Source organism: Phaenicophaeus curvirostris, chromosome 9 (genome assembly GCF_032191515.1).
Source record: "Phaenicophaeus curvirostris isolate KB17595 chromosome 9, BPBGC_Pcur_1.0, whole genome shotgun sequence".
Taxonomy (NCBI): Eukaryota; Metazoa; Chordata; class Aves; order Cuculiformes; family Cuculidae; genus Phaenicophaeus; species Phaenicophaeus curvirostris.
Window position 1 is genome coordinate 26,458,611 of NC_091400.1, and position 144,179 is coordinate 26,602,789.

The 144,179-nt window shown below is 41.1% G+C and overlaps 4 protein-coding genes across 5 annotated transcripts; 1 reads left to right on the forward strand and 3 right to left on the reverse strand.

Annotated features, from left to right (window-relative positions):
• Positions 1–215: 215 nt before the first annotated feature.
• On the reverse strand, positions 216–6,319 carry LOC138723949 (adipogenesis regulatory factor-like). Its single transcript, XM_069863510.1, has 5 exons — positions 6,137–6,319; positions 5,681–5,921; positions 3,435–3,497; positions 1,754–2,534; positions 216–342 (listed from the first exon to the last, which is right to left on the reverse strand). Exons 2-4 carry the CDS (start codon positions 5,739–5,741, stop codon positions 2,428–2,430), a joined length of 231 nt encoding a protein of 76 aa, XP_069719611.1. The 5' UTR covers positions 5,742–5,921; positions 6,137–6,319; the 3' UTR covers positions 216–342; positions 1,754–2,427.
• An 8,043-nt stretch (positions 6,320–14,362) lies between these two features.
• On the reverse strand, positions 14,363–31,091 carry SNCG (synuclein gamma). Its single transcript, XM_069864083.1, has 5 exons — positions 30,721–31,091; positions 25,772–25,813; positions 24,860–24,987; positions 16,054–16,137; positions 14,363–14,755 (listed from the first exon to the last, which is right to left on the reverse strand). Exons 1-5 carry the CDS (start codon positions 30,839–30,841, stop codon positions 14,735–14,737), a joined length of 396 nt encoding a protein of 131 aa, XP_069720184.1. The 5' UTR covers positions 30,842–31,091; the 3' UTR covers positions 14,363–14,734.
• An 8,327-nt stretch (positions 31,092–39,418) lies between these two features.
• On the forward strand, positions 39,419–62,085 carry MMRN2 (multimerin 2). Of its 2 annotated transcripts, XM_069863486.1 has the most exons (7): positions 39,419–39,978; positions 52,663–52,785; positions 53,978–54,084; positions 55,431–55,499; positions 56,721–56,894; positions 57,940–59,850; positions 60,810–62,085. In XM_069863486.1, exons 1-7 carry the CDS (start codon positions 39,704–39,706, stop codon positions 61,196–61,198), a joined length of 3,048 nt encoding a protein of 1,015 aa, XP_069719587.1. In that variant the 5' UTR covers positions 39,419–39,703; the 3' UTR covers positions 61,199–62,085. The 2 variants fall into 2 exon arrangements, with proteins under 2 accessions (XP_069719587.1, XP_069719588.1); XM_069863487.1 differs by lacking the exon at positions 56,721–56,894.
• A 3,573-nt stretch (positions 62,086–65,658) lies between these two features.
• BMPR1A (bone morphogenetic protein receptor type 1A) lies at positions 65,659–114,287 on the reverse strand. The gene is made up of 12 exons (XM_069863501.1): positions 114,166–114,287; positions 91,831–92,039; positions 80,053–80,215; positions 78,323–78,425; positions 76,994–77,093; positions 75,731–75,830; positions 74,674–74,818; positions 73,747–73,939; positions 73,062–73,359; positions 72,297–72,472; positions 71,401–71,531; positions 65,659–70,358 (listed from the first exon to the last, which is right to left on the reverse strand). The coding sequence occupies exons 2-12, from the start codon at positions 91,895–91,897 to the stop codon at positions 70,233–70,235; spliced, it is 1,602 nt and encodes a 533-aa protein (XP_069719602.1). The 5' UTR covers positions 91,898–92,039; positions 114,166–114,287; the 3' UTR covers positions 65,659–70,232.
• Positions 114,288–144,179: the final 29,892 nt, after the last annotated feature.

A 144,179-nucleotide genomic window follows, 5' to 3' on the forward strand; every position in this document is an offset into this window, starting at 1 on the left:
CCAGTAACTGAGAGTGCAATAGGCTAATGCTTTTTCTGTGAGCTTGTACTTGAGTAAATATTTAGGCTTTTAAAGCTTTAAACAACAGCGGACATTGCATTGGGATGCTGTGCGGAGTCCTGGACTATGTTTACTCACAGATGGTCAATTGCTTATAGGGTCCTCTAGAGACTTTCCGGTCCTTGCAGGTTGCAGCGGTCTCTGGGTTCAGCAGTGAGTCGGCTTATCCTAGGACTGCATTCGCGAAGACTGGTGCTCGCACAGCTTCTGCAAACCCTGGTCAACCATGGCTGTTGGCCAACAGGTGCGAGGCAGCAGTATCTCAAGCTCTCCTGGATTGCTCTATTTCATTAAATCCAGATGCTTTTGGTTATTCTTTGGTTTTCTTTTGTAAGGCCTAGATTAGGTTATTACTGAAATCAGATGAGTAAGGCTTCAAAACAGGAGAAAAAAACATAATAAAAGGAAATATTGTCTAGCAGTAGAAAACCCAAAGGCCGAGGAAAGAGCACTTACTGTGAATAAATGGGTGTTAGTGCCTTCTGTTGATAGAGACAGCACTAAGCGGACAACCTGTCTCGCTGCAGCAGCCTCCAATTGCCCAGAAAGCAGTAATCTAAAACAAATATTTTCATCTCCTAAGCATGAAGATAACCACTTCCATCTCTCACAGTGGCTACATCCCTGAACACCACTGCCTCCGAGAGCTGTTAGCTGCTGTGCGGTGTGCTGGGGCTGCCACACAGAGGCTGCAGCTCGAGCATGGTTGAAGAGATGCACTGAGCATGCTGTGGTGCCATCTCCCACCTCAATGCTACCAGCTGGTTTTGCTATTAGTGTTGCCAGCGTGCACTAGGATGAAGCGTTCGATTTTTGCCCCCAGGAGATTTAACAGATGTATTGTGGGTAACAAGAAATTGTTAGTGTAAGGTCCTGCACTTGGGTGGGGGCAATCCCAAACACAGATACAGGCTGGATGGAGAATGGATTGAGAGCAGCCCTGAAGAGAAGGACTTAGGAGTGCTTGTGGATGAGCTCAACATGAGCTGGCAACGTGTGCTTGCAGCCCAGAAAGCCAACCGTATCCTGGGCTGTATCCAAAGAAGTGTGACCAACAGGTCAAGGGAGGAGATTCTTCCCCTCAACTCCACTCCTGTGAAACCTCACCTGGAGTACTGTGTTCAGTTCTGGAGCCCTCAGCGCAGGAAGGACATGGATCTATTAGAATGACACCAGGGGAGGCCACAAAAATTATCAGAGGGCTGAAGCACCTCCTGTACAAGGACAGGCTGAGAGATTTGGGCTTCTTCAGTGTAGAGGAGAGAAGACTCCAGGGAGGCCTTCTAGCAGCTTTCCAGTACTTAAAGGAGACCTATAGGAAATCTGGACAGGGGCTCTTTATCAGGGAGCATAGGGATAGGACAAGAGGCAGTGGTTTTAAGCGGAAAGAGGGGAGATTTAGATTAGATATTAGGAAGAATTTTTTTCCTCTCAGGGTGGTGAGGTACTGGCATGGGTTGCCCAGAGAAGTCGTGGATGCCCCATCCCTGGAGGTGTTCAAAGCCAGGTTGGATGGTGCAGTTTGATCCAGTGGGAGGTGTCCCTGCCCACGGCAGTGGGGTTGGAACTGGATGATCTTTAAGGTCCCTTCCAAGCCAAGCCATTCTATGACTCTGTGATTCTAAATCTAGACTGGCAACAGGCACAGGAGAGAAAGGAGAAGAGGAGGACATCACAGTCCCCACTGACTCACAGAGACCATGGGGCTCCTCTGCGTTGTGGGGCTGTTGGTTTCCATGTCCATCTGCCAACTGTGAAATGATTCAGTACTTACCTGTTTTACAGGATGGGCACTGATGGACTTGGAATCAAAAAGCAAAAGATTTGCAAAACATTGTTTGATCCTTCACTGAAAGCCCAATAAAGCAAGAAGAATACATAACACAGTGATACATTTCTAGGTGGTTTAAATCTTACAGTACCTTTTATTTATCTTAATCTGAAAACACAGCAAAGGGGAACAAACAAACAACTGACATAAAATCTTCATTTTTGATTACTGGAAGGAAACTCAGTTTCATCACACAAAAGTTCTGGTGTCGCAGAACATGAAAGGTTTCACTGATTTTGTAAATACACTCAGCAAGTGTGGCAATAATCATTGTGCTGTTGTAAGAGTAAGGCAATAGCATTGCTGAAGCCTTATGAGCCATGTTAAAGATTGCCAACAGATGTTACAAGATGCGATAAAAGATTTATTTTTTTCCTACATGAAGGAGGAGGAGGGCCTTTTGCCTTAAAATTATGTATTTGGAGAGAGAGGAATCACCCAGATCTCAAACAGCTTTCATTTTTCTACACAAAGGAGTGGGGAATTGCAGACCAAAGAGAGATTTTCGCATGCAATACCATTCGCTTAAATTAGCATCATTTCTTAAATCCACATTTTTTCCCAAGGCCAGACACTGCTTCTGCAGCTTGTCCAGTTGCTTTTTCTACCCCATCTTGTACTGTCTTGGAAGCCTTGTCAATAGCTGTAAGAGAAGGAAAAATATAAGCACAATGCTTGAAAAATGCAACATGGTTTAATATTATGATAGAAGGGGCAAGTGTCTCTCTTCTCTGAGATCTTGGCTCTGCTTTGGCAATTTTGCTGCCTCCCCATCTATCGTTAATGACTATGTAAGCCCTGCCTTCTCATCACATCGTAGAGCTATAGAGAATATCTGCTCTAAGGAAATACTACCAACGCATTTTGGATTTCATTAAACATTTTAGGCCCTGAAGTTGCTAATTCTCCCTTCATTTTAAGAAATTTAGTAAATTAAGTAGTAACTGAGCTTGGTTTTCAGTGTAATTTGTTCCAAATTATCAGAAACAAGACACCAGTGTTTTCCTGATGGCACCTTTCCAGCTGTGGGATCATTGTTGTTTGACCCTGGCTGCTGCCTCAGAAACTCTGGGGCTGGTGTGGACCTGGACCTGGGCAGATCCCTGCCCTCTTGGCTGGGAAAGCAAGGCGTATCACAGGGTTATTTAATCGTTAAGAAAGAAGAGCTGTTCCACACTGTTTGCATGAGTTTTCTATAAAGGAAGCCAAAATGGGTTGGAACTGGATGATCTTTAAGGCCCCTTCCAACCCAACGCAAACCAGTTTATGATTCTATGAAACTCTTAGTGTCTTGCATGGGACTTGGTGGTCTGGGGGTGGAGGAGTCATGTAGTGCATCTGCCGGTAAACGTATGGAGCTACTAAGGAACAGATCCTGATATCCTGTCCTTTTAGATTTATAATTGGCCAAAAATGTCACTGAAACCAAGGGATTTTGGATTGAGAGCACCTGTGGGGCAGAGGCGAATGAGCACAGCCCACTGATGGCTTGTGCTGAGCTGCTCCATCGCTTGCTTCTTGATTTTTACGTTATTTCTCCTACCTTTCTGACTTGCCTCTGTAAACTGGTTGACTGCATCCTGAGTAGCCTGTCCAAATGCATTTGCTGTAATGAAGGACAAAAAAAGAAATAATAATTTCCAGCCATTCACATTTATGCTTATAGGAATTCCCTGTCAACTGGCTTTTCTGCATGTCTGTGGAGGGTTTTGCCCCTCGTATGAGGCAGGTGGAGGCTGTGTGCTTTCCTTATCATAGAATCATAGAATCACCAGGTTGGAAAAGACCCATCGGATCATCGAGTCCAACCATTCCTATCAAACACTAAACCATGCCCCTCAGCGCCTCGTCCACCCATCCCTCAAACACCTCCAGGGAAGGTGACTCAACCACCTCCAGCCTGTTCCAGTGCCCAATGACCCTCTCTGTGAAGAATTTTTTCCTAATGTCCAGCCTGAACCTCCCCTGGTGGAGCTTGAGACACACTGTGTTGCCAGAACAGTTTGCTGTGGGATGAGTGTTCACATACGTTCAGCTGAGGAAATGGATGACAGATAAAATGATTAAATAAGGTGATTTGGAATGATGACTTTTAGCTGCAAGGTGCTTATTTTACACTACGCTTTATTTCACTTGGAGAAGCTTGGCTGTCTAGCATAAATTTTCTTTGTGGGCCATTTGGGAGTAGTGCCTTTTCCAAAAATTGAAGCTGATGCATTAAACAGAGCAGGAGAGATTTTTACAAATAAGATATAAATAGAAGAAGGGGAGCAGAAGCTAGAAACGTAACAGATCAACTGCAGAATATAAAGAAACCTAACAGATCAACTCCAGAATATAAAGCATTAAAAAAGTGAGATGCCATGTAAAATGTAAGATGTCTGATAGTTTATGAAAGAGCGAGAGCCATCCTACCACTTCTGTTAAAAGAAAAGGTGACCCCTCATTGGCCTGAATATATTCAGGGTATATAAACTACTATATAAACCATTTTGTTCTTCAGAAAGAGGTTCCATCACGTTTCTGTGTCTGCTACACATTCATTCCCAGGTCCCTATGAACTTTACCTCCAAAGAAATCAATGGTGTTCAAATATTTTAGCTATACAACAAAGTTTTTGCTGGATCTCATCAGGGCTGCATCCGATACAAATTACACCCTGCTAGAAATGAGCTGCGCACAAACACTGCGAGGAATATACTGTAAAATGTTTAGTGATTGATAGGGATGATTGGACTCGATGATCCAGTGGGTCCTTTCCAACCTAGTGATTCTATGATTCTAAAATGCTTGCATAAACTGCACACATATTGCAATTTTTCATTTAAACGAAAAGCTGTTATACTTTGCATTGAAAAGTTGGTTTCCAATGCACAGCGCCAATAATAATGCAGTGCTTCGTTCTCCAACACAGGCACAGCTATGGTAGAAATGAGTACACGGGGTTTTTTTAAAAACCCTGTAAAGCCTGATGATCACTTCTGGAGAAGAATACAACAGAAACATACTTGTACGACTCATTACAAACAGTTAATTGCAGTCAATATTAATTGCAGTTATTACCAGAAGGTCATAGAATCATAGAATAACCAGGTTGGAAGAGACCCACCGGATCATCGAGTCCAACCATTCCTATCAAACACTAAACCATATCCCTCAGCACCTCGTCCACCCATCCCTCAAACACCTCCAGGGAAGGTGACTCAACCCCCTCCCTGGGCAGCCTCTGCCAGTGCCCAATGACCCTCTCTGTGAAGAATTTTTTCCTAATGTCCAGCCTGAACCTCCCCTGGCAGAGCTTGAGACACACTGTGATGCCAGAACAGTTTGCTGTGGGATGAGTGTTGACATACGTTCAGCTGAGGAAATGGATGACAGATAAAATGATTAAATAATCATTTAATCATCCCTGGGCAGCCAGGGAGAGCATGAGAAAAGGCCACCTTGAGCAGTATCAATGCTGGATACACAAGTGTCATTACTACCAAAAAAAGGCTCCGGTGCTCCAAACCTATCAAATTTACAGATCTGTTTGGGGTGTGACAAAGGCTGGATGATGCTCAGCAGCCACTGAAGGACCTGAGACAGCTGCCCATGCTGAGCTGACAGCTGTGGCCAGCCTGGGACCTTCTCCAGGTGATGGCCAGCATTTGGCTCCAGGAACCAAAAGGAAAGGAAAAATTGTGTCCTGTCTGCACCAATGAAGATAGTGCAACTTCAGATGATGGTAAGTGAAAGCAGCAGCTAAGCCCAAACCCCAAACATACAGTGGTATTTGATCTTTCTTACCAGCATCTTTTGCTGCACCTTCAGCCTGTGCCTTCAGTCCCTGGAAGTTTTTAGCTGACATTGTGGCTGCTGACACCCGTTAACACTCCTCTGCTTCAATAAAACCAAGCGTCTGGCAATGTACAGCACATTGTGAGAGGTGTCCTGACCTGTCCTGGTTTTATACGCGTGCCAAGAGCCCTGCTGATGCTTTTGGGGGTGATTGATACAATGGGTGGAGCTTCAATGTGAGGGATGAGAGCTGAAAATATACACAGAAAAGCCGTTTATCTACCCTCCCCAGTGGAAGGGTGTGCCCAGGTAGAGATTTCTGCTTCGTTGCACTGTCTTTGTTTATAAGTTTGGGGTTTTTTTTTCAAAATCATGAAAAAACCTGTTCCACCAACATGAGCAGATTTAAAAAACATCAAACTGAGTTTTGTACAGAGTGCTGGAAAACTACTGAAGTGGCAGTACCTGGGCATGGCCAACTTTCATCCTTGCTGGGCCGGCTTCTTTCTCTTTCTTTTGTTCCCTCAGCTGAACCTCCTGAGAACAGAAACCAGCCCAAACTACATTCAGTTTTCCGCATTTTTAATCACAATCCCTTTTTCTTATCAGGTGGGATGCTGTTAGGTGGTGACAGTTATCATTTACATCTGTTTTTATGGGAAAATGCAAAACTGGTCATCTCTCCAGCTGTCTGCCCAAATCAGAATGCAAAGGCCGAGCATCACCGAGGGCTTTGTCTGGCTTGGGCAGGTAAAGCAGGTAACCAGCAACAGCTCTTACACTTCTCAGAGGAAGGGGAAAAAAGAAGCCAAATCAGCAAACTCACCTTTTACAAGTGCAGCTTTTTATTATGGGTTTTGTTAGTACAGAAATAATGTTTAAAATAACATCACTACATTAATAAGATTCTGGCTTTAACCTCTGGCTTTTCATAGGTTCCTACTAGATTTTAGTCTCTATGTTTTCTGCCACCAATCCCTGCTACAAAGAGACTTAGTACAAGTAAAGTGTTGGTGGAGTTGGGGGCCAAAGAGCTCCCTGGCTTTGTAGGGCTCAGATTCCTTATCACCATTTTCCAGTGCACAAAGCACCTCAGTTCAGATGTCCATACCCACATTCATCTTCTTGAGGAAAGCTATTTTTTTTTTGAGGAACACGCACAAGAACAAGATGCCGCAGATAAACTAGGGTGGGAAGTGACAATGCTCATAAGTTTAGCCCTTCATTAGTACCCAAGAGAGGACGAGCAGCAGAAAACAAGGTTCAGTGGGTTCCTCTGCCACTCCTATTCAGCCTGTCATTTCAGAGAGCTCTTTTCAGCTTTCTGCACAGCTGGCACCATACGCTTATTTTTTCAAACAGCAATTCTCTTTCCCCTTTGACAGGTCAATTAACACTTTAATTATATATTCTCATCAGGTATCTTTTTCAATTCCTTGCTGATTTCTTTCTCGGAATGCTTTTCTTATTTGGATTTGGGGAAAACTCAGATAAAAGACACTCAGTACTGTGGGGCTCTGGCATTTTTTGGACAAAACCACTAACACGAACATACTTATCTTTCCTGCTCAGAGCCGAGAACCTAGCAACAACGAAACCATAACAAACAGGCAGATTTCAGCCGTGCTCTTTAACCAGATTGCTGCTGCCTCGGTTAACTTTGTACAGTTTGTGAGAGCGAGGAAGAGCCCCTCCAGCCCCCACCAGGCACTTTGTCACCGCTTGAGAGACGATGTGTCGAGGCTCCAGCAGCAAATACCTTTCAGCTGCCCTCCCAGGTCCTTTCTGTTGCTGGACTCTGCTCAAGGGCCCTGCTGGTGCTGGCTGGGGAGGTCTGAAAGGGAAAGGAGGAGATTGGGAGAACATTTAAAACCAATGAGCACTTACACCGAGTATTAAACATCCATCACCTTATAGCAATATTTTAAAGACTCCTTAGCAGTTCAGGTAAATATTGATCTTCAATTCTGCTCTGACAGCCACCTGGATTATGCCAGCTCCAACTATTTTTCTTCCAAGTGGAAATCTTTGTTCAGCACTTTGCACTCATGAGTGATGTCTGATCTGTGCCACTGCTTGCTTTTCTTCCTGCTCAGAGCATTAAGTTGCGTGAATTAGTGAGTTAAAACCTGTACCTATGTCAGCATAGCAACAGGACTCCTCATCTAATGTAATCTTATCCTTATTATTAATATCATTATCCTGACTTCAAGCAAAATAAAAGCAAAGAAAGCAAATTACACTTGCCCAGAAAATTGATATGGTACGGTCATTACAATGAAGTACAGAGCAGAAAGAAAAAGGACCTTTGGTATAGTACATATTTTGCTCTTGTGCATCAAGTGGCTCGCAGAGTCAAAAATCCACATCAGAAAATTAATTAAATGTATTGCATCATCTTTATTCACTTTTTTAACAATATGTTTTTAAAGTTAAGATGAAGTGTTTTGGATTGATGTCAGATAGAAGAGATTAGAGTCCACACACATAAAAAGGATGATTGACCCAAGAAAAACAAGAACTTGAATTTCATCTGCTGAGAAATTTACAGCAAATTTATCTCTGAGTTTTCATTTTGTTCTGTTATGAATATTGAGAATACTAGTAGAGGTTTGAGTTACATTTGAATTGTGTAAAATTTCTCAAAAGAATGCAACCTTCCCTCAGCCTCCTCGGAGAATAATATCACAACAGAAATTGTTGAAAGCTTTTCCTGAGACAGACTATTTAATTAGGAGTAAAAGCAAAATAGTAAGTTCTTTCTAATTACACATCAATGAACTAAGCTAAATAATTATATGATTAAAAATTAATTCCAGTCCTGGTCCAAGCTATAGGTCATCCGACTTACATTTCACTGTGTGTACATCCCAACACCAGGTGTAAGTATGTGCACAGGCATTCCTGGTCGGCTTCCATGGATCTCTTACAAGTGTTGTGAGAAGTGTCTGAGCTCATGATGAGCTGGATGGCTGGACAGCAGCCACCTGGGCACTGCGGAGCAGTCACTTGGGCAGTGGCCTTTCCCACAACTTCAGCTGGAGTTCAAAACAATTGTCACTTCCCAGAGCCACCAGTGGATATGTTTTCATGGAATTCAGCTTTCAAATGTGCAGTCTTCTGAAATGCCGTGTCTCCAGACTAGTAGGACTTAAGCTATACTGCACATCTGGGTGAAAAAGTCAGCTTTTTCAAGAATAGTTTCATGTGAGTCTCAGTCTTTGCTTTGACTCTTGTATGCTTTTCCATAGTCCATCATCACATCAGAGAACACCTAACCAGCACTTGATGGACACGGCCAGCAAGTATTGTGGGATTTTACTATTACCAGTTCTCAGCTCTGTTGTCTCATGACAAGAAAACATGGGGGTGGGCCAGGATATTATAAAGAATTTTGAAAGCTAAATGCCAAAACACTACAGCCCGTGACCTCCTCGTCTCTCAATTTCTCCACAGCGTTGATCCAAGGTTCCAGCCCTGAAGTATATCTACAGTTTAAACTCCTGCTCCTCCCACGCATTTACCTCTTTTCTAATGGGTTTCCAGGCCTTTGATTGCATGTGTCCTAAGGTCAACGCAAACTGCCTCTGTGTGGAAAGTTAGTTTGGACTTTTGCTCCATTCTTGGTATCTGCTGAGGCTGCAAAGAGCTATCCTGGTTAATTCCAGCTGGGGTAGGTAACATGGTGTGCAAGCAGAGCTACGTGCCAGGGTGCCCCTGAGATCTCAGGCCATTTCAAAAGTTACTCCTCCAGGCAATGCTGGGGCACATCCCTGACACTGCTTGGGCACAACAGAGACATGGGAAGCGTCGCCATCTCCATCAGGGAACTTGTCTTACTGTTGCATTGCTGTGCCTGGTTCCTTGGGCTTTTTATCCATATTCTTCTCCTTCTCAGTCCATTAGACAACCAGTTACTTGTGTCTGGGGGGAAAGAAACTCAAACTTGAGTCTTGGACTGCTAGGAGGCCTCTACGATGCACAGCCCTGGAGATAATTGGCAACTCCAGATGTGCAGCCCAACTAGCTGTGAGTTAAATACAAAGCACAGCAGGGAAATTAGCAATAGTTCTGGTTTCCTTTCACACCTCGTCTGTGGCAACTTTGAGCACCCTCTCACATATCAGTAACAGAATCCTTCTCTTTTTATTACCTGATGAAGGCGAGAAGTAATTGATCAGAGATAGAGCTTATGTTTTACACATGAAAATGGGCAAAACAAGTTAATTAAATGGGAAGTGTTGACATTTATTTAGGTTTTCTTCAATTATAATTCTACCATGGTTGAGTTTTATAGGTAGGTATGGTTTCCACCTGCAAGGTAGATGCGATGATTTGTCAGGGCTGAAGAGTTTTAAATAGATCATTCCTGAAGTTAACAAAGTGTGCAGCGTTCAACATCTGCAGCTGCTAAGAGCCTGATATTGGTGTGGAAGGGATATGATGTTTACATCAAGAAATATAATTCTTTTAAGTAATAGAATTGATTGACCATAAAAAGATATAATTGTCATAACTCATACATTAGTCATTTGAAATATCAAACTAAAGCTGTTCTAATTAAGATAAATTAGCCCTTCCGTTCAAGTATTCAAATATATTTCTGGGAGGAAAGTATGTCTAACTCACTCTTTTTTACACAGGTGACAGCCTTCTCCAGAAATCGTTAGTTAGCTCTGCTTCAAAGCATGAAATCAAAATAAGGCCAGTACATATGGATTTCTTTACCTCCTCATTTCTAAATCTTCAGCCAATGCGTAGGTGAAGCATCCAGTTTCTGCTGCCTTGTGGAGCACCGAGGACTAAAATGATGCTTAAATGGAATCACAGAATCATAGAAATGTTTAAGTAGGAAGGGACCTTAAAGATCATCTGCTTCCAACCACCTTGCCATGGGCAGGGAGACCGCCCACTGGGTGTTTGACCCATCCAACCTGACCTTGAACACCACCAGGGATGGGGAATCCGTGACTTCTCTGGGCAAGCTGTTACAATGTCTCCCCACCCTTGCAGTAAAAAATGTCTTCCTAATGTCCAATCTAACTCTCCCCTCTTTTGGCTTAAAACCGTTCCCCCTTGTCCTATCCCTGCACTCCCTGATACAGAGCCCCTCCCAGCTCTCCTGTAGGCAATACTGGAATTGTTGTGGCATCACATGATATCCTGCAGCTTCAATATAGGCAAAGATAAAAAAAAATGTCTTGTCCTTCAATTAGAAGGGAAAAAGAAGAAAAAGGATTGACTACTGCCTTAAAATCTGGCACCGGGCTAGGGAAAGAAATAGCTGGAGTCCTATCCCAGGAGTGCCTAGAAAAGCTGAGGACATGAGCTGGGATGTAAAACGAGGGTAAGGTCAACAGGAGGGCTTTGTATATTTTTCTGGACATGCAGAGAGGAAGGAATGCCTTGGCTCTACCCTTCTGTGCCGTCCACCCACCTGTGGCTCGGGGAGAGGAAAGGTGGAGAAGAAGAGTTACTGAGGCTGCTTCGCTCCCACGCTGGGATCCATGCGAAAAGAAAAGAACAGTGCCAAACCTTGACAGAAGAACACTATGGGCTAACAGAGCTGTGCAAAGTGATGCAGGCAGGGTGTTGTGTGATATTTAGAAAGCTCAGGTTTAATCTGTATTTTTTCTGATACGCTAGTAACTGTATGGAGTGTCTTCATGTGGTTTGGGAGGGTTTCATTACATTTACAAACGACGTACGTGACAACAGAGAAAAAGGTGTCCAAGAAATGAAAATGTGTGATTGTATCTATTTTACGGACAGCAGCACTAAAAAATAGCCCTTCAGTTTTTAATCAAGTGCTCATTGAGTTCAGTTTTAGGACACGCATTATGCCGACATGAAAACAGGACTTCCAAGATTAAGTGGAATTTGAAGTGGTGTATTATTACCTGATTTGCATTTAAATTAGTTGAATGCACATATAGATAGTCTGGAGACAGCCACTGCTTTCTCTTCTGCATTCCAGACAAACATCTTCAAAAAAATCAGGCCCTGCATGCCCTTTAGACCATGGCTAAACCAATATTAGTGGGAGCTCTCAAAGGCTATGAACTGTAGCAGAACAAATCACTTAATAAAGCTTAACTGCAGTTTTACATAGTAAGTAAGTTTCGCTGTTACAAGGGGAAAAAAATAAACGTCTTCCTGCATTTTCTGGTTATTTGTGTGACAAAGATGAGGCAACCTTTGGCAGCAGCTCATGGAATCACAGAGGTCGGAGAGTGAGCACCTGGAGTCATTTCCCTGGGGGTGGATGCTGGCCCTGCTGCGCCTGGCACCAAGTACTGTCTGGTCACAGTGGGATTAAATTAACAGCTTCTACAAGAGGTATCACACATACAAGGCCTGCTCAAATAAACCACAGGGTGAGATGTGTAAAAGAAGCTCTTGATCACCCAGCCCGTGAACGGCCAGCAAAATATTATTTTGCTAGTGTTTGCCTCTGTAGATTTTACCTGGGGCAGAAGGATTCCCAGCATCTGCCTTACAAAAGCACCTTCACCCAAGGATGATTTTTGATTAATTTCCTTAGTCCTTCCATTTTTCGTTTTCCTTCCAACACCTCTCCCTAAGTTTGTCTGAATTCTCCTTAAAAGTACGTCCTTCTTTTCCATGCAGTGAACCAAACAGACCAGGTTTGATTGAATAATTAATAAATTATCTTTTGGCTTTTTAATGACAGACCCTTCTACTTCAGGAGAGGCAACTGTTCCCCGCTCTTACCTCTGACAAACACCGCACAGACTGGCACCTCTGCTCTCCCTGGCCGGGCAGCAGCTGGTCTGGGAGAGGAAACCCTGAGTTATTGCACAGGCAGAGCTCCCGCTCTCTGACACCGGATACTCACATGGGAGAAGGCCACATCTCCTCATCTCTTCTTTAAAGCTGTGATTGCCTTGTGCAAGATGTATAGAGACTTTTGCAAGCTGTGATCGCCACGGTACCGGACCAGACCTGCCTAGTGGCTCCAGCAGGGACGTGCTGAACCCCCGTCCAGCCTGGCTGTGAAATAGTGCTCAGGGGTGTGAGATGCAGGCAAGCACCGAGGCAGTTTTAAGAAACGTTTAGACATTTTCAGTGCCCGTAGCAGCATTTAGGCTCATGGTTCTAGATATAGGTGTGTAGGTACCAGCTAAATCCTTCCCAAAGGGAAGAAGATGCTGTAGCACAGCCTATTGATATGGTGTGCTGCAAGCCTATCTCCCAAGCGGCTACGTAGCTCAGTGCTGCAAAGTGGCCTGTCTGCAATCTTTGCTCCACAGTCATAATTTTACCCTGGTTTAAGACCTTTTGAACCAGGGAAGAAGCCTGCTTGAGGGAACAGGCATTCAGGGAGCAGCTTGCTCCTTGCTTTGAGCTACAGCCTGGTCCAGCCAATACCTGCCCTTGCCTCCCACATGTGCTGTAGGGAGGGAGGGGACTCAACTTCTCCTTCCCCATGGCTGGTAGAATATTACTTCTTATATCTCCACAAAGCAAAGCTTTGAGCAAAGGGGCTTTTCCTTGTCTCTCTCCAGTGAGCACTAAGAATAGGCTCCAGCCTCCTGCTGCTGGGCATGAATATCACGGACCTTTACGCCTTCTTACCTTAGCCTCAACTCTAGTTATTCCATTTAATTGGCAAGTTCTGCAGATGTTTTGCAGGACATCAGAAGAGACTGTGCACATATCAGATATAAATTCTTTTGAGGGGCCTTGTTATCTCTGCTTGAGCTCTTTTGTCCCCTTTCCTTGTCGGGATCAAACATTCACTCAGATGGAAATCCTGTGGTCTCTGCAAGGCAAAGCTTTATGTGTATTGTTAATGTGTGAGGGAGGCTGGTATCCCATTTGCTTGATCCTTCCACGCTACAGCGAGTCCCTCCTGTAATACCTTCTGTAGCTGTCATCATTATGCAGCTTAATGAAGATTAATGACCTGATGCTGAAGCAGCTTAAATCTGTTCATACTGCCTTCTCGCGGATTCGCCTGTAGGTGAATAAAAGACCCCCTTTTTAGGTCCATACTTACTGATGTGCTTTAAACTCATTCTTCATTATTTACAGCAATAAGCTTGTAGCGATATTTTGCATTCTCTCTGTCTGTGAAGGCAGAAGGTCCCTCCTGCTCTCCCTGTAGCTGCAGGCTGATGCGCTGCTGTAACCAGTACCAGCCTCAGTGTTCGCGTTGCACCGGTGATTCTCCTCTGGCACTTGGTATCAGACTCATGCATTTCACAGGAATCCTGCCTGCCCCTGCCAGCACCGATGCAGTTCTGTTCTAACACATACGTTACCTTCTAGCTATTCATTACACCCAGAAGACATCAGGATAGACTTTTCAAGCTCTGGTGTCAGCACAATAAACAGCAAAGAACAAATGCTAAGCAAGCTCAAGCTGACTTTCAAGTTCTTCTAGAAAGCCTTCTTTTTTCCTCTTTCCCCCATGCAGTTTCTCTTAATCATGGAGGAATATTTAAAAAGTCAAATCTCTAGTTTTGGCCAGAAACTTCTGGCCTACCTACACTATTGATTTCAGAAATACTATTTTTTGTTCTTCCTCATGTTTTACATCACCATTCAAAGCTGTTACAGTCCTGAGATCCTTGTATTTTAATGCCGCATTTTTACAGGGAGCGTTCATCTGTTCAGAAGGCTCAACACCTAAAATGTGCAAATAGAACTGGCAAAATAAAAAACTTGTTCAAACACTTTTTTATTAGTTAAAAAAAAAAAATATTTCCACAATACCTAGAGATCCCAAGTGCCAGTGCAGATGGATGTGAGACACAGACCAGTAAGTCCGACCAAAACACGCAGAGAGAGGGGGTTGAGAAGCCACAAGGGACTGTGGAGGGAGACGCCCACCCTGGTACATGGCTGCACTTTACTTACAATCAAAGGAGTCTGGCTTACATATATTGTATGATTGATTTATGGGGGGGGGGTGAAAGGCTACACGGCTGAATGTAGTTATTCTATGGAGACCAGGATTTTCATGTTGTAGTGTCAGCTAAATTTCCATGTATGCTCTTGGAATGCTCTCTTTTGAGATAGAAGTCCCTAGGTTGATTAATTGCCTTCATTTTCACCCTGTGAGAGAAAACAGACAGGAAAACAATTAAATATTTCCAGTGGAAAACGTACATAAATAAAATCGGGAGAAAAATCAATGCTGGTAGTCACCACATAAAATCCTGTAAACAACTACATAACAAGGATTGTATATGGTGGAGAAAACAAATTAATTACCCCTCCCTTCTGGGAACAGACACACTCCTGCTCAGACCTCTGGGGAAAATGAAGGTGTGATTTCAGAGCCAGGCTGCCACTGGCAGGGAGCATCCTGCTTGCTACCACTGGTTCTGCCTCCTGCCCCGATGTGCAGCCTGACATTAGCATTTGGGCAGCCCCGAAGTCAGTTGGGTTAGCAGGGTTCATTTCTGGGACTGACATGGGCAGTGCTGATGGCTGGTGGAGGGTGGTAGGTGCAAGCTGAGACTTCTGGGAGCTTCAGGCACTGTAAAAACAGTCTGAGCTTCAGAGAAGCTGAAAAATGGGGTGTTTGGGTGTAGATTAATGTGGGGCTTGTGGAGTGGGCAGCCAAAGGCCTTAGGATCAAAACTGTAAAGGAAATACTGTGTGAGAAGCATTTGTCCATTTAAAGCATCCGTGTTAGACAATACTAGGTCATCCTCCCTTTTTCAAGAGCTGAAATTGGCCCAGAAACTGACATTTGTCTCAGGGCTTCAAAAGGACACTGCGCAGTTCAAAAATTAAAATAGCTAATTTACATATACAAAAATCTATAGAAAAAATCTATAGAAAAATTTAACTTGTTATCAAAAAAATCTAACCAGTTATCTGAAGCTCTTCAAAAGCACAGCTGCAATCAGGGAAAAGCTATTCCATGTGATGATGGGTGTTGTGGCTGCCCCATTCCTGGAGGTGTTCAAGGCTGGGTTTCAGGAGGCTTTGAGCAACCTGATCCACTGGGACGTGTCCCTGCCCATGGCAGATGGGGTGGAACTGGATGATCTTTATGGTGCCTTCCAACCCTAACTATTCTATGATAGGACCACAGGATAACATTAACTATTAGATGTGTGTTTACACCTCAAAACCAGCCCAAACCAAGCAGCAATTTATAGTCTGTCAGATCTGTCACTCACAACAATGTTTTAATCTTGAAAATTAAGTCCCAAAAGCCCGAATCAATAAGCTCGGGTTTCACCGAGCAACTCATGACAACGGGAATACTGATGGGCTCTACGTTTGGCAGAAAGTAAAGGTGAGATTGTCCTGGGGATAAGGAGTAACACAGAGAAAGCACATGTGCAGTCCCGAGACTGCGGGGACCGTGGGGAAGCCAGGGCTGTGGCATCACTTACCTCTGCACCGCTGCCCGTTGCTGCTGGGGCCCCCTCTCCCTCCATCCTCGGCTGCTCAGGCGGCTGCGGCGGCGCCAGGTCCTCCTGCCAAGTCACAAGAGAGATGTTTGTCCTTACTGCCACATGCAGAGTCATCGTCCTAATCTTAGACAGACTATTTGAGCGGACTGCACAAAAACACATTACATGCAGAAATAAAATATCGTGTTTAGTAGATGTCAAATATTACTCAAAATCAATTTTTCAGGCAGCTTGCTAGAGCAGATGTCTGAAAAATACAATTAAATTACTTACATCCTGGTTTAGGGTCTTTTTTATATGGAAAATCACTTACTTTTCGGAAGTTTTCTTTCCTGTCCCTGAGACCAAACAGAGTTTTGACTCCTTAGATGTGAAGAAATTTGAGAGGAACAAAGAAGTTTACCTGCAGTAAGACAGATTAAGCCTAGCCTTTCCCTAAGCACTCATTGCATAGAATAACTAATACTAATTTCAGGTATAGCAGCATTGCGGTAGCACTACAGTCATGCCTCAGATAAAATTTCATTATCAAAGCATAAGCTTTCCTTTGTGTTTGCAATCTAAGCATTTTCAGAAGTACTTTGGGCTCTTTTAGCTACTCCCTCACATCTTTCAGGTACCTTCCTATTCAAAGAAGAAGATGAAAGATTGTATTACCAGGCAATTACTTTAAATGTGATTTGACCGCATGGGGAGTGAAGACAAAAATCCTGACCGTGCTGGATGTGTGTCGTGGGCGGACAACAGAAATGCACCTTTGTGGCATCAATCAGCAAGAGCAGAGGGAAGCAGAAACAGTGAGACCTCTATAGTCCAACCCCAAATCATTAGAGAACTCTACTAAAATGGCAAAGCTTCTCTATATCTTACAGGATTGTCTTAAAAAAATAACAAATGTTTTCGCTTTAAAGTATAGTATGTGCAGAGATGATAGTCCACAAAATATTCTGAAGATCAGTTTTAATGCACTGAAAAGGCACTGAGCCTGCTGGAGTTCAGGGAGTGTCTGGATGATGCTCGTGGTTGTGCTGTTTAGTTATGTGTCCTGTGAAGAGCAGGGAGTTGGACTTGATGATCCTTATGTGTCCCATCCAACTCAACATATTCCATGTTTTTATTCTATGATTCTATTCCCTTTGAGCACACGTAGCCAGCAGCAACCCTGAGTTTTCATTCTCTTTTCCCATATAAAATCAGAGCCACTGTAGCAGGAACCTGAGACACATACATTACGTGAAGGGAAAGTTAGTTTTGCATGGATGAGGAATACAGCATTTGAATTTCAATCTTTAGGAAACATGAAGCCACCACTTTCCCTAATGCCACTGTTGACGTGGTGCAAATCAAATATCCCTGTCAAACCTACTGTAAACAGAATTTTATGCTCCCTGTGTTTTGCGGAACTCCACTCTTAATTCTGGCATGTCTTTATTTTCCTGTCTGGTCACAAGTGTTCTCATTGGTAGAAGAACAACCCGGCTGCTTTTGGGACTGAATTAGGGAAGAAGAGGTGACGTGAAATTAAAAGGAAATAAACAGACACATTTCACAGAGTTACATATATATAAGGTAGATCCCATGAAAGTTTAAGCTGAAAACTGGACTTGGGATCCATTTCTGGCACGAAGGGGCGCCAGGAGATGGAAGCACCACAACCTGATTTCCCTGCCATAGGCTTCCTGTTCTCCATGTTAGCTGCTGCAAGAGATTGAATATTAGTAAAAATTTCTTTACTGAAAGAGGGATGAAGCATTGGCACAGGCTGCCCAGGGAAGTGGTGGAGTCTCCATCACTGGAGGTGTTAAAAAACCATGCAGACGTGGCACTTTGGGCCATGGTTTAGTAGGCACAGTGGAGTTGGGCTGACGGTTGGGCGGGATGAACTTAGAGATCTTTTCCAACCTTAATGGCTTTGTGTTTCTGTGCATCTATGACATCAAATTGTTCACATTGCACACACCAACTTCTGGTCTCCAGCTCTTGCAGGGACCTTCAGCTGCTGAGGAGAGACCCACCTTTTTGAAAGAAGTAAACCCTTGATGTCAGCAAACAGTACTCACTACTCTACATTTATGGAGACTGACCTGGCCTCAGGATCCAGTCTGTGGTTTTAAAACACTTCATGTGCATATAGGGCTATATAAAGAGGACTGCACCCTGTAACTTAAATGTGCACATTAGATCAAAGCAGGTAAACAGCCTCAAATTGTATTTTAAAGCTTTATGAGAGGGGTTTTTTTGACTGTTAGGTGGAAATAAAAGAAACCTGCAATGCAAGGCAGTGACAATAGCTGCAACAGCAGGTGCTTTTTAGTGTTTTTGCCCATGGGGTTACCAGCTGCCACGTGAGACTGTGAAGGTGAAACAAAGGTAAGAGCCGAAGGCACTGAGCTGCATCAGGAAAACTGAGGGACAGCCTGGAAAATTGAGGGACAGCCCCTGTGAACACAAGTGCAGTGCCCCCCACCTATTCCTCTTGTGAGAGGGGAGCTTAGCTCTGGTGGATGCAGAAACAGCCACAGAAAGGAGATCCATTCCTCAGACACTGCATTTGAGAGCAATGGATGGGCTGAAGAATCCCCGTTCAGCTGTTGCGCTGCTTGCTCTATCTCTTAAATCCTGCTCTCTGCCAAGACTCTGCTCCAGAAGTGTAAAAGTGACTCATCCATCTATTTTTAGAAAGGGAAGCAACCATGTTTCTGGAGAATGTTTCTAAACGATGGTGGAGGAACCAGCACAATTGCAGGATGAAGAGATGTCAGGCTGCGCTAGGGCCATCTTCTCACAGCCTTTTTCTCACGCGCTTCCCACCCTGCCCAGAATAGCCAGCATAAGACAAGGAAGGGCTGCATTCCTCAGCTGGGTGTTACCTGGCTGGGGCTTTTGGTGGCTTGTCAGGGAAGAAATAAGCTGAGGATCATGGGATGTTAAGGGTCTTCACTTGGGATGAAGAGCCAGAAGTCCCTGCGTATCATCCCTAGCTACAACACTGACTGACAGTGTGATGCTAGGCAAGAAAACAAGGGTGAAAATCCAGGTTTTTGGGAGGACACCAAGAACTTTTACATTCTCTTAGTGTTCATCTGCTCAATAAAAGGCATAAAATGTTCTAAGGGAAAGGCATGTTGCAACCACGAAGTAATTAGTAATGCTCTACCTGCTCTAAAACAGCAGGCACATTTTTTTCCCTCTCAGAAATGATGTGTTGTCTTAGTAAAAGTATTTAAATTGAAAAATACTGATTCAGTTTGCTATGGGCTGCTTTCTCCTATTTTTTTTCGGGGTGGGGGGAGGTGTTTGAATCTTTATGGCTAGAAAAGAGAGGAAAAACTACGTAGTTGCACATAATAGTTAAGTGAAACACAAGACATTAAAATTCATTTCAGGAATAAAATACAGGTTTTAAAATATTATACCTATATAAAAATGTATTTGTATATAGAATATATATAATAGAAGATTTATGATATAAAACACAATATTTCTCTAAAGTTATGAAACAGTCACATATTCAGATAACACCAATTCAAAACTCAACAAATTGGGACCTGCCTTTTATAAAAATATTCCTACGCATGTTAAGAGGTCTTAAATAGAGTGTATTATAAGTTCTGGCTTCAGATATTTTAATATGTTTTGTAAAACAGACATTAAAGGTCCACAGATATTGGAAAAAAAAAATGTGAATGGCAATTCAATCATACAGATTTCTCTGTTTCACAGGTTCTATGACATTCCCTTTTTCAGCTCAGTGACTGTGCTGTATGTTCTACTGGCTGAGTCCATACATGAAATGGAATTTATATATTTATATACATTATGTTATAGGCCAGTGGTTTGGGTTTTTTTGCCATCCCCTAAATTTCTGAGGTAAACAGCCTTGTCAGGATTATCTTCCTTATCTAACAGAGAAAGCATCCAGGGTCTAAATCTCAGATACTGGAACATTATTCATCAAAAGCCCAACAAATTCAGTGGAAAGCAAGATTTCTTTTATTATCATTATTATTTTGAGGCTGTGGAAGAGACTAGACACTGGCAGCCTAACCTGCTACAAATTTAACAAGCCTGCAATAGGACATTGATTGCATAAGGCAGAGAAATGTTGAGTCTCCTGTAGTGTTCTTGACCTTGGGCACTGGAGCAAAAGCAATGCTACTTGGCAGTATCCCCAAACCACTCCCTTGTAAACCCTCAGGCAGTCTGACAGGTCCTATGGATGGGCTGTCCTGGATGGGTTTGGGGATGAATGTGCTTGGAGTGATGCTGACAGCTCTGACTAAGAGGTCAACCTGTGATTAAAGTGAGCAAATCCACAGACAGTTCTGTGGCTTTGTGCTGCCTACAAATTCAGATGGACTCTTGGGGTAGCTTTGTTTTCGTCCAGCTCACAGCCAGACTCTCTTAGGGTTTCCTGGGTATGCTTATACAAATAACACATACTTAATAATGTGTATTTAAAACCCTACGGGATTACTGAGGTACAGCCTTCAGCCATGAAGGACACTCACAGTCTTGTAGACTTCATGGCTTTACCAGTGCTGTTAACATCTATTCAGCATGTGAAAAATGCATGTCTGGAGGCATTAAAGAGACTGAGAGGGAAGCACACAAAATGTGTTCATAGGCAGAGTATCCCACTCCATGTTGCTTTTCAGTCTTCCCAGCTCCATGTGATGCTGAAGGATGACTGGGGTACATCACTGCATCCGTGAGGTACCGTGAAGCTTGAATACACAGGATAAAGCTTGTATACACATGATAAAGCTTGAATACAAAAGGGAAGAGTTTCAACTATTAATTCTACTTAATTGTAAGGTAGTTTGGCTGGTGATTTCCCTGCTCCTCCTGCTTAGCAGTTCTGCCCTCAGTGGCCTCTCTAACGCCCTTGGTTGCTTTCTCCTAAACGACACTCACCCTGCCCAAATTAACTTACACAGGGAGGCCACTTATCAGTTTCTATTTCTAATGCCTTCAATGCAAATGCCTTAGCAGCAGTGGTGTTGCAGGTTTTAAGCAAAAAGAACCAAAGCCATGGGTGTCAAGGGTTCATATTCAAAATGTGCAGTGGTTATGAAAGCAATTAGCTGTGGTATTGGGCATGGTACACGTGTGCTAGATCAAGTGCAGAGAGAAATGATGTGATCCAACGCACGCACCCGACGGTTGCACATAGCTGACAACTGCTCAGATAATTAATGGAGTGAAATATAAAAAAGCTCAAACCCAATTCAAAATGACAGCCATGAACTGACAACTAAACCATATAAAAACTGGCAAGGCAAATAGCTCTAAAGGGAAGATCTAGGTGGAGGCTGTAGGGATGCATCAGCTACTGGGGAAATTCCTCCAGTCCCCAAGGGACATTTTGTGAAAATGTGTGTGTGTGTATGTACATGCGCTCGTCCCCAGCCACGTGGTGTCTGCAATGCAGCAAACTTTGTGCTGTGTCATGCAGACGAAGAATTAATCCTTTTCTAAGACAGGGATGTTTAGTGGGTGGTTATCTCACTGAAATCCCTTAATGTCCACCCCAGGGACAGGAATGGGTGCAGGTCCACAGGCAAAACAGTACCGATGGGTCTCATTCCATTGCACATCAGAAGAATTGTGGAGGATTTATAGCCTTCACACAGTTTTTCCTTAATACTTAAAGCCTGCTCCAAACCAGTCAACACTTTCTTGTACTCGCTTAGCAATGACCAGGCCAGTGCCAAAGCCCTAACAAGCGATGCCAATGCTACTCAAGGTTGCTCTTGTCTGGACCTTGACACTCCCCTGCAGGAATAGAGCTACTTCAGCCCCATGTCCTTCTGCCTGGCTCTGAGTGCTCCCACCGAGGACGGCAAGGAGCAGCGGGCTGCCAACTGCCCCACGTGTCTCCATATTTCAGTGCCTCCCATATTCCATGAAGGACTGGATTCTTCCCATGGCCATCATCGCCATCTGATACACCCCCAGAGCTCAACCACCCCGCAGCTGCTGCCCTGAGCAAAACTTAACCCAGACCCCTTAGAGTTCCCCGCTCCTTCCCAGTACGTGCCTGCGACTGATCCCAGCTGTCAAATGCACAGATTAAATGTCAACAAGCTCTCTGTAATTGATATTAATACTGGGAACGCTGAGCTGGGGACGTGCCTTCTAGGCCACTCAACTCGCCAGATTCGAGTCATCCCGTAGCGCTGCTCGGTGCTCACCACATATTCACACAGATCCCCCAGTGTTTGAATGACCTCTCCATAAAGCCAGCAGGGAACAACAGTGGAGATGATAGTTTAAAAAAAGTAATAAGGCAACTGCTCCTTGCAATTAAAAAGGAGGAGGATGGGATGGAGCATAAGCAAGTCTCAGGCCTGGATGCAACAGCACTCAGACTTCAAGGGCTGAAACACTCGTGTGTAATTTCAGGATTGCAAGATTTTAACAGTAGGCATTTAATTTTTTAAACACCAAACATTATCATTCTTCTTAGTGTATCTGCAATGGGTCTCCCAAATGCGTTACAGTGCCCAGTGCTGCTCTTGGCAGCCTCTGGCTCTGTTTCCATTAGCTAATTGCAGAGCACAATAGAAGCAGACCTGGAGAGAAAAGAGCTGGTGCCAAGAGCCCAGCAGAACCCCTCTGCTCCTCTGCAGCAGCTCTGGCCCCGCGGCCATTGACCATTAGCAGTTGGGATGCACTCAGTGCTCCATCTTCCACGTCATTGCTATCCAAAAGGTACCCAGTGGGTGCAACTGAAGTGTGGTGAGTGGGGGTGAGTGGAAGATTGGCACTCCTGGTTTAAGCCTAAGTAAAAGATTAGAGTCGATAACCCCACTCTTTCACAGAAACAAACATTTTTCCCAAATTTCTCTCTCCTGTGACAACTTTTGCTTTGCTTTTCTCCTCCCATTTTCATTCTGGTTCCCACCTCTGGTACTTGGCCTAACACCAGGTTATTGTATCCAAAGCAGCTACCTGGCTCACTCACTTAGCCTGCCCTTCGGTGTGGCACACACCCCACTCTTCTATTTCTTGATCAATCCCCATTTTAACTCTAAGCAGGTGAACATCGACAGAAGACACCAGAAAGGCAGTTCAGATGCTTAATGCTTTAACCCTCTGGAAAACTCCTGGCCCGCATAACCCAGAACCACCTACAGGGTGAAGGAATCACTGATTTTCTATGGGGCTGTTTGCACAAGGATGGAAACAGGTAACATCAGCTGGTTTGAGCTGTGAAATTACCACCTGTAAGTGGTAGCCTGTTAGCCTCTGAGGGAGGGCTCTCACTTAGGACTAAGTGGGAAGAGGATTGCTGCTGTCCAGTCACTGCCAGAAGGGGAGACAGCTCAGTATCTGCAAGACAGATTCCTACTGTCAGCAAATTCCTAGTCCTCCTGCGTCAACCACCCCGCATCCAGTCAGTCAAAAGGTAGGAGGGGGTAGTCGAGCCTCATGGAATTAAGAATCACTGCACTCCTACAGCCTAACTGCTCTTCCCTGTGGGAATAGAGATTAATCTTATCCCAGGGGCTTAGCAGAACTTCTGTATCTGCCCTTTTCACATGCATTCAGGAGGACATTTTGCGTCACTCATAACTGCTGTTCTCCTCTTTTGTTAGGCTATTCTCTCAGGGTTTATATGGTGTGTAGAAGTTTTTTTTCACATCACAATGTGTTTACGTGCAGGTCAGGAAATTCATCAGCCAACTGTCCGAACAATTAAAACAATTTTGGCTGGCCTCGCTTTGCTTTGATTCTGGGTTTGGGTTTGTGGTGACTCATCTAGCTCGTGTCTCTATCCACCCCATTGACCGCAGCTCTCTGAAGAGGGGAAATGAAGCCGGGCTTACTAAAGAGCTGACAATTATTAGCCTCATGTACTGTACAAAACATTGCTGTTTGCTATCAGCTAGTGAAAGCATCTTCTGTAATGATCAACTTTGCCTTCACCTAGGGAGCTCTTCTGCTCCTTCACATGCCTCTTAATCCCCTCACTTGAAGCAACCCAGTTTTTCAAATTAGGCTGGGGGACAGAAGACGACTTGTCTGAATCTGGCTTAATCTGTGCACAATTTGTCATGCAGCCTCTATCTACAACCGCTTCGTTGTTGTCAAAATCAGCACAAAGCAGAGCACAAGGGTCAGATGCTCTGCTGGGTCTGGGCTTTGCCTGAATTACTGCTACCCGCTGCTGCCAGGGCTGGGGCCAAGGCTGTGTGTTGAGTAGGCACCAGCCAGGTGTGAAGACACACACCAAGCTCTTGCTCCTTTCACATCCCAGAGCTCTGACTCCGGCCAGGTGCTCACTGGCCTCATTTCTGCTCAAAGTCCCTGGAAAGAAACACTTTTCTACCTTCATATGAAAAGGTGGAGCCAGACTCTTGCCAGCAGTGCCTACTGATGGGGTGGGTACCGTTCGATTCACGTGTCCACCTGAACACAAGAAAATGCTTCTTTTTTTTTTTCCCTTGTGAGGGTGGTCAAATGCTGACACAGGTTGCCCAGGGACATTGTGGAGTCTCCATCTATGAAGATATTCAAAACCCAACTGAACTGGGCAACCTGCTCTCATTGGCCCTAAAGGAGACAGACTAGATGATCTCAAGATGTCCATTACAAATGAAATTCTGTGACTAAACATTAAGTATTATGTAATAATATTAAGCATAGTATAAAAGGAGATATTGATGAAAACCTGTCACTGAATGGGTAAAACCGTCAACTGCACATTTGCACATACTTTAAGTGTAATCCAAAGACAACTCTTCTGTCCTGTACATCATTGAAGAAGCAAACGTACCTTTTTTACAACTCCTGTAGTAGCCACAATGGTCTCTGCTCCTTCTACAGTCTTGTTTGCCACTGTGTTCACGCTGGCTACTACAGCTTCTCCCACCACATTGGCCTGCTCTTTGGTCTTCTCAGCAACTGGGATTTCAACAAAAGCAGAAGGTCAGTGAGCCAGACACTGCCAAAACGCTGCCAAATTCACTGGGATACTAAAACGATTGCACCAAGGCAAGAGAAGAAATCAGCCCTGGCACAGTCCCTATTTGGATTTACTATGTGAGATCACACCTGAATTTAGATCATGAGGGCTTGTATCACTCAAAATGCTGCTCAGAGAGCAACACCGTAGCCTGTCAGTCTTTGTAGGCAACTGGAGAATGAAAAAAAATCACTGTAAGATACTAAGAGACAATTGTGCAAACGAGGTATTTTGCATTGCAGACTGGATATAACCTGCCTCTGGGTACCTTCTGTTGGATTTAATACGCCTGGGTAGGGGGGAAAAAAGGAGTTTTGTCATTAAATACTCCAGGAAAAGGATCCATTCATCTCTCTTCCAGGCAGTTCAGAAAGCTGCCCGGCCCTGGAGCTTGGGATACCTAGGAAGATCCCTTAGGGTCCCTGACTCTGTGACTGCCTGGCAGGAGACTCCCAAAGACCACAGTTTTGGCCTGACAGGAATGGATGCAAGTAAATCCCTTCTGCATGCTGAGTAGCACTCTTGGCATTGTGCAACGTCTAAATTGCTGTGAAACACCCGAGACTGCTAAGTAGTGTTTGTTCAATTTTATTTGACCTGCTCTACTGATTAAATATTTTCTCCCATCCATGTGCACTGCAAATGCTAGACTCCGAATGGCTTTATCAGAGGTCCTGCAAAACATCACAGATTTCCACATCACTCTCGGGGCAGCGCTCTTACCTGAGGTCACACTTTGTACTACACCTTCCTTGGTTTTGGTACCTGTAAAAGGAAACACATGGTCCATCAGTGCTACCTGGCAGAGAACCCTCTGTTTTCTGGACATGGATAGCTTTCTGTTCTCGCTAGGTGCAGTGGGGAGACCTGGTGCTGTCGGCACCTCCTGCTAAGACACAAGACATTTGTGGAGCTGGCATTAGGGTCCAGCTTCCTTCCCCAGTGAAGTCAATGTGTACCTTTGTGTTGGGAGTTGGAGAACTTCAATCACAAATGGTCTGGAAGTGCCTAGACCTGAAAAATCCCAATTATAACATATTTAAGTAGGAAAAATTGTCCCTGAAATATTTCCAAAATGAAAAGAACAGTTGGGCATAGGTACATAAATGTTAAGCTAACTGTAAAAATGAACGTATTGTGACCTGGTGAAATCTCACCTACTTCAGTCTTTCAAGATGTGAAGTCCCAGCTGTGACTCTTCCCTGCCTTACAGCAGGTCATTTGAAGCTTCATTCTGTATCTCTAATAAGGAAAACTTGAGGCTGAATTTACAGAACAACTACCCTGCTACTACATACCTACCTATCAGATTCCCATTTTGGTGCCTCAGCCTCGGCTGTGAGTACCTGCTCACAGAGATACACAGAATGCAGATGTTTTTATCTCAAATTATGAAAGCACATCATACATATATATATACTTACACTGTAATTTATCCTGCTGTTCTCAAGGCAGAAAAGCTTACAGGATGCGAGGGCATCCAGTCTGCAACACAAATAGTCCATTGCAACACAAGCAGCAATTATGGGATAATTAATCCCTGTGGTTTTACTCCAAGCTTGAAGTGACAAGCTATACATCCCTTCTGTTGGTATCATGCAGCATGGATGTTTGATCACATGCTAGATGGGCAGCCCTCATGCTTTTTTACATTTATCTCTGGTGGAAGTTAAATAAACACTTGCCAAAATATTCCACTGGCCCAACTTTACTGTAATTTGTAAATCACCTGCACCTATAAAGGCTCTTTCCAGGTTTCCCATAGTGACACAACAAAAGGATTTTTATGGCCAACTGTCAAAATGATAGAAATACAGAGCCAGTCAGGTCTTTAACTCCAGAGGTGCTGGAGCATCCATGGGTGTGGTGGGAGAAACCAGCTACAAACCACACCTCATTCTCACTCTCGGCCTGAAAACAAAACAGGTGCAGTGCCCTGATAACAGTAGATCTGGCCCCACTCTGTTCTGCCTGATATGTGTTACGTATTATTGAATGTAATTCTCAATTGTTGGTTTATTTTGGTGACTGTAACAGTTGCCTGGGCAGAACAAAGCTCTTCTACTACAATGTGCCCTCAACATTTCTCTCCACCCTTCTGAACTGTGTTAAAGCTGAAGGGATGAAATCTTTCTGGTTTATACTTGTTACTGCTGTAAACTGCAATTTTTAATGGTGCACAATACGTGTGCACTGCTATAAACTGGCTTTAATAATGATGCCTATGATACACAAGTGTGTGCAGAAGCACAGCAGTGAGCAGAGTCTCAGGCCATGAACACGGGCTCCTGAATGGTCCACTGTCCAAGTCAGGCCCTATCCTGCTTCAGCATCCCTCCCAGTGCCATTGCAATAAGAATACCACAATATTGACTTGATAAACAAGATCTTCTCACACCAGACACAGCTGTTTAAGCTCAGCCTTTCTTTGCTGGTTTTATTTTGTCAAAGAGTAGTTGTTCAGTAAGCAAAGCGTATGATTTTCTGTACTAGTCTCCAGTTTGGCAGTAAACGTGCTTAGTAAAACAAGAGCTGCACTGTACATTTTTTACCAGACTTTTGACTTAACATGACTACCTGGTCTTGACTCTTTTGCAGGGGAGTGGGTGGGCACCACATTTTCTGAAAGAAAATAATTCCAGAAAGGAGGGATGCATGAAGAAGAATAGCCAAATGCATTTCACAACAAAGCAATGGCAGCGGTTAAGTGCCACCGCCGCAGCTTGGGGAGAGCTTGCCTCATCTTCCTAACTCACTCTCCTGACCGCACCCAATGACTTAGGCTCAGCATCCATTATGCACCAGATGAAATCTGACCTTCCAGCGCATACCCTTGCCAGCAACTCGCATCTGTTGAATCGGAAAGCAATCACCTGATGCTCAATCTCATTTTGCTCATTAGTCCTCGCCTGCAGCAGCTCGTGTACATAGAATTAAAAGTTCACGCATCCTGCCTCTTCGGAGTGCTGTGAGTCATCTGCAAGAGCTGTGGTGTTGAAAGGGTGTGACCAAGGCGGTGGAGTACTGTGCAGTGGGAAAAGAGTTGCTATAGAAAAGGATATTATGATGTGCTGCAAGTCCTGCAGGAGTTCATGCTGGATTCATTTCATTTAAGTAGAGCTTGGTGCTTTCTGTGACACGCATGATCGAAAGCCATTCTGGAGAACTAGAAGCACATTCTTTGTTGAGGTTTCCTGAACTATAAGCAGTACTAATGACCTTATACTCAGTATTCTGATGCAGCTCTGCATTAGCTTCATTAATTAACTTCAGCATGACTTACCTCCCTGCTTAAATCAAATAAAAAAGCCCATCGAATCAACTTCTGGATACACGTTAACCGTGCAAGAACCCACAGACATGTTAGTATATGCACTTACAATTCGAGAGCCGGCTGTGATTTTACTAGGTGCAAAGCTGGCCCATGCTCCAGGATTCTGTAACCCTACATGTTGGGCAAGCGGGGCGGCAGAGCAGGAGACCCCGTCCTCGTGACTGCCCAGCGATGGCAGCGTCTCTAACCAGCCGCGCTGTGAACCGCATTGCAGAGCTGGCACCGGAGGGAGGCAACTCGGGCTCTGGCACTGGTGGTGGGAACAGAACCTGTGCGGCTCAGAGACGAGGGACAAAGTGGCCACAAAGCCCAGTGACACCATTCGCTCCAGGTGGAAACCTCTGAATGTGTATTTTTTTCTCCTGGGGTAGCAGCAAGTGACTCACCAGACACAGTGGCTGAGCCCAGACATCTGGAATCCTCCTTGGAGAGTCAGTGAGGAGTTAACACAAACCTGAATAAAAGTCAGAGATCCATTTCATCCACCCTAGGCTTTGGGGTTCACCCTCACCCCTTTCCTGACTTTCTGAAAAGACCCTCAAGCTTTTATACAAATATTGTTTTCACTTGGCATCACATAATGCTTCAGACCAAGCTACTAGGATAGTGCTCTGCAAAGGACAGAGCAAGGAAGGAACAGTTCAGGTCTCTGATTAACTCTTCCTGTGTCACAGGGTGAAAAAATTTGGCACAGACAACATATTAATCACTCCAGTTTTAATCGATATACCTGGCCTCCACCTTCTCTATTTAAAAATCAGTTCTCTGAGCTAATCAGCATCTGGCCTTTACTTCTCCTGCCCGTGGAAGGCTGAATATTCTGCAAAGGGCTGAGCATCCCCTTGTGTGCAACAGGTACTGGATCAGCCCCAAGGCAAAGCACTATCCAGTGTATGACAGGGCAGGAATCGGTGGCATATAGAAAAAACCAAAACAACAAACCAGAAGCATAGAAGGAGAAACCACGTTGTATTCACTTTGATCCTTATTTGATCCTCATTCAGAGATGGATCTTTTAAGAAGGCTTTTAGAAAACTTTACTGAAGAGTTTAGAATCTCATGAGCAGAGCCTGTGCCCTCACAGCTGTGCAAATATGAAAACCAGGTCAGAGTATGGAGATGTACAACATGGAAAGAGGAATTATGTATAAAAAGATGGAACAATCCTTACTCAAATCATTTAGCATCTGGAGCAGTAGGGAAGCCACAACTTGCCACATTAACCTGACATTTCACAGGCTGCTGTATTGGTTGCTGTCATTAGTTTAATTAGCACGAATGCTGTATATCTTTTTTTCTTGTGAGTCAGCCTCAAATTGAAATGTGAGCTGTTACCTGTGTTCATTTACAACATGCCAGTGGTTGAGGGTTTAAAATTTCAGGATGAAGACATTACCAGATCAGTTTTGTAATGCACAAACATATATGTGCAGCTATTGTCAATGAGGCTGTTTTAAATATAGTAGCAACATGCAGCTGTGGATGCTGTAGCAGGGCAGCAGGAAGAGCCTGCATGCAAGCTTTCCTGCTAAGCCCCTCCTTTCTCCCACATGCAACAAACAAAATGCTGTGCGAGGTGCAGTAATCAGTACTGGGAATATAAGATTTGGTGGATTTTATTGTATCTGGACTATCTGACCACCCAGCCATTTAATCGTATGCAGTAGTGAAGACAGCAAGTTTTGAGAGTGACCTTGAAAGGGGAGGTTTCTGACAGAGCACGTTAACTGTGAGAGGTCTCCAGCAGGACATGAGCTGCACTGCTTTTAAGATCCTGTTCTTTGGGCAAAATGAATTGGATGCTTCTTGTAAAGCAAGATTAATGTGTGCACGCAGAACAAAACAGGTTGGTGAACAGGAGAAGGAGTTCAGGATAAAACAGTATGTTTGTGGGTAAACATGCATTCTGCAATCCCCTTTTAGTAATGCTGCTGGCTGCTCTCAGGGACCTCCTCAGCATCTCTCTCACAGCGTGGAGGTGAGGCAGAGACCAGCAGAGCTTGGATGCTTGGAGAGTGAGTGACTCACCCCGTAAACAATCAGCGAATAGTCATAACGGAAACCTTCCACCCGAGCAGATGCTCCTTAACATCACATTGATTCTGCCCCCCTTGAAGAAGTAGCCGGTGCTGGCTAATTTGCAGTTGGGGAAACTGAGGCAGAGGATGTGGCACCCCAGCCTTACACAACAACTCTGTGTCAAAGCTGAGGATGCTACTCAGGCATCCTGTCATTCATTCCCAGACTTTAGCCACAATGTAATTTCCCTGGAGTTTCTCGGGGACAACTTGTGTGGCAGTTCATGCACAAACATAAACTGAAAATAGTTCTCTCTTACCTACATACATCACCCCTTCTTTAGTCTTCTCTGCAGCCTCCGTCACTCCCTGCTTGGTCTTTTCTGCAGCAGCTACCACACCTTCTTTAGCAATGGAGAAACCTTTCTTAAAGACATCCATTCTCGACACTTGCTAGGGATGTTCCACGTGAGAGGCAGCAGCAAAAAGCACCTCAAGACCGGGACTGCAATATGCACCCTTACCCTCTGTGGATACTTGGTTTCTCTGCCAGTCTCTGCTTTTGCTCTTATTCCTCTGCTGGATGAAGGCAGTGTGGAAAACCTCACAGCCTTTGCCGGCTCTTATTGATGAAGCGCGCTGCAATGTAGCCAATGCCTGTGAACAGCTGATACTGAAATATTAATGATATGGATCTGCTTGGACAGATTTAAGAAGGGAGGGGGAGAGGAGGAGGAGAAGAAGGAGGACATTGGTAGGTAAGTGACTGTCTGGAAAATTTCCAGATAGCTAAAGCTTTTAAAATAGGATGCAATGCTCTCACTCAAGGATGCTCCCATTTGAAGAGGAAGACTTTATCTGAAGAGCTGAGTTCCTGAAAGGGCATCTCCCTGAGGCTGCAGCGGGAGGCAAACACAAGCTCTCCTGGGTTCCCAGAGGCTGGAGAGCATGTAAAGCTGGTAGTGTTTGTAGTGAACAAACAGGGCCAGGTTTCTTGGTCTTGCAGTTACCAGAACCCGCCCTGTACAAAATGGTAACAAGAACATTATTTCTAGTAAATACTGAGAGAAAAAGGGAATGAGCTAAAGCTTGGTGCTCAAGCGAAGGGAGCTGTAAGTCCCACTTGCCATACTTGTCAAGTCTGAATGCATTTAGTGTAAATTACTGGTTTTGCCTGGCTGCACATCCCGTTAAATGGTTCACTTCTGAAAAATCAGAGGCATGTTAGGGGAAATCCTGTTTCCTATTTGTTTCTCTGAGTTGTGTGGACAGAGCTCTGCTCTGCCTCTGCAGAGCGAGGTGACATTTTATACCAACACCGTTGCTCAATGTCGACATCAGTGCCGCAGAGCACAGCGGGGAGAGAAAACCATCCAGCAGAGAACTGGAAAGCCTGGGGAAAACTTAGAGTTTGCATAGAGCCTCAAGGCCTTGGTAGGCAAAACCACGCTACAGCGTATGGTCATTAATCACAGTTAATCCCAACGTGTTTAAAGTTAAAGTCAAGCTAAATAATTTTCTAAAGTAGATTCTGGGTGGCCCCAATCAGCTCATGTCCCATTAGGAAACTGAAATCCAGTGCAAGCGCCTATGAAAGCAACTGCTGGTGCAACAAGATGATTATTTATGTATAGATATTTTTAATAGTGCAGTATCTGAAACTATGGAAGCCATGAAGCATCAGCCTCTGAGCACAAACCCTGAACAGCTTTGGCTGCTTTTCCTTACCAGGCAAACAGAACATGGAATTCAGAAGTGTAACTGCGTTATGGGAGGGTAACACACCTCAACATCACAAAATGTCATTGTCCATAAGTCACTGCTGCCACAAGTTATCAGTTTGGACGTGTTAGATGGGGAATGACTACACAGAAAAGAGTCTGAACAAAAATATGGCATGTCTGCACATACATGCAGACATGCACATACATGCAGACATGCACATAAACGTAGTTTTGACTGTGAAGTAAGAATATTTCTTTTTTTTTTTATTATTTTACTCAATGTTGAAACAATCGGAAAACTTTCTTAATCTTTTCCTCACAAATAAGTCTCCTTACTTAAAACAATTATCCATTTTAATGTAGAGGAGCCAAATTTGCGAAAGAACTAATACATTTATCATTTTTTAATTTTAAAAAGTGCAAGATCCGGAGGAAGGCCATCGTAACATACTAATTATTATAGGAGCTCTTGTTGGTTTAGATTGTTACAGCAAGGAGTGAAAAAAAGGGTATTTCTTGCCATCTTTAAAAATTCCCTTTTAGGTGGCTGATGGACCACTACTCAAAGTGCAAAGCTAGTGTTCATTTCTGTTCCCTGTGTATTCCTAAATTGCAGATATATGTGTCTCATTGTGTCATACAACCAGCAGTTCAACCTTGCTGCTTCTGGAGTCAGTCACAAGACTACCCGTTGATTTCACCAGGCACAGGGCAGGAGTCTCATTTTTACTACATTTGGTAAAAAGTGAATTTACCATCTTTGTGAATTGCTCCAGGGCCCATTTATTTTTTCACAAGGCTCTCAAAGAACATTAAAGCAGACTATGGTTATGGGTTTTGCTGGCATTCTCAGAACGCCTAGGCTGATAAGGCTTGGTGAGAAGTGTGTTTTGATTTTGTTAAGCAATTGTTCTGTCATTGTGATTTGTACAATTGAATTCTACATATTTTGCATCACTATATAAGGTAACAAATACATGAAATACCAAGCCATCCTGGGATATAAAGCATGAATCATTACCAGACTGAATTAGCCGGTACTCAAGTGGGATACTCCTTTCCTGCCTTCTCCTCTCCCGATGACCTTCAGAAAGAGCTTGCAAGAGTCATTCAAATATTGTTGGATCACTCCCAAGGCAGCAGGTAGTTTACACAGGCATTGTTTTACCTTGAAACCATTTTAGGAAAGCTCTGGACACAAGACAACATCATAGGCAATCTATATAGGGCAAGCATGAACGTTTGCCACCCCAGGGCAACTGCGGTACCCTATTTCTGTTCTAAGCAGAGGATTCAGCCCTGATTTGTTGCCACTCCTGCCTCAGGCAAACCTAACAACAGGAGTTAATTAACGTAAGCAACCTTGGCTTTAAGATTTTCCTAGGATCTCGACTTTGTGCCTGACAAGTTTTCCCTTGTGTTAAATATCATAATCAGCAGCTAAAGAGAAGCTCCTCCAGCAGGAACTTAGATTCTCTGAATTTCACATCTCACGTGGCAGCAACCTCTTTCTCTGATATCTACCTAGGGACACTGGGGAGAAGTCAATTAAGCTATTAAGGTCCTGATTTTCTCTACTGAGTTTCATTCATATCACGTTGTAAATGAATTCATGTCTCAGAAACATTTTTCTGATCTACACATGACACCAAAAGAAAGCCTTGTCTTGACTTGTGCAATAACGAACCATCCAACTGTTTATTTTAACGAATGAATTCTGGCTGTCAGGCTTGTCCATCGAGACTCTTGCTCTGTAACACCAGAGTTTCTTGAGGGTCTCTGAAAGGTGTAGTTCCCCACCTCCCATGCTGCTAAACCCCTCTGTGGGTGTTGGTGGCTGATATCTGGAAACAAGATTGAGCAATGCCTGCCAGTAATTCTGGAATATGGGCAAGACAAGTCTAACTCAGGTCTACCTATTCTCAAAGCACAGATGTGAGGGAAAGAAAACAATGTGAAGCAGAAAACACGATTCCCTGCCCTTTGCTGTCATTTTTTTTTGCATCTGCAACAGATAAAACCAGGTTTTTATTTAACTTGGGTCTCTTCCCTCTTTAATTTTTCCAGTTGCAAGTCACTCCACACACCAAGCCCTAACCTTGTCCTTTAACGATGAACTTATCCTGGAGATTAACAGCTGACAAAGTCACCTTGCTGGATGAAAGGAGTGGGATTTGGTCATATTCTATTCAAGTCTATAAATGGTGCATGACGTTGTTTGAGAGACAGGTAAGGAAAGAAAAGGCAGACTGCTTTTGTGGCTGGTAAATATCCTTTGTTCAGGAAGTTTTTGCATGGAGAATAATATTAATGTTAACAAGATCAAACCTTGCTCTCTATAAACAGAAACCTACCTCCTTCTTTCTCTCAGTTTATGAAAACTTCAAAACACAGAAGGGAGAACTGTCCCAGATCATTCATCTTCATGCCCGAACAAAAACAAGCAGTTCTGTCTGACATCCCCTTGGCAAACGGCTTGAGACTTGAATTCCTGCATGTACGTTTGCATAGTTAATGAGTAATTTCCTCTGCCAGAGAACAAATAGCGTGAAGGCTGTCGGAGAGGCCCTCACCATAAGAAGGATGTTGAGGCTCTGTAGTGAGTCCAGAGAAGAGCAACAAAGCTGGTGATGGGGGCTGGAGAACAGGCCTTATGAGGAACGGCTGAGAGAGCTGGGGGTGTTTAGCCTGGAGAAGAGGAGGCTGAGGGGAGACCTCATTGCTCTCTCCAACTACCTGAAAGGAGGTTGTAGAGAGGAGGGTGCTGGCCTCTTCTCCCAAGTGACAGGGGACAGGACAAGGAGCTGCAAGCTCCGCCAGGGGAGGTTTAGGCTGGACATTAGGAAAAAAATTTTCACAGAAAGGGTCATTGGGCACTGGCAGAGGCTGCCCAGGGAGGTGGTTGAGTCACCTTCCCTGGAGGTGTTTAAGGCATGGGTGGATGAGGTGCTAAGGGGCATGGTTTAGTGTTTGATAGGGATGGTTGGACTCAATGATCCAGTGGGTCTCTTCCAACCTGGTTATTCTGTGATTCTATGATATTTAAGGCACATACACAGCGAGCAGAGTGCTGCTCAGCAGTCTTTCAGGACTGATCTGAACACCATTTTGAGCAAACTAATAAAAATATAGTCAACAAGAATTCATCTTCCTCCTCTAAAGGATAAACTACTGAAAGAAATCCCCTCGGAGCCCAGCAGCCCTTCTCTGACACTCCTCTGCCCTTGCTCTCCTTCCCCACGTGTGCACATCGGCAGGGAATGAGACAGCGTTTTCTGGATCTGAAAACCTTTGCCTAATGAGAAGTTATCCCCTTGCTGTGCAGCTATCGACAAATCTGTCCTATCCATCTTCACAGACATAAAACCCTTTCAGTTATTCAGCCTGCTTCAGAGATTTGGAGCTGGGATACATGAATCTAAAGCAGCACATGCTTATTAGCATAATTGCAGCTTTTCATTTTTTACAAGGCCTTTGTTTTTCTTCTTCTCCCTTTTAAATTCTCAGTTTCTGAATTTAAGGCTGATTTAAGAGCATTATGGACCAGACAGTGAATCTGGGAAGATACAAAACAAAAAAAAAAATGGAACCTGTTCATTGAAAATTTAATTTCTAAGGGCTCATTCTCCAAAGAGAAACTGACTGGCATAGACCAGGGCATTTGCTTTCCAAGTACATACAAGTTATTGATCAAGGATCTTGTTTGGCACTGTTTACTCTCTGACCACCCATTTCCTATCAAACTGAAGGCACAGGGCTCTGACTTTAAATAAACAGAAAGGGGCCAAGATGAGATTTTGTATCTCATGCAGATTATCTAGAAGACAGTGATGCTATTTGACAACTTGATTATGGAATTGCGTTCAATTCTCATTGAATTCTCAGAGCAGGTAACATTGGAGGGGATTAAGAGCTGTGTTTAAAGTAAGGGGTTATAATTACCAGACAAGGCTAGAGTAGTCATGGGAGTTGTCTGCAAGGACAGGGCACACAGATGAATCTGGTGTGACTGGCAATATCAACTCTTTCACGACTGAAAACAGTTTGAAGAAGCATTTTTCAGAAGTACTTGGGGAAAAAAGTATTTTCACGAATAAGGACACAGGAATTAAAAGACACTGATGACTCGGGACCAAAAGTGGACGAACAATATCTGTCACCTGTCAAACAGAGAGTGAGTGGGGTGTTTTTTCTTGGCTAGTTGTTCTGAGAACTCCTAGAAACTTCTGAAAAGTATCAGGCCAGCTCCATACATCTCTGTACCATGACTATCACATCACTTTCCCGTCAGGTTTCAAGTATACATTTGGAGTAACACCTATTTCCAAATAATTTTCCAAACTACGTTTCAGATTTGATTTGTCTCACCCATTTCTTCCATTCCAGCAGCGGCATCCAGCTCCATAGGGCACACCAAGCCTAAATTAGGCGGTTGAACAGTGGACGGGTCTCTGTTGGTTGGACTGGTGCTTAGTCGCCTTTCTCATCCCATAAGTACTTCCTAGAAGAGACTGAACTCGGAAAGTAATGAGCAAATCGTTGCAGCAAATGGACCTTATATGTCTGTTGTGGCTGCATCAGAATAATTGGGGCAAGCAGGTCGAGGGAGGGGATTCTCCCCCTCTTCTCTGCTCTTGTGAGACCTTGCCTGGAGTACTGTGCTCAGATCTGGAGTCCTCAGCACACGAAGGACATGGATCTGTTGGAGTGAGTCCAGAGGAGGCCACAGATATGATCAGAGGATTGGAGAACCTCCCATATGAGAACAGGGTGAGGGAGTTGGGGCTGTTCAGCCTAGAGAAGAGAAGGCTCCGGGGAGATCTTATAGCAGCCTCACAGTATTTAAAGGGGGCTTATAGGAAAGCTGGGGAGGGGCTCTTTATGAGGGAGTGCAGGGATAGGATGAGGGGAACGGTTTTAAGGTGAAAGAGGGAAGATTTAGATTAGATACTAGGAAGAATATTTTCCTGTGAGGGTGGTGGAGGCCCTAGCACGGGTTGCCCAGAGAAGCTGTGGCTGCCCCATCCCTGGAGGTGTTCAAGGCCAGGCTGGATGGGGCTTTGAGCAACCTGATCCAGTGGGAGGTGTCCCTACCTATGGCAAGGGGGTGGAACTGAATGGGCTTTAAGGTCCTTTCCAATACAAACCATTCTATGTTTTCATGTTTTCCCTCATTCCATACTGAAACACCAGCTCAAAAAAACCGAAAAAATTTGGGATTTGTCTTGTCACAGCTAAACAAGTTTTCCTTATACTTGTTCCTCTATGGATGTTTATCAAGAAAACTTACAGTGCAGTCAGCCAATAAATCAAATGTTACAAACCAACAGTATAACCGGAATATATTAGACACCTCAAATCTGGGCAGTAATTAGGCACAAATCTTAACTACTGTTATTTAGTAGGGAAAGCACTTTGAATAATTCATACCTTCCATGTGTTAATGCCCATCACAAGGAAAGGGATGTCAGTCCCTGGCATGCTCAATATTTTAGCATCTTTCATAACTGCAACCAAAAAGTCATGCTAAATTATTAACTTTCAAGTGTCTGAGTAATCTGTGCCTCCCAATTGCTGCACCACTACAGAGGCACAGAGGATGGGTTCTCGTACCTGAAAGAGCAGCAGACATTCCCAGCCAAGAGGACAGCAGAGAAACATTGCGCCACCACTTGGGAGGTATCACATTCATGAAGAATAAAGATTTAATGGCTGAGTTAAGGCTAAGTGGAATGGTATATATTGAAAGAGAAATCCAAAGGGTTTGGAAGTAGGTCACAATGTGATAACTTCAATATCTGTAGCACAAAAATCACTTTTCCCCAGGCCATGACCACACAGCAGCTCAGGTCATAAGCCTGTTTTTTGTTTTGTCTCATGTTTGTTTCAGTTCCTTCCCAATAAGGCCTTATTAAGTAAATATACATAGCACTTAGGTCACATCCAGTTTGTTGTTAAGAAAGGCACATCTGTATGTGGAGCACGGCACATAAAATACATTAACATGCATTATAGCAGGATGCACTCAACTCTGAAATAAAAGCAGCAGGAAGGAACAGAGGGAAGTTGCTTATTTCTTTCAGTCATCATTCCAGAACTTGTGACTTCATCTGTATGGAAAAGTGACTACAACAGCAAGAGCAGGGTTTGCCCCTAAAATGATGAAAATCTCTCTCTGCTTTGCCCCACGAGCCACAGCTTAATCGCTGTTACACAGCAGCGTCTTTCATAGCTGAGTAAGGGTATATCTGCAGTTTTCTAGGTTCTTCCACTAAGCATAAAAGAGGGGCAATCAGAAGGAGAGGGGTCCAGATCCAACCAGTGATAAGGAGATGCAACTCCATGGCCTTCAATAACCAGGTATTCCAAAACCCTAGAGAGATTTTATCCTCTTATTTTTCAGCTGGGTTTGGAATGACTCCAGAAAAGCTTTACATTTTATGCTTTGCAGGGTGTGCTGAACTTTGGGCTGCGCATCTCATCATTCAAAGTGAGACATGGTCTAGCAGTCCTGCACCATAATTCCCAGTTGATTTGACAGCAGAGCATCATTCTCCTTCATTTTATTCTTAAAATGCCAGGGTGTAACGCTCTACAAGACACTGGGAAAAGAAATAGAGTTTACGATAGCAAAAAAATTAAAAGCAGGACCATCAAGTAAAGCAAAACCAGTCAGAGAGATACAACCAACCTCCACAGCCCTTTATTTGTTATTACTAGGATGTAGAGAAAGAGGAAGCCCTTTAGAGCAGCTCTTGGCAAGTGGGTTTTTTTAATGCTAACTAAAAATGCACAAAAAAAATTAGGCGTGAAATCCGGAGATGACAACCCAATCAGAAACTCTTAAAAATGCTCAATAATCCTGACCTCTCTGAAGGACTACACCATGAAAAAAATCCACTTTGGGAACAGACTATGAGTCACAGACCTGCTTTGCAAAGGCCACACAAAAATGTATGCTTCTAAGCTCTTTTTGCTGTGCGTTTACTCTGAATCCCTCAAAGCTCGTACCTCATCATACGTACCATGAATATTCTGCTGCTAAAGCCAGGGCATTTCAGCCTTTAAACTGTAGATAAAAACCCACGTGCAGACACTGGAGCAAGCAGGTCTGTGACATTTTCTGGCACCATAACCAGAGCCTGTTACACCACTCAATATATTCTTTCCTTTCTTTTCTCGTCCTTTCCTTTAAGCTAACATCCTTTTCCTGTGCCTGAGGGAGAAGGCAGCTGATAAAAGCCAAGTTCCTGTTCACAGATAAGTTTAGAAGGCAGCCAAGCTCAGAAGTTCCTTGAATAAGCTATATTCCTACCACCTTTTTTTTCCCCTGTGTCAGAGACGTTTGAGCCCCACACAGGAACCAGACTCACATTGTTCAACAGCCACGGACGTTTCCACAGTAGCTGGGAGGGTCGAAAGCTTTTTCCGCTCTTTGTTACAAATCTTTTTTTTTTTCCCTTTCCTTCTTCCAACTTTCCAGTTAAAGACTATTGCCAGGGCATTCCTGGATTAATCCAGGCTGCGTTTCAGAGAAGAGAACAAGAGACAGGTGTAACTGGGTGGGAAAAAACCCACGATGCTAGTGAAACTCCTGCTCATCTATAATACAATAGCACTGGCAAAGGTGGTCAAACACTCCGACCAGCAGGGACATCGTGGTGATTCAGTGCATGAGCCACGAATTTATGAGAGCTCTACGTACCCCCAGAAGAGTCCTCTGTCACACAAGGAAGAAGGTTATTGGGAGGCAGAAGGGCTTAGAGAGGATGCTCGAGATTACCCTTCAAGTATGATCTCACATCAGGAAGAAAGAGAGGATTTTGAAACTACCAGCCTACAATCCCGAAATGGGTAAGTACCGCAATGTGTCTGTCTTACCTGAAATGACAGGGCAAATCACGTCTGATGCCTAATCTGCTGATATAGGACCATTTTCAATACAAGTTTCTCATTAAAATATATTAAATTTTAGGGATCAATCTATATCCAGACAAGAGGGTTTAAAATGTTTTAACTACAGAAATTGAAAGCTATATTGCTTGTGGAGGATGAAACTATCAATGGGACCAGCTCTTTGTCCCAGTCTGAGAAGGCAAGATGGGCTTAGGTGTCTGGACACACCTGGCAGATATGAAACCTTAGAGTTCTGCCGTAGCACCATAAACCAAAATGCTATTTGCAGCAAAGCAGAACTAGATAAAATGAATTTACTGACTTTTTCTCATCGCAAATCAATGCTGAGTTACTTTTGTGGATCGTGACAACTGTTGCCCGTCATTGAAATGTGCCTGGCTGCAGTCTTGGCCTTGGGAATGGAGAGGGAAAGAAAATGGCAGGATGTTAGCAAAATAAAAATAGCAAGGAGTAAATATAACGAAGTAAGGAATAAGCATGAAAATGACTACAAATGCACTCCCCCAAAAAATTTTCACAAAAGTGAAAAGGTTCTCGTCATAATCTATAGCAGAAGAGTAGCCAGTCTGACTGAAATAGGCATGTTCTTCATCAGAAATATTTCCAAACATTAAGATTTTTGTTACAGGGAAAGTAAGTAGGTCTCTAAATGTTTAAAATAGATGAAAACCAAGCAGGACAGTGAATGAATCTTTTATAGCCCTGATGGATAGGTACTGCAGAGCCCTGTTTGGGAAAGCTGACCCAGCAGCACAGTGAGTGCTGTTCACAGCTCAGTGCTTTAGGATGCCCTGGTATTTTTTCCCTTTAAATGCTCTTGAGGAAAGGAAAAAAAAAGGAGATGGAAACAGACTACAAAACCTTGCTCATGTCGTGCTTTTCTTTCACGCAAGTATGCAGTCTTGTTCCTAGTCTCATCTACATGTAATATTAAGGCCTCTCTCCTACATGTAGCATGTTGAAATTATTAAACCCTGTTGCCCTTCTTACTATATCTTCCCACAAAACTGTATCTCCCACCATTACCCTTAAGTAATTGTCTAAAACCTGCAAGTGTTGACTTCAGTTTCCTGGTGGTTGGAGTTCAATAATGACGTGCACTGGTAATTCCCCAGCTCCTGGCTCATGCGTCTCATACACTGTCAGAGGAAGGAAAAACAAAGCCTAAGTGCTACTGTGGCCATCCTTGTTATAGCGCAAGGTGGTAATCACTTGATAGAAATGCTGAGAGCATTCTGAAAACTAGAACTACTACAAAAATTAATGGTGTAAAAAGGTGCATGTACAGGTCAGCAAGATGAAGAAATCCGTATTAGGACAGTATATTACAGCCTTTGCTATGTATCTTTGTTCAGCACCAGCTATTACTCATCCTTATTTCCTCCCAAGAAGATGAATACTTCCTCCTTTTATAGAGATAGTTGCATAATGAGCAAAATCATAACTTTTTCCCCAATCAAAAAGCCAGATGGATGACTACAGGCAATCTATACCTAGCCTGGCAGTAGTTTTAAGGTAGCTATTCCTTTGCTAGAGCAATCACATTTGTAATATATACAAGCCCAGGAAGCATGTATGTTGATGATGTGATTGAGAGCAGCCCTGAGGAGAAGGACTTGGGGGTGCTGGTTGATGAGAAGCTCGACATGAGCCAGCAATGCGCTCTTTGCAACCCAGAAGGCCAAACGTATCCTGGGCTGCATTAAAAGAAGCGTGACCAGCAGGTCAAGGGAAGGGATTCTGCCCCTCTGTTCCTTTCTTTTGAGACCTCACCTGGAGTCCCGTGTCCAGTTCTGGAATCCTCAACATAAGAGGATATGGAACTATTGGAACAGGTCCAGAGGAGGCTACAAAGATGATCAGAGGGCTGGAGCACCTTCCATATGAGGACAGGCTGAGAGAGTTGGGCTTGTTCAGCCTGGAGAGGAAAAAGCTCTGAGGAGTCCTTATAGAACTACTCACAAAGGCTTGTAGTGATAAGATGAGGGGCAATGGAGAGGGGCAGATTTAGGCTAGACATAAGGAAGAATTTCTTCACCATGAAAGGGTGAGGCCCTGGCACAGGTTGCCCAGGGAGGTTCTGGATGTCCCATCCCTGAATATGTTCCAGGCCAGGTTGGATCGGGCCTTGGGCAGCCTGATCTAGTGGGAGGTGTGCCTGCCCATGGCAGGGGGGTTGGAACTAGATGATCTTTAATGTCCCTTCCAACCCAAACTGTTCTATGATTCCCTGTCTTGTGGGAGCCATTTGAGGCTCAGAAATACATCCAAAACTGAGAGAAGAGGGGATAAGAGGGGACAGTACGGCTGCCCTTGTAAGTGCACTCCAAGTCCTAAAGTCCTTGCAATTGTTTGCACCAATGTACCTTCAGATCCTGGAGTCCTCAAGTGCACATCGGGTGCTCATGGCTGGAGTTCCCTGCTACGCACAGACAAGAAGTTGTCATCAATCTGGTATTTCCTCCCCACGTGTGTGCCACATGCCTTGAAAAAAACATTGAGGAACTGAGCTCATATCTCTGAAGGGGAGAGCAAGAAGAAAAGCATCAGGAGTTAATCAGGAATTGATATAGGGAGATAAAGACATGCCATAAAAAGGCCTGGGGTGGTGGAGAGTAATTTTCTACCAAAGCCATGTTCAACTTCTAGTTTGCTTTTGAAATAAGAAAACATTTTCCTTTCAGAACTAGGAAATATGCAAAGGAAAAAGTCTACGTTGACTTTATTTCTGAGGTAAAGTTTTGTCTCTCATAATTCTCTAAGAAAAAATGATGCTTTTTTCCAACCTTTTGCTGTTTTTCCTGCATATTGCAAATAGTAGTTGTTACAAAATATTCTTACATTATTAAAATTAATTTTAGAATGTTATTTTTCTCATGGCAGTTACTTAGAATAATTAAAACCATTACAACTTATGTGTTCAAGGTAATTAGTCAGACAGAATACTCTGGTTTCTGTTTCAGCACGTAAGATGAAATGACTCCTTGGATCACAGGCAAATGTTTGGATGTGTTACTTTACTAATTAATTCCTTTTAGAATAATACAATTACTCTAATAGGAGTTTTAAATCAAGAAAATCACTAAGAATTCACTGGCCTTTAGATGACTTTTTAAAAAAAATGTGTGAAAAATAATCCTCTTCAACAATTCTTTAGAGGAAGAAGTGGGTAACTGTTTAGTATCTCAGCTGTTGCTTGTACCCGAGTGCACCAGAGAAACTCTGCATGTTTAAAAGTGGATGAGTATTTTTACATGTTATTTACAAAATAAAAGGTCAAATTTTCCCAAAGGAAATCAGCTTTTTCTTTTTTCCCCCAGCTATGCCTTGTATGAGCTGATCGGTTTGACTTCAAAGATTTTATTCTTTGGTTGAGGTAACTGAATCCATGTGTACCCAGATTTTCAGTAGAATTATAAGGGGAAATAAAAGCACAAGTGTATGAAAATATCTGTGCTGTGAAATTGCTGCACTGTATTCCTTTTGTTTTAGCAACGGGAGATTAAGAGTGAGAACAGCAAAACCACATTCTGGATGTCATAAATACTCAATGCATAGCACACAAAATAGGTAATAAACACATTTGCACTCTTCATTTCCCATATAAAAGAGATGCTTAATACAGAACTTCATAGGAATATTCTATTGTTATTAGTGGCTTTCTTGTGAGTGGATACAGGCAGCTAAAATGAGGCTTGAAAGGTTGCCTGGGACATGACCAGGCATGTGGGAGTTCTCAAAGTGACTTAGTAAATATAAAATAAGAGCTTTCAGGTCTGCATTAGCTCATCACCTACTCTAATACTTACCACTAGGTGTAACCAATTCAGCTGCTGTCTGATCAAGTCTTATTGGAACGGATAATAAATACCTCAATGAGGTAATATGTCACTATTGTTCTCCTGACAGTTGCTATGAGGACGGCACCCCTGATAGGCTGTGAAAACTCACCCTAAACTGACACTTCACCTTGGGGATTATTTTCTCTTTCGAAACGCTTTGATCAAACACTTGATAATGACACATGTTGGAGCAAGGCATGGTGCTGAATTGACCTCAGGGGAGCTGAAGGACAGGGACACATCCAGTATCCAGTTGTCTGCTCTCCTTCAGGCTGTACAATTCCAACCTGTGCAGAGAAACCTGGACACACATAGAATCACACATAGAATGGTTTGGGTCTGAAGGGACCTTAAAGATCACCCAGTTCCACCCCTTGTCATGGGCAAGGACACCTCCCACCTGATCAGGCTGCTCAAAGTCCCATCCAACCTGGCCTTGAACACTTCCAGGGATGGGGCAGCCACAGCTTCCCTGGGCAACCTGTGCCAGGGCCTCACCATCTTCACAGGAAAAAATTTCTTCCCACTATCCAATCTAAATCTCTCCTCTTTCAGCTTAAAACCTTTCCCCCTCATCCTATCCCTGCAGTCCCTTATAAATTGCCCTGAGTTTCCTGTAGCCCCCTTTAAGCACTGGAAGGCAACTATAAGATTTCCCTGGAGCCTTCTTTTCTCTAGGCTGAATAAGCCCAACTCTCTCAGCCTGTCCACGTCTTCCTCCATGCATCTGTGTGAGGGCCAGAAACATAGTGACCTAGCCTTTAAAAGAAAAGGCAGAGCGGGAATAAACACACAATCTTCTCTATGGACCTACTGCTATGAACTTGCCTCTGTTCATCAGAGATCCTTGGAAGGACCTCTACTTTAATTACACTCAAAAGGGCTTGTTTTCTCTCCCTACAAGCAGATTATTTCTCAAATCAAGCAATGTGCTAGAGTACCACTGGTGAGACACCGGAGCCCAAGGCTCCCATCTTTTCAGAGCATCCAGCAGAATCACAGCTGTCTGGCTTTAATCCAGTCCACGCATCTGCAACACCAACAGTCAGGCTGACAACTCAGATTTCATGCATTTAGTGTTTATATTTCATTTGGGAAAAAAAAATAAAAAAGATAAATGAAGCATCCAAAAGGTGGAATCTTGCTACGGTCTAGCTCTGAGAGCAAAGCCCAAAGCTGCCTGTACTCTCATTTGGCGTGAGCTGTCCGTCAAGTAACACTGTAAAGCACATCACTTAAGTGTTCCAGGTTAAAAATAAACTTAGGCTATTTTTAATGCTCAGCCTTAGTAAGCACACTGACAAATTTGGTCCCCACACGAATGGCTCACACAGTAAGGGAGGAATGGACTGTGGTGATGAGATGGGAAGGAAACTAAAGCCTATTTCCCCATATATGAGAAAGCCTCACAGAACTCCCGTCTTTCCAAAGTTGCCAAGTAGCCCTTGGTTTGGATTTGGCCTCCAGCTGGGTAGGTGGTTTAGCTTCTCTTCTTATCTTTTGTCTACAAACACACGGTCAATCTTCCATCTATTGCAATTTTTCTTACAATTACATGTATGCAAAAAAATTTGAAAAAATAAAGCCCACCCAAGCTCTGCCATGCGCATTATAAATAGCAAAGACAGAAATCTTCACCGTAAGAAAATCCTTAATTGCATTAACATATTTCAAGGTTTGGATATACACAACTCTGAAGTCATCCCTCGACTAGCAGAGCGCCTACTGCTGTCAACCAGCTGCTTTTTTCTCTCACTGAACTCACAGCTCTTCCGTTAATACAACACTGAGACAGCCAGAAAGTAGTAGGTCTCTCTTTGTGATTAACCAAGGTGTAAAAATGCAGAATAACCTTCCTCTACAGTGTGGACAAGCAGAGAGGAGCCAAATCAGTCTCCTTCGAGGGAAAGCCAGAACAATGCTCAATATTAATAGCTTATTTTCTTTGTCTGCTTTTACAGGAAAACATCCATTGATTTAACTAAGTTTTGCACTGACTCATCTATTTCTTTAAATTAGATAGGGACTTTCTTAGGATACTGAATTTTCCCAACAAAGAGGCATAGAACATATGCTTAAAATAAAACAGGTTTGCACGGAACGCAGCTAAATGTGACCTTCAGCCCCTGACTAGCGGAATGGCCATCGAGTGCTCAACAATACCTTTTGCAGAGCCAAGTTCATTAACAGAAGCAATGGTTTCCTATCAAAGTTAGGCACTTGGCTCCTTTCAGGACTTTGAAATTTTCCGATATTTGGCTCTTGTTGAGCTGTATGGCTGCAGGTGGAATGGTGAGTGCACTATACTAGGGGTAAAATTAATTCTGCAGGAATCAAAAGATGAAACCTAAATGTAAGCTCCCCTCTGAGCAGGCTGTAGAACTTGTACTGTGGGGATGATAATAAAAATGAGGTAATGGCAGCAAACGCTTTGTGAAGTAGAAAAACCTCTAGCATTTATTTCTCTGAAGTCGCTTGTTCAGCAGTTGGATTTGGCTCAAAACCAGCTCCCAGCTAAGCCTGCTTTCTCTTGAGCTGCTGCTCACAGGGATGCTCCACGTTCAGGACTGGATTTGCACAGAAAGCCTTCACTGCACTCTGTCTTTAGGACATTCTGTAGGACAAGTCCTGGCTGATAACAGACCAACGGGCACTACTGCTGGAATAAAAGTGGCATTCAAACAGGGCTCCGGAAGACTTCCAGCACTGCATGGAAACACACATTTGAAACTACCCCTGCCACTCTTTTCAGCCCAGCTTCTTAGCGTAAACCAGAAATCAGGCTCCTTAAAGCCCAGTGAAAACCCAGGTGGTTGGTGCTATGAGTCACCAACCACCAGACCCTGCCTGAGAGGGAGCTCTACTCATGCTAAGGCAGAGACAGAAACACAAGTCTCTGCTGTCTGACTGTAATACAGGGCTGCTGGAGGGCTGGAGAATTCACTGATAGAACACCAGCGATGGCTCCTTGTCTACTAAATAAAAACCTAGTGGCGCACCGTGTTCCCTCAGAGAGCCAGCACCTTTTTCTACAGCCAAACGCCTTCTGTATTCCATAACAAATGAAAAAGATGTAGCTGTCTTAAATCGGACATGCATAGTCTGAGTTTAGATTAATTTAAATGTGATATTTAAGCTCTGTTTTATTGAGGCTGCTTTTTTGTCAGTGAGAATTTTGCACTTTGAGAAAACCAGAACACAGATTATTCCACACCTAATGCCTCATTCTTTTTTTTCTGCTTCAGTTGGTATAAATCAGGAGCCATTCTGCACAGGCTAGTGGAAAATCACTTGATTAAATTAGAAGAACATAGTCTTTTATTGTAATCTTGCAGCTCATTTAACCAGTGATAATTGTATTTCTGGTGCCTTTGGAGCTGTATAGAAAAGGAAAGTGTCATGAACCTGAAAAGTTTTGTGTTTTGCCAGGAGTAGACATGGGAATGGCTGGACAGGAGTTTTCCACATAGTTATAGAAACTGGCTTCCTTGAGTACAGAAATCTGAGGAAACTCATGTGAAGGACAACTCTGTACAGCCAAAGAAATAACAAAACTTATGGAAAACCAACATCCTGAGGCTTTCGTTCAGGCAAAAATTCCACTGACCTAGGAAATACCTAAAATGATGCCTTGCAGTGCCAATCACAAGAATATATAACTGAGAAAAATAAAGCACGTAAGTACCTCGCTGAGCTGGGGGATGAAATTCACACTCACTATGTTGCTGCGATTGTTGGTGTAGCAGTTACAAAAAAAGAGGCTAATCCGTATTCATCTGAGCAGAGTGATAATTACTGCAGAGCAGCCATCTCGCTTTGTCTCCTGGTTCTGTGCTGTTTATTTTGTTGTAAAGTGGCTCAGCCAAATCCTAGAATCAGAGACAGAACTGCCTGCATTTTGCAATTTTTCAGTAAAAGCAGTAGTATCCAACACATACACAAAAATCATTGTAAGATCAGCTTTTGGTTTAAAGACCTTAAAAGTTCAAGTAAAAGGAGCTTGAGCTAGCCCAAATTTGCTGAATCTTTTTTAAATAAGGAATGCTTTGTCACCAGACGTATTTCACCTCAGACAAAAAAAATACACTTGCCTCAAAATAAGACAGAAGTGGATAGATGCATACGAAGACTGTTCAGTAAGGAGATTAAAAGAAAGCCTAGGGGGAAAAAAATCACCCAGTTTAGCAAAGAAAATTTTTCAGATACTTTTTTCCTTGTTAAAAAAAAAAAAGTATTAATTTGCTTGGAATGTAAAGCAAGAAAAGCAACTGAACAGACTCAATGTCTGTTGCCCTGGACTTGCAAGGGTTCCCGCAAGTGCTGCTGTAACTTGCAGTATTGTGATAAACTTCACCATTCACCAGACTGGAGAGAAAGATCTGCTCTCCTCACATGAGCAACTTCTTTCTACTTCTCTCTCCTTGGCAGCAAAAGCTAAAATCAAAAGGAAACTGGATTACAGAGAATAAAAGCAGAGGGTGTTAAGCTGGTTAGATATTCAGTGAATGAAGAGACACAATTACAGAGAGGGAAGAAGCACAGGAGCGGAACACAAAGCTGCTGTGTTCCAGAAACCAGCTGAATAAGAGAAGTGCTATTTGTGAAAAGGCAGCTCTTTGAAACTTCTTAGCCCACCAGTGCCAGTAGGACTCCCAGTCACCTCACTGAACTTTATATCAAGCCTTTCAAAGTCTTCATGTTGTTCCACTCAACATTAAAGAATGACACATTTTTCCTCAGGGTTAATATGGTTAAGGAGTATTTTTAGTTACAGATAGCAAAGTTTCCTTAAAGGAAGCATTTGACAAGAGGTGCAAGAACTATTGCAATAAAAAGCTTCACCTTTGGACACATGTATCTATATTGCAGCTCATCACAGATGGGACAGATAGGCCTTATTTACTTATAAATTTTGATAAACTTCAAAGCCACTCAAACCTTCAGCTCCGTAAATAAACTTTTAAGATCAAGTGAGAGAACTATCGAGCATACACTAAAGAAAAATACCATTACAGGGAGATTTTATTGATAATCTATCACCCTCCCCCCCTTTTTAATTCCTGCTATTAATTCTGCATAATGCTAATGTCCAAAGTAAGCACCAAGTTGGCATCAGCCATTGATTCAATTTCTGGTACAGCATAATTCTACAAGCAGGAAGCTAGAGGTAAGCCCACCACATGATACCCAACACATCAACAGGTTTCAAAAGGGAATCCTTGTATTTTCCATTAAATGCGTGTGCACATTTACATGTGTAATACGGCAAAAGCACTCACAGTCACATGATGCCACATTCTTGACCACACGCATGTTGATGCACGTAAGCATTTGGTTTAGATTCGCATGGCTTACATGACTCGAAGGACTTGTTTGGGACCTGTGTATGGTGGGAAAACCAAACCAGCCCAGATGATGAATCACGGGGTGTGGATTGTTTTCATTAGGAAAGAACAAAACACTTAAAGCCAAAGAATTCTATTTTTAAAGTAGGTTTCCACACTGAATGCAGACTCCTGCCTGGGTCTGGCAAGCATCCCACAAGCAGACCCAAGATACTGCACCCAGCAACAATGCCAGCAAGCTCCAGCAGCAGCACCCAGTCACTGTATTTCCCCAGACAGAAAACCAGAGAGGATTTGATGGGGAAAAGCCACTCCAAGCTATGGTTTGCCAGGCACATGAGAGAGGACAACCTAAATGCGAGCACCAACTAGGTCTCTGTTTCAGCTACTCATCTCTCACCCACTGCTGAAAAGCAACGCAGCCTTGGAAAGCCCATCAGATTCAGGCACCCCTCGAGATCAACTCCAGCCAGAGCACGTGTGCTGGCTTTAACTGTCACTCCTGGGGACACAGGCAGAGCATCGGGCTCTCAAATAGTGATGATTTAATAAAAACTGGAAAATTTTTCCTCTGGTCCAGTCCTATAGGAAGCAAGACTGCCACTGATAACTGGCACAAACGTTCAGCCAGTTGCTTGCAAAAGTGTTAGAACTACAGCTCAGGGTTGAAATCACAACAAAGGCTGCTTGCCCTGCTTTCCTGTTCAGCTTTCCCAGTGCCACAAGCTTTGCCAGATTCCTACCCCTGTGCCTAAGAGATTAAAAGTCTTGCTTCCATGGGTATTTGCTGAATTCACAATCACATTTTGCTTAAGAAACGACAAAGCAAACCCAGCTGTCTCTGTCCCAGCAAGCCTGGTGAACCGTTCCCAGCTAGCCCAGGCTGTCTGCTGTTTTGGAACCTCCCGAGGTTTCCAGCTTCCGCACAGCTTCCTCCCCTTCTCCTGGCTGCCTGGCCGCTGTGGCCGCAGCTTCTGCTTTTGTGGGGCACTCAGTTCCCCATTGTTTCTGCAACTCTCCCAGCGAGGCAAACTTTGTCCATATATGCTGATTATCAGATATTTGGTTCCTGTCTTCCCATTTAAAAATACACTGCCCGAAGTTCAGCTGTTCTCTGTCAGCCACATCTCTCCCCCACCACGCAATGCTCTGCTCCCTTTTAACACAAGCTCTGACAAACTCGTGGAGTAAAAGAAGCCCGTGAGCTCTCCAAATACTCCAGCTGACACGTTCGGTACTGTGCAACCGCGGTATTACTTATGTTCTGAGAAACTAGTGTTGATTTCTTAAGGGAAAGGCATTCAATAATGTGCATAATGGCATATAACATGGTTTCTAATTTTCCTCCAGGCTTCACATAGTCAGATCTGCTGCTTATATTGACACCAGCAAGCTCTAAGGCTCATGATGATACAGGGCGCAGACCCCTAGAGATGCCAGACAGAGGGAGAAAAACCCACATCACATGTAAATAGCACCTGTTCACTCATCAGATTTACTCTTGGGTATTCAAGCTTTGCAGTGACAAACTTTTCAGTACCGAACTGCCAGCGGCATTTAGGAAGAGCAATGTTGAAAAAGAAAACCGTAATGCCCAGTTCTTGCCATCATTAATATACCTGTCGCTCAGGCATCTAACAGAACAGAGTAGCTCAGCTTTCGATGCCCAAGTGTTCTTCAACCAGGACAGCAAACTTCATGACAGTTAGAGAGCCATTTCCTCTGCAGGTCGTCTACCACGAAGGAGTGATGAAGGCCTCAAACCCCTTTTGCAACTGATTTCATGCCAATCTTCCCACCTGGAAAACAATCCTGGAGTCTGGTGTTTTGGTTCAGAATAGTCAATGGCCCCAACCCAGCAAGCATCAAGGGATGTCTGGAGGAGCTGCAGGTTCTGCTTCAAAGGGAAGAGCTGGATTTCATGGGTCACTGGGGAAGATGGTGCTCTTTGCAGCCTGCCTGATGCCCAGTTGGCACGGGCTGCGTAAAGACTCTGCTTCAGAGCCTAAACCACAGAGACTGAGCTGCCAGAGTCAGCATAAACCCTTTATCCCTCAAAACCTGCATCTTCATTTGAAAATAGGAACCAAATCCAATCCCCATTTCCTTCTCCCAGGACAGGAATCAGTCAGAGTAACTGTTAACCTGGCAGCCTGTTTGGACCTGTCTAGAGATAGACACTCTGGATATTGAAGGTGAATTAGCTGTAACAGTGAGGGTGGTGTGTATTTTTCCATCTCTCTCTGAAGCCCATCTTCTCCCTAAGGAAGGGGATGAGCACATTTTAACACCAGTATGTTGTTAAGAGGTAGGATGTGTAACCAAACTCATGGGAAACACAAGGTCCTGGGCTGTCTTTAAGATAGGTTGTTGTAAAATGCAATCAGTGGTTCAGTGACTCTTCCTCTGAAGGCTCATAGCCAGAGTTAAATAGTGAGAGAGCAAGGATCTCTTGTCTCCTTGTGACTTCTTTGTCCAAACAAAGCTGTCACATCCCCTTTCTACTCATCATTATCCATAAAGAGCGGTAGGATCCCTCCAAGAACTTCTCTAAACACACTATCTCAACCAATGTGTTGAATACATGTATAGTCTATGAACAATAATTGCCATTATTTCTTAACCATATACTAATAACCATTTTTTTTGCCATTTCCTATTATGGCATTACTTCTTACTTCCTGTCACCTCTGATCTTGGATTTTAACCATCAAACTTGAACAAACAACACACTTCCATGTCTCAACTGTAAACTCCTGACAATGAAGAGGCTCACCTGCACTCTAGGATTTGTAGATGTCCATATCATTCTGACTTGTAAACTTAATTAGGCTTGTAAGACTCGTGTGTCTTTGCTATAAACATAAAACTAACACCCAAGAAAACCACCCACATTTTTCCATCATTATTTTCCTGCAGGTGATGGGAGAAAGCTGGTCTAATTAATTAAGTTCAATCCATTTCTTTATTATCTTGAAGAAGTAATACTTTGGAAGCCACCGATTATTAATGGGGTTTAATGGATGAAGTTTTCAGAAGCAGTCTGCCTCAACCTGATGAGTCAGTCATTAGGCATCTGAAATGGCAACACGCCAAGAAAGACAAATTGACATTTAAAGTGACATTAACCCGCAGGTTATCGCGAGTTGAAAATTTCTCCTGTTAAATGGAAGGACTGGAAATGGAACTAATGCATCAAAGTTCAGACAATCAACCCTTTTGTTACAAACTCAGATAAACACCCCAAATGAAAACAAATGAACTAGGGGCAAAGGGAGAAGCTAGCAGGCATTTTCCACTTTCCTCATCATCCAGCTGGGCCAGGGGCCAGGGAATGAAGGCTCTTCTGCATTTCTCTCTTCCTTGGCACTGTTACAAGCAGAGACTTTTAAAAGCCTATTTCAAATTCCTTTCTCATGTCTTTCTTCCACTAGGAACTGGTGTTCCTTCATGCAGTCCCGGCTGGTTACATACATAGAAGCCTGCATGAAGGAGAAGTACATTGTCAACTCCCAACAGCCCTGTGTAAACGGAGGACCAGAATGCCAGAAGATCATGTAAGCATCCTAAATAAAACCAATGAAAGTAACATAATTTTCTCTGAAGTATCTAAATGATATTTCCAAAAGTATTTAATAACACATCTTAAAAAGAATGAAAGCATCAACTTGGTTTAATACCAAAGCAATGCAGTGTCTCGTTTATGTAACTAAGGTGACCAAGCGTTTAAGTAACCTGTGAAAACAACTGCCTTTTCAAGCCATCAGGTACAGTACTAGTGATTTTTCAACTCTTCCCACATGCCTATTTAGAAAAAAAAGCAGAGACTGTACCTTTTTACCTTTTCAATGATTTTCAGGTCATAATACATACACATAACTTAAAAAATCTCAGCCTGTGGCCATCACCGAGACAATTAACAGGGCAAGAGTTAGAGATGGGCAGTTGCTTGAGTGCTTACTCCTCTTTCAGAAGGACTGTTTGCCCACAGACTACTGGTGAAAGCCAATAGGGTACCTTAATGTATCAGAACTGATACATTTTTAAAGCTGGGAGACACTGAATCACAACACACTTCCGCAATGAAATGGTGCTTAATACTCACCCACATGTTTTCACATCTATGTAGCTACTCAGCTGCAAAAATGGTTTTGTTATTTGTTAATACAATTCATTTCTCTTTCCCTGAACAAAAAGAAAGCTTTGTGATGATTTCTAATGGAGTTTTTAACAAATCTGTATCTTCCTTGGTACAAGTGAAACTTTGGAATATTTGTTTAAACATAAAACTTCCTCTACAACTCATTAGAACTTTGCAGAAGCTCAAGCTCTGTTCAGCCTCGATTGCAAAGCACTCGGTGCGAGACAGAGCAGCAACACACAAGGCAGAGCAGTGGCAAGGCATGAGGCAAGGCAGCAAGGCACATGGGTGAGCAGCAAGGCACGCGAGGCAGAGCCCTGGAGCCCTGCTCACAGTACAGCGGTTACCTAGTGTCTGCACATAAGAATTGATACACATCTCCTGTTGTAGACAGCACTTCTAAAAAAGCAATCTTATATAAGGGGAAAAAAAAATGTTGTGGACTGCCTAAACGTTTTGCTAAGCAGCAGTGATACAGTTCATGACAAATTTCTTACCTGTGCTCTTCATTAGCCATCAAGGATGCGCTTGGCACCGGACTGCTGCTAGAGACAATAACACCAACTGTCTATAACCTGCAATCTAATGCCCAGGCTCTTACTCCACAGGTACAGGACAGCTCTGAAGCCAGTCTATCAAGTGAAACAGAAGGTTTTGAAGTCTTTGCAATGGAAATGCTGCCCTGGATTTATTGGCAAGGACTGTGAACAGCGTGGTAAGGAAAGTCAGAGAGCAGGCATAAGAACTAATGACTAAATGCCACTCACAGTGGCAAGAAGTGTGTGCCTTTTTGGTAAATCACCGATACCTTGAAACAAGGAGTAGTTGTAATTAGTTTTAATTAGTAGCTAATAGCATTAGCTACTTATTCTCCCATCGGTAATCTTTACACACAGATAAAGATATTGATTTGCCAGGGGGCCTGTCAGACATAGGAGCCCATCCAGGAATGCCTAATTCCAGTAAAAACTGGTGACATCAGAAGGCAACTCTAGTGTGTGAAACGCCCCTATGGTCAGTTTACAGGATGAAGTCAGCTGGCTAGAGAAATTGCAATGTATCTAAGCCCAAACACAGTAGGCAGCGTCCCCTCTCCAGCCTTCTTGCTCACCCTAGCCACTCGGAGAGCAGTTCCTAGAGCAGGGAGCACCCTCTGACACAAGGACACAGCCCCGGCTGTCACATCCATGGAAACTCTAGAAACAGCTCTACACACAATAAACCACTACAACTCTTGGCACTGCTGAATAATGATGCGGACAGATGGTAAGAGAGAGGGGACACCATGTTTTAAAACCTGGAGTGCTAAATGGCATTGGTAGGATTTAGCAAAAGCCACTCCAAAAGTAGGAGAATTTAAACAGATAAAAGGTGAATCCCCCTAGGAATTATAGCAACTATAACAAAAATGTCAAAGAACTGTGTGAGAATTCTCACACAAGCTTTCCTGCCTCACCTACCAAAAGAGACTCCGTGGATAAAACGAGAGTACATGTTTTCTCTCTGCAGATTAGCTTTCCTTCACAGATTTCTCTGAGGTGATGCCCCATCCTAACCTTCATTTGTAATATTGGAAGGACATTACAAAGTACAGTGCTACTAGTCAAGCCTCTCCTCCGTTACACTCATTGACCAAAACCAGCTACTCCACCTTTACCTCCTCATTTGTTTGGCATCACTCACTGTAGTTGGTGTCATCAGAAAGCTCAGCTAACTGTGGAACAAGGAAGAGGGATCTGTAGGTCTTTTGGTAGGACCTCCCAGGAAAAAGAAATACCCTTTTGCAATAACTCATTTCTTAGAAGCAATAATCCAGCATGAGTTAAAAAAACCACCACTACTGCACAGCATTCTCATTTATGCAATGTTGTATGCTAGGGCAGTATCATAAGCAAAGTAAATTCTCCAGACAAGATGTTCTTTCCCTGAGAAGCCCGCAATGCAGAAGCCTGTCTCCATATCAGTTACGCTACAAATGAAATTGCCCTGCGGTGCTTTGCTAAACTGAAGCAGTTTCTGCATCTAAAACATTTTCACTGATATATTACATCTCAATTGCAGATCCCAATTTTATTCTGGTGCCAGGAAACCAAATTGAAGGACGGGAAGAAGAGGAGTTCTCAAACCACAGTATGTGCTTGAAATTACTTTGCTTGCCATTCTTTTACCTCTAAGTCACAGATCATATATATATAAATATTTTGGGTTTTAGCTGCAATTGAACACGATAAGCTACAGACAATCTCTCTAGCAAAAGCACTATTAAGGAAAACTTTTACGCATCTACATTTGCTGGCACAAATGAGGGGTTTGGGTAGAGTGCTTACACGAATGCTCTAGATAAAGCATCCCAAAGTTTTGAAGTTGTCTGCTGGCCGGTCATCAGTGATCCCTAGCGAGAAACCGAGTTGGTACAGAGCATTCAACCTTTCAATCCGCTAAGCGGATTCATGTGAAAGCACACCATGCTCGGAAGTCTTACCAGAAAAACAATCTATTTCAGAGCAGCGACCCAGTAGCTTTGAGATTATTATTATGAGGTCCTGTAGATATGCATCTCGGGCACTCCATTCTACCAGTCTAAGTATCCAAGAGGGACCTTTCCTCCATCTCTGGGAAATGGTGAGCCTCACAGTACTATTATACATTTTCTAGCAATCAGCTTTTAGGACAGGATTTCAGCCCTGAAAGAGAGTGTTTTAATTATGCTCTCAGCACTGCATGAATACGCAGTTCCTTTACAGGACTTAAGTTTATAAGACATTAGATTGAAACACAGAAAGAAACCTGGAGGGTAAGAGGGCCCCAGGATGTACCAGCCGGGTTATCCTAGTTTCTGCAACCCTCGGTGCACGCTTTGAAATCTACAGCTCCAACTGGCAGGTATTAATTTAAAGTAATATCAGTTAAAGGGCCCTTCAGCGAGAGCAAGTTTCGAGAGTTACACCCCATGCCTCCTATTCCTTAGCAAAATACCTCAAGTTTTCTTTCATCTTGCCCTTTTACTCTGGGGTTTTTAAACCTTGATACCCTTGCAGTCAATCGGCTTGAAAGGAGTTATTGTTCCAGAATATTTTGGGAGACTTTAAATGAATTTTACTGCCATCCTGGCTAGCATGGCTGGAGTTCTTCTGTTAATGTTTAAATATATTAGGTTTTCATCACTGTTGGAAAAAATCTTTGCAAAGAAACCATGAGTTTAGGTGCTATAAATCAGCAAACCCCTAAAATGTCAGTGTAAAAGTTTAAGAGCAATGAGTACGCAGGTTTTCTCAGAGGTCTGGTAGGAATACCTGTCACCTGGTCGCTGCACTCCGTTGCATGACTTTGTTTCTTTAATCTTGTGATTAGTGTCAACACCTGTGGATTCCAGAGAAATGTTGGAAGTCATTCGAAACCATGAGGCATTACTGGATGATCTTCAAAGTGATATTGATCAAGCAGTCAGCCACTTAGGTGACTTACAGAGAATATTTGAAAGCAACGGTACGAGCATGGTGTTAGAAGTGAACCAGAGCAACTCAGGTGAGAGGTGTGACACAGAACGATCCTCAGCCGGCCAACAGGCCCTGGAAAACACAGGGAGCAGAAAGGAAAACTGCAACCCCAAACATCCCTGGTGTGCTAGTTGTTTTTAAAGAGCAAAAATGGATGCAATTCCATGAATTTGAAATGGGAAATGAGATGAAAGGCAGATCCTTTTGCACGTTTCTGGAATTCCAGAATATGCCTTAACCATGGAATAAAGAGGTTGCTTATACTTAGAATTTATTAGCTTAATACTCTGCTACTGTGACTTCTTTTATGGGGATGCGAGTTTAGATTTGGGGTTTTTTTAAATCTTTTTCATACTCAAAATGCACAGAATACACCAATGTGCAGAATATCAGACTGGTGTATGTAAAAAATATAACAGTGAACCCTGAACATTATTCCTGCAGCATATAGGAGTGGGAAAAAAAACAGGTAACAAATTTAACCTTCTAATGCGAATCACTGGCTCGCAGAAACATTTTCTAGTGATACAGACTATTGTGCTCAGTGAACTTCACAGCACTCAAGCTTGAAGATTAAAGTTAGAAATCAAGCTTTAGTATAATTCACTCCAAGATTTTTCAGGTTATTTAGTCCTGGCCTGGACTATCCAGCTGTTAAGATGCTGTGTAACTTTGTGAAGCAGAAGGTCCATTGTAGAAAGTATCAGAAAAAGAACACTGTGAGACAGTCAAGTAAGCAGGAAACCATCAGCTAAGAACTGTTGTGAAAACGGTCACTCACACAACTGCTCGTGCAGGGTTTCAAAATGCAGTATTTTTATAACTTAAATGGAGCAGTCAATACATATCCAAGTTCTTGTCTGCAGACTCAAATACACAATGTGCTTCACAGACACCTTGAAGTAAAATTAGGCTGGTTTTACAATTGTTAAAATCTATCATACAGATGGATTTTGGGGAGTAAAATGACAGTTACTACAGAAAAACACATACTTGAGTTACTGCGGCCAGGTTAAGATGTGTTCCAAAAGCAGAATTTAAATTTAATTATATTTTTTAAACTGTGTTAACAGATCTACAGGAAAGGCTTCTGCAGCAAGTTTTGTTTCCCCACATGGAGAATTTTCTACGGAAACATTTTAACCCAATGTGGGCAAGCTTCAACAGGAGTTTACAGAACCTCTCCAACATTGTAAGAAACCTGTCCCACGATGTGGAAGCCAACAAGAGAAGCATAGAAAGATTCCAACAGAGCACAGTGCCCAAGAAGGAATTCCAGGAGCTGGGAACCAAGTTTGAATCAAAAGTCCAAGAAAACATAGTGAAAGCTGACCAGGTGAAGAGAGAGATAGAGAACCAACTGCAAATGCAGCAGGCTAGTTTTCACTACAATCTCACCATGATCAAGGCAGACACTGACACAAAGCTCAAGAAGTTTCATAAGGTACAGCAGTCCCATTTCTTAGCTTTGAACAACAGCATAGCAAACATGAAGCAAGAGCAAAACAATCTGGGGAATAAATTTGAGACACTGAAAAAAAATTTAACAGAACTCTCCTTGCATCATGGTCCCAAAGATGAAAATAGCCAGTTGGCCATCAGACAAATAAATGACATTCTGGCAGGACACACAAAACAGCTTAAAGAACTTTACATGGAGTCAGATGTAGCCTTTCAGAATATTGCAGTTCTGGAGAGGTGGTTTAAGGAGTTAAAGAAAAATATCTCCAAGTATAGGCCAGAAGATCTTACAATAACTCTAATGGAGAAAACAGTTATTATGGAAGAAAACAAAGCAGCAATGGAAAGGCAGATATCAGAGCTCAACTACACTCTCTCAAATCTTCGGGAAAACTATTCAGATCTGCTGAGGTACATGGAGGAGTGTAATTGCCAAAGAATATCTTCTGACACTGATTTACTGGAGGAAGATCTAAAGAACTTCACTTCTTCCCTTGAAGGCGCTCAAACAAACTTAAAGGATATGAAGCACTTGGAGTCAGTTTTCAGAGATCTCTTGAGGGATGAGATTGAAGAGCTTTCCTCAGCTTTTCCATCTATCCATCAGTCCCTTAATCTCCATCAAGAAGAAAACAGACAGCTTCAGTCGCAAGTTACGGCTATTTCAGAAGACGTGAGGTTCTTGAAGAAGAAAGATGAAGAAATTAATCTACACATCATGTATCTCAACAGTTCTTTTGGCTCTCTTTTGGGAGATGCTATGCGCCATGACGCAGCACTGGGGGCTTTACTGGGAGAAGAATTTATGGAAGTGCTGTTTGAAGAAGGTCCTAATATCCTAATAACATCAGTGTTTGAGCTGCAAGAATCTCTCAGACATATCTCAGATAAACTCCAAGAACAAAATGTGACTTTAGAATCTCTTATAGAGAGATTTCATCTCTTGGAGAGAGGTCAACAGAATAATCATCATGCTCACAGATCTCCTAAGCATCTCAAAGAAGAAATGCCAACATCATCTACTGTAGATGAAGTTAGCAGTCAACGCAGCATCATAGAACACATGGAACCTAACTATGAGGCTGCTAAAGATGACTCCTTGGACAGCTCAGCTTATAACGATATCATGACTTTGAAGAATGATATCAAACACCTGAGCATGGCGATCAAGAAGCACGAATCCAGAAGTGATGTGAACCTCTGCTGCAATCATACCACCCCAAATGTAATTGAGCCATTGAACATCTCTGTGGGAATTCTCTCAGCTGACTTAGCCACCATCAAGCAGAAGCTGGAGGAACACCTGATAGTTTTTAAAAAGCTATTTGCAAACCATGAAGAATTAGTTGCCTCAAATGTAAGTCTGGATGTTACAAAGATTCAGTCGATGCTGACCAGGAAAGTGAGAAGGCCACAGAAAAGTCAAGACAAGCAAAGAAACAAGAAAAAGCCCGAGAAGCACAGAGAAGACATACAGGCGATGGGTGGAAGAAACACAGTGCAGGCAGAACTTTTGGGAAAAGGTAGGTTTTGTTTTTTAACTTGGTTGTGTGCAGGACTAGCTTCTTTCTGGGCCCTGCTGTAAGCTCCACAAACAGCGTGTGAGTTGTGAGACCCGTCAGCATCCTGGGGAGGGAGACATTTGACATTACTTACACCCTCTCCCTCCATCAAAACAAGCAGTCTGAGTGAGAATTAAGTTGATACACTGCTGCACTTTGCTGGAGACCTTTAAAACTACACTGCCGCGCCTTGAACTAATTCAACGTTCAGAGTTTAGAAGACAAGTTTTATATGTAGATGCTCTTGTTAATGTAGCAGCAGTTTTCTCTTCTGAAGTTGATGGGGAATGCCAAGGTCTTGCTTCTTTTTCTCCTGTTATTTGAGCCTGGAAGGAGCGTACTCAAAGGCACCAAATCCTTCATGCATGAAATGAGCTGCTATAATTGGCACAAGTGGAACATGGAGGACTGACTGGAGCGCACATTTCCTCTCTTACAGCTGAGCTCCAGAGAGTTTTCTGCTTACACCACTCTGTGACTGGCCAGTTCCCTTTCCCTGTAAACGTGTGGCCACAAGCACCTAGCAATTACCACCACCAGCTTTGGCACTGGCTTTTATGATTGTAGCCCTGGTTGTGGGCGTACGACAGAGCAAAAATCAACCCTTTAGGCATCTGTGCTGCAAAACTGTGGTAAAGACTGAATAAGCAGAGAACAGATTTCAAACTAAATTATTTCTAGTACAGCAAAAAAGGGCTACTCTTTTTTTCCTGGGTGGTCTCAGCCTCATACTTATCCAAGAGTAGTTGTTCAGACATTTCCAGGGCACTGCTTGATCTAACCCCAGGCACACAGCCCCTCCGAGCATTTAGCTCTACAAAGGAGCAAACAGAAATCAGGTTTGATAAGGCTTCACCCCCAATAATCATGGGGAGAGAAGAGCGCTCACCGCTAACATCCTGTTCCTCTTTCTTTTTCAGACTCACCGGTGGCATTTCATGTGGGATTCTCAGAAGGAAAGGATAAAGAAAAAACTCTGAGGTTTAATGAGACTTACCTCAATTATGGAAACAGCTATTTCCCTGAACACGGCTACTTCAAAGCACCGCATAAAGGTGTCTACCTGTTTATCATCTCTATGGAGTTTAGCTCAGGACCAGCATTAGGACAACTCTCCTTTAGCCGTGGGTACAAAAAAACTCTCTCAAGCAGTCAGAGGAAAACACCAAACGGACACACCGTGACTACTTTTGCTATGGCAGAAATGGAGAAGGGGGAGAAAGTGTGCTTCGAATTGCTGCAGGGCTCTGTAGCGAAACGGAGTCCACCTGGGACAACTATGGCTGGATTCCTAATATTTAAAACTTGAATTGTGACATTTTGTTTTACTTATATTTTTCCATAGATGCAATGGATTAATTCCCTATTGCTTCATCTGTGATGCATTCAATCCTACTGCATGTGTTTAAACATAGCACAACCCTAGATTTGTCATCATGCTTCTTTTCTGGAAGTGTTAGGCTTTTGATAAGTTGCTTATGAGTAGCAATGGGATTTTCTTTCAATTGATAAACTCATTGTTTGGACTGCAAATGTATCAGCGCACACATACTCAAATCCTTCCACTGTGACAACTGCACCTAAATAGAAAAAAACCCATTTTGTGGGACTTTCTTTACATAGAACACAGATAATTTCTCCTTTATCCTGGAAAAACAACATTCTCTCATGGCAAACACTCCCACCACTGGCAAAGAAAAAGATTTTAGGAAGGACTGTATATATCAACTCTCCTATTTTGTGAATAGAAGCTTAAAACAAAGAAGCCAGGACAATTTTACCTTTAGTTTTCTGTGGAGCACAAGCAGTCATGGACTGTCTTGGAAACCTCTGCAGCTCACTCCAGTATCTCAGTCTATGCACAACATGAACACTAGAAGAGACTGGTCAAAGCCTGTAGGATGCACCCTCTGCCAGTACTTGCAAGCAAAGATCTTCAGTCTTTTTGCTTCTGAGCCCGTGTTGCTATTCAACGACACTGCAATAATTTAATAGTAATATAACATTGTTAAGATTAATAACATCTACATTGAGACATTAGGAAAATGTCAATGTTACTCAAAAAATATTGGTGAAAATGCAGTTATTTCTAAAGATAATTCTGAAGAATTTTGTGAATTCAGCCCAGAGTTCAGCATTTAGTAAATAAGTTTAAAAACAAGCAAGAAAGCAAGCAAATAAAACAGACAGCAAAAATGCAAGCTCTTTGATCTGCTGTCATTTTTGGATATAAAGTAACTTGTAACTAGAGTAAACCAAAGAGCAGAATTTCCACACTGTGGATCGTCTTTGGCATTTCCAGAATCTCAGGATGAACACATCTGGTCATGTCCTAAACTTTCCTTCTGTCAAAGAAAATATTCCAAAGGCTTTCAGGTTTAAAGAATTTAAATTATTGTGGGTTTTTTTGGTTTTGCAATGTAATGCCTTACAAAACAACTAAATTTGCCAAAATTAAATGCATTTAGAAATTCCCAATATTTTTAATGAAAGGGGTAAATTCTTACTATGTGTTTTATGCCCTTTCAAGGAGGCATTTTCTAACAGAAATCTATCCTTCTCTTAAGGGTTTTTCTCCCTACCTACCTGTATTCCAAACAACACGGAACCACAAAATTATTAAAACACACATTGTTACCAAAACACATTTCACACACATTGCACCTGAGCCAACAGGGCAGCATGAGGAACATCCCATCTTCAGTGCACACCAACTCTACAGCTATCAGCTAAGTCCCACAATTAAATACAGACAGGGGAGACATATATCTATATCTAGATCTAGATCTATATCATCTATATCTATATCTTAAAAAACCACTGTTTAAAGCTTTGATTGGAAGTTTCAACTGGAACAACAACCATACAGCTACTGGGAAAGGCCATGCTGGATGGTACACAGGATAGCAGATCATCAGTCAGGGCTTTTAAACACTTGGCATCCTCGCGCTTACCAGAGTTATGTGCTTAAGTTAGCCGCCTGCATGTACAAAGAAGACATACTTGACTGGAGCACTCTCACTTTTAGACTACAAAGCAAAAAATTAATGAAAGATAATGGGTTAAAGCATTCTACTGTCTGCATAAGCCAGGAAGCCTGACTTGCTTCTCAAGTGACAGGAGAAAAGATGATCAACCTACTGGGTGGGTTGCTGGTTTTATTTTAAATGAACACATCAGCATCTAAACCACCTCTGAAATACATGCAAACTATTTGACTACTGGTATAAATTTCTTTAATCCGCTCCCCCCCACCCCCAATTTGTTTTGTTGTTTGCATTTTCTTGGAGGGTTGGTTGGTAGGATATTTTGTAATATTAACAGAGTCACAACACCATGACCTGTATTTTTAGGCAAGAGACTAGAGGAAACCATTTTAATGAAGAGACAGCAGACTCTAGATTGGGACCTAAAGGAAAGAAAACTGCCACAAAAATGGCAGGAGGATAAGGATGATTAACTGACAGTTTTAAAAAAATAGCTATTGGTTGGCCCAGTCGATTAAGAATAGGGTATTTTCAAACATGAAAACCAAACTGAATCTGACCAAAATCAAACTGAATTTGCATTAGGAAAGGAGAATCGTCTGTAAGAGCAGACAAGTTGCTTCATTTTATTCATTGCACAGCACCTGCACTAGTGTGCCCGAAGGCAGTTTCAGCCAAGCACTGACAAGCACAGAAACACATAGGCTCACTCCAAGAAGCAGATATGTATATTGTCAACCCGAGCCTCATACTTGTAATGAAGCTTCCAAATTCTCTTAGTAATTCCCCAAAACCCTGTAACTGCAAGAAAACATTGCCGATAGCTCAGGTTTCTGGATTTCCAGATCAAACCACTAAGTTTTATAACAAGAGAAAGCTGTGCACCTTAAGGCTTTCATGTATTTTGTTACTGAAACTTTTACCACTTTATGAATATCAGTATCTTGCAGTGCTTTACACTTTAGTCTCCTAATGATTTCTCTTCCATTACTAAGATGATCTCCTCACTTTACTGAAAGTGCAAGTACCCATTGTACATCAACATTTTACTTGCTATAGATCCATCAATGCCTGAACTCTGAAGTCTATTTCATCTGAACCCATTTCAGATTTCCATATCACGCCAGCCTCTGAAGTCCATGGCCACCCCTCGTGAACCAGACCTGTAAGGTGGTCAGCCCACAGGAGTGGTCCTCATGGCTCAGATCCACAGATGTGAGAACTGTTGTGATATTTTGGGGAGAGGTAAAGATAAAGCTGCAGAAGGGAATAATGTAATTAATGATACTTCTGCAATGTATTTAAAAGCTGGTGACTCAATCCACCAACTACGCAGTGTGCCATTTGGCCTGTGCACAAAACACACAAGTGGGGTTTTCAGACATGTCACTGGATAAGGTTGTTTCAGTTCTTAAATACTGATGCGAGCTCATCAGTAATACGTTTTTATAGAGAGGTCCCAAATAATCATAGAATCATAGAATCACCAGGTTGGAAGAGACCCACCGGATCATCGAGTCCAACCGGACCCACCATACCAAAGGATAACAGTGTGATGTTTATTCTTAGCAGGCAGTAGAATTTATTCCCATTTATCACCCCCCATCCCCAAATATTTTCAAAAGGCTCTTCTCTTTAGGATCTAGCACCGTCCTGTGGTCATTTCAAGAAGCAACATTAGAGTAACAAATATTAAGCGCTCATCATAAAAAGAATGGTTCCAGTTACCCACAGTATTTTCATTCTGTCCCCCGTAAGTTATATTAAAGCCCCAGTATTCAATCCAACCACTATCAGTGTAACCAGTGAAGATATCTCACAAACTATACAACAGCCAGAACCAGAAGAAAAAGTTCACTTTGCCAAGATGCTAATCATACCCCATCACTGTGTAGTGTAATTTCCTGCTACTACAGCTCATGGAAAAAAGCTTAAAACTACACATAGTCAAGCCTTCCATGGTACTCTCCAGCACTCTAATGCAAGAATTTAACACTGGACTTTACAGGAACAAAGAAGCATTATAATTATCTTTAGAATACACTGGTAACAATGCTCTACAATGCTCAGAATCAAAACTTTTTATCTACTGTAAAAAACTTTATTTAAAGCTAAGACTATCCCTGATCAAAGGCAAGAAGTGAATAGAGATCGATCTGACTTCTTCCTGCTTGCGAACTAAAAGCGAAATCTATAGAAAGTAACAGCTGACGATGCATTTCTGCCAGGAGAAAATAAATTCTGACATGTTATGGACTTGTGTACTCACAGATGAGACATCCCCTCAGTCGGTCTTCATTTGCTTGCATCACAAAACCAGAGCAAACTGAGCAGGCTATACAGAAGCACCTGTATCATTTTGTAACCAACAACACACATTAGCTTAAATCTCTTCATTTGGATATCACTAGACGAAAAGAATGTTGTATACAGAGGGAACAAAACCCAATTAGAGAATCCCCCATCCCTTTTTCTCCCCCTCCTCTTTTTACTTGAAGAGCTTGAGGCAAACTTACATGGAGAAAAACAACACATAGTGAACTTGAGTTTGTTCAAATCAAAGAATTATTCCATTTTGACTTGCTTTGGACTTTGCTATAAGACAGGGGTAAAAATTAGGAGAAGGCAACATTGGTTTTACTGCTGTGTCCAGCTTTAGTCCAAGGAATACAGACCCTTAGCTCATAGAACACCAATTAATTTTGAACACCGTTGAGCAATAAAAGTGATTATTAACAACTTATTCAAAGACCGTGGGAAAAAGAAAACTATAAACGAGGTATTAAAAAGCAGGGAATTATTTAGTTACAGTATTGTGATTTCCAACTCATTACATTTTTAAGGCAAAATCTTATAGTAACAAAACACATAACTAATGTGTACTAAAATAAGGTTATTTACTTAAAAATGATACATTGGACATAATCTGTGTACAGAACAAGCAATTCAGGGTAAACTCAATAAGGCACCTTCTAAAGCAGATGCTGTACAAAATACATTAGTGTGTTACATTTTTAAGGAGTATTCTACACTTCTGGCATATAACACACGCAAGAGTGTGACCATTTGTCTTGTTCCACTCTTCTTTCATATTTTATTTACATCTTTCTCTAGGTTAACTACAATGTTATTTATTCTTCTTGTATACAATATAGTACATTTCCTTTTGGGCATGGCATGGCAGAGCACAAACATCACTACAGGATGTGGGGTTCTATAATTGCATTTGAAGATAAAATATTACAAAGCAACAATTACATGAGGTTTGTTCGAAAATTAATTAGAAGTAACTTGCACTCCACTTCTGCTCCATCAACCAAGGCTAAGACACCGTGGCTCAATAAAGCACCGCATCGTGCAACATTGCCAGTCATTTTTAGGTATCACCCCTATTTGAAACAAAGACCGTGGGTACAGGATAAAGACTTTTGACTTCAGAGGCACTGTCAGAAGGACGAGAAAGTGCTAAACCATTCATTGAAAAGCAAAGGTTTTAGGCCATTAAATACAATCTGTGAAGACAGAGTAGATGAAATGCATCCAAATGATTGGTTTCATAGACACATTCAAATGGTCATTTAGATCAAGCTCTAAAATTTTGTTCTAGATTGCTGTGGAGGTAATTGAAAATATTAATTTTACATTTTATTCAATACCTCTAAATACACCAATTAAGAAAATAATTGGTGAAAAGTGATGGATATTTGGAAAACTGTCAGTTCCTTGAGTAAAACTCGGGAACAATTACATATGGAGTAAAATTTGGAGAAAATAAAAATGTAAGCCTACATTCTTTTTTAGGAATATCACATTTACAAGGTAACAAGGAATACAGAAACTTTTCTTTCAATTGCTGTATCAGTAAGAATTCTTAAGTGACTCAAACTATTTTCCACCTAACGGAAATCACAGGCAGCAGGTTAAATAAAAAGTCCCCTCAGTATGTTAATGTTTAGAACTTTCCAAAGCACAGTCTTGACTCCCCAAAACATTTTCCACACTTCTGATTTTTGTATTTTAAAATAAAAGAATTAAAACACATCTGCCAGTTTTAGAGGATACTTTTTTGGATGAAAAATGCTTAAAATTCTCACCAACAAAATGAGATTACTCACACTCCAACAGAAGAATCCAATTACCATCCCTAACTGTAAAAGGCTTCCAAGTGCTACAGTTTTGCATAAAGCAACAGCTTAGCTTTGGAATCCACACTAAGTATGATTAATTACATAAAAACTAATGGGCTAATGGGCTAGCTCTGAGTGAAGTTGGTTTTTTCCAAATGATTGCTAAAATATCAGGTTAGACGTACTTAGGCTCCAAACACTGGATGACTCTGTATGGAATGCAGAGTGCGTTATGCAACCAGGTCCTTTAACAATAACATTTTTTTGAATATTGGGGAAACCATAAATGCCAAAGAACTAGCAGCTCCTGTTCAGGACAATAACAACTGGATTCTATGATTGAGCCTAGTAACTGAAGTGCTGAAAAATTATGGTTACATTTAAGGTGAAAAGATTCTTTTCTCTCAAAGATCATCTTTGCAGCAGTCAGCTCGCTTCTTCCGTGCTAATGTGTAAATCAATTCAGTTCTTAAGAACTCTACCAAAGATCACCTTCCTATTGCCTTGCAAATGCCCTAACAAAGGAGGAGGAGAAAAGTGAATATTTAAAAACTATTGAGACTCACAATTCCAGCAATGGCCTCTTGAAAACTTGGGAAAAATTATTTAAAAAGGTCACAAACCAAGTTCATTGCTAATAATGCTGTGGCAACTTCCGAAAGAAACGAAAAGAAATTCTAAATAGGAATAGGTTAATTTAAATAGACCTCCGTGCTCTTAAAGTTTAAGTTAGCAAGGTACCCACATAAACATTTTTCCTTCTTATTGATAAAAATCCTAGAAAAGGAAAAAAAAAAGCTTATCCCTTACATTTTTTGGCTCATACCAAACATTTTCCAACTATCTGTGCAAAAATTATGCTTGAAGACATGATTAACAATTTCAAATTCATCACATAAATCTTGGCAATGGACGGCAAAATGTTTTTAGAAGCCCTTTACCATGAGGGCTGTGGCACAATATCACGTATCTCTCGCTGTTTTGAAATAAGTTAAAATCATAGTTGACACACCTATGAACTTTCCAGCCAGAATACATACTAATACTTAAAGGCATTACTGAACAAAAGTAATGACTTTATTTTTTTTTAAAGTCCCTCAAAATTGCTAGTTTTCTATAAAATACGTAGAACTGTTAAATAAAGTCTGTACACCACAATAGAAAATAAAAATACTGCAATCTTTTGCCTGACCATTTATATTACGTGAGCTACAGAATTAGAACAAAAAAATAAAAACGTTAGAAGGTCGTAATTGTTGACAAGTCACATTAGCTCTGCAAGTACATTGTATTGGCTGTATTTTCAAAGGAAATTTAAACAAATATCAAAACAATCTCCATGTACATATTTTAAGACAACAAATAATCCAGCATTAATCAATCTGAAGTTTTAACTTTTTAAAATCAATTTTAATATTATTCTTAATTTTGTTATTCAAATCTTGGCTATGGCATACGTGTGTGTGCATGCATGTATCCAATTTTACACATGGACCTAGGACTAGACAGGTTTTTTTAACTAAAGCACAAAACACACTGTATAAATAACTTCCCTTTTTAAAGTTATCTAGAACAAGATTTACAGTACAAAGTTATAGGCACTTAAATTATAAAATAGGTTCAATGCTTCCAATACTGTGTGTTTATTCTTCTGATGATCCTTGCATTTGAAGCTTCAACTTCAGTTACGGTACTATTTTCTAATGTCAAAGTGGAAGTGCCAAAGGAGTTATAAATCAGTAATTCTGCCTTACAGTAACCTCACAGAGGGCTTCTGGTTTTTAACCAGCTTGTCTGGATCAGTCAAGAAAAATCGGGAACTAAAGTTTCCTGTGCATGTCAAATACTTGGCACAAGAGGACCAAAGTTTGCAACTGTGTTTGCCATTCCTCTCAAACGCACCTAACCAACTCAAAACGCCCACTGATTTACCTTGTCTCAAATCTTGAATTTTTTAACTGCCCACTAAGTGGCCTACAGACGTGCCTTCTGCATTTACATCAGGGAAACCCAGCTCAACATCTTCTGCATGTTGCAAATCTCATCTTCAACAGGTCATGTATTACGTTCCCCTCATCTTGCCCTTTGCTATATTCTCTAATCTTTGGAAGTGCCCAGTCTACACTTCCTGCCTTCCCTTCTTTGTGTCTGCAAATCAGACATGTTCTCAAGCCTTTCAAAACTTTTCCTCTGCCTAGTTTTGTCTCAGCATGCTCCCACAGCTGACTGATTCCCTCCTCTATGCAAAAAAAATTACATGATAAGACACCTTCCAGTAAGTCCCCAAAAAGCAGAAAGGCAAAACACATCATCAGTGGTCCTTCTGTTCAGATGTAAAGCATTCTACAGCAAAAACACTGGTTGTACGTGGCATCGTGAAAAATATGCTGAATTTCATAGTTATCCAATTATGATACCCACTAGACTGTAAGTGAGATGACTCAGGCAGTCTATGCCGCTAAAATGTATTATTTCAAACTCTCTACAGACTTAGGTAGGCATTTCTTGATTTATTAATGGTTCACATTCTTGCAGTTCTCCTTGTGACCAAAACAAGAACAGAAATAAAATTAAAATGGAGATTCTGGAAGATAACTTAATGGCAAGGAGTAAATTCTGTAGGAAATCTCTGATTGCGGAGCCACAAAATGCATGAGGCCCTGACTATAAAAGTTTGTTCATTTAAATGGTTTCTTGTCTATTCCAAATGACAGTAATATAATCCTGGCACACAAGTGAAGGCATAAGGAACTGTTAAACTGAGTAGTATCACAAACAGATCCATAACCTAGAGCTGTTTCACAAAAACTTGGTATGGATTGACTAGGTTTCATCAGGTAGAAGGCAAAAAAAAAAGCTTATATTCTCCATCTCTGTTGAATCCATATAGCTTGTTAGGCTTTCACAGAAAGCACTGTAATCTGAACATTCAATTCAGTACCCAGAGTTTTACTGGAGACTCACTAAGTATGACTGAAGTCTCAATGCAGCTCAAACAAGAACAAAACGTGTATTTTATCAAGGCTGTCCATATATGTAGCATGTAGTGTGTAGAGGGTCTCAGTATTACAGTCTATGAAGTACTGAAAGATTTGATTAGCAGCCTGTAGAAGTGTGCTGAGAAAATACACTGAACCTCAGTTATTTCCTCTTTCCGCACGGGTCTCACCCACGTTTGAGTGAAAAGATCTAGGAGTCCAGCTTTGCTCCCCAACGTCAGTTTACTACGTCAAATCTTTACATCTTGTGATTCCACCATCTTGGCAAGTGTCTTCTTGATCCTCAGGGCAGTGAGCCTCGAGGCAGGATTATGAGCCCAGCATTCAGACATTAATTTCAATATTGCTCTTAAACACTGCAAAACAAAAACCAAAGAAACAGTATTGTAACAACTGACAGACCTGAGAGGTGTATAATAATAAGTTACACAACTCCTAAGTCCAAAAGTGCAAATTCTACGCCTTCTGCAAAATTCCTGATACAAAACTATAAACAGATCAACTCTAAAAAAACCTCCAACAACCACATTCCAATCCTTCTTTGTCCTTCCCTTCACTGCCTAGCATTACATTAGTGGAACTAACTGAAGTGTTTTAGCTTCACAAAGACACATTACCAGAACTTATCATTACAACTCAAGAACAGTGGTACAAAAATGGTACCAATAAGCAGAACTATTTCCATACATACAGCAGAAAAACTGTAGAGAGCGTTTTCACTGAAAATGATGCCGGGACAAAAGTTCTTTCAGTAGTCAAAAAATAATATGGATGAAAAGGGAATTCCTAGAGACATCAAGGATTTCGGGAAGAAAGCTTGCTAGCTTGCTAAATATATCTAGCTTGCTAAATCAAATACTTGCATCTTATTTACTGTGTTCAAGCTGTGGCCCTTTAAAAACACATTTTAATTTAATATTTTAGTTACATCATGGCTTACCCCGTAACGTACCAGTAAAAAAAGGAAAAAAAGAAAACGGCAAATATATGGACCCAAAGAAATTGCTTCTTATTCCTCAGAATACCTTATGTGACAAACAAATACGCTATATGTACTCAGAGTAGTAAAGCCAATTAAAAACTCACTTAAGTTTTACCTCAAATCAAAACTCTGAAAAATATTCCACTATCTAAAAGATCTCAGACCAAGCAGCATTCATACCCCTGGATGCCACTTAAGTGAATCTCCTCCTCAGATCACTGAAAAGATACACGGAAAATATGGTATTTTGGGTTGATTTTAAACATTTGTTTTTCCCACTGTTGCTGTGCAGTTTTCAAAATACTGGAGTGTCTGAACATAGCCCCTATCTTACAGCATTTCAGTACTTATTGAACAAAAATACCTTTACATATTAATGAACAAAGTGAACCGATTTTTCATGCCAGCATACTCACTTCATCACTATTCCATCTATTCGATACTACTGGGCGCAGGCGTTTGACACACACCACTTCTCTCATGTCCTCATAGGATGGATCATTTGGCACCATGTCATAATATGGCAACTGATACTCTTCAACAATACCTGGAGACAGTTATGAAAGATCAGGAACCATTGAAAAAAATAAAACAAAGTTATGTATCTACTCCTGAGATTTCTTCAGCCAGGAGCAAAAGTTAACTCAATTTTGTGCCAAGGCAAACCCACCACACTATTACACTGTGATAAAAAAAAAAAAAAATCACTGTCACAATCATATGTTTACCAGAAAAGCTCCAAAATTATTATATTTAATAGCTACAATAATTCCTTGCAGTCTCCTTGCCTTTGCTACCCAATGCAGAATATAACTTCTTATAATTCACCACACGCTACAAAGAAACAGGAAGAAAGTTTAAGATGGAAGAAGGGAATACAAGTAAAAGTCTGCGAGGTCACAAAAGAAAAGTGATACAAAAGGAGGGATGACTCTCAAAAATATGTGTAAGGAGAAAACTGAATAACACCAGAACTGCAAGAAAGTGTAACAAAGGAATAATATTCTATCCATTACATTTTAAAAGTTTTATTAACAGCAGGGTCGTTAAATTCATCTGCATCCCATTACTTATCCCAGACTGGGCACTCTGATTTTTGAGTGAGGAAAAAAGGCCCAAGATGTTTAATTCTAACAATCAAAAAGGTTTAGTTCAGTGATTTTCAAGCTGTCTCTGGACAGAATGTTACTACTGATTTTAAAGTACCCAAGCGAGCTGATATAGCAAGCTGCTTGTATTATTTCCTGGAAAAGTATTGTTAAAGTGAGACAAGGGCCTGTATAAAATTTATACAGAATATTTAAAAGTTTACCTCCTGTGATGCAGCGCCGAGCCATTTCCCAAATGATCAGCCCAAAACTGTAGATGTCAGCCATGATATATGGTTGGAAATGGTTTTTATTCAGGCTTTCATCTAGGACCTCTGGAGCCATGTAACGTTTCGTTCCCACTCGCGTATTCAAGGGAACATCAACTTCGTTTGTGTCACTATATGTAAATATTAGGAAGTCAGTGAATTATGGACTATCACAAAGCACGATACAAAATCCTGTACGACACAATCACTGCACTGCAAAGCTCCCATTTACAAATTTAACTCCTTCTTTTCTTTCCTCTTCTCAATGCTATGCTGAAAATACACTGTACCTCCCCGAAAGAGATCATCTAGAAATAAACAACAGTGAGTATTACATTGTTCAAATTTTCTATGAGATAATTTATAATGAAACTGATAGGTAGTAATTACTTGACAGGCCAGTTTTGAACAAGTTCGTTTCCTCTTCCTTTCCTCTACAAAACTACTTTTATTTTCCAAAACGAGAGTCTTTTCGTTGTTCTCTTAACAACCTATTTTCACCTCAACACTTACCAGCATTCAAAGGATAAACAGCATTTTACTCTCAAAACTGAAAAAAACTGACAGCATGCAACCAAATAACACCTGACACATAAAAAATATAAATAAATAAATACACATAAAAAGAAAATATATTTTATATATAAAATTTATATATTTTATATATAAATAAAATATATAAATACATATAAAAGTTTTCCAGAGGATTTGTCTGTCTACCTGTTAAACTTGACTGCGAGACCCAAGTCAGCAATGCAGCAGGTTCCATTTTTCTTTATCAAGATGTTTTTGCTCTTCAGGTCCCTGTGGGCAATAGCAGGCTTGCCCTGTGTCCCGTAGATTTCTGTGTGTAGATGGCACAGACCACACGCAGCGGAATATGCCAGTTTGAGGAGAGCCCTGTTGTCTAGTGTCGTGCATTTCAGAAAATCATACAATGATCCGTTTTCATGATAATCTGTAATCAAGTAAAGCTGTGTCCAGGAGCCAGTGCCTTTAATATCTGCAGCTATGAAACCTATGAAATACATAAAAAAAGTTAGGATTTATTTGTAATACAGTTTTTTATACAACAGATTTAGTAAGAATTCCTAATGCTGTATTGTCTTGGACTGTATAAAAAAAAATACCCACTCCCATATGAAAGCTAGCAATGTCAAAGCCCAGATTTCAACCATACATGAGGTTACCGTTCCAATCTTCCAGCAAACAGGCTGCAGACACATTTTCAACCAAGTGCAGCAAGATTCTACCCTTTTAAAAATGTTTTACTAGCATACGTTAAGGGATGCTCATCTGGTTATTCCATGGAAGCTGCCATGTATCCCTCCCACTAAGACCTCCTCCTCTTCCCTCACCCTCACACAAAGCCCTCCAGCAGCCAAACAATGTATTGCTTTCTCACCAAGGATGTTTTCATGACGCATTAAAACAGTCTGGTAAATCTCTGTTTCTCGGAACCAACTGGCTTCTTCTGTAGTGAAAAACACTTTCACTGCAACCTTTTCACCCCTCCATTTGCCCATCCACACTTCACCATACCGTCCTTTCCCAACTTGCCTCACCATCTGAATTTGTTTGGCAATAGTGCGCTGAACCTAAGGAAAGAAAAAAGTTATTAAAATCAAAATGAGCGGAAGGTGGAGGAGGAAAACCCAGCAATTAACTTAAAGCCCCTGGACAAGCTGCTTTTCAAGCTCGAATTACTTTAAATTTTACCTCATTTAATTTGTTCTATATTATTTCCCACCATTCCCATTTCAAACTCACAATTGCTGCCTCCAAGGAAGAATTGTATAATAAATCCAAAAAGATTAAATCAGCTCAATTTCTTATTTAATTCAGCTGTATTCTCTTGCATTGTATTTGTTTCTGTTTTATAAACAGCCATCTGTCTCACTGGTTAACTTTTATGCAAATATTATATAGGTGAATCACAAATTACGAACAACTATCAACCAATAAAAAGCAAATCTCTTTTATTGGACAGTGGATACTAGGAAAAAAATATTTTTGAGTTTGCTCAATTCAATACTTATCCATTCTTTGCATTTTAATCTTAATGTCTGTAGGCTCCAGTTTTTCTTTAAATTTTGCTGATACCAACAGATTTTATAACATACAATCTAATTTTGCCCTTTATTTTAGTTAATTATGTGAAGATAGGCTTTTGTTCACATCTAGTTTGTACTGTATCTTTCACAGTAATTGCATATAAAATAATAAACACACTGTATGGATAAACTGCTTTGTCCCAGGCACTGGGTACAAACTAAGCTTTGTATTTGATGGAGAGAAGTTCAGTGAAGTAAAACCTTAGTTTATGACTTACCAACAATGGTAGTCCAGATCCACTCCCAGAACTCTGGGACTGGTCAATAAGGTCTTTTAATGACTCCCCAGCTGGAATAAATGCTTCATCTTGTTCCAGATCACGATTGTAACAGTGCCTCTTTGCCATCGACTTACAGTAATGCCTGAAAAAGTTACAGAAGTTAAGCTGAACTCCAAAACACTCTTCAAAATATGCAGTAAATGGAACTATGACAAAAGCTATTTAAATATACAAGTTTTCTTAAAAGACAAAACAAGTCAGATTTTGCTGTACCATTTTCTTCAGACATGTAACTTACATAGGTTTTTAATGTTACGGAGTTGTTCTAATGCACATATAGGGACATCAGTTTATGACGAGTCAAGTGGAAAGTGAGTATCTTTAATATTCATCTCACAGCCAGTGTTACTAGTGTAATACGCTGGATTTGGTTTAAACTAACAGATTAAACTTGACCCATGGCAGATGAAGCTGACACACACGCGTTTCTGCTGAAGCTGGTAGAACACTGGTCTCCTCCAGCACAGGGCTGGAGCTGACAGAAGCAGGCACGGTCCCTTAAACTGCATCTGCACAAACTGCCAGAGCTCAGCTGGTCCATTTTTTAGTTTTGAAACACAGCAGAAAAAGTTGTAAAACACGTCCTAGTTCCTTCAGATTTGCAAAAGCACTAAGCAAAGTTTAATCTTGGAAGTAGATAGAATTTAACTATCAAGGTGACTGAAGATTCAAAACTATAAAAAGCATTAAGATATTCCTGTTTAATACATGCTATAGCATCAAAGTCAAGTGTAGCCGAGAAGACCATAAACACTTTGTAGCCAGAGGAAAGAACTGAATTCACCTAAATTCTATGCTGTGAGCATTTCATTTTACCTAGCAATGCAAACTGCTATCCACAGAAACACAAAATTAAATTACAAGAGTTTAACTTCCAATCAATTTTTGTCAGAAATACATATCATGAACCGAACACATTTATAAAATAACTGTTCTTGATTACATTCATTTGGGAAATTAAAAACTTGGCCAATAAATAAAGAGATTTCCTTACTTGTAACAAAAGCAGCTAAGCAGGATGATCATGACAATTATGCAGACTGCCATGGAAATCAACACTGCCACCCAACGAATGCTGCCATCAAAAAGTCCATCTATTTAAATAAGAAAAATAAAATGGAAAAGGTTTCTGGAGTCTATTAATAAACAACTACTGTAAATAATTTGTTTACATATGATATTTTCAGATACTGTGCATATGAATGAGCATAAACTGAAACACCAGAGGTTTTGTCTGAACTTCAGGAAACAGTTCTTTACTGTGACAGTGATCAAGCACTGGCACAGGCTGCCCAAGGGGACTCTGGATTCTCCCTCCCTGGAAACATTCAAAAGCTATTTGGACATGATCCTGTGTAACTGAGTCTAAGTGGTCCTTCTTCAGCAAGGGGATCGTCCTTCCTCAGCAAGAGGATCGGACCAGACGATCTCCAGAGGACCTGTCCAACCCTCAACCAGCCTGCAATTCTGTGACAGTATGTGAGGCCACTTGGAAAACATCAGAAAGACGCAAGACAGTTGATATATACAACACATCCATTCTAATGAAATTACACAAAATTTATAGCTTTCCTATCAAAACAAGTATTTACACCAGAAAAGCAGAGATAATTTCATTTGCATGACAACAAAAAAAAGGATTTAACTTAAGATTTCAAAGTTGTAGAGTTTTGTTGATACTTGTTAGTCTGTTCTTAGAAATAAGAATGAAGGATTTACAGCTGTAAGATTCTGAGAAAGTATTAAGTCACAGTTACACCAGTACAACTTGTCTAGCAATGAATAAATGCATGAAAATATAAACTATTTTCACTGGGAACAACAGAAGAGAACGAATTTACAGTAGATAACAGTTAACAATATCAGAATAGTTTTTTTACAAAGGTTCATCATGGCAAAACCACAGCAGAATTTAAGAAAATCATTTTAAAAGGGAAAAGAACAGGCTGTGGAAATAGAATAAAAACAGATCCAAAGACCACATGCAGACCAAGACACATGTAACTGCATAAAAGAATAAAAATACCATGAGTGACCAATGGAGGATAAGATTAACTTAGAAGTGACAGAAAAAGAAAACTAGAAATAGAATATGAAGCGCATCATAGGGCTTCATCTCAAAATTACTTAGTAAGGAGAAAACAGATCTGTGCCATACTGTAATTACAATTTCTTCTTATTTTTATCTGTTTACTAGGGAGAACAGAACCCACATAGCATTTATTAGTGGCAATGTGAACATCTAGGAGCTGTTTACCTGTACTATCAAGTGGTGGTAACGTTGGTTGCAAATCTTGATTGCAGAAATCCGTTCGACAGCACTCAATTGTGCGACGTAATTGTGCTTTAGGTGAGTCCTGTTGAAGGACAATTGAACAAACATGCAGATTTTGAAGTGATCAGGTAGGACAAGGACAGACTGATATAACACAGTGCAGAGAAAAGTTTAAGTTATTTTGTTTAAAAAACCCACCCCGTTTGGCCTCACATTAATATAATGAGACAGCCTCACAGTGGCAGATGAGCCACTTCTCTCTGGTTGCACACGTTCTATCTTCACATTTTTTTATTTTTCAAGGAACTCTTTTACTTGGTGCACAGAAATAGATGGCTTCTACCTAAGGTGTCATTTCATGCATTGCAAAATGTTTAGCCCTGGTCAAAAGCAGTTAATCATATGTTAAATACTGCCTTTACAACAAAAACAGAACCCCTCGAGCACTTTTTCTCTTAGGAATGCAACTCTTAGAATGCAACTTAGGAGCAGTGTTTGCTTCAAAATCATCCTCAAAACACCATATAAAAGATGGAGAGGCATAAAAATGATCTGAAGGTAAGACACCAATATAAATACAAGAACAATTTCAAGAGGTCATCATGACACCTCAGGTCTGATTTGCAGTAACCCTAAATGTTCACGGCTATAGCTGAAGTCAACGGTTCTTCCAAAAAGCAGCGCCACTCACACTATGTTGGATAGTCTGCTTAATTACACCTCTTTAAATCAAAAGCAAGTTATATTCATGCAATTATTGATACAGCTCTTCTAGAAAGGAAAATATAATAAGTTACATGTCGGATAGGAAAGCACACACATTTAATAAACTGTGTGTGAAACCTGAAAGGAGTGCTTGTGTGATCTGTGAAGATAACTCCTTATGATTACGCCCTTCTGTCAAATGAGCTGACAAAAGCAATTCCAAATTAAAACAATCAAGATATTCTGCATTACAACATGAACTACTCCAATCAATTAGGTTGACTATACAGTTGTCATTTCAACTGAGGAAACAGCTGACCGAAGTCAAAGGCTAATGCCCTCTGTTCACTTTGTCATTGGATTATGAAAACTTGCAGAGAACTCCAACAAGTTAGGATTCTATTCCAACTTTTGCTTAAACATCATTAAGTGTCCTTTCTGTCGCTACTGGTCCAGGACTGTTCAGTGCCCTTCTCCTCAGAGGTAAATGGCAACATGCAAATTCTATGACTGTGGTTATAAACTAGAGAGATGTGAATTGCTCATGCAATTTCCTTACATCATCTCCGCAGAGACAATAAATTTTAATTATATTTCATTTTTTACCTTGCACTGGAAGTCTGAACCTTCATACTTCATGCAGCCAGAAGCAAGTGTGGGTTCTCCGTGTTCATCTTCCTCAATGATAGCAAAGCAATGCCCATTAGTTCTGAAATAAACATATTAATTGTGCTTTACCAGCATGCTGTTGTTGAATATGCAGCATCAGTTGACCATGAACCCATGAATAATACCAGAATGGCAATGTCTAGAAATATTTTCTTTAGCAGTAGTTTCTATACAGCTTGAGAACAAAAGAATCCCCACAGTATTTTCAAACAGAACACTGCAAGTACATTTTCTCCTCGATATTCTGCGTTCTGCTTCCTCATCCTCCTTCAAGATTGCTCATATCCCACTACACACAGGCTGTTGTTCAGAAACAACAAAAGTAGTGGAAGAGTGGACTACAATTGTATACATTAAATAAATTTAATTCACTTGTCTGTTCTTGACACCACAATGATAAACTCTTGCAGGGGAGTCCTAGTACGTGAAAGGTAGCCATTTCAAGGTTGAAAGCTCAGCTATGCTCTTTCCTCATAAGATCTCTCAAATATCCAGCTTTTAGGACAAACCATAACAACCAGCTCCCAAGTCCACTTTCTGAAGTTGACAGTAACAAATAGATTACGTTCTTCAAAAATATCCACCATACATCAATTCCCCATTATCTTTTTATACAACTGTTTTCATTTCTATATGACGTGAAACATCAATAATATCAGTAAAGAAGCCCAAACCAATTGGCAATGGTAGGTCTGTGCTTTCAAAATCCCTTCATTCTCTCAAGACAGATACTAAGGAAAACAAATCCAGAAATATTTTTGTTTAATATTTTTTTATGTAAATGAATGTATAGAAATGCAGATTGGGGAAGCATAATGCTAGAAAGCACCCCGCACATGAGCACAAGTGTTATTAACTCTCTAACAGCTTTATTATCAGGCTTATGACCGACAGAACCATTAGTTCAGAGGAAAAAAAATCAGTAAAGCCTATACTGCCTGCATACACTGGAGGGCGGTAAAAGGCAAAAAATAAATGCCAAAGGAATGTAAAGACAAAATATTGGATCATAACTGAACATTTCCTAGGTGCAAAACTACATTTGTAAAGTACTACCTCTGTTTACATTTTAAAAGATAGTGTTTATTCCACCTCCTTGGGTTCCACAAAAACTGCTTTATCTGCCAAGTGACGTTTTTAGGAAGGCATAATATTATATGTGAAAGTGAAGCTTCAAATTACAGTAGCAAATAATATGTTTTCTATTGTGTAACTTTACATTAATTCTTACAGGAGAAAAAAGAAGGGCCTTAGAAATGGAATGGTAAATGAAGAGAAAAAATGAAAATCAGTGACATTTCATAACATGAAAAAACATCTGAAGAGAGTACATAGCCAGCACATTAGTCCACTAGGATTCTTATGCCTATCAAAGATCAGAAACACCAGACTAAGCAAGCAGGTAGTCATATCCAAAGTTTTAGATTTGGGTCATTTAATACTCATTGAGTTATAAAATGCTACAGGTTACCTAAAACCTCGGTCTCAAAGTAGTTGCTGGGGACAAAGGGCCTGGTTGCAGGTGGTTGTAAGGTACGGTGAAAGCAGTACTGTTTACATACAGAGGGACCGGGGGTCTACTGCTCGTCTCTCCAGAGTCAGAGTTTCTAATCAAGCAAAACTGAGCCTCTTCAAAGAGCTTCTTCTATCCTGTATGCAATACTTACATGCATGTGTTATTAATAGCATCATCTGGACAATGTCCTGAGCAGTAGCACTTAAGGAAAGGTAAAGTGTCCTCTGGAGCGAGTGTTACGCCATTTGCTTGTTTCTTTTGGTCAGCATTTGTCTTCATTCCTGTGCCTTGAAGCATGCTGTCTAGATTTTGACCTGGACATGGACATTAAAAAAAAACACCAAACAATAAAGAAATTGAAGAAAATATTTTTGCATTTCTCCAATAACTGTTCAAGACCTTTACAGGCAAAATGAGACAACAGAATGCTTACATTAACAAATAAATGAATTATACAAGACATAAGAACTTTCTTTTCAAGATTATAGCAGAAATCGAAGTTAGTAATTTTGCTCTATAAATACGTAGCTCAAATATTTTGTATCTTAACAGCGGATCTTCCAATCATAATAAATATAAACAGACAGAGAATATTTTTTCGACGTGGGGCAGAAAAGTAGCAATATGACTGGTAAGAATTCTGTGAAGAAAGCCTTTCTCATTCACGTGTCCAGAAAAGACAACAAAATATTGACCTCTTGATAACCACAACAGTATAATTCTATGCATGACTGAACGTACTTAATATGCAATTTTCTAATTTTCTGAAGTTATTTTTTATGGATTCAGTCTCATAGAAAAGCAGTAATAAGTTCTAGATCTCTTGGGTGTTTTGATCTCTGTATGCATTAGTACTTCAAAACAGAGCTAAAGTAAATCTTGTTTGCAAATTAAATTTCAGTAAATGAGATGAACATCCACACAAACGAGCTTTCAGAGAATAAAAATAGGGCTAAATTACGTTCCAAGTAGTCCTGAATTTCTCAGCAGCAGGAGAGTTGAGTATCATTTGTTCTTCATATTATTAAAGTACTTCTGTGAATGTAGGCATTCAGAAGAAAAAATCCATGTATTTTCTTCTTAGTGAAGAATGCCCCCCCCCCCCCCCAAATATTTAGGAACATTATTTTCCTCATTTGGAATATGCTTTGTGATCACTATATGAAATAAGAACATCTTCATCCATCTCCTCCAGCTTTATCACGCATAATTTTACCTACAGAAAAACTCTTTCTGTCCATCACCTAAAAGTAGCCTTGGCTCCAAGCCCTCAAGGTGTGAATCAAATAAAGCTAGAAGAGTTGGGAACAGACTATCCCACAATTTACAGCAATTCTATGTGTGGGGGAGGCTCAGTGCATAAGGTAAGCGAACAGGCAGTTATGAACTGTAGGAGCTCTTACAAACTCAGTTACTATTAAAAAAGTGGAGGTACCTCAGTATCCCTCAAACAGATTTTAGTCATAATAAAAAATTCAATTTATTTAAGAATAAAACAAAATATTTTGATGAGGAAACTCAGTCTCTTAAGAGATTCTTGTGGCTTCCTGACAAACCCACCAAATGCAAGGAGAACATTACTCTTATGTTCTACCTTGCTTGAAGGATGTGCAGAAAAACTTGATTAAAGCCCTGTGCAGCTCCCACCCTCTGTATCACGCTCTTGTAACACCCGCTACATCATCCAGCCAAATATGCAAATAAGCATTTGTGAAACTTGATCTTACTGTTCTGAAAACAAGCAGACTTGCAGATTTTCTTATCTAATTAATACAGCACACCCAGTGCATTGCCTCGATTCAGCCATTTCCCTGAAAGGGACACAGTTAAGAGTACATCCTAAGGAAGTACAGCACCATTGGCCTAGACCTTCAAATCATTTAGCCATCTTCTCTTTCAGATGTAGCTCTCCAAAAGTAGTTCAGTAATGCCAGAGTTAAATATTCCCTACAGATACAGACAGGTAACAAGAAGGAAGGTCCAGTGCTAGAATAACACAGTGTACCTGTGCAATAGGTATTTCTGATTTACCCAAGAGGAATTTTGCACCAACAAAATAGCAGCCCCTCCACCTGTCCTCTCTTCCTACATATTTCTTCCCGGCATAAACTGAAAGCTCATTTTAATAGTGTAGCACAGATGTTACACAACATTCTGTAAGCACATTTAAGAGATACTTACCTGCTCAGAGAACAGGTAATTCTACTTAGTACTTAAAGGAAAACCCACTGCATATGTACAAATCCTGTCTTTCCTTCTAATTTTGTTGAACTACTAAGGTATCTTTCCTAATTAATGTTACAAAATCCCCTTTATCTTCAGAGACATTCCACGTGTTAGAAGTCTGAATACTTTATGATCTATGTCTCGCAGTCACTCATCCATCTTCCTACCCCAAGCACTGAACGCAGCATTTTTTCAATTCATTAGAAGAGATATCAAGGAACCCTGAAAGCACAGCTTCTCCTAGCTCAGAAGAGAAAGAATAAAATCTTCATGCAGGTCTGCAATCTTTTAAAGTGCTATTAATTTTTGTAAACTAATACTGAAGAAGCATGGCTACATGTATACCAATCTTTCATACTAAACTGAGATGAAATACATTTTTCCTCTTAACTTATTATGATGGATTGTATAACGAGTTATAAAAAACATATACCAAATAAATACAGGCAACTGTATTTTCAAAGAACAAGCGTCTCTGACTTTCATACAGTTCAGAGGCAACGATTTTTATTCAAAGCAAACCCAGACTACAATTTTGTTATTTTTGTAACATGAAAAAGAAACAACACTCCATGGTAGCCTTCATTCAGTATTTTTACTTTCTAAGATCATAAAGAGAACTCTTATTAAACAGAAGTTCAATTGAGCATCGAGGGAAGGAAGAAAAAGGAAAGTATTGAGACTGTCAGGAACCATAGCCCCATCTAGATACTATTCCTGACTGTATCCTTTACTGTTGTACTACAATTCATCTTTGGCATGACAAGAAAGATTAGCGTCTATCTTAAAGATGCCGCATATGGGGAAGGGAGTTGAATGGGGGAAATGATTTGGTTCCATTCGCCTTGAGATAGGGCAGATCAAGAACTGAATGGGGTCACAGGATGTTTCATTGCTGTTTTTCCTCATTAACAGATACTGGGTAAATGAACAAGAGTGAATGAAGAATATGCCTAAATGACATTTTGCTCTAGGAGCCACCTGATCTTCTTGCAACAGTGCTCTGATTATCCCCCACCCTCTGAACATCACTTCTCAAACATTCATAGTGCTTCATCTTTTCCAATCTTGATGATTCTATGATTGATTCTATCTTCCTTCTGGGAGTGGACAGAGAAAGGGAGGATCACATTTTAGGGGTCTTGTGACACTGCATTACTTGATGAAATAATTAATGGCTTCTTTTCCATGACACATACAGTTGTCAGCTCTGCGGTGCAGCTAAGAAATACAGATACACAAATCTTACATAACCTTCAAAGGTATAAATGCTATGCATTAACACACACAGCTTCAAACCAAAAAAGTCTGCACCAAAACACTGCACCCAGTGATTTAAGGCAGAGCAAAGCTCCTTTTGCCATTATTTCCTACCCTCTCCCTGTAAAGCGCACAGGGCTGGCGGGGCAAAATGATAGACATCAGCAGCAAGGGAACTGTCAGATGCTGATAAGTAGGCATTAAAATGGCCTTCTGTTTAAAATTAAACCTTTTTTAATAAAAAAGAGCAACCGGCAATGTATCATATCTAGCCCTTGATTGAAAAAATAATGGATCTAAATAATTAAATTATTAAATGACTACTTCTTCCAATCATAGAAAATAAGTTAGACTATACAACTTAAAGAAGAGCTGTATATTAAGAATCCCACCATGTTAAAAAACTAAGTCCACACGAAAGCACGGCTTCAAAAAATATGGACAACCTCTAAAGGGTACTGTGTGTGACAACAAAGTGTTATTAATCACTAAAAACTGAGCTAACTTGGTTGCAACTCAATGCAACATATATGATTGTAGTTTCTTGTCAAACCCACTGAACACTAGCTGTAATGAGAACATTACTCTCATGCAATATAATTTCATTAAGTCTTCTGATCTAAGAAAAGATTTGTATAACCCATAATAAAAAAGCTCTACTGAGAAATGCAGAGACAGAGAGCAGTGAGTGAAAGAAGAGAAACATAAAATCAAATGATGCCTATAGTTTCTTACTTAACTTTATTCCCCCTACCTCCACAAATACAGTTGCAATGCTAGAACTGGTAGCTTACAACATTCAAGTTGTTCAATAGCTTTATGAATTCATGATACAATTAATATAGATGTCTAACATAAAACTATTTTTATTCCAGACTAAATTATCTGTAAAAGAGATTTATCCTAGCAGAACTACAGTACTCCCAACGTTTCTTTGTAGTTATTCTCATCTAAGCAAGTGTTACATTTTTTTCTCCTTGAGCTGAAGGGCTGGAAATTAAAACAGAAAATCTCGTTTCAAGAAAACTATTACCGTGTTCTTGAAAAACTTTCTCAACTGTTGATTAAAATCATAACATTTTCAGCAATGATGGAGGTTCTCGTGGCCTACAAATGGGTCACAGGACTTGTGGTGGCCATGTCCCTTGGTCTTATGTTGTTTGCTATTGATGATGGATGCTGGCAAAAGGCATGTTACACATCACGTATGGACTAAGCATGAGCTACATGGTAATACTCATAGTAGCCAATATGTGGGGCATAAAATACCACATAATGCCTTTGTGAAATTCTGTTTACAGCTGGTTTTCTCAATGTGGCACGTGAGATAGATGGTATGTTACAGCTTACTTGCTCTCTGCATCATTCTGGCAGTTAGCAATTTATTTTAAGGGCTGGATGAAAGTGATACTTGTTACCTGTGGCCTCATTGTAATATACCTTGCAATACATGTGGCTGTGTCCTTACCTGAGAATCTTGGGCATCACTTAGCAGACTCTGTTTTCAATTACGCTTTTGGCCTTGTCTGGAATTAGGAGGACACTCAGTTTGCCAGCCAGAGAAGTTAAACTGAGGGAACTACACTTCCTTGAATTGTATCAAGCTGATTCTACTAGATTTCGATCTAATGAGAGTAATTTTATTAGTGAGTCTACACTGCAGCTGGAAATAATGGTCCTACCTGGAGCCTTTGGCAGAAAGCCCCAGGGGAGACATCAGGCTGACTCCTAGGATTCTGGAGTTGAGGATATAAGGGCTCTGAGGCCAGCTATACTCCAACTGAAAATTAAATCTTAGCAGCATATGAAGGAGTTAGAGCTGCTTCAGCAGTGTCTGGTACTGAAGCACAGCTCCTCCTAGTGCCTCAATTACCAGTACTAGGCTGGATGTTCAAGGGTCAAGTTTCTTCTACTCATCATGCCATTGATGCTACATGGAGTAAGAGGATAGCATTAGTAACTCGGTGAGCCTGCACAGGAAGCTCTAATCATCCAGGAATCTTAGAATTGATCATGTACTGGCTGGAAGGCAAAGAGTTTGGAATGACACCAGAGCAGGCAGTAACAAGCAGTGAAGAAACCCTACCATACAATCAGCTATCAGAAAATGAGCAACAATATGCTCTGTTCACTGATGGATCTTGCAGTCTTGTAGGAAATCACTGAAGATGGAAAGCTGCTGTATAGAGTCCTACATGATGAGTTGGAGAAGTGACTGAAGGAAAAGGTGAATAAAACCAATCTGCACAAGTAAAAGCTAAACGACTTTGCAGAATGACATTGCAGAATGAGAAGAGTGACCAGTACTTTATGTCTATACTGACTCCTGGATGATAGCAAATGCTTTGTGGGTATAGTTAAGGCAATGGAAACCCAACAACTGGCAACAACTTGCTTGCCACATTGGGGTAAGATACAGTGGCCAGACTAGAAAAACTAGTTGTAAACATATGTCATGTAGATGCTCACGTACCCAAGAGTCGAGCCACTGCAGAACATCTAAACAACCAGCAAGTGGATAAGGTTGCTAAGGCATTCCAAACAGATTTGGCTTGGCAATGTAAAGGTGAATTATTTCTAGCTTGGTGGGCCCATGACACTTCAGGTCATCAAGGAAGGGATGCAACATACAAATGGGCCTGTGACTGAGGGGTGGATTTAACCACAGATGCTATTGCTCAGGTTATCCATGACTGTGAAACACTCACCACAATAAAACAAGCTAAACAGTTAAAACCTTTGTGGCACGGGTGACGATGGTTGAAATACAAATATGAGGAGGCCTGGCAAATTGACTAATCATGCTTTCTCAAACCTGCCAGGGTAAGCACCATGCACTTACAATGGTGGAAACAACCACAGGATGGCTGGAAACATCCTGTGCCCCATGTCACTGCCCGTAACACTATCCTGGGCCTTGAAAAGCAAGTCTTGTGGAGGCATGGTACTCCAGAAAGAACAGAGTCAGACAACGGTACTCATTAAAAAAACAGTCTTATAGATACCAGGGCCAAAGAATATGATATTGAATGGCTATATCATATTCCTGATCATGCGCCAGCCTCAGGGAGCCTGCTTTAGGATGCAGATACTGTACAATAATTCACTCCATCAAGGACATTTCGCCCTTCTGCTTATCACAAGCTTTCAGAACGATTTAACACATACTGCTATGTGAATTAAACCTTGGTACAACTCAAACAGCTGGAGAAAAATATCAGTACTTTTCTTTATACACAAAATAATTTTAAAAATCAGGAAAAAAGGGGTTTTTTGAGTGCAAAGAAAAGATCTTAAATGCTTCTATGAGCTCCGTGTCTGGCATTTTAACCATGATTCTCCCCACACTGCTTTTTTTTTGTATATCAAGCCTGTGATCTCCACAGACCAGGCATGTCAGAGGTAGCTCTATCTAGCAGAACCGGTTCCTAAAAATCACAGTGTGTTCCCAGACTACTTGTTTAAAATCTCTCTCTCTACCACCCTCCAGCTCTCCCAGGAGCTACACCAGTGCTCACCACAGACACTAAGTCTCTGCCCCCCTTCCTTCTCAACCAGCAATCCCCAGCCTCTGGTCCCGCTTCCCTTCCCCCACCAGAAGTCATTTCTGAAGAAGACTACTCTCTGTCAGTATGTATTCGGAACAAATGCCATAGACAAGAAAACTGTATGTGTATTCCACAAAATGAAAAAGCACACTGCATTCTAATTTAAATTAAATGGACTTTTAAAGAATAAATTTAATGAAAACTAAACTTGAACTTATAATAAAGAAATACATAACCTTTCAATAATCCATTAAAATAATTGTAGTAAGACAAAAATTTAGCAGTACATGTTATACACATGTTAACAATAAAATGTTTTAAAGACAGATGCAGCCACTGTAGAAATCGCTGGTAAACAAAACTACACTATCCTCAAGTGACAGATCACCTTCTGAGAACTCTTAAGTTACTTCTGCAGATTTTAGAATATTTACTTTATTTCAGATTGTTTTATATGTTTAAATTCAGTAACTATTTCACCTGAAGTAAAAAGGAAAAAAAAAAGAATATTACACTTTTCTATACCAAATTTTTGAATAAAAGTATGACAGTGAAATCAAATCTCAAGAGATTTTTTTCAGTTAACTAATGGACAACATCAACTTCAATAAGTCTGTTTTAATACTGAATATTAACACTAATTATTTTAAAACTTAAGTTTTAATAAACCTTTCTTTATACATATTCAATGCTATTAATAAATTTTCAGCCAACTAATTTACAAGGATTAAAATACTGTTCTTCTGTGGTGTCTCTGAAGAACACAAGGTGTGATGAACCACATTTTGACCATTACATCATACAGTAAACTGACAGCAACGAAGCATAAAATTTAGAACACGTTTAAGTACACATTAACTTACTTAACTACTCCATTATGTATATTGATTAGTTATGCTCATCAATGCATTATAAAAACAAAGGAAGAACTCTACTCGGAAATAAAACTGGTTATCTGAAATGAAAACCTGCACTTATGGGAAGAGAGAAGTGTGTTTACCACAGTCCTCAACTGCAACTGAAGCTGTTGAACTCTTGCCTTAGAAGAGCAGAAGTACGTGGATGACGATACAGAACAAGTCACAGACCTAAAGACATTTCAAAGGCTTTCCACAGCCAGAAACTAAATACAAAAATGTTTTTCTTGCTATGAAATCTAGCCACCTGTACCTCGAATTACTTTTGACCGTATCTCAAAGTAAGTGAAAACGTCCCACAGGCTATAGAGAAGATACAGTCCCAAGAGTGGCCACTGTGTCCCCCTGCTCAGCAGCTGTTCCCCAATAATTTAATGGAATTGCCTCTGCTGCTGCCGTTGCAAGAATATTTTCATAATTATCAAGGAATGCAGCCACTTGTTTTTTTAATGTTACCTATTAAACACCTGTTGTGTATATATACATGCACGTATACAGACACATTTGCTGCTTATCAGTTTCTCAGTTCTTGGTAAGCCCCAGCATTCCTATCATTTTGAAGAAGCCTCCAAAATAAGCGAGGGAGGAAACCGTTAAGCTGGATGCCAGTGACTGAAAGCACACTGGGTTGTTCTCTCTCTGCTTCTTCCTTCTTTTTCTGTAAATCACATAACCTCTCTTCAATTACTCATGCGTCTCCTCCACCTCTACTGCTTCCTTTATGATGTATTTTTGTAATATCCAGCATATATTTTCTTTATTGAAACTATTCTTTTCACTTTCAGTTTCCACTTTTTAGACTTTTCATTTTAGATTTCCACTTTCCTATAAAAATTTCAAATTGTTGACTACTATCAACTTTATTTTCTTCCCCCAACACAACACAACACAACTCCTGCATGAATTTAGGGACAAGCAGAAAGGCTTCACTGTTTTTCTTACTCACCACCTCTAGAAACCAAGCATATTTCATAGCTTTGAAGACAAGCCCTTAGGCAACCTGCATCAAAGAACCAACAACATCTCAGCAACCTCAACTTTCCCATGGCTTTCAGAACTTCCTCAGTATTGATTTGGAAGCCAGAAATATTCCTAAGACCTTTTCTTTAGAACCTGAAAAAAAACCCTGCAGGGTCTTCAAACTTAACTTAGCTATATTATTTATTAGAACTTTGTTGAAGCATGAAGTAAAAAATGTGACCAGGGAAAGAGTTAATGTAATTTAATTTTAAGGCACTATAAGACCTGTATATTTGTATTACTATTTCTATTTGTACCTAGAGAGAAAAATAATTGTTCCTTCTGTTGCTGTCGCCTTTGAGTAAAATGTTGAATACTGACTAAAGCAAAGGGTTTACTGAAATCATGGTTTCAGTAAAAAGAACATAGTGTTACCACTCCCACCCTCTTCCCATCTTCAAGGGAAAAAGCTGGTATCTTCTGTAAGATGCAGCAAAACTGCTTGAACAGAAACAGCACCACTGCAAGCTGCTATATCTGAGAGTATTTTAGGGTAGAAGAGAACTTTAAAAGTCACCTGGTACCTCTACCTAATCCAAGCAGGACCAACTTCTAAGTTAGATCAGGTTTCAAAGTCATTCTGACAGTTGTATGTCTAGAAATGGATATTGCACAATGTCTCCAGGCAGCCCATTCTAATGCTTAATCATGCCCACAGTGAAAACGTCTTTCCTAATTTCTCACCAAAATTTCCTTTACTGTGATTCGTGCCCATTACCTATCTATTCACCTTAGAGCTACCAGTAAATATTTGCAAATCTGTGCTATGAACTTCAGCTATACTTAAACCAGGCCATTTCTGTCTAAATACATTAAGCTGTTTCTTTCCAATTAAAAGCTGCATGCTCACAACAGGCAGACGGACTGGTGTTGAGAACTCCCCTTGCTCAGCTTAACTAATGGAAGACTCCTGGATTTATGTCTGGGTTTTTTTGCTTTCAACCTTGAAATCTTTGCTTCAATGGCAAAGCTTCAAACCCAGAATCGTGCTCTTCCTCACTACTGAAATATGTGTGTGCACTCCTATATACACTCACAGAGTGAATTAAGCTAAACGTCAGCACTTAAAGCACATACCTAGAGGTCAGGAGACATTGTTCTGAGCCCCTGCAGGCTGAAAAGATGAAAATATTCAAATAACTTGGCAATTATACAGGAAGACTTGTCCAGTTGTGGAAGAAAAAAGCGTTTACCATTCTGTAGTCTGTACTCAATGGTACAGAAGCCTTCAGTGAGCTCGAGGTAACTCCCTGGACTGAACCCCACAGGAAACTCCAAAGAAGAGCAGCGCTAAATATCTTTATCAAACTACAGTTCTGCACAGACCCAGAGACAGGACTTCTGTTCCACAAAACCTTAGCTGTGAGCGTGTGTGGGATGCTATCTGAAAGAGCTTAAAGATGATCCTCCTTGTACTGGGGCACTATTCATTTAATTTGGGTCTTAGCGTAGTTGACAGCTCATCCCTGGCCATTTCCAGGTGAATATATTCAGTGTCATTTATATTTATGGCTTAATAAAGGTTTGGGTTATATTTCAGGATATAGCCTTGTGCTTTAAGTGCTTACCCTTACCCAGGTTAGAAACTGCAGCAGTTCCCAAATATACCTTGGTACTTGTTTACAAGGGGATAAGTACCAGCACGTGGGAAGAGGCAGAATCAAGTGGCTTGAAAGGGGCAGGGCTGTTACATATTTGCTGCAAGTCTGTTCTTGAAATCAGTTGTCAAGCTATGTATCAAACATAGTCCTGACAGAGACAGCTCCACTAAATCCTTTAACATAATATTGCAGGTACACACCAGAAACAGAACAGCGAGATTATCATTTGGGCACTTACAAGACTTCTTCCTTTCCCCATTTTAATAGGTTCATTGAGTTGTTATTCTTGAAAGTAAACAGCTCAAAGCATATCTCAAAACAAAATCAAACACTAACAGTAATTGATATAAGTATGAAAAGAGAATATAAAATCTTTTGTATTCAAGTATTAAAATGGCAGTACCAAGTTAGTCTAGTCTAAATTTCCCTCAAAACATACGGAAAGCTCTGTGTACTCAGCTCACCTGAGAGGTGCACAGCTGGAAGAACAAGAAATCTTACACAGAGACCAACTACAGATGTACAAGTTTGATGGACATGCAGAGCACTACTGCTCACTTCCCTAACGTGAGAATGTGATACCACTAACTGCTTGGACACTGCTAGTCTGACACTTCTCTGAACTGCAAGCCACTACGGAATTTTATCTGCCATGTATAGCTGAATAATGAATCGGATTTTCCCACAAACTATTTATAATCTTTATACTTAAGCTTCAGCTCTGGGTAGAGCACAGGATGGTAACATTGGTCAGTTCTCAATACTTTTAAATGCAACCCAGTTTGAGAGAGGAGTCGAAATCCTAGTGATAATGGGATTTCCAGTAGTTATTCATAACTAGTGGCTGGAAAGACATACAAACTAGTATCCTCATTAACTGTAAACACGAGATAGCCTCGCCTCAGCCCGTTGAGTAGGCATAACAAGTTTATTTAGGTTAGTTATGCCACACCATCTCTTGGCTGCTGGGAGCATCAGAAAGCATGGGGAACTGCAAGTATGCAAGTTCAAAGGGATCAAAGACATACATGTATGGGAAACTGAAATTCAGAAAATCAAACCTTCAGTTCTGCTGCTCATGTACTTTGCTCCAAAGCATACTACACATTTCTGGTGGTGTCCTCTATTCATACATTTGCTAAAATAGACATTATCTATAACCTATACTGCAACAAGACATGCCCAGTGTAAGGTCCCTTTTAGGGAAGCATCTGCATGGCATGTCAGGCAGATAAGGCACTTGCCTGCAAAGGAACAAGAAAAACCCCAAACCAAAAAAAACCTACCCCAACTACTGGAATATGTGTCTCAGTTACTGATGAAAAATATGAACTTATTTCAGGTAGTACATATTTACCTTGAACATGGAGAATGATTAGCAGGTAGGCTCCAAGCAATTGCTCACAAACTCTCAGTCGAGTCATTGTTCACTTTTAATCCTTCCTGTGCAAGGCAACTGGCCCTTCTGCTTGACAAATGTTAAGCTTAGTCTGTTCAGTGAAGCCTAATACAAGATTTGGTGCTTGACTGCAAAGATGATTTTGTTAACTTTTCCAACTTCCTTTCCTGAAAGATAAAATAAAACAAAGTGTTAAGAAACTCTATGCATTTCTGAAACAAGAAAGAAACTCTCAAGATTTCTTATCATACTGATCATAACAGTGTGGCTGAAAAAATAAACAAACATGCTGATATTTAACTCACTAGACACAGCCATATATTTTAGACTCACACACAGCTATCGTACATAACAGTCGACAGATTAACAAGTAAAAGCAAACCTCTTCAAAACATATTTTCTTAACAGAAATTCAATTTTTTACTTATTATTTTTCTTCAAAAAGAAACTCAGTGGTGACTTCCTGTAATATTGTAGGAAAAAAGCAACAGCATGTTGACCTGCCAGTTGAAAAATACTTGCAGAAAAGCTTTACTGCAATAAAACCCCAGCCTCTCTGCTGGAACAAAGCTAAACCTGTATTAAAACAGTTATTTTAGTTACATAGTTTACTTATAATGTTACTTCTGTCTTCTAGAACAGTACTGTCTTTAAGGAAGAAAAAAAACAACCCCACATAATCTCATTTAACGTTGGAAAGAAGAAATTAACTTCTTATTTAGCATCAATTATATCCTAGTCCTCCTTCCTCTAGACTACCATGTTGTGCAGGTTTTTTCTGGAGAAAAGAAAGTTAGCTCAGTCCACCACAACAATAAACATTTATTATTAATATTTGTTAATTCCAATTCAAAACCCTGATATCCTTGCGGATTGCCACGTTTTGTATAAATTAATCCCCCCCTGAAAAATTACACTGCTGTGTGCACACGCCATTTGCTCCAAAAATAACACATAGTTCTAATCATCTAGCGGATGAGCTCGCAGCCAAGACAGCCAAGTCGAATAAGTAGTCACTTTTTCAGACAGCAGTAGTTGTGGTCACGTTCTGCTCAACGAACTTTCTACAGTGATTCACAAGGGAAGCATAATTGGGCCTCAAAGACTGAAATGCAGCTCGAACACCTAAATAGTTAATTGCAACAAAAGCAACGTTACACAAAGATGAACAGAGGAGCGATTTTGCCTTTCCTCGGCCTCTTGTTTTGGTGGGTTTGACCCCCCTGACCCCTGTCAGCCTGGCGCTGCTCATGAATGCCGAAGCCAGCACTCGCTCGGGGACGGGCTGCAATTACTGCTGGTGGCTGCTTCCACCATCAATAACTCAATCTGTCCGTCGGCGAGACCCAAGAACTTTTCATTTTAATTAGTGCTTCAGAGGCATTTAACATGGAGGCAAATTAGTGGCTGAGCCGGGAGGTGTCCGTCACTTTCCATCTCGGCGGGCGCGGGGCTGCCCCGACCCCTGTCCTACTTTTCACACATCTCCGACTTCTCCCTGCAGAAGGGACACGGTGCCTCCTGGCCAGAGGGAGCCAGGGGCAAGCTGTCGGCCAGGCCCTCCCAGCTATGAGCTCAACGACGCGGTGGCCTGAGCGTTTGCCGTGTTACGCAGGATGGACTTGGAATGGCCGGCTTTGCAGACATCCCAAGCACTTAGTAACTTCAAAATAAACCTCCTGGCGAGGCAGAGGTGCAAAAGCATTCACTCTCTTCAGTGCTTCCCGATCACAAGGGACACAACCAAGTTAGACAGCTGACGGGGAACGTCCTTCTAGCTATAAAAACCTAAGGTCAGCCACACAAGCCTGTCAGCGTTATTGCCGTATTCCATGTTGCAACTGCAATGAACTTTAGTCCTCAACAAAACAGAGAGAAGACAAAAATTGCCAACAGCTTGTGTGTAGTAAAACAAGAAAGGCTTTATTTACAGTATTATTTTTGCAGTTCATCAATGAAAAAAATCCCACTAATAGTTTGTTTAAAGTTTATTTAAAAATCATTTCTGTCTGTCTGCTCCATGCAATCAGTAAGGAGTTCATGTTTTCACTCGTGCACGTTTCAAGGAGTACTTCAGGCTTTCAGAAAATCATAGAATCATAGAATAACCAGGTTGGAAGAGACCCACCGGATCATCAAGTCCAACCATTCCTATGAAACACTAAACCATGCCCCTCAGCACCTCGTCCACCCGTGCCTTAAACACCTCCAGGGAAGGGGACTCAACCACCTCCCTGGGCAGCCTGTTCCAGTGCCCAATGACCCTTTCTGTGAAAATTTTTTTCCTGATGTCCAGCCTAAACCTCCCCTGGCAGAGCTTGCAGCTCCTTGTCCTGTCCCCTGTCACTTGGGAGAAGAGGCCAGCACCCTTCTCTCCCCAACCTCCTTTCAGGTAGTTGTAGAGAGCAATGAGGTCTCCCCTCAGCCTCCTCTTCTCCAGGCTAAACACCCCCAGCTCTCTCAGTAGCTCCTCATAAGGCCTGTTCTCCAGGCTTATCACCAGCTTTGTTGGCTCTTCTCTGGACTCACTCCAGAGCCTCAACATCCTTCTTGTGGTGAGGGGCCCAGAACTGAACACAGGATTCGAGGAGCAGTCTCACCAGTGCCGAGTACAGAGGGAGAATAACTTCCCTGGACCTGCTGGTCACGCAGTTTCTGATCCAAGCCAAGATGCCATTGGCCTTCTTGGCCATATGGGTAATGTTGCTCCCTAGGTCAGTAAGGTAAGAGAGCACAACGGCACAGGACACAAACCTGCACTGGATATTCACTGCTGTACTGCACTATCAAAAAATCAAGACGAAATGGGAAAAGAAGAACGTTTTAATGCAACCCATTTCCAATTTCAGAGATTTTTATTCAGTGAGACAATCCAAGGTAGCTTTCAAAATGTTGTCCAAGCCTGTTCAAGAATATAATGCTCTGCTTAGAGCCAGTATTTTATACCTGAATCTTCCTTTTGTTAACATTTCACTTTTCAGGTATGTACATATCAAAATGTAAATATACATAAAAATTTATGTAGAACATGTAGTAAAGTGACACTGAGAACAAGTTCTGTTATAATACCCCATTTAAAAATCACTCTAATTTGAGCATACTTGTCAGCATTTAAAAGAATACCTTAAAAATGGAAAGCAAAACCCAGCAGGCCTGCAATTCCCTTCTCTTCCTGCGGAATGCACATATGATGCCTTAACACTTTTACTTGAGTTACCTTTCTGTGCTTCTCCTCAGTGTCAAGTTCAGCCTTAGCCAGGAAAGCTCCACCCTTTACACATCTTTTGAACTATTCTTCCTTTTTTTTCACATTTCTGAGCTAAACCAACTCAGACAATGAGTTCTCTAATCACCTGTGTCGCTCTTGCACAGAAAAGGAAACTGTCTGAAAACATTTTGCTCTTAAAATCACCTGGCACTCCAATGGAGATACACAGCTTAACAGCACAAAAAGAGAGTTTTAAAAAACAGACCAGTTGTTTGAGGGCTTCTAGAATGGTGCGGTTATGACCTTGGTATGAGAAGATAATTCACTAAAAACAAAATAAATCGGCACAACAAAAAATACTTTGGACAGAACGGTAGAGGCTGCATTGACACCTTTTTTGAGCCATATCTGGATTTCCGTGAAAGAAGCAGACTGGCAGCCCCACTAAGGCACACCACCTCAAGTGAGCGAGGCTGGACTGTCTCCAAAACCTGCCTGATATTAACAGTGTAGAATGACACAACTAAATGACTACTTCAAACGTGTTAAAGCACCAATTAACCCCTGGAATGCTACTCTGCCTGAGTGATGCTGAAGAAATTCAAACCCATAAGCCAATCAACAATTTCAAAGTCCTCAAGCTCTCTCTTCTTTTTTATGGTAGCCATGAAAAAGCGCTCAACAGTAAAAAGTTCTTTATTCATCAGTTGTAACACCCGATTTGCCTACAGTGTAATTTATCCTTCCTAAAAATAGTTTATTGAAGAAAATGCTTTTGTTATTAAAACTGTGTGTTTGGGTTTTTTTCTGAACTGGAACTCAGCAGTGAATTCATGGCACTATCACAACAGTCTAGCCCTGCGCTCCACAGGACTCCAAATACACGACACTGAAGTGTGCAGGATTTGTTATGTGGTCCAAAATAATTCTGAAAGCAGGGAGTTGAGTGGTAACTATTCTTTAGATGTGGCTCTGCTATATTTTTAACAGCATGATTCCCAAACCAAATGAGCTGCACTGTCCCAAATTTCAATAAAGAATGATGGTGCTGAACATAACAACAAAGACAGTATTGTAAAAAGGGAACATATGAAAAAAGAAACGTCAATCTCAGACTTCACAGCATTAGAACATTAAATCCATTTCAACAGTCAAGATGTTTCAAAACATTTCTAGCAGTACATAAAACATGGAGTAAACACACTTGCCAAAGCAAAACTAAAAAATATTAAATGTTTCTCCTATGTGTAGAGAGGCAAAACACAACTTAGGTAACCATAAGCAGATTACTTCAATCACTGTTTTGAACACAACTTCCAGGTGGAACAGAATACCAGAGATAAATTGGACTGTCAGTCTAAGCCAGTATGCAACAACTACTTTTCTATTAGAGCTTAAAAAACCTGATACGGTGCCACAAAGAAAATTATTAATTTTGATGAAGAAAAGAAGGATTGTAAGAACAGCAAAGAATTCACTACAGGGCAGACAAGTAGTTTCAAGAACAGAGATCACTAGTATAGTTCAAATGACATTCAAAGACCCTGACTCATTCTTCTGTCAGCTTGGCTGAAGTATACTTACCCTTTTCATTAATGGACTAAGCACAAAAACTTTGATAAACCTTGCTGACAAACATGATTTGTGAATTCAGCCAAGCGTTATTTTTACACAGGAAGATTTGGATCATGTGAAGAACTGAAGTAACAGAAATGGAACGAAACGCAACAGCATGGAATTAGGTAAAACACTGGCTGGATACAAAGGTTTGTGGTGAATGGATTTAAATCCAGCTGGTGGGCAGTCACAAGTGGTGTTCCCCAGGGCTCAGTACTGCGGCCAGTTCTGTTTAGTATCTTTATCAATGACATAGACAAGGGAATCGAGTGCTCCCTCGTTTGTAGATGATACTGAGTGGGAGTGTTCATCTGCCTGACTGTACACAGGCTCTACAGATGGACCTCAAGAGGCTGGATCAGCGGGCTGAGGCCAAATGCATAAGGTTCCACAACACCAAGAACCAGGTCCTGCACTTGGGTCACAACAACCCCCTGCAATGCTACAGGCTTGGAGAGGAGTGGCTGGAGAGCTGCCTAGAGGAGGACCTGGGTGTGTTGATTGATAGATGGCTGAGTATGAGCCAGCAGTGTGCCCAGGTGGCCAAGAAGGCCAAGGGCATCCTGGCCTGCATCAGGAATAGTATGGCCAGCAGGACTAGAGAAGCAGTCCTTCCCATGTACTCAGGGCTGGTAAGGCCCCTCCTCAAATACTGTGTTCAGTTTTGGGCCCCGCACTACAAGAAGGACATAGAGATGCTGGAGTATGTCCAGAGAAGGGTAACAAAGCTGGTGAAGGGTTTCAAGCACAAGCTTTATGAGGGGCTGGCTGAGGGAGCTGGGGTTGTTTAGTCTGGAGAAAAGGAGACTGAGGGGAAACCTTATCGCTCTACACTACTACTTAAAAGGAGGCTGAAGCACGGTGGGGGTTAGTCTTTTGTCCCTGGCAGCCAGTGACAGGACAAGGGGAAATGGCCCTAGGGGAGATTTAGGTTGGATATTAGAACGAATTTCTTTACTTAAAGGGTTGCCAAGCACTGGCTGCTCAGGGAGGTGGTTTAGTTATCATCCCTGGAGGTGTTTAAAAGACGAGTAGAATGTCCTACTTGGGGACATGGTTAGGGATATTGCTTAGGAATATGATTCAGTAGTGGACAGGTATGATTGGACTTGATGATCTCAAAGGTCTTTTCCAACTTAGAGGTTCGGTGGTCTAGTGGCAGACTTAGTAGGGCTGGATCAATGGTTGGACTCAAGGGTTTTTTTTCCAACTGAAACCATTCTATGATTCTATGAGAACACTGAAGAATTTCTGCTCCACATGGAAGAAGAGTTCACTCATAGGATCCAAGGACTCCAGTATCCTAGCCCACTACAAATCATCAGACAAATCCATGGGGTGCTGCTGGGAGAGAAAGGCAAACACAACCCCAGGATTTCCTAGAGAAATTTCCCAGGAGAAATGGTAAAGAATGAACAGGGCAGAGACAATATGATTGATAAATTCAACATATGCCTAGAAGGACTGATAATACAGTGAAAGTTGTCAGGGAAATGATTACTCTTTGAAAATGCAACATAGGAATAAACGCAGGGAGAAAAAGACAGCTATTCAACCCGAAGAAAATTACTGGTTCAACAACCACTTGGTATGGATTAGCCATGAAAATTTATTTAGATCAGAAATTAAAAGACAGTTTCTAACCATTGGATTGAAAATCTGCCCTAGAACCTTCTAACTAAATAGAGGCCAAAATTTAATTAGTCCCTAGTTTACAAAAGTCACCATCTTATGTAGCTGCAGGTGACAGGATGGGAGCAGACGCTGATCCAGGAGAGCCCTTACAACTCCATTTTGTTATGCATAATACAAACCCAGCCACAGTTAAATTTAGCTTAATAAAAGTCAAGTAGTCAAATTTAACCAATTAATTCCATAACAAGAAGAAAGTTGAAATAAAAGTTTCAGATGCTGCGCTGTGTAATTTTGTCAAATACTTGTAAATGTTTATTTTTAAAATGTTTTCTATTATTTTATTGCAAGGCAGGCCTACACAAATTGCAGGAAAGTGTCACTCTGGAACAGCCCAACTAGCTATGCTTAAGTGCTGACAAATACATCCAGTTAAAACCGCCTGTAAATACACTACCCGAAATCCAAGAAGGTATCATACAGCTGATGAAGACTGCTGGCTATTGCTAGCTAGTTGGCTGCACGGACACCAAAACCTACTCCCAATGAGGCCCTATTTGTTTAGGCAGCAATCTGTGCAAGCTCACAAAAATAATTCCATTAAACTGCAGATTGTTTTAGAATTATTTAATGCTAGTGACTACATCAATATTAAATCCAAAATATTGTGTAAATTATTTCAGTGTTTGTCTACAAACTGCTACAAAATCTAAAATGTTAAATGAAGCCTATATGTGTGCGTATTATACACTTCTCAAAAGACTGAAATGAAAAAATATGAGTTCTAGTTGTAGGACATCTATAGCCACATGTTTATAATGCATGTACTGCAATAGTGAGTTTGTTACTTAAAAAAACATAAGCCCCTAACAATTGCTTTCTGTGAGATGGTTGAAATAGTTAGAAAAGGACTTATTTTCGAGCAGCTGGAAGAAAAGTCACTAAAGCCCACTGTGGGTACTCTAACAGAAATGTTATGAAAGGAAGATTTACACACTGCTTGCAAATATCAAACGTGTGTACTGCAGAGTTAAGAAGCCAAACTATGAAATTACGATGTACCTGTCTGCTTCATAAACAAAGTTGTTAGCCATGGAGAAATTAAAGCCCAGCTGCTTTTTACCAGGGCCAGCACAATTAGGTAATTGGGGACGCCAGTCATTGGGCTCCTGAATGCCCATCTTACTGTTACTCTGGAATTCCAATTAACTAACTGCTACAAAGTTTCTGTCATTAAATTAACAGTAATGAAATTCAGTAAACTTATTTTCCCAGTGCCATCAGGTATTCAGACATATTCTAGTGCGTTACAAACATACCACAGTGTGTTAAGCTCTCTTACTTGAGCATATTCAAGTTAGATTTTGCTACACAATTTTTATTCATCTTGACCTGTTTCCCCTCTTCATCTCCATCATGTTGGCGATTAGCTGGCTGAGAGCTTTTGCCCTTAAGACAATTGGCAAATGAACACCCATACTCCTTCTACCACAAATGACATCAACTTATGCTATTCTACCCAGAAGCTTTCATTCTTAGATGTTTTTATTATCTATTTATCATTTTTGCTAGTTCCTTACTGTCATACCAGTCAATGTGAAAGATGAGAAAAGTCTTCACATGTAACACATTCCATCTCTAAACATAACAAACCCAAACTGGGAATGTAACTTAAACCTTTTAAGAGTCTTCACAAAAAAAAACTTACTTAAAGCCTTTTGTTTACTAAACATAAGCAGCAAGAGAAAAAGTCATTACAATTGTTACAAAATTCACGTGTCACTATAAGAAATAATATGGTCATACTATGCCACCTACATGACCTATCACATATTTTGGCTGGGAATTACAATTATTTCATACAATATACTTAGGCTAAGGAAGGGAAAATCCTGGGCTTCAATCCTGAATGGACATTTGCTCACTTTTTTTAGAGTGAACAATGGATCCTAAAATCAGGGTCAGTGCCTTTAAGAGTAAAAATGCTTTCATAGGAAGAGTTTCTGCAGTGCAACATCCCTTTCAGCACTATAATGACTGTTTTCACAACGTCACAGTAATTTTTTCCACAATTTAAGGACAATTGTTCATTAATCTATGTCAACCTCCCCCCTCCCAACCAAAACACTGACAGGGTAAGCTCTTATTACACTTAGATCTCATGGTCTTAGCTTGTGTCTGTGACACCCATCACCACTGCCCAACCTAGAAGCAGAATTCCAAAACTATTTTTTTTCACTATGTGCAGGTAATTGTGCAAGTTCTGGGAGTTCTCCAAAATGGGGGTTTTGTGTGGCGGTTACGGAGCGCGTTTTTCCATGTCACAGTGCTCAGGCAGGGCAGCCCATGCGGTGCTGGTTGCAGGATATAACCGATAGCGAAGACTGCTGTAGGACCCACGCTTTCCCAACACCAGGGACTTGTGTCCCCGCCACAGGGGTAGGGAAAGGACAGAACACCAGCAGCTCTATGCCCTCCTCTGCCCACTGCACCACTCCTGCTCCCTGTGCCCTTTCCCAAGGAAAGGCTCCACCTGCAGGTGAGGAGCGTCCAAGGCCAAGGGCAAGGTCCTACACCTGGGTCGGGGCAATGCGCAGTTTCAATGCAGGCTGAGGGAACATGTTTGAGAGCAGCCCCCTCTGGAGAAGGACATGGGAGCGCTGCAGGACGAGAAGCTCGACATGACCCAGCAATGTGCGCTCGCAGCCCAGAAGGCCAGCTGTGTCCTGGGCTGCATCAAAAGAAGTGTGGCCAGCAGGGCGAGGGAGGGGATTCTGTCCCCCTACTCTACTATTGTGAGACCCCACCTGAAGTCTCATGTCCAGTTCTGGAATTCCCAGCAGAAGAAAGATATGGAACTGTTGGAACGGGTCCAGAGGAGACCATGAAAATGATCCCAGGGCTGGAGCACCTCTGCTATGAGCACAGGATGAGAGAGTTGGGGCTGTTCATTGCTCATTGCTCTCTACAACTACCTGAAAGGAGGTTGTAGAGAGGAGGGTGCTGGCCTCTTCTCCCAAGTGACAGGGGACACGACAAGAGGGAATGGCCTCAAGCTCCGCCAGGGGAGGTTTACGCTGGACATCAGGAAAAAAATCTTCACAGAAAGGGTCATTGGGCACTGGAACAGGCTGCCCAGGGAGGTGGTTGAGTCACCTTCCCTGGAGATGTTTAAGGCACGGGTGGACGAGGTGCTAAGGGGCATGGGTTAGTCTTTGTTAGGAATGGTTGGACTCGATGATCCGGTGGGTCTCTTCCAACCTGGTTATTCTATGATTCTATAATTCTGTTCAGCCCGGAGAAGAGAAGACTCTAGGGAGACTTTAGAGCAGCTTCCAGTACCTGAAGGCGCTTCAGGAAAGCTGGGGAGGGGCTGTTCACAAAGGCTCGTAGTGACAGGATTAGGGGCAACAGGTATAAACTAGAGAGGGGCAGATTTAGATCAGACATTAGGAAGAAACTCTTCATGACGAGGGCGGTGAGGCACTGGCACAGGCTGCCCAGGGAAGGCGTGGCAGCCCCATCCCTGGCGGTGTTCGAGGCCAGGTTGGACGGAGCCTGGTCTGGTGGGAGGTGTCCCTGCCCACGGCAGGGGGCTGGAACTGGATGGGCTCGGAGGTCCCTTCCAACCCAAACCGTGCTAAGTGCCCGAGCAGGGGCACCTCGTCCCTATTTCCAAGGCAGCTCGGTGGGCAGCAGGCAGCAGGGTTGAGCCAACCCCAGCCCAGCCCCCCTCCTCGGGCTCTTCCAGGAGGGATCGGGTGCACAGCAGACTTTCTGGCTCCACTTCCATTGTTTGCACGGCCGCTCTGCTCCCTATCCAGAGCGAGGATTAGCATAAGAATACCGTGCTGCCCCTCTGCCAGGCAGCTCCCCTCTAGAAGACCTCTGCTTCTTCAGAATAAAGACCCGGCTGGGTTTCTTGTTTTCAGATTTTCTCTTTAAATCCTCTTTTCCTATTCAAGACTTGTAAAAAAAAAACCCCAAAACAACAAAACCACAAAAAACAAACCACTAAAATAAATAAAATGCTAAACACGGCTGAGCAGGCTCAGAAACACCCAAGTGCACAGATCAGTGATTCCCAAGGTCAAGAGAGTCAACCTGATAACGTGCTCACAGAGCCTTCGCTCCTCACGCACTGCGGGTATGATTTTCGTTATTAAAGGATGTATTTCCAAACAGAACAGACAATAAATAAGTGCTAGCAAAGAGGAAAAGAAAGGAGACCCTAAATTGTGAGAAACGTCCTCAGAGCCAATGGAAACGGGCTCAGATCGACTCCTTAGAGAAGCACGCTTTATGATTTTTGTTATTAAAGGATACTCTTCCAAACAGAGCAGACAATAAATAAGTTCCAGGGAAGAGTAACAGAAAGGAGACCTTATACCCCCCCTTCATTTTCTTTTTTTTTTATTTACCCGCAAAGACAGAGTTAAAAATTAGAATCACAGAATAGTTTGGGTTGGAAGGGACCTTAAACATCATCCAGTTCCAACCCCCTACAATGGGCAGGGACACCTCCCACTGGATCAGGCTGTCCAAGGCTCCATCCAACCTGGCCTTGAACACCTCCAGGGTCAGAACAGAGAGGAAGCACCACTTATCAACACAACCCCCAGCCAAAAATACATCCCACCCCCTCCAAAATGCTGGTGATGCCTTGATCGCAGGAATCACTGCTGCCTACTCGGACGCCTAACTGCAAATCCTGTCCCTCTGGGATCTGACCAAGACACCACAGTGTCCCTTGCAAAGCAAGTGACGTGTGACCTCATATTAAGAAAGGCCAACAGAAGAGCATTTCACAAGAAGCAAACTGCTTGCCCTCCAAACACTTAAAACTGTCAATATTGACATATTTTTTGGTCTGCTACCCATAAGGTAACTGCTGTCCAAATTAATTTATACATCACTTTGTGAATGAAATAAAACAGCCCACTTAGAAATGTTACTTCATAAGCAAACCACATAATTTTTACATCATTGAATTCAGCATTGCTCACTGCAATGACAAGATAAAGGCTTTCTTTAACAGTATTTCTCAATACATAGAAACAGCAAAGACAATACTGGCACTTTCAACATCATCCCAATGTGGTAATTCAAAACGCTGCTGGCAAGGGAAGCCTTAATCCTTGGTTTTCTCACCTGTTGCTATGCCCACAGAAGCACCATAGTCTGCTGACAGGGAAACTGTCTAGCTGTTCTCACAAATCACTGCAAAGAGCACAGATATTCTCAAAGGAGCTGCCTCCATAGCTCTTCTGAAGAGGCCTTTTAATGGCTGGATGGGCTAAATGAGGTGTCCCTGCCCATGGCACAGGGGTTGGAACTGGGGGATCTTTAAGGTCCCTTTCAACCCAAGCCATTCTATGATTCTATGATGATTCTATGCTATTGCCTTACACTCCTCTAAAACACAGACGTGGCAGGGGGAAATTATTCTTTAAGCATTCTTATTACAAAAAGAAAATTTTAGATATGCACTTTGCAAACTACATTTAACAGTGAAGTTTTCCTTTGTATTAGTTATATTGCCCTTCTAACTTTAAATTGCTGAAACGCGCCCTTTCAACTTCTCTTGTAATTCTTGTGAATCATACAAACCGTCAGCTAACAGCTCTTCTGGTATCTGTGAGCTTCAACACTCACCCTTGGAACTCACATTGGGGTATTTTTATGAGGTTACAGCCTCCAGACAGAAAACACGAGGAGGTTACCACCTCCACAGCAAGGGCAAGAGCAGTGAGTGAGTATTGTTGGTGGTAAGTCTAGCATAGCCTAAATCAGACTTGATGGCACTTTAAATTAACGCGCTGGGCTCTGAGCGGCTGTGGCTGATGAGCTGCTGCTTACTTGATGCTGCCAGGGAGGCACAGACCTCCAGAGAGCAAGGTGGGCAGCCAGGGGAGTCGTCTCCCCAGCTGTCTCACTAGCAGCAACCTGGGCTTGCAATGAGAACCCTGGTGCATACAAGGAGGTTAACAAAACTTCAATAGGCGTAAGCAGAGAAAAAGGGGGAAGAAAAAAAAAAGGCAAGAAAGGAAAAAAGTATATAAAACCTCAAATCTGAAAGCAAATGCAATCACAAAATTATCTTTCATAAAACCTGTAAAGTTTTTGGTTATCCACAGAGTGATGAATGTCTATGTATAACACATGACACACACATAGCTACTTCACAAACACTGGAGATATTACACTAGATGGCTATGTAAAGAAAAGTACTTCCACAATCTTAAATTAATTCTACACTGCATTCAGTTTCTACTTCCATCGGCAATAATTATTTTTTAGTTGTGATGTATGTAAGAAAGAATTATTGCTCTGAGCAAAAACTCCTGGACTCTAGATGTGAGTGCCTGAGCCTACCTTACCCTGTTAGTGTTCTCTTGAGTCTTGCTGAGATGAAAATACATTTTAATGCAAAACAAAGTTAAACCTGAAGTGCATTGTAGACGTGCCTGGTTAAATAACTACAGAAAAAATGTGGCATGCACATGCCCACAAACTACTCTTAAGTTTAAACAATGTACTTTTATCAAATATACCTTCAAAGCCATTTCTAAATCCAAACACAATAATCTTTCAATAAGTCGACAGAGTTCAAAGGTAATGTTTACACTTCAACAGTTCTAGTTCCCTATTTCCCTGCACTGAAGTGCTAAAGCAATACTATTAATTATTTTTTTCACACAAAATTCAAACATACACACAAGAAGCATGACTAGAAAGCATGATGCAATTAATGTATTTATAGTTTGGTAGTTTTGGTAGTAGTCTCTTCTGTTAGCATTTGGGCAATTACACCTCTTTTCTTACTGCAAAAATGTTATTTTAAACACACTAAGAAAGAAAACTGCTTCAACAACTGTAGCATAGTAGAGCAAAGAATTACAAAACCTAAACACATACCATAGCAGTTTGTTTAGGTTGGTTTGTTTTGGTTTTAGATTAAATGAAATGTAACATTCAGCTAATAAAACCCTCATTTTTTTTTTCATTTGCATCTTTGCTTTCCTCTCCATACTGAAAGAGAGCAATTAGATTAAGACCTAAGGAAACTCAAAAGGTACAAAAATTCTACTATATATTACTCCTCTTGCCAATTTCACTTGCTTTGCTACTTGTTCTCTTTGACCTTTGTGTGTGACTTCAACTGCCCATCCTCAGTATTACAGGAATTATTTGCATACTATTTTTCATTGCAAACACTTTGTCCCATCATCTGCGAACTTGAAAAGTATCCCCTCTGATGTCTCAACAGTTCCATAGCTAAAAATCCTAAAACCATATCCATCTGCCTTCTAAGCCACCTCTTCATTAACTTTGGTAATGCAATTATTCCTCAATCATTCAAGAACACATTCTTATAACCATCTCTTAGGTTACTTCTGTCAAGGCTGTTATTGCATCTAGAAGTAATTCATTCCTTCCACACCTCCACCATCAAAACATTCTTTCTTTCATGATTCTTTAGCCTACGCTAATCACCTCCAACATGACAGAATTAAGACTCAATAAAATTAAGTCTGTGAAGGAAAAAATGAGGGTTACAGGAAAACCACGGATTCTATAACAAGAAGAAATTTTTGTTGTGAGTTGAGAATAAAAAATTATTTTTGGCAGAAAGAAAGGAGACAAAAAAGTCCTCGTTATTTAACCTTCTCTATCAAATGCCATACAGTATCTTGTAAAGATCAATACTGTATCTGTTCCCCAAGTATCATTTCATTTTTTTCCTTTGAGATTTTTCACACATTTGAGTTAAGAACTGTACCAAAACAAATCTAGCAGATTGAAACACGGTGTATAAACACAGCTCTACTGAAGAGACAGATCAGTCCATCCTTCCTATGGCCTGACTAAGAGCAGGCAGGAGGAAGTGTTTAGGGTAAAAGTTTAAAATCCAGAGAATGCTTAGGACGCTCTTTCTTCTGATATCCCACTACATTCACTTCCTCTGATGAAAAATTTATGCATATCACCCATACCCACAGAGGATCTACTCACCATGAGTATACCCACCTAACCTCTTTAAGTTCATTTAATATGTTGGTCTCTGCAATAGTTTGCAATAACTGAATATCACTGTGCAACTCTGCCCTATGTTAAAAAAAGCCTGACAGATCTGGAAAAGGATACATTAACACTGATACCGTTTTTAAAAAACTTTCTTGATAAGGTAACAATTGGCTGTCACAGGGTACATGTACACTCTTTATCCAAATTCCAGTTTTAGAAGAGAACTGTAAAGCTTCTTTCATCATCCCTAGAAGCATTTTGCTACTCCCATCCCCCAGGATGGTGTAAGCTATTTGGGTTAATCTACTCTGTCTGAAGCACAGTTTTGATATTCTCGATATTGTGGCACAGAGGAGCAGTAGAGACTGCAGCAGACTGGAGAGAACAGACTTCTCCCAGATCACCAATCTGTAAGTGTGTTACATGCTCAGTTAAAAAACTGCTCCCCTTGTAGTAAGAGCTGCTTAAAACTCAACTTTAAGCATTTCTACATAAGTATGCGTGATTATTTAAGAATTTTTTTCCTTTTCCTTCAGTTACAACTCAACTTACATAATTAGTTTTTTTTCTTTGGGGGTGTGGGTTGGTGGTGAATAGTTGAATGAAATATCTACCACACAGAAGAATGTTTTCGTTTTCTGAGGAATTCTTAGCAGCTTATCATTTTTCCAGCTGCAAAATTCTCAGAGGCCCTAACACATTTAAAAGTTACACTTACAAAACCAAGGAGTTAGGAGACTAACTTGCTCTCAAGGATGCAGCACATTTCACATTGGATTTTGAATTCCTAGTAAGCCCAACTGACAAATGCCAGCAAGAGTAGCCTCTCTCACTGGTTCAAGTCTTCCAAAAGAGCTTTTCAGATGCTTTTTAAATCTTCTTCCCAGTCACAGGAATAGCAACAGTATGGTTTTTTTTCATTAGATTGAATGTTCACGTAAGGACTCAGCTACTGCTCAGGGGGAAAGGTACCACCTACTGATGCTGGGAGGACGCAAGAGCAACACAACTGTCAATGCTAATTTTATAAGACAGATAAAGAAACCTTTTTTTTTTCCCTAATTAAAAGTCTTTTAATTTAAAGACTGGGGCTATCACTAAACAATAAATGTAGTCAGAGGAAAAAATGAGTAGATTGCAACTGTACATTTCCAAATTCTAGAAGAAGTGCACAGAGCACCTGTACAAACACACCTCTTCTCATAGACCGCCATCTCAAAGACTTCAGGAAGTCTCCTTTGTACAGGCAGACCCCTCATCACTTTAATTCCATTGAAAGCCCAGGACCAAACCATTTCTGAAGAATTCATGTGCTTTACCTGATGACTGAAATAAATCAATTGTTTTTCAAAAACCAACCACATGATTTTTTTTTCTTTTTTTAATACATATTAAGCAATGCTCCAGACAAGTTTTCACTGCAAGGCAAGAACTCAGGACTGTGTAAACTAAATATGTTGTCAGATTTGTGTATTTGCAGAGTAGCAGAAGATGGAGACATCCATTTTGTTCCCTTTATGCTTGTACTGCAGGTGCTAATAACTGGGTTCATGACAACGGATGGGTTCTAGCAGGTCTCTTATTTTTTAAGATGACACAGTCTCTCACAGCTTTCCAGATACACGTGTGCCATCATGTTTCTAAAACGTTACAGTAAGGTCTACTTCTCCACTTTTTATCTCTTGTAATGTTTTAGTATTTTACAACTACCTGCCTTACTACTTTAACTAACTAAAGAACTGTTTACTGTGTTTTTTCCCAAGCTATAATATCTGCCTTTTTTTTTCCTGCTAGATTGCTCTTCAGATTATTTGTATATACAACTGAAGTATTACTAATTTTTTCGCATACAGCCACCTCGCCTGTCTTTCCCTCTACCCCAGCCATGCCATTGTGAAATCAGAATATTGTTATCCTATTACTGATTTTATAAGCAAATTCTGCTTGTTTCTAACAATAACAAGCAAACTTAATAGCAGCCTAAGCCTTTAAATGTTGCATATCCTTTAAGAATTTGTGCACTTCACACAGCAGCTGAAAAAGTGTTTAACATCTGGTCTTCCCTATACATATAAAACACATCATGCTAATATTATGTTATTAGAAATAACTGCTGTCATTATCACACCAAGTCAGTTCATGGCAAAGCACACTGAAGAAAAAAAAAAAATACTGTTTTTTAAAAATTTGCCTCTACCATCAAAAAGTTGTCTTCCATTCTACAGCGTTAACAGACTTCCCTTTTTCAAAAAAAGGGCAAAATATTTATATTAACTGTCATACGACTAACCAATTCATGAATATTTACTTCCTAATTATTCAGGTGATTTTTCACTACAGGTATTTTAGCAAAGAAAAGTTTCGGAACAAATATTTAATTTTTAAAAGATTCTAATTGTTGTTCAAGATCCTGAAAGTCCTGTACTGTGCTGTAAACACAAACCATATATACTTTAAGGACATGATAAATGTATGCCTTCTTCACCTAAACATGGCTATGGAACACATTAAATTTTTTTAAGGATATTATATACATGGATTAGAAATAAGAAAACTAGCAAGTTTCTATTGCATTGTTTTTATGAAGATTAAGGACATTATACAAGGACCCTTCTTTAAAGGGCTCTTAGGCTGGACATTAGGAAAAAATTTTTCACAGAAAGGGTCATTAGGCACTGGAACAGGCTGCCCAGGGAGGTGGTTGAGTCACCTTCCCTGGAGGTGTTTAAGGGACGGGTGGACAAGGTGCTGAGGGGCATGGTTTAGTGTTTGATAGGAATGGTTGGACTCGATGATCCGGTGGGTCTCTTCCAAGCTGGTTATTCTATGATTCTATGAAATCAATCTTAGATTTTGGTAAGTTAACAAGTAGCCATATAATATCCTAAAATAAATTGTAACCTAACCTCTAGGTTTATTTCCATGCAATTATGTATTAACTACAGCACTTCAGAAACATTTCTCCTAATATTTCATGAAACTTATCCTAACATCATCATCTTGGAACCTCTGGAGAAGAACATTCTTGACTTTTCAAGCCAGCTCAGAGGAACCTACTCCATAACTGATGTATTTTTAGGACTGCTTCAAAATAGTAAGAGCATAGCACCAGGCTTGGTTTGGCCTCAAAGTGGGTGGGGTTGGGGAAGAAAAGCAATTATTGAAAACAAAAACAATTCCTAGATGCATGTTTCCTAAATAACTACATTTTACCATTCTTAAGCTAAACATTAAGTCAACAAATAAGCAAATAAAGAAAATCTGTTATGTTTCTAATTACATATCCATGTTACAACAATCTGATTGTAAAATACATTTCTATCAACACAAACATCTTCAGGCCGTACTGTGAATGCTTTTCTCACCCTAAATTCTTTAATTAGTTCTCTATCCCACCCCATACAATTCCCATTCTCAGATATGGAAATAAAAAAAAAAATTAGTCTCCTCTTGCTACACAGAAAGTTGTCTGGATTTTTTTTTTTTTTGAGATATTGCCCACTACCCTTTCAACAAGAGTTTCTGAGCCGAGCGGAGCCAACAAAAAAACCCTGTAGAGTGAAGGGATTCTTGGACACCTTAACTCAGCCTTCCTGAACCTGACAATCTTGTTTTACGCTGAGATCGAGATGGCCACACTACCAGAACAACCTGGGCTAAGTCACAGCAAATGGAAGTAAGGAACACACCACTGTGAGGACAAAGGACGAGGAAAACACGTGACAACATACCAGGGAACAGAGCAGCTCCAGAGTGGAATCACCGGCACTTCCTGTTTTGATCAAGTGATTCAAAAGACAAGACGGACTTCTGGTTACTCTACTCCTGGAAAATGCTTTGAGCACAAGTGACTGGTATTTCCCATTTCATAGTTTGAACCTGAAGTGGCTCAGCCTGTTTGTTATGGAATTAACTACTAGCAAATAGTTTGCCACCAAGGAAATTCAGTAGCAGCTAACTCAACCTTACAGAATAATTGCTTCCCAACTGAACGGAGGAGACCTTATGTAGTCTCAAAGGTTAACACAAAAAACATTGCAGGAATGTCATCCTGTCATGGGCAGATTTCATTCTGAAACACTTGGAATGTGTTCCTGGCTACTGAACAAACATGCTCCATCACAGGAGAAAAGATTGTTCTACCACCACCAGTTTGGGAGGAGACAGAAAGATGACAACTATGGACACTAGAAGCTGAGACATAGGACATCACTCCTAAACTGTCAACTCAAGTTATTGGTTCAGTAGCTGTACATTAGAGGTCTTCAATCTCCTTCTAGTTGATGCCTTGCTGCAGGCAAGTCAAACTAAGGCAGAATTTTAAATTTTAATGGAGGTGAGGAGCGAGGGGAGTCACTCAAGTCCAGTTTCCAATATCACAAAGAAAACCAAGTAATAATACAACGAAAACTTGTGTATTAAACAAAGAGACCAGTTGCAGAAGGTAATTGGGCAAACATAGCCGTGCACTGATCAGGGGTAATATACTAAGCTGTATTTCTTCAGTTACATCATGCTAGAAATGTTCAAGACTTGCACAAATTCACAGTTGCAATTAAAAGACAGACATTTATCCTACTAAGATGTAAGAAAATTTTATACCACCTCAAAAAATAAAGAACTAGCAAAAATACAATGGAGGGCTGCATTACAGAGACTCCGTATTAAGGAAAGATTAAAATAAACCATCTTGAGAATTGTCCAAGAGATGTATGATAATTTTAATTGAACTTCAACATGGAAGAGACAAAAAGAGAGAGATTTAATCACAATTTCTCTGTGTTCACCAGCAAAGTACTAAGAAATAAATTATCAGGAAATGCATCCTTTTTATCCTTTGTATAAAAGAAACATAAAACTAACGCATTCACTGATATCTGGTACTGATAGGTTTTCCCTCTTTTGGCCTTGGTAACCTTATCTCTCATCTTTGTCACCTTGCTATTTAAATTCAAGTATAAAGGTATGAAAACAGGAGGCAGAACATACGTAGGAACAGAAAAGATTAGCAAAAGGACTTGTTTTTATCTGGTTCTGATAAGCTCTCTTCTTGCCATTTGTGTGCTTGTTGACTTACAAGCCCATAATACTTAGTAAAATCAGGACAAGCTGTGTCAAAATAGGGAAATTTTGTTGAGGAGTGGTGTTGCCATTTTATTTTTTTGCCAGATCAGCTGTTTACATACTGGGTAAGCATAAAAACCCCTCCATTCCTCAGCTGTTGCTAATATTATGACTATTAAAAAAGACAGTGGACAAGAAGGGAAAAAAGGTAACTCGTGAAGGTGGTTGAGGGGATTAAATCATGGTGATGGGTTTTGTTTGGTTTTCCCTTTTTAAAAAAAATAATATTGCATCCAGAGTTTTCAACCCAACTCTATCTGCTTATGCCCTGCCACTTGACACCAGAAAGCTTTTGCCCAGCTGTATCAGCAAAAGAATAAGTATCAGTAAATAAAGCCCTTCTCTCTTTCCCTCTGCAGAATGGAAGGGCATCCACCCATTTTTTTTCAATCTCTTCAATTCAGGATAGCATAAGAAGACACTTAAAAGAGAGAAATACAGATGGTATCTCCAAGACATACTAATTAGCATTTACTAGTACTCTTTATTCAGGCAGAAGTATTACCCTTCCCTCAAATCTCTTCTATGACAGAAGTGAGATTTTTCATCACTGAAGTTTACAGCACTATTCCTCTAAACACTTCGTGTCTCTAAATACTAAATGCTTTGGGAGTGGCATCATTGAGAACAGAGGGCAGAGTGATTAAAGAACTGGCTTATGATGAGCCGTTCTCTACTCTCTACCTTTCTCTAATCCCATAAAAACCCTGAGATTTACCCAAACACAGATTATCCTTTCACTTCAGCACATCGATCGCTCTTCCAAATGACTGATAGAGTTCTAATGTCCACAGCAGACCATCATGGTCTTAATGAAGCTATTTAATGCTACAAATAGATCTCAAAGTACACAGTCTTCTATTAGTATGCACATGTTCCCCGAACACTTAATCTCAATTTTCAAATTTGCTTGTGCTTACAAGGCTGAGAATAGAAGCTGTTCTTTCTGGTAGATAACAAAAAAAAAGCAATCTTACAAGATGGTGCCTCATCTGCTGAGTCCTCTGTTGATAAACAATTTGAGAACTCTTATTTATTGTTGAACAGCTTTTCTCATTGGAGGAAAAATTATCCTCTCCTATTCTTAGGAAGAAAAAGGAAGGACATTAGCCCTTTGGTTTTTGTTAGTGCAAATTCCATAATTTTCAGCACTAACTCTAAGTTCATAAGTTTTGAGCGGCAGGCGAGTATGTTAAAGCTATGCCAGCCATTACTTTCTCCGTAAGATGTGTACTACAATTGGGCTCCCAATTATCCAACATCTTTTTAGAAACATGTGATTTAGAAGAAATAGTACTTGCCTGACGTCTTGTGTTGTCAGGCATAAAGTAACCTGAGCACAAGAGAAAGGTGAAAAAAGCAAACATACATCATCAAAACATACATACACCATGTAGAACAGTTTACAATCTTACTCATCTGAAGTGCTGTAGATTGACTACAAATTTTACACTTGTCAACGTGAGTTCCAACTTTATAGCTTTGTGAATTGGCTTACAGCACGCAGAAAGTTACAGGTTTTGAGCAGTAATTCTGCCACAGATAAAATATGAGTTAGCTGAATTCAATGCTGATCTTTCCCTAGGAGCTGTTTTTCTAAAGCCTGACCTCCAAAAGAGGATACATGTTGTTTCTCTCTGCCAGTAAGATGTATGAATGTCAAATGTATGTTAAGATTCCTTGGCTGAACTTCACAACTGAAAGAGGCACCGTCCTGTTTCGAGCAAAGTTTCTGTTTTCTCGAAAAAGGGTTCAACATCTGTACGTAACGGCAGCCAAAATCTGCAAACATACTCTGAGATGCAAACTTCCTTTGAGAACAAGCAGATGATGACTGGTGAAATATCCGGGTTCAAGTCTCTGAAGCTGACCCACCTGCATTCCTACCCAAATGAGAAAAAGTGAAAAGGGCCAACAGCATCACAGCTTAAAAACAAATGTATGTGGGCACTGCTTCAGGTCCAGTTAAGCAAAACTAAGAAAAAATGAGAAGCTTGACATAGGGGGGGCCAGTGCACACTAAATCTGTTTGAAAACCAGATAATGTTGCAAGAAAGAATTCTGAAATATGTCAGAAATCTGACATTTCAGGATTATTCTACTTAGCCTCTTATTTACACCAAAGAAAAAGGCTTTAGACACCACAGAACAGCAAACTATGAACCAAACAACCCAATCACTCATAATTAATCACAGGCATGGCTTTAAGATAGAGGCAGTGGAATTTAGTACCAAAAAAACCCCGTAACATTTTATTAATAGAAATAATAATAAAAAAACAATGTAGTAACATTTTGTAACAATCAAACACTGTGCCAGAAGACAAGATGTCCAACAGGCATCTTCTTATTTGTGTCACCAGTCCTTTATTTCAACAAAAGCATAAGTAATAACTATGACTGGACAGACTGTACCAAATAAAATTTGTCTGATATGCTAACTTCTTTTCAATGCATCTTTCCACAACAGATGTGTCTGTAGTTGATGCTGTTTTGCCTCTTTTCATAACTGAAACACAGATAGACGGTAGATCAAACAGCGGTTTCAGTATGGTATCAGAGACCATCACTAGGATAGAAAAAAAGAACGCTCAGAAATTTTTATGAGAAAGATATGTTGGCTGCTCATCATATGGTTTTTATCCCTGAAATATTTGAATAAAAGTTTGCACGCGTTAACCTTACCTCAGAATTAGGAAACTGAATGAAACTGTACTGTACTTCAAGCTTCCTCCAGACTGTTTTCATCTGTACTTCCACTTCATTAGTTCAAAGGTGATATTGTGGAAATGCATATTTCTACTAATCTGTAAAACAGAAAGAGAATTTGAGTTAAGAGTCTTCCAAAGAAACTGTACTGACAGTTCAGAGTACATAATGTGAACTGCACATTGCACATACTGGTCCTTGGAATTATGGGAGCCATCTGCTATTATCAGCTGCTTCGAGCTACGAAATACTTCTTAGACTCCCACAGTTCTAATAGTCTTGTGGATGCAGTATATTTGTAAAATATTGACACTAAAAAGAATTTAAAATTAGTTTAATATATATTAGTTCACTAAATTATTCACCTTTTTTTTTAAAAAAAAAAAAAGATTTCTACCCTTTAGTTTAAGTACAGACATGCCTTAGATGCATGGTGATGTGAGGGAGAAGGAAGTTAAACATCTCTATAGATAGTTTTCCTATGAAAATACGACTTCACTGATCTCTCCCAATAACTCTTGGATTCAACTAGCCTATACCAGCCAGACTTGCAAGCCTCCAGATGCCAGGTTTCCCCAATTTTATTTCTATTTTTAAACAGTCAGCAGAGCAGAGGAAGGAGGCATTGTTGGTGACATTAGTGGAGAAAGCAAGCAAACAAACAAGGCACAAGTGAATCATTATTAAACACCGGAGAATCTGTACAACTGCAGCTTCACAGAAATCCACTGGTGTTTCCCCAAGAGTTCCAGTACAGAAGGAACTGCAATATACCAATATCTGAGATATAATCAATATGCTTACTGTAGCTGCACACAGGCATGATTAGTCCTAGGCAAAAAAGAAAGCGAAGAACTTGGAAGAAAGTGCTGGAAATGGGGTGGGGTTGATTTTGTGTTTGTGTTTTTGAACTGGCATGCATCCAGGCGTTAGAGGAAAGCACAGCACAGGCTCTTACCCTGCACTTCAACAACCGTAAGCAAGCCTTACAACTCATACAAGAATTTTATCATTTAGAAGTCCCAGTCTATGACTGCAAATGCCACCTTGAATGTAACACAAAGGCGTTAGCACCACTAACCCAGCCATAATGTTAAAAACAATAGACCAAATCTTACAGTGTAGAGATGTTGTGACTTATTTTTGAATGCCAAGGCCAACAGTACTGGAAATAGGAATGGACAAACCACATGCCTGCATGACTTCCAGCAGAGGAAGAGCTTCAGCATCCACCTTCCTTCTCTTTTCCTTCCTAAGCACCACAAAGACCTTTACTATTACAAGAAGGTCAGATACTTCTGTCTCCATGTCCATTTGTAAGCAGTGTTCCTCACACACAGCGGTTTAATAGTCTTGGTAATAAATAATAAATTTGTGTAAAATGGTAACCTGAAACCATCCTGACTATCCGATAGCACCAGTTCTTAAAGACAACTGTCTCCACTGAGCAGACAGGCTGACACTTGGCTGTTATGTCTTCTATGGTAAATCTGAAAAAACATTCTTGCCATGTGAAAGTGTTTGTGGAGACTGTTTTAGCTTTTTTAAAGTAAAGAATCTCAAAAAGATACCCATCTCTATCTCTATAAGCAAGGAATTTCAGTTCACCTTCTGTTGGATTCCAAAAGGAACAGCCAGAAACAGAAAGAAGTTGCTGTGCTTTCTGGTTTTACACCACCTCCAGCACCCCTATGTGTAAGTATCCCATTTATACAAAGGCCAATTTGTATTATTTAGAGGCTGCTTTACAAGGGTAAAGACATTTCTGAACAATGCTGGTCTTTCATTTTGTTTTGTTTAAAACAATGTCCTGATATTTCGTCCAAACTCCCAAATTGATAAAACTCTTCGTAAATGTTAATTTCTGTAAGCGTTCATTGCATTTCCTGATCCCACTCCCAAATACCAGGTACCTGAGCTGTCTTACCACGCAGAATGATTGCAGTGAACTCCCAGATCTGCACCACTCAACATGATCTACATCAGAGTTTTAATTCAGATCAGGACTGCAGTTTTGAAGTCAATCTCCCAAACAACCCTACTTTCCTTGCTTGGCTTTACATTGCAAAGTAGTCTCCAAGTGTGTGAACCAGATTCCTTTTGAATAAAACTAGATCAGAGAATGAGCTTCAGGTGTGCACTGTACACACTAACCGCTAACAGGAATCCCACCGCAGAACCAGATGAGGACCAGCTTGAAATAAAACTCTCACGACCTGGAGAGTGTGGGCACCAGGTTCTCAGCACCTGACAGATGGGATCCTATTGCACTGCACTGCTTGGTAACATGGACACAGCCTCTTTGATGCCTTACTGATTTTTTGCGTCCGTTCCAGATTCATCTCCTCCTTTGTTAAATGGGAAACTACAAACCCTCTCTCAAGGATGGGATGAAGTTAATGATTATTAGTAATTTATTTGAGTGACCTCAGTGTGTTACTATTTCTTACATTTCTTCAGTGGTATGAGATGCTACTTTAGAACACACTTAATTTTATAGAGATCAATTGACATAAATATTTATTGTATACAGTTATCCAAAATGCTTAATTATTAATGGATTAGTGTTTCAAAATATTTAGTGCCATTCTCAATGGCATCTTCCAAAGAATTGCTATCAAGAACAAAATAAAACTCCAAATAAATTATTTCAACAACACCACCTTCATTTTATCACAACTCGATCTACTACAACGATTAGAAGAAGCACAATCAAATTCAAAAGTACAGAGCCTCACAGTGCTTGTCACTACTTTCATATTAAATATTGATTCATCAGGAATTTTTTCTTAGTGCTAAGATTAAATTTGGGATTTTCGTATACTATTCAGTCAGAAATATCAGCACCCAACTGGGGAAAAGAAAAATCTGAGTTATATGAATTATCAAGTTAATCCAAAGAACTGCAGATTTTCTGCCACTGGCAGGTCCCAGAAACAGTCAGAATAGCTAAACTGAGCTGATTTAAGCCTCATTCTGTGTGCATGGGGATGCTATAAACATCCAGTACTCCAACACATCTGCAGTGAATAAGCACCATGGCTTTTGGCCCAGAAAAAGACAGGAAAGGTGGGCAGGTGGGAAATCTGCAATTGCAGGAAGACAGGATGCTCTGCCTTTAAATGAAAATTCACTTACCACAGTTTTCAGAAACAGAAGGATGCAAATGGCAAATCTGGGTGCTATTAGACATTTCTAACTCAGGTGTGCATTTTAAATGCAAAATTATATGTATTTAAGGAACATAAGATCGGAGAGTAACTTTAATTAAAGTAACATAACAGTTACTCAGTTGCAATTAAGTACATGATCACACAAGGACTCAGTGGTACATGAGTATATACGTATATACTCATATTGGTTAAATATTTCTCTAGTTAGTCCAGCTTCCAGTTACTTCCTCCATCCATCAGTGCTTCACTTCTGCAGTTTATCCCAATTTATGAAACAGAAGTGTAAATTCAGAGCACGTCACAGGGTGGGCTAGGGTGATATCAGATGAACGGTTAAATCCAAAAATCCCCAGCAGTAGTAGCCTTCAGCATATGAGATCTGGGGTGGGAGCAAAGGGGTGAGGGAGTAAAGTAGGTGGTGCTAGCAACGTGTCTCTGTATGCAGTTCCGAGTTCACAGCCAATTGATGGGCTCTGTTGACCACAGTCGAGAGAGGTTTCAGAAGCAGACTTGTTAATTTTCAAGTAAACTATAGTCCTAAGCAAAAGGCTTTTTGTTAGAATCTACACACAAAGAAAATGCACTGCAGGCTTAGACTGCAGCCTAGAACACGCTTCAGTTACCAGTCGCATGACAGCCACTAGGAAATTTAGCCAGAACTGCTTTAAGCTATAAAGTGCGTGAAAAATAGCAAGTATACTACTTTTAGAAGTCTACTACAGTTGTGACGTTTGAGTGGAATTTAAAGGGAAAGCAGCCATACCAAGTTTCCAAATCCTGCTTCAAAGTTCACATCCAAGGATATGAATTTCTTTGTCCTATCACCACAAGCCTTTATGAATAGTACTTCTCCAGCTTCCCTGTAGCCCCTTCAGGTATTTTAAGTTTGCTATAAGATCTTGGAGCCTTCTCCAGGCTGAACAACCCCAACTCTCTCAGCCTGTGCTCATATCGAAGGTGCTCCAGCCCTCTGATCATCCTTGTAGCCTCCTCTGGACCCGTTACAACAGCTCCATCTTCTTCTTGTGTTGAGGGTTCCAGAACTGGACACAGGATTCCAGATAGGGTCTCACAAGAGAAGAACAGAGGGGCAGAATCACTTCCCACGACCTGCTGGTCACGCTGCTTTTGATGCAGCCCAGGATACGTTTGGCCTTCTGGGCTGCGAGCGCACACTGCCGGCTCATGTCCAGCTTCTCATTGACCAGCACCCCCCAAGTCCTTCTCTGCAGGGCAGCTTGCAATCACGTCATCCCCCACTGTGTACTGAAAATGGAGACTGCCCCGACCCAGGTGTAGGACCTTGCACCTGGCCTTGTTGAACCTCATGAGGTTATCACAGCCCCACTTCTCCAGCCTGTCCAGGTCCCTCTGGATGACATCCTGTCCTTCTGGTGTGACAAATGCACCATTCAGCTTAGTGTCACCTGCAAACTTGCTGGGGGTTCACTCTATCTTGCTGTCAATATCATTGATGAAGATATGAAACAGCATGAGTCCCAGTACGGACCCCTGAGGGACACCACTTGTCACAGATCTCCACCTGGACTTTGAGCCATTGACCACTACTCTCTGAATACAACCATCCAACCAGTTTCTTATCCATCATACCGTCCACCCATCAAATCCATCTCTCTCAAATTTAGAGAAAAGGATGTTGTGGGGGACCATGTCAAAGGCTTTACAGAAGTCTAGATAGATCACATCCATCGGTTTACCCGTGTCCACTGCTGCGGTTGCCCCATCACAGAAAGCCACTAAGTTGGTCATACAGGAGCTGCCCCTCCGTGCCGGTTCCCATTAATCACCTCCATGTCCTCCATATGCTTTAGCACAGCTTCTAGAAGGATCTGTTGTTCCATGATCTTCCTAGGCACAGAGGTGAGGCTGACAAGTTGGTAGTTCCCAGGGTCATCTTTTCTACCCTTTTTAAAAATAGGCACGTTACCCTTCTTCCAGTCACCAGGGACTTCTGATTGCCATGACTTTTCAAATATCATGGAGAGTGGCTTGGCAACCACATCTGCCAATTCCCTCAGAAGTCTGGGATGCATCTCATCAGGTCCCATAGACTTATAAATGTTCAGGCAAGCTAGCTGAAAATTGTTCAAAATCACTTATAAAAATATACTTCCATGAAAGCTAATTTTTAAAATTAAATTTATGCCTGCATTCCCTTGAATTTTAACAAACAATCACCAAGTTATTCATGCAAAGTATTAAAAATGCAAGGAACAATACAATATTCCAGCACTTCATGTCATACTACCCTTCACATCTGTAGCAACCTGCTACACCACCTATAGACAAACAAGTCTACGGTGCTAGAGGAGACCCATGCAAGGGTACTATGAGAACTCACTTAAGTGCTCACTGTGGCACTCCCCATCATTTATCAGCTAACTGGAGAAGTCCCAATTGACTGGAGATTACTAAATGTGGCGCTTATCTGCAAGAAAGGCAAGAGGATCTGGGGAGCTACAGGCCTGACTTTGGTGCCAGGGAAGGTTGTGGAATAGATGATATTGAGTGCCACCACATAGCACGCACAGGACAATCAGGGGATCAGGTCCAGTCAGCACAGGTTCATGAAAGGCAGGTCCTGCCAAACTAACCCGATCGCCTTCTATGACAAGGTGACCCACGTAGTGGAAGACGGAAAGGCTGTGGATGTTGTCGACCTAGACTTTAGTAAAGCCTTTGACATCATTTCCCAAAGCTTTCTCCTAGAGGAACTGGTTGCTCATGGCTTGGATGGGAGTACTCTTCACTGGGTAAAAAGATGTCTGCATGGCTGAGCCCAGAGAGTTATAGTGAATGGAATTACATCCAGTTGGCAGCTGGTCACAAGTGGGGCTCAGTGTTGGGACTGGTTCTGTGTAATATCTTAATTGATAATCTGGACGAGGGGATCAAGTGCAACCTCAGTAAGTTCACAGATCACACCATGTTGTGTGGGAGTGTTATTCTGCTTGAGGGCAGGATGGCGCTACAGAGGGACCTGGACAGGCTGGATCCATGAGCTGAGGCCAATGGGATGGGGTTCAACAAGGCTCAGTGCCAGGTCCTGCACCTGGGACACAACAACCCAATGCAATGATGAAGCTGGAAAGCTGCCTGGTGGGAAAAGGATCTGGGGTACTGGTTGACAGCTGGCTGAACGCAAGCCAGCAGCATGCTCACGTGGCCAAGAAGGCCAACAGTTTGAAACTTGTTTCAGAAATGGTGTGGCCAGAGGAGCAGGGAAGCGATTGCGCCCCTGTATTTGGCATTGGTGAGGCTGCACCTCCAATCTTGTGCTCGGTTTTCGGCCCCCACCCTGGTAGAAGGAGGACATTGAGGGGCTGGAGAATGTCCAGACAAGGGCAATAAAGCTGGTGAAGGGTCTGGAGCACAGGGATTATGAGGAGCAGCTTTGGGAACTGGGGCTGTTCAGGTGGAGAAAAGGATGCTGAGGGGAGACCTCAATGCTCTGTGCAGCTCTCTGAAAGGAGGGTGTAGTGAGGTGGGTGCTGGTCTCTTTTCCCAAGTAAGAAGTGATAGGATGGGAGGAAATGGCCTCCAGGTAGGCCAGAGGAAGTTTAGACTGGATATTAGGAAAGATTACTTCATTGAAAGGGCTGTCAAGCCCTGGCAGAGGCTGCCCAGGGAAGTGGTGGAGTCACCATCCCTGGAGGTACTTAGAAGAATGTGCATGTGGTGCTTAAGGACATGGTTTAGTGATGGACTCGACAGTATTAGGTTTGTGGTTGGACTTGACAATTTTAAAGGCCTCTTCCCACCTAAACGATTCAATGACTAGGTCTAGCACACTGACATTTATTTTTTGCAGAATGGAGACAGGTACTCTGCCAGGTCCTTAATGAACTTGTCTGCTCAGGAGTTAGAGGTCTCTCTCCATACCACACCATTTGGTCCCTTTTTATAGGAAGAAAGACCCAGCACCCGGGAACAACCCATGCTTTTCCTTCCGAGACTTTACAACCATGCAAGCTCACGTAGACAGAAGACACCCTGAACAGGCCATATCTGAAGGACTGACATCGCTTCACAGCTAGGCACTCTCCCTGCCCTTGCTACACATTTCCGTGTTCATTATCCGAGTTTCCTGCCGAGATAGAAGACAAAGCATTCTACTCAATCAAGTTCCTGAAAAATCTTTGCCCCAGGGCACATCTAGAACACAAATTCCTGAGTAAGGCGGGACTGCACAGTACCAGACAGACAGAACACTCATTTTCCAGAATGACATTAATCTGCATAAATCACCATGAACTGCACTCTCCACAACATCTGGTGACACAAGGAATTCATTACTGGGGCCATGAGAATCCAGACATAAACCTCCTTAGACCCCTAATGAAAGTCTGCCTCAGCTTTTACTTTGTCCTGGCAGATGTAATTTCCTATAGTAGAAAGAGTTTAAGCCTTCTGATTTCTCAGAGGATATCTGGAATATTTTATTTTGGCATACATCATCTGGAGTCATCTGAAGGGCTCCACAGCCTGCTGTGCTGTTAGAGCAGGCTCTGTGCTCCCAGTGAAGCCACAGTATTCCTCTCAGTTGCCTTCAAATGTTCTTCGTCCAGTGAGCCAGAGGAAGCTGAATAATCACTTGACTCTCCATGCTGTGGGGCTAAAAGGAATCTGACAACAGCCCACTGTTACAACAAAAGCGGTTATATAGTAGGCCACCCTCAAAGGCAACGCCATCAGCCTGCAGCACTGGTGACGCAACAAAGCCAGACGGTTCATTCAGTGTGGAGAGGTCAAGTCAGAATCTGACTTGCCAAGCTTTGTAAAAAAGCAACTGGGCTAAAGCCTTTGCTGTGCAACTCTTTCTTTCATCATATTCCACAGCTCCCCGAGTATCCAAAACGGATCGCTAACAAGTGCTTTTGCTTTTCAAAAGACATCCAAAACTCTAAAACTACTACAAATGGTGGTGGTGGTAATTCAAATCAGATTTCTGACGGGGAAGGCAAAAAGACAGCTTGAGGAGCGGTGGAACTGTGGAAGCGCTTTCAGTTCTAGGTGGGATGGGAGGTGTGTGGTACCTCAGCTTTAGAGGTACCAAACCCAAAGCTTTTCCATGTGCAGTCTGAACGTCCTCTCAGGATCCTGAAGACAGACTGGCCCCATAGTTAACACCATTCTGCTGCACTGACAACCCTGAAAACTTAAGGCCAGCTGTGATACCATGGACTCCACAAGCTTTGTTGCAAAAATTTATCAAAACCCACCTAGGGTCTGTGCTGTGGACCCATAAGACAAATTTCATAGTCAGCTTTCCCAGAGCACTTCAGACCCTTGCTGGGCCCTGCTGGCCACCAGGCTAATAGGTTGCCTTGTGTGGATAGAAGCAACAATAAAATGTGATCACTTGGCACACAGACTCGGAGGCACGCATTCTTATCATAATACTGGTCCTGGGAATATGCCCAGACTTCAATTTCTCTCTGACAACAACAACAACAAAAAAAAAAGCCAGTGAAATCCAGCTTCTGCCTGTGCCATAAGACATATTAGACCACATTTTGATAGGTGATCCTCTTCTCCCTCCTACTGAGATCCCTGCAAAAGGTCAAGTATTTCTTCCATTTGTCTTTTTACAGAGTAATTCAAATGATCAGAAACATTTTCAGGGACCCCATGACTTAAAAAAAGAAAACAAAAAAGTTCTGTCATAGCTTTACAATCCCCTCGTCTTGGGCACCATCAAAATACCACAGAGCAAACAAGATCCCCAGAACTCCACTGATGTTCTGTCACATTGGCTTCTACCTGTTATGTACGTGTAACATTTGTTTGGTTTCTTCCATTTTTAAATTTAACCATAGATATGCAGAACTGTATTAAACAGCTTGTGGGGCTGGCAACTGCTGACAAAGAATACAGCTGACAGGAACACATAGTTGGGAATGAGAAAAATTTCCAAGGAAATCACTGCCTTCAGCAGACCAGTAAGTCAGAGCCATCATCTCAACAGCTCTGAACACATGGAAGCATGACAGCATCTTGAAGGAAATCAGGAGACACCCCAGACGCCCTCCTGATGGTTGAAGGCCTTCACCATGAGCAGACTTATCAGGTACATAAGTCTTCCTACAGAAAATGATGTGGATTATACTCTAGCAGTTGAGAGAGTAAAAAAAATGCTCCCTGGGGGAACTGACACAACATTTACTGGAGCTCAAAAAAATGACTGCTTTTTCATTGAGATATGAGAATATAAACATATCTAGATATTTTTGGCAGCTTAAACAGATTTTAAGTACAAAGAGTCCTTGCAATTAATGTTCTTCTAAAAATCATAAAACCGCTTCTTTAGTAGCTCAGAAGTACTGATGCTCAAACCCGAAATAAACACATACGTCTATGTCGTAACTCAGTCTTTCGCAACAGAACACTCCCAGTCAGAATTTTCTCCCTACTGGATCTGACACAGAAAACAGTTGAAGGTTAGTCAGTTATATATTTTATTTGTCGGTGAGGGGAACTATTTAAAAAGAATATGGAAACCTTAAGATTCAGAAGTTAGCAGTTGTCACAGAGACAGAGTTGAACATTTCAAATTTTCCCCTGAAGCTATAAAAACGTACATATTCTATTAAATAGCCTGTAATGAAATCAAAATCCTATTGGCCTTAGAGCCACAAAAGCAGAGAATTCTTTCCTTGCTCAGTAAAATCTGTTTAAGTTCTGCTATAACATATAAACCTTAAAATTTGCATTTGTTTCCACCATTGTAAAGTAAAATGAAAGAATCAGTCAGCTATCATTAAATACTAAAATTGACAGTGAAAACAAACGCAAAGGAAGTAGTTAGATGAAATTCATGCAGTGTGTATCATACTAAGAACATAGAGAAAAGGATTCATATTTACACACTAAATACTAAATTTAGGCTCCTAATCCTTAGCGATTAAAATCCACAATACATATTTTATTTTCTATAACTGATTAATCATACTTTAATCAACACTAGAATTTTATTAAAAAGCATTGCAAAGTGTTTTCCTTCAGACTAGTTATGACTTCTCAGTATTGCTTTGGGAAAAATTGACTACAATAAGGATGCTCAAATAAGAAGCAGATGAGGTAGCTCAGAACGAAGCAAAACATCTCTCCATCCTTTGGCAGTTGAGCTGTTGACAATAATTTATATAAGGATATAAAAATATGTATAAAGTTTGGTTCCCAGTAGACCCATCAGTATTGCCAAGAACACAACCTCATTTTACTGAAATCGTGATAGGACACTTGGAGAACAGTCAAATTGCCCCCCTCCAAATGTCTTTAGAGGAGACAACCAAGCACAGGAGCCTTTTGCAGGCAACAGCTTTCAGCTAAAGATGAAAGACAGGACGTCCAGTCTCCTGCTCTCTTTAAAGTCACAAACTGTACAATTCTCCATAACAAAACAAAAAGAAAGGCATATAAAAATTTTTCAAATTATTCAGAATTCATTTGGTCCAAGTGTAGTATCCAAAATTTAGGAATTTCCAGTCTATACATTAGATCCTTTCGGATGAAACTTCAGAAAGCCATAATCTGGTATTTTTCTAACATAAAAAATTCCACATGATTATCTAAAGGGATGTTCTGGCTTTCCACAATTAACTGATGTTACAAAAACAAGTGTAAGCCTTTGGCAGAGAAGATTCAAAAAGTTTTACCATTTTTCATAATTCACTGGTACCAAAACCACCTCTATTTATTACCTTGGCAGTGTTTGATTGCATCTGATCTCAAAAGGACTTAACTTTCCTTCATCTGTTTAAAAAAAAAAAGTGGTACTCTTCCTAATACAACTCTTCCTGATTTGTTATTCAGACAACTATTAGTCCCATCCCAGAAAACATTAGATGTCGTCTTTTTTTTTCCAAGAGACACACTGAAAAAACAACAACACTCCAACAAAAAAAAGAAAGCTATAATTGTGTAATCAGAAGCCTTTGATTAAGAAGTTTGCACTAGGGACTTATTGTTGCACACTTGATCCCTGAAATGTCTTCAAACATTATTATTGCAGGAAAAAAAAATAGGGGAATTACAAGAAAAATCCTAAGCATTAGAACAAACTGGATACTGCTAATATATCCTTTTATTCATTAGGATCTTAGAAGAGATGGCCATAAAAAGAATTTCCAGCCTTATCGCTTGCATGATGACAAGGAATTTGATCTGCAAGTCTAAACTTAGACCAACATGGCCCCAGCTTCTTCTGCAGCTGAGCTGAACAGGTTCGACTAAGGCAATAACGTAGGTAGGAACACACACAGGTAACTCAGTCAAGAGACTAAGCTGCTCAAAAATCCTTGGCCATTTCAGTTATGAAGTCAAAGAATTATACGTTCAGAATGCTGGAAGGTTGCAGTACCGGTAGTTCTATGGCTACCAAATCATGGACCCTTTCAAATCGACCTAACATTTCTAATGACAGAGTCGCAAATAACTAACACGCAGAACAGACCTGAAGGGCACAGACAAATACAGGGCAGGAAAACTCAACACGGCATTCTTGGATATGCTATACTGTTACCTGAATACCTAAACTGGCCTCTCACATTTCCTATAATTTTATATATCCATAAGTAGGGGCAAGGAATTTCAGTTCACCTCATCTCAAATTCTGTTTTCCAAATGCACTGGTGCCCTCATCGAGGGTCTGAAAGAGGATCTGAAAAAAACAAAGCTTTTTTTTTTTGTTAAGAAAACCCACAGTGAAAAAATAATTGTAGTAAAAATTGGTGACAGGTTGTCTACAGAGAACTGTACAGATTTCCTCTGGTTAACTGCCTGGGAACAAGTTCATTTTGTAAAGCAAAACCACCTTCTGTGAACCAACACTGTGAAAGATGGGCTGTATCCTGCAAAGAAGGACTTCATGAAGAACAGCAAATTAAATCCGTAGCTTCTTCACCCAGGGAGAGGCTTTTGTCAACAACAAAGCTCTGCAGACAGCAGAGGTGTGCTACCACTCAAGCTGAACTGCACCCATGTGCTTAAGCTGCTAAGAACTCTGCCCCGCGTGGTACTCTGTGCGTACCTTCTGCCACTCTGACAACTCAGTCACTCAGGCCTAACAAGAAGTTGCTAGAAAACTAAAAAAAACACATCAAATCCTCTGACACTAGCAGCATTTCCTATTTAGTGAAGGCCCAAGAGCCAGCAGCTGACATTTGAATCTCATCTGAATTCAGACAGGATATACACTTTAAAGAATTATCAATTCTAGACTGACTCATCCATGACTGCAGTGGATTCTTCACTGTGAGAAGACTGCTAAAACCATATTGGATATATTCCAGGTAAGTGCATTTACGGCACACTGGGGCAGGCATTTATCTGGGTTTCCTCTTGCCCTGAAGTCCATGAACAGAGAACAATCTCAAGTAAAATTTCCCAGACTTGGAAACAACACCCCCCCCCCCGCCCCTTTAAGCCTAAACCAAGCAGTGATCCCCATGGACAGTGTCACTTTGAATTTAGTGGGCAACAGCTTCATTGCACAGAACATGGACCATGACAGAAGATCTTTCACTTTTCCAGCACTGTCCTACTTGTTGCTAATGAAAAATATTTAAACTGAAAAAAAAAATACCTTTGAAAAAGATGGAAACAGAGCTATTTCAGACATGTAATTATTACACCCTCTAATATATATCTCTTAACAAAAAGCTAAAATACATTTTACAGTTAAGATTTTAAATTATTAATTACCCTATGTAATTGCTGCCCCATTATTATTTTGGGAGATAGTCAACAGAAAGGAAAACAGAGCATCTCTGCATGTTCCCTTAACTTCAGTATTTAGTTTCCTACCCAAACAAACAAAATTCTTATTTTAACCAGGAAAAAAATGTAAGAAGGAGTTCAAATATAGAGGTAACCTCTGTCCCTCTCTGCACTGCGAATCATCTGGATTGTGTTAAATTGCCAAACAGGAACCAGGGTTAATAAAAAGCGAAATAAAAGAATCAGCAAAATGTTTAATATTGGCAGCTTTTTATAGGCTATGCTAAAGCTGCAGATGAACCTCCAGCTGATTTAACACTTTCAATGCACGACATCTATTTTACAAAATGACCCAGGGAAAACTGCAGCTAAATATTTTACCTGCTATCCTCATCTATTGAGCAGCTGCCTCCTCTTCCTAAGCAGCTTATGGAACTATTTACAAAATAGCAATAGATACTGTGAAATTTATGGGAAGGCAAAGGCTTCCGTATCAGACTATCAGATTATTTTCTCTCTTATGTTTCTGCGTTTTAATCTTCTGCAACACAGAATACAAACTGCACTCAGCACTACTCAAAGATTCAGCAAGTAAAGGGCCCGGCTGCAGTCAAATACCTCTAAAGGGATTCAGTCCCAGCCAGGTGCACGCTTCGGTGACAAACCTGCATATGACTTACAGACCTCACCACCAGGACCATTCCTTAGTACACTCTCCTACCTGAAACCAGATTATACCAATGCAACTGAGGCGTTAGTCTTCAGGTAGACCTTTAAAGCATAATGTCATTCCCATCAAACCAGAAGGCCACTGAATTTCCTTACTTCTTGTAGAAACACATTTCAGCCCCTTAATGCTTTACTGGAACTTCAGCATTCCCTGTTTTGACAGGAATGCAAGATACTTGCAAGTGCTGATAGACTTCAAGACCAGATCATTTCCAAGAGAAACGATCATTGAAAATAGAACAGAATCCCAGTTCAGGGAAGCAGCTTCCTTATTCAATTGCAGAAAGGTGAAAGGCTGTCCAACAGCACACTGAAAGCAAACAACAGAAAGAAGTCAGGTTTTCCTGAACCGTTTTAGAAAGGATTGGTTATTTACAATTTGCCTCTATTTTCATTTTGCATCATTTACAACTACTACACATATACCATATAACTAAACAAGATTATAAAAGGAAGAGATACATACACACTATCATGACCACTTTTGCTTGTTCAAATCTGAAATGCAGTTGTCAGAACAAACAATTGTGGGAAAAATGTACATGGAGTGGTTTGGGTTGGAAGGGACCTCAAAGATCATCCAGTTCACACTCCCCTGACATGGGCAGGGACATCTTTCATGGGTTCACACTGTTCAAAGCCCCATCCAACCTGGCCTTGAACTCCTCCAGGGATGGGGCATCCACAACTTCCCTGGGCAACCTGGGCCAGGGTTCTCACCAATCTCACATGAAAACATTTCTTCTTAATATCTCACCTAAACCTCCCCTCTTTCAGCTTAAAACTGTTCCCTCTCATACTATCCTTGCAATTCCTGACCAAGAGCCCCTCCTCAGCTTTCTTGTCGCCCCTTCAGGTACTGGAAGGTCGCTACAAGGTGTCCTCGGAGCCTTCTCTTCCAGGCTCAAGAACCCCAGCTCTCTTAGCCTGTCCTCATACGGAAGGTGCCCCAGCCCTCTGATCATCTTCACGGCCCTCCTCCATGTTATGGATTTAAAATTTATAAGATTACATGTCTCAAAGCCAAGAAGGAACAAGTTCAATATGCCAACATTTTTAAAATGTAAAAGAAAATGAAGAAATGTTATTTCTATAGCCCCTTCCTCAGAAACCACAAAATGTTAGGAAGGATAAAACAACCTTCCACCTTTTTATTAACTGGGTTACTTTTCTGGCATTGCACCAACCGCAGAGGATTCTGCAAAAGAAAGCGTGTACCCTAGGTACGCCCCTGCATTTACTGCAAGTGACTTACTCAAGTGCACCCAACTGCAAGTCAGCAAACAGCTTTCAAGCACATGAGGAAGATTAGGAAGCCTGACTTGGTTCTGCTGGCTATACAAGCCATAAGATAAAACAATAAAAGGTGCTGAAGTGAGCAGAAATAAATGAATACGTTCAAACTGAAGTTCTGCTGAACAGAAGCAGTACTCCTGCACAATCCTTCTCAAATTAGTACATTCTCAAAACTAAAATAGAACAAATACTTGTGTATATTTAAACAGAACCACACAACAATTCAATAACAAGCATACAAACTTTTTATATTTAAAAAGAAAACAGAAGTTGAAAGATCTAAGCAATGCAACTAAATCTTGATCAAAGCAGCATGCAATCATATCCTGGCAGTCGCTGGAGCAGATGCCTGCCATTAGCGTAACATAAGCATCTCCATAACCTAACGCATCCTTATTTAGAAAGGAAAAGAATATCTGGGGCAAGAACAAAAATTAAACTTTGAAGTTACAAGAAACCCAGGAAATGGTGAGTTCAAGATGCCGTACTGTATTTTGCTTGTGCACGTATGTCTGGAAGTCAGGTGAGACCCAGAAATTCTCTAGTTCTTTAAAGTACAGGATGTCTGTCTCTAATAAGCCAGAATGTTATGGGATTACTCAGTGATCTGTTTAAATGAGTTTTAGACTGTCAAACCACCAAAATGCCATGTAGATCAGACTACATGGGTCTTGGTCTTTCCTAAAACCGGCGAAGGAGGTGAGGAACATAAGGAGAAAACAACGATGACGTGGGACACAGATCTGTATGACACAACCCAAAACCACCTCATAGTGTCCTTAGAACAGGACTGCTGACTCTTGCCAAGGCCTGCAAAGTCATAAACCAGCCTCGGGTTATTTTGTGTTTACTAAGCCAACTTGGGAGGCAGAGGGTCACACCCTTCCTACCCTCCCCACCCCCCATACCTTCTTTAAGATACAGCTCAAAAACCTTGAAGATTGCAGCATTCAAGAATAATTCCTATGAATGAAGAGCTTGGGGGCTTTCCTTGTCTACATATTCAGGGGTAGGGTTTATCTCTTTGCCAACAGAGCATAATGTGCTGCAGTTTGCACAATGACAATACCAGTAGTTCTATGCATGTCCAGCAAAGTGGTTTGGGGGAGGTGGGATCTTCTTGGCTGGTTGGGAGTGGACGAGTGTTTACTTCTGTGAAATAAGCTGAGACCTGCCCATAGTTCCTCCTTATTAAAAGCAGCAGAATATTTATCTTAAGAGGAACATTCTTAGATACTGAAAAATAGCAGCAGTTCAGATATGTAAATCTTATCACACTACTTGTAACTTGAAATGAGAACTGACAAGCTGAAAGGCAGCTTTAGAACCTCACTACCTGCCTCAGGGGTTCGGAATAATCAAAAAAAGACACCCGATCTTTTGAAAACTGCACGATCAAGATGCTCTTAAAGATAGAGAATATGTTAAGCCAACTACAGGAAAACCACTAGCAGGATGAAGCAAGACTCTTCTGTTCAAGTTGAAGGATGAGCCTTTCTCAGGTGTATCAATAGGAGGAGAAAGAACAAGATTTCACCCTCCATCAGCTTCAAAGGTCATAAGAAAGAAAAATTTATCAGCAAAGTATACAGAAAGGTATCTTAAATAACTGAAAATTTGTACTTTGAATGGCATGAAGAAGAGGAAGACTGTTTAGGATAATGAAATAGGTAAGGGAAAGAAATGGAGAGAGAACAGCTTCATTTCAGCTACTGCTCCTCTCCAGACCAAAGTGTAAGTCCTCCAAACTTGAGCCTTGGGTGCAGGGAGGGAAATGCTGGCCCTCAACCCAGAGCTCCTCAACCTGGCCACACTGCGCCGGGTGCACTGACTCTGCAGAGCTGCGGCTGAAAAAACCAAATACTACTGCACACGAAGCAAGAGCAAACAACTTTTCTACCAATGCACGCTAAGCATAGGCTATCTGTCTACAGGTCTTCCAGCACACAAAGTAGTTTATACACTATTTTCTATATTTTTAAAAAAGGATAATTTTTGATGTTTACAATTATCCTTCAGTCAACGGCTCTTTCTTTCTTGTGGCTTAGAATGTTAGAAGTTTTCACAGCTTAAGCTCTAACTGCACATATAACGTTGGATGTATTTTGATTAGCTACAAAGGCTTCTTTCTGCAAAAAACGCATGACAGGATACGACACCGAACAAACCAGAAAGGCCCATTTAACACTTCAGCCTGTTCTGATGTGATGTTTTTAGGACAAATAATTGTGCGAAACACCAGTTATAGAGCACCACCAGGATACGGAGCCACTAAAAAAAGCAGATAAAGAGCTCTCCAAGGCCATTGTCTGCAACAGTAGAACTAGCATAGTTTACGAGGAATCTCGGAACTACTGAAATCATGATTTCTGCTACTGCAGCACTAAGAAACACTACACAACAATTCCAACAGGAAGCTGCCTATAATCTGGTCTTATCTTTATTACATTTATCTTCTGTTTGTTTTATGCTCCTCAAAAAGGCTTTCTCTGATGCTATTCAGTTTTGTGTTACAAAAAAGTAATCAAAAAGGCCACTTTTTATGCAAGAAAAAAATACAGCTGTTACAAAGAAGATATGAGCGGAGGAGCAATTTTCACATCTCTCATCAGCTAACTCTCTGCAAAAGCATTTCTGCTTTCTGACAGTAATGACATTAAAATTGATCTTTCAAATTTTAATGATAAACACACACAAAAAGAAAACAAAAAGACAAGGAAGAAAGCCTCAAATCCCAAGGAATTCCAAAGAAATAGACTAATGGACTGTTTTTTAAAGCCTGATGTAATGCAAGAGGAAAACAAAACAAACCCACCTAATTTTGCTTGACATTTTCTTGAGTTTTCTTTGACCAAATTACAGTTACATTTGAGAAAGCTTTCCAGTTCAGATCCATTCTATTTCTTATTGATGTTGCAATAAATTTTAATTAAAAACAGTAATGAAAAGGAAAATATCAATTAGACAGTTTCAAATAAAAGCTAAGAAAGATACTAAATGTTTATATTTCCACCTTCTAGTGATGTTTGGGGGAAAAAGAACAGGCTATAGAAAAGAAGGAACAGTTGCACAATTGCTATAAATGCTAAATGTTAACAAATAAAGGAATATTCTGTTTTCGGGCTTAATTCATACAAACCATCGTACAAGTAAACATGACTTGCAAGCTACCACTGATCCTTCAAAGTTATCTTCATGCATTTACATGCGCAGTATAGAAACTGTCGTTTTCCAAACAGTCAAAATTGACAAAGTAGTAACAAGAGGATAGGCTATAAGAACTTGCTTAATGCCAGCACACAGTTGGTATTTGGAAAATTTACAAGGAACCAGTGAAAGAGATTCTTGCCTCTAGTTTTTGGGGAATTTTCTCTAGCTTAGTAATCTGCCTTAAGGTTTCTGGTCCTCCACCAAGTTCCAACATGGTTTCTTTAGCAATTTGATTTAAACATTTAAAATAAAGAGGATTCTGTGGAGTTGAGCAATAACACTGCCAAGAAAAATCCAACTGGAAAAAGAACGTAATGATTCACTTGTGCAAGACTTGCAGATAACCAGAACACCAGCTCAAAACCTGTCAGCATTTATTACGTGTTATTACAGAAATTATACTGTTGTCCTTTCTTGAGTTTGAAAATCCAATGTGCATAAACTTATGCCAAAAAAATTTTGCTGTTAGTTTTCAATTATATCTACTTAAAAATAAATGCTTACAGATCAACAGTTCCACTTGCAGCCATTTCATATTCTACCTCTCAAAAGGAAGGAAGAAAACTTCAAAGTAAACTCCTCCATTCCAAGTCCTACCATAGGATTTAACATTTGTAGAAAATCGTGGGACCCACAAGAAGGACGTTAAGAGTTACTTTTCCTGGCAAATTGTTCATGTTTGTGAACCGCTGCCAAATCTAACACTAACAGAAGAAACACTTCAGAACTTCAGCATTTTTAAAAGTCTTTCCATGGTTTCAAATACGCTCTTTGAAACAAACAACATTTAACATCCATCGTATTATGTTCTCTTTTTCCCAGGTCACAAACACCCATAATTCTAAAAAATGTAAGTAGTAAATATCGTAGCACAGGACTATGTAAAGTTATTTTTGCTAATACAAATGCTAAGATTTAAAATAAAATAGATGTCTAAATCCATTTAGACAACTAAGTGGTCAGACTGGAAAAAAAATGCTAGGCATCCACCCAATAGCTCCCACTGACAAAATATTCAGATTGAGATTTTCAGATAGCCTGTAGCACTAAACCACTTGGCAGCTCTCCTGCCTCAGTTCTCTGTGTAAAGCCAGACTTAAATCAGGGAATGGAAGATTACCACAAATGGGGGATAAGCAGAAAAAATAGTCTACATAGTCTTTCATGCCTCTACCTAGATCTTTTAAAAGCTAGAACTCAGTCCATCTGAAATAAATAAACCTCAGTTACAAGGAGCTAATTTTAGAAGTAAATTGAAAAAAAAAAAATAAAATATGTGAAGTCTCCTTTTAAACAAAGCTCTACTGGAAAAGCCCACCACTGTGACTGTGAAAACACATGACCATCACTCAGTGCCACATCTATTAGCTGGTTTCTTCACCCAGGTATGAAATGAAAGGTAGACAATGACATACCTGAAAACTATACACTTAAGTCCTAGTTTTCACTTTAAACTTCCTGATTCCCAATAGAAATCAGTTTTAACCACTGCAGCCAGATAAGCTAAGACGGCTGGTGTCAAACAAGGTCAATCGATTTTTGTTCTTGTCCTCCATTCATGAACGCAGTTTAGTAAAAGTAAGTCAATTCAAAACGGGGCAACCAAGCAACTACTAGATCAGGTGAGAAATCAGAAATCAGATGAGAGACGAACTGTCAGAGCTCCAAACTGCTAAGCCCACATATCCGAGTTACCGTCAGACAGAACTAGCAACTCACAGAGGTTGGAAGAGACCTCTAAAAGTTGCTTGTCAATCCCTCTGCCCACCAAAAAAGCAAACTTGAAGTTAGGTTAAGTTGCTCAGACCTTGTCCAGTAATGCCTTGGACATGTCCAAGACTGGCAGTTCTGCAGCCTCTCTCTGTAACGTGCCCCAGTACCTCACCGTCCTAATTGGTTTTTTTCTAATCCAGTAAGAAATTACCTTGCTGTAACTTGTAACCACTAATTTATCATCTTTTCAACATGCACTCCTGGGAATGCTCTAGCTCCACCTTCTCCAAAATACCCACTGGGCAGCTGAAGACAACAAACGGATCATTCCTCAGCCTTCTGCAGGCTGAACATACACACAGGTCGCATGGCTAAGCTGCTGCATCAGTCTCTCTCCTGTACTGGGGGACTCGGACCTGGAAGACCATGCCTGCAGCCCACTGTCTGTGATTTCCATTCTAATTCAGTGAGCCAAACCCAACAGGTTTAGTCTCGATCCCACTACTCTCCCCAAGCTGCAGACCAGTACTCCCTGTAATCAAAAGGACGAAGTTCCTCAAGTAACTGATGCGACTGGTTTGGTCTTGGCCTTTTCTGGTTTGGTTTGGTTTTTGATAGGTTGGATTTCTGACAGATTAGGACAATGAAATTACCTAACCCGGTCACCACAATCGCTAGATGGAATACACAAAAGAAGCCAAGTCGCTGAACTCACTGCCCTAGCAGATAGGTGAGCAAATCCCCGAGTCTTCCAGCAAAAGCAGTACTGGAAACATTCAGCACATTCTCCACTTTCAAGGTTGTTAGCTCAAATAGCATGTTATTTCAGTGCCAAAATAATTTTGTTGCTTGCCACGGCAGATTAAAGGAGGTGTTTTTATGAAGACCTATGCAAACATTTTGCAAGGTAAGCGTGCGTGGGCAGAAGCAGCACAATCCAGATAGGTGCATTGCTAACTCGGAGTGTAGCTGCTGCAGCCACGCTGTATTTCAGCAATGGCACAAGGTGGGCGTTGGTGATAAAATTTCACTCAGAGCTCAGCATCTATTATTTCACTCTGGATCTCAGCACAGGGGCTTTACTATCACAGTTCGACTCCTTGAAGATTCTAAAACAGCACGAGTACCTAATCAAAATACATGATGTGTGCATTTATAGTCCTTTTGTCATTTCTAAGCACTACATACACCAAAACTTCAGCTTGAAAATGATGCAACTACCTGAACTGCACTGAAACCTATTATAAATGTACACATTTGAAAAGAAACAAAAAGGTTTTGTGGTTCAGGTTTGGGGTTTTTTAATATCATTTACCGGTTTATATTCTTAACAGCAGCTGCATCCACTGCATACCACTTTTTGGGAATAAACATATTTTTTAACCAGCACTACACACATTTTGAAATACAGCATGGGATACAATGAGTCAAGAACACACACAAGAATTTGGCTACAGAACAGATGAGGTGATCAAGTAATTTATTTTTACTATATATAGTCTTACTAAGAAAATGAGATGCAGTGCCATGCATTTTCATTTTTGTTCTTAAGGTCAAGTTCTAGTCACCTTAGGGTAAAGTCAATCTTCCCATAAGGTTTATGTCAGATTTTAAACTTGTGGAGCTGACAGTAATGAGGTGAAACTGGATTTCTAATGTTCAGGCTGAAGAGAAGAAAATTATCCAACAGGTATGTAAGACACTTCTGCCCAGAGCAGTAAAAGACACAAAAGATTCCCTGCAGTGAAACAGAAAACACCAGTTCGATGCCTCTGGTTCAGGGGAGCTCAGGGATAAATCAATAGCAACTTCCAGAAAGAATTTTCATCAGAACAAGATACTCTGTGACTGCTTCATGCTAACTAAAACAATTGCAGAATTTTGACACAGGACTCCCCATTGCAGTGGGCGATTGCTTTTATTTGGGGGAGGAGGGAGAAGAATAAAAGGAATTCCTTTAGCAGGAGAGCTGCTTTGCTAACCACAACCAGGATCATTTTACCTCTTTGCCACAAAGAGGTTACGTGCCATGAACAAAAATCCTATGACGTAACAGCTTCATATTATTTTACAAATAATACAACCCCAACCAATCACTAGAGAATGTTTTTGAATTGATTGGCTCTATATGTTTCACAGCACTTAATATAAGTATTCCTAATTCAGGCTCAACAAATGTGGTATCTCACGCCGTTGCCGAGTCTTCCCAGGATCAAAGCTGTTAGCTCTTGAAGAAAAACTAGTCAATACTTAACTAATTTTTGTGATATCATACAAAAGACAGGAAAAAAAGAGTCAATAGCTACGGACTGGCAGAATGATTTATAACCTGAATTAAAAGGTAGGGAGAAAACACACCAAAGTCCACAACACAAAATGATTTCTTCTCCAGTTTCTTCCACCTGAACATATTTATGCAGCCCCAGAGAAGCACCCAAGATGCGTTAAGGCCCCTACGGGAAGAGCAGACACAAGCTGACACTGCAAACTGACGTCTTTGCACAACTACCATAAATACTCCACAGAACATTCTGTTCCAAAGTCAACTTGAAACTTTAAATACAAACTCAATTCTATTATAAAAAGCCTTAACGATACTCTCCTGCAGTGTTTTTTTAATGGCGAAGGCTTTGAAAAGTGTGTGCTAAGTACACAGCCATTGTTCTGCCCAGATACATGCGAGTGCTGCTGCAGTGCAAGTATGAAATGAAAAAGTCATACAATCCTTAAAACACATGACTTTAGATGGCTGGTTTTATATCCATGGGGAGAGATGGGAAAACAAGGAAGATACACGAACTGACATCTCCATGAAAAAAGTAAATATTTCCCTAGAATTTACATGATACTGTAAACATAGGCAGCAACTTGAACAATGAGAAGGAAAGCAATAATTCACTTTCTATCAGCAGGTTGAGGGATAAGATTCTGCCCCTCAGCTCTTGTGAGACCACGCCTGGAGTCCTGTGTTCAGTTCTGGAGTTTCCAACACAGGAAAGACACAGATCTGTTGGAGCAAATCCAGAGCAGGCCAGATCCGAGGGCTGGAGCACCTCCTGTATGAGGACATGCTGAGAGACCTGGGGTTGTTCAGCCTGCAGAAGGCTCTGGGGAGACCTTATAGCAGCCTCCCAGTACTTCAAGGGGCTAGAAAGCTGGAGAGGGGCTCTTGGTCAGGGAATACAAGGATAGTATAAGAGGGGACGGTTTTAAGGGGAGAGATTTAGGTGAGATAATAGAAAGAAATGTTTTCCTATGAGGGTGGTGAGGCACTGGCCCAGGTTGCCCAGAGAAGCTGTGGATGCCCCATCTCTGGAGGTGTTCAAGGCCAGGCTGGATGGGGCTATAAGTCCCTGATCTGCTGGGAGGTGGTCCCTGCCCGTGGGACAATACCTGAAAGGGGCTACAAGAAAGCCGAGGAAGGGCTGTTCACAAAAGCTTGTAGTGACACAACTAGGTGCAGAGGGCATAAACTGGAGAGGGGTAGGCTTAGGCTAGAAATTAGGAAGAATTTCTTCACCATGGGAGTGGTGAGGCCCTGGCCCAGGTTGCCCAGGGAAGCTGTGGCTGCCCCATCCCTGGAGGTGTTCAAGGCTGGGTTGGAGGGGCCTTGGGCAGCCTGATCCAGTGAGAGGTGTCCCCGCCCATGGCAGGGGGTTGGAAATAGAGGTCCCCCTCTAACCCAAACTATTTTATTATTCTATGATTCTGTGGCCTGGAGGTGGAACTGGTTGGGCTTTAAGGTCCCTTCCAACCCAAACCATTCTGCGATTCAGCGATTGTCACAGAAATATTATAAGCACAACGCTTTTTTTCCAGAAAGCCTTTATAGATAGAATAAGTTGGGTTGGAAGGGACCTTAAAGCCTGTCCAGTTCCACCCCATGCCAGGGGCAGGGACACCTCCCACTGGATCAGGTTGCTCAAAGCCCCATCCAGCCTGGCTTTGAACACCTCCAGGGATGGGGCAGCCACAGCTTCCCTGGGCAACCTGGACCAGGGCCTCACCACTCTCATTGTGAAGAAATTCTTCCTTACATCAAGTCTAAATCTGACCCTCTCCAGTTTATACCCGTTCCCCCTCGTCCTAGCACTACAAATCTTTGTGAACAGTCCCTCCCCAGCTTTCCTATAGCCCCCTTCAGGCACTGGAAGGTTGCTGTAAGATGATCTCTGAGCCTTCTCTTCTCCAGGCAGAACAAGCCCAAGTCTCTCACCCTGTCCTCATACGGAAGGTGCTCCAGCCCACTGATCATCTTTGTAGCCCTCTTTTGGACCCGTTCCAACAGCTCCATCTCCATCTTGTGTTGAGGATTCCAGAACTGGACACAGGACTCCAGATAGGGTCTCACAAGAGAGGAACAGAGGGGCAGAATCACTTCCCACGACCTGCTGGCCACGCTGCTTTTGACTGCAGCCCAAGACACATTTGGCCTTCTGGGCTGCAAATGCATATTGCTGGATCACGTTGAGCTTCTCATCGAGCAACACCCCTGAGTCCTCCTCTGCAGGGCAGCTCTCAATCACATCATCCCCCACTGTGTACTGAAAATGGGGATTGTTCCAACCCAGGTGTAGGACCTTGCACCAGGCCCACTTCTCCAGCCTGTCCAGGTCCCTCTGGATGACATGCTGTCCTTCCAGTGAGGCAGAACTTCATCCAGAACACCACCTCATAAACCCAAAAGGACAATTTCATTAAGAATTCACTTTGTTTTCCAAACCATACATGTACAGTTTCATTAAGGATACAGTGACTGCAAGCGTTAGGTTTGGGGTCAGTTACACAAACAGAAATGGCACTAAATACAAGCCACCCCTCAAGATAATACATGAGCTGATCTTAGAGGGACACCCCCCATCTCCATCTGTTTTCTCTAAAAGATGGTATTTCTATAGCATGAAAAAAGCTGTTGCAATTCAGAGTAGCTAAGTAGCCTGCTGTAAACAGAGTAGCAAACATTTTTACCATTCTGAACATACTGAAATGACTAAGATGCCATTATCCTACTAGATAAGAGACAAAGAGTAGGAAAAAAAATAAGTTATCAATCACTCTGTTAATAGCCCACTTTAAGAACAGAGAAAGAATAACTTGAAAAACATTTTTCCAGCAGTAGTAATTTTTCCTCACTAAACACACTCCCAAACCTCTCTACCAGGATGAGAAGAAAAGAATTCAACCACAAAAATTCAGAGCCAAGGGATCTTTAGATACAGGATCCTTCATTCACAGTTTCTCCTATATTGGTTCCTGACTACAAAACAGGAACTGAACACTGAGCTGAAGCACTCTTCTAAGGCTAAAAGCCCAGAACCCAGCGAGGAAGGTCAAATGCCACTATGATGGGGGCTTGCGTAAGACATTAAATCCAGGAAAAAAACCCTAGAGTAGACAGGATTATTAAAATAATCACTTTTATCAATATCATGATACATGTACAAAAAACCTACTATGAACATTTCTTACCCCTGGTTATTGATTGTCAAGGATCAGCAGCAGTACCACTTGCTGACTTCACCCTTACTTTCTAGGCAAAGTAAATGCAGGGCTGTGTTATTTTGTTATGTATTAGAACAAAAATCCTACTCAGAAGCCTTTGTTATTTACAGAACACAAGCACTTTAACCAAATATTTTTATTTACTGCAAACATTGACCTATATTTTCAAGGCCTCTTGTTACTTTACGGAGGGCAAAATACTGTCATTTTGCTTGTAGGCATCATATACAACATGTTTTGTCTTTCAGATTCAGCAAAACTCTAATTGTTTTAAATCTTTCCCTGAAACAACCTCTCTTATCTGTTACTCATCTACAAAATTTATTTCTGGATCACTTATTTCCAATTTAAAATTTCTATCAAATAACCAAAAACTCAAAATAGGATCACAATTCCAAACTGACTGTATTTTCTCCTTTACTCAGCATTTCTATATTACCCTCAAGGTAACAGAAAACGCTCCAAATATTATAACAAAACATCAGTTATTTTTCTTTTAAAACATATTTAATGATGCTTAGTCAGGTGGAATAAAATTTATTCAAATTGTTGGTTAGAAGTGGAAGAGCAAGTACATTTACACATTAAAACTGAAGCTCAAAACATCATAATATGATTGCCTGACAGCTATTAAATGCTTGCTTGTGTCTCTTTCAGAAGGCTTCTAACAGTTCCACCCTTGACATGCTCCCTGTAGTTGGAACTTTGTTGTTTTTAAGCTAAACTTTCCCCTCACTCCCACAGGTTGTGTTTCTCTCTCAAGACGTATTATTGGGATATTTCATACAAGCACTCTATAGAAGGAAAAATTAAGACAGCCCTAAAAGTACAGAGTAATCCCAAAGGCTTCAGCAGGGGTCAAACCCACAGCACTAAAAAATAAAAGAACGTATATGAATTTCACTGCAAATTCCCTGCTAACACACTGTTTTCCGAAGGAGGAGATAGAAAACATGAATATGGTGTTTTATGAGGACAGTCACAAATGCCTTTAGTAATTCTACTCAGCACAAGTGCCATGCCAGCAAATATTACAACCAGCCACTGGGGGCGGGGGAGGGAAACCAATCCACTAACAAAAATCCCAAACCAAACCTAATCCCATCAAAAAATACGACAATCCTAAACTCAACACGGTCAATGCACATTAATTGTAACAGATGAAAAGTAGCATCAGGAAACATACCTGCAATTTTATGTTTTCACAATCACAACCTTCTTCAAAAGCTATACGCAACATATCACAGATAAATACATGGTGTAACTATGATTATTTGCAGAAGAGACACAGAATAGATTACATAAAGTACTGTTAAAGAGGAGTACTGAAATGGAAGATCTGTTCTAACTTATTTTAATTGCACTACTTTTGCATGCAGGAGCACTACAGAGCCTGACAGCTGTCCTTCTAAATGTACTGTCCTTTTGAACACCCTCCATTTCATACCAGAAATGCGGCTGTAAACATTATTGTTTCAGCAAGTGCCACTTTAGACGCTGATCTCTAACATAACTGTGCACAAGCAGTCCCTCTGAGCTGTAACTGAACTCTGAATCTAGCCAAACGAAGCTATGCTTACGTGTTACTACTTTCAGAGCAGAGAAACAACCTTCTGAAAGGCAAATCAAAATTACTGTTTTAAATGAAGTTATTTTTAAAGAATACTTTTAGAAACTTGCATTCTAAATCAAAATTAAAATCTCAACAGTATTGGCAAATCTGCTTTTATGAAGGTAAAATATTTCCTAACATGCCTTCCAAAAGCACAAGTTCTGGGTGACAATGTTGTCTGCTACAAAGAAAATTCAGTGCAAAAGAGCAGCATTTGGCAAATTCAGCATTTTCTAAACCAAGGAAATTTGCAATAAGCAGTTCATACAGATTCTGCTTCTGTTACAGTCGATGGTGGAGCATAGACTGCATGCATACCAACATATAAACATGGGGCTGCCTCGGTACTCCTGTGACCTTGTCAGACACTTCAATGCTGTATTTTTAGATTATTCTCTCATACCAACTGCACTGTTAAGATGGCATTTAATTCCATCATATCCATTGTCAAAAAGCTAGTCTTCTGCTTCAACCACTGCAGTTATTTGAAAAATAAATTTGAAAGGACTGGATATAATTCTTAAATATACTTTCCCACTCATAGCTATGAGCCAGCTCTGTGTAGCACACAAAAAGCAGCATCCTCATTTTACTTTCTGGATGTCACATCACTTTACGCTCCTTTTGACTGACTCTGTAAAACTCCTTGGATTTAGGAACAGCACACACGTTGTTATATCTGTCCCTGCTATATAAAGATTTTATTGTGCCTCCTCTGTGTTCTACTAAAGCCTAGGTTACACGAGGAAAACAGAAGAACTAACTTAGCTGAACTGATACCTCTGCCCAGGCAGCGATGCCAAACACACACCTATGGTACTTCTGGTTCCTATACCCCAAGTGATTCTTTTTCCCAGTGTAACTGCCCCAGCTCTCCACCCTGTATGATTTCACTCTCCCTGTCCTTTGCAATGTATCCACTTCCCCACTCATGCACACATTCCTCTAACCACAGTTCTCTCTCCCTTTCCCTCCCACGTCCTCTGGTGCCAAACAACATGTCTCACCGGCTGGAGAGTCCGTGCATATTGACTTGCCCTTATCACGCGTAGCAAGTTTACGGAACACTTCTGATCATAACATTCTTCACCTCTGGGGACATTAACACAGCTCAAGACCTTTGAAACCAAAACATGACATCCACTCCATAATCTTACCAAACGTCTAATCTTCAAGCCTGCTGATACTTGCAGCTTGTCTTTGAAGTTTTAGGTATGAGGAATTTGCCAAAATCCAAAACTTTACATACATCAGACAGAAACCCTTGACAAAACTACAAAACAAAGGGCACAACTGCAAAAGGAGAAGAGCAAAGAATGCGGGGGTGGGAAGCTTCTGTTCAACCAGGTTTTACTTTGGGGAGGGAGGGATATACTCGATATACATAAAAAAGTTAGATGGGATCACTATTATTCAAGCTAATGGAAAAAAGTGTTCCAAAGGGGGTAACACTCCCAAATGGCAGCCTTACTCACAAGGACATGACACTACAGCTAAGCTGTGTCTGGAAGGGGCACTCATGTTCTGCATGCCGACAGGGGCACCCGGTCTGCCCCCACAACCACAGCTTAAAACATAGCAAAAAGTGAAGCCTATTAAATAAAAAAAGAAAAGAAAGGTAATTGCCTTTCGGCCAGTTTAAATTCCTACAGCATCAGAGGAGTGCCAGTGCTGCTGTAAGGAAAAAGGCAAGGGCGCACATGGGTGGCGTTAACAGGGAGCAGAACTGGCCTTTCGAGTGCACCCGGCTCCTAGGCTTGCTTATCTGCAGCACAGAGCTGCCCTCTTCGTCTGCTCGTTAGTTACTCAGCTAGCAGATTTTCATTGCAGACATCAATGGAAGTCTACCTGGCTGCACAGCTCCACTCCTCAGGAAACCATATTATCCGTCTTTCCACACTAAGCAAAATAAAGTGCCTGAACAAAACCCACTCAAGATAAGGTAAAGTAACACTAAAACCGTGTTACTTCATGTTTCACAGCAATATCATTAAAGTGAACCCAACCAACGTGCCCGCGAAGGCAGCTAGATGCCAGCGCAATATGAAAAAAAAAAAGCTGTAGGCGTACAGACACTACTGAACGCAAGAGCAGAGAAGCTGACGTGCCGGGGTGTGTGTGGGTGTGATAAAAGGCATACGGATTAGCCTACTGCACTGTAGCAGATGTCTAGCTAAGCACTCCGTTTGTGACACCGCCTGCTAGCAGACTGGTTGGGAAAGAAGGAAGGAGAGAGTCCTCCCTTGCTCTGTGTAGTTCCTGACCCACAGCCAGACACAAGTCACTGTGTTTTTGCCATCAGTGGACGCATTCTTCAACAAATCTGTGTAATCGCAAAGCTGCACAATACTTTCATCCCCAGTCATATTCTGGTAGTGACACTTCAACTAAATTGTTTGTGGTGTGGAAGGAAAGAAACACCACATTTTACTGTGCTTCTGACCTGCCATTCCCTTAGACAGTGGAAAAAAAAATGGTGAAAAATTATTCTCCATCAGTTTCTTAATTTAATTTAAGGTTTGATAGATTACCATCACATTTCCTTCTCTACTGTTTTTCCTTCCCTGTCTCAAGAAGCCCAAGTCTATTTAGTACTGCATCCCATTTGTACTGCTGGAGGAAGAACAACAAAACAAAACAGAATTCCTTCTGGTTTTAATGGCACTGTTGAAATTGTGTTAGCGTAACTACTTAACGTGCACCTCCACATGTAATTAATGTGTACAGCTGCATAATCACATTCTTAAAAAACTTACAATTACTCTATAGAACCCTGCTTCAAAATTGACTTAAACTTATTTAAGACTCTGGTGATTGCAGGAAGGGAAGTGCTGGCCTTCTCTCCCCTTACTCCTCATATGGTCTTGCAGTGAGCTGGAGCTGCTGAAAACCCAGGGGTATTTATAGGGGTAGTTCTCAGCCAGATTAGCAAAGAAATCCAACCTTCTACCTGACCAATTACACAAATAGGAAAGCGACAGTGGAAAAACACAGCCAAAAGGAAGAAAGGGGGG

Excerpts from the sequence above, each read along its gene's own strand:
- BMPR1A (XM_069863501.1), bottom strand. The coding sequence starts at position 91,897 with ATGACTCGACTGAGAGTTTGTGAGCAATTGCTTGGAGCCTACCTGCTA. Across the intron at positions 80,216-91,830 it reads AATCATTCTCCATGTTCAAG|GTCAAAATCTAGACAGCATG; the intron begins GTAAATATGTAC and ends GTCCATGTCCAG. Across the intron at positions 70,359-71,400 it reads ATAGATGGAATAGTGATGAA|TGTTTAAGAGCAATATTGAA; the intron begins GTGAGTATGCTG and ends TTTGTTTTGCAG.
- SNCG (XM_069864083.1), bottom strand. The coding sequence starts at position 30,841 with ATGGATGTCTTTAAGAAAGGTTTCTCCATTGCTAAAGAAGGTGTGGTA. Across the intron at positions 24,988-25,771 it reads AGTACAAAGTGTGACCTCAG|TTGCTGAGAAGACCAAAGAG; the intron begins GTAAGAGCGCTG and ends TTGAAATCCCAG. Across the intron at positions 14,756-16,053 it reads CAACGGGCAGCGGTGCAGAG|GGTGAAAATGAAGGCAATTA; the intron begins GTAAGTGATGCC and ends TTTCTCTCACAG.
- LOC138723949 (XM_069863510.1), bottom strand. The coding sequence starts at position 5,741 with ATGTCAGCTAAAAACTTCCAGGGACTGAAGGCACAGGCTGAAGGTGCA. Across the intron at positions 3,498-5,680 it reads AGGTGCAGCAAAAGATGCTG|CAAATGCATTTGGACAGGCT; the intron begins GTAAGAAAGATC and ends CCTTCATTACAG. Across the intron at positions 2,535-3,434 it reads TACAGAGGCAAGTCAGAAAG|CTATTGACAAGGCTTCCAAG; the intron begins GTAGGAGAAATA and ends CTTCTCTTACAG.
- MMRN2 (XM_069863486.1), top strand. The coding sequence starts at position 39,704 with ATGCTAGTGAAACTCCTGCTCATCTATAATACAATAGCACTGGCAAAG. Across the intron at positions 56,895-57,939 it reads AGTGAACCAGAGCAACTCAG|ATCTACAGGAAAGGCTTCTG; the intron begins GTGAGAGGTGTG and ends CTGTGTTAACAG. Across the intron at positions 59,851-60,809 it reads GGCAGAACTTTTGGGAAAAG|ACTCACCGGTGGCATTTCAT; the intron begins GTAGGTTTTGTT and ends TTTCTTTTTCAG.